Source organism: Rhipicephalus sanguineus, chromosome 3 (assembly GCF_013339695.2).
Source record: "Rhipicephalus sanguineus isolate Rsan-2018 chromosome 3, BIME_Rsan_1.4, whole genome shotgun sequence".
Taxonomy (NCBI): domain Eukaryota; kingdom Metazoa; phylum Arthropoda; class Arachnida; order Ixodida; family Ixodidae; genus Rhipicephalus; species Rhipicephalus sanguineus.
This window is the reverse complement of record NC_051178.1, coordinates 79,923,001-80,036,583: the sequence shown is the minus strand read 5'-3', so window position 1 is coordinate 80,036,583 and position 113,583 is coordinate 79,923,001. Positions and strand designations below refer to the sequence as shown.

Here is a 113,583-nt window from a genome sequence, read left to right as displayed (position 1 = left end):
CAAATTATTTTATTTTCAAATAGGCTGCTGAGTAACGTCCAGCGCATGAAACACTTGACAGGCACACCGGCATTATGACAGTGACGAGTTGAACTGGGGCATTTTCAGAATCAACGAGTTTGCGCCCGAGTTCGCGCGTCAATCAATTTTATTGACAGACGCCCGCGGCGAAGATCGGGTCCGCCCACCGCGTTTGCTCTTGCGGAGGAGCAGTGCTCACGCCGCAACGCCAGCGAGCGGCACGATTCGCATATGAGCTTAACCGCACAGACTATGCACACACGCACGAAGAACTACAAGGTATATCATCACATGGCTACGATGTCTCGCATTCACTTTTACCGCACTCATGACGTACCAATCACAGATATGAAGCAAGCGCCCCTGGTGGGATTTGCGGCAAGAAATGTTACTATTTACTTGTTTGTGAAGACCTTGTTTCTACCGCTTCGCTACTACAGAAAAATATTCAGACGTGTAATGTAAGTATAGCAGTAACCTGTCCATTTATTTATCTGTGATATTCCCGGTAAGCGAAACGAGCTGCACCAGAGTGCTCCGTGTGCGCCCTTGTTGCCTTCAAGAGTGGAAATTTCTATGCTGCAGGTGGAACGAAAGAATTTTCCGAAACAGGACAAACGCCAACGAAGACGCCCGTGGAAGGCGCGATGATCAGTTGGCAAAAAGATAGCGCGACAATCACGCTGACGTCGCTGCACCGTCAAAATGTTGACTGAGTTGCGGCGCTGACGCGTTCGCACGCGCTGTTCTCTTGATGTCACAAACGAGCGCGTTCTTAAAGCGCGCGCGGCCGCTTTCGAACGGCTGCGAGATAAAACGGCGCGAGCCGCTCGCCCAAGAAGCGCGAACGACGAAAAAACAAGCATAAAAAGATGCCGAAGCGCCGCATCCTCCTCGCCCACTAGCAGTCTCAGATCAAACGCCCGGCAAAGCCTAGATATTTCTAGAGGGAGGGGGTGACGCATCGCGGAGCGATGCCGCCGCGATTCGAACCTACAAGAAAGCTCTCGCCCTTTCCCTAGCTTTGGCTGTGCTACACGCCGGAGAACGCTCCCGACGTTTCTAGAACCCTGGGGAGAGGAGATAAAGGCGTGCGACGACGATCAGCCTGTCAGGAGGAGTGGGTGAGTCAGTCGGCCCGGATATGGTAAAGTAAGCTGAGTGTGGCTCCGTCAGCCAAAGAAGACGTGTTTATGATGGTGTGCGGTCAGTCGATCGTCGATCTGGAAGAATTGGAGGACGACGCCGTGTGAGCCGTGACAAGTTACGACGACGGTTTAACTACGACGATCAACGCTGGAGCTGGCGTGAGTGTTTCCTAGAAGAGAAGCATTCAAGTACCGTCCAAGAGTTGTGGACTGGATACGCCATTGTATATTCAGGACTTTAACTGTCCTTGAATAGTTGTATGCATGAGATTGCATTTGTAGCGCGTGATCTGTTCGTTCAGTTCCCGTTGTGTTAACACCATCTGAGTTCAATTGTGAAGTTGTAACTGGTACCAGCCGAGGGTGCATGTGTTTGCGATATTCGTATTGCCTTAACTGTGAATATATTTAGTTTGTGTTATTGACTCTCGGCTCTGACTCGGTCTTTGGACCACAACTGGCGTTCGTTGGCGCACTAAAAGGACCAACTCTAATTTGTCCGCGCTTTCGTGGTGCGTTTTCGGAGGGCCGTGACGCGAGCCCTTGGAATCCGCCCGGCGATTGCCAACCCGATTACGGGATAAGTGACACTTGAAAACCGTCGCAAATGCCGCACACGCGTTTGTGACACCATGCTCGTTCTTGTAGCCCTTTTTTTATGCTGCTATCGCGTGCTCCGCAATGTTTTCCTGTCTTGACCACCGTAATGCGAGCTCGGGGCAAACTCGTGTGCCCGAGAAGGTCGGGCCATCCTGCATAGCACCCCTGGCCTATATATTTATTCGCAGGCTAGCAGCATTGGCTAGCACTGGGTAATGTGGACTGCTACTGCCTAAATATTGGCCTGTGTTGACTATATAGTGTTCAGTGCCGATTAGTGTTTGCTCGTGTTGCTTAAAGGGCACTGACATGAAATTTCAAAACTGAGATGTGTCCTTCATTCGATTGCTCGGTATGCATAGGTATTTTTGACCAAATTTGAATGGCGTCCGTCACCTGGCAGTTGTTTTGTTTCGAGGGCAAACAGCGTACCAAAACTCAACGGGGCGTTCAGCACCGTGCGACATCGACACTATTGCGACGTGTTCGGTGTGACACATGCCATCCTGAGTGACGATGCGCTAGAAGAGTTGACGCCGACAATCCGCCGCTTCGAATTATTTGTCGTGTGCTCGCCAGCCAGCATGTCGGAGAATCGTTGTGCGCTGCGTTCGTGTTGTTCGAAGCGCGGGAACAGAGTGCCGTTCCATTACACGTACGGCACACGTCAACGCAACCACAAGCTATCAAAGTGGAGTAGGTTAGAGATAAATATTATCGAGTAACAGGTAACACGCAGGTAGCGTTAACAGAGAATAGACAGGTATAGTTTATCGGGCTTAGCGCAATAGCGGCCTTAGGGGGACCGAAATGCGCATGCGCAGTACGCTAAACGATTCGTGCGTTTACCGTACGAGCGCTACTTTTCAGATTTAGCGTTACCTTGTTTGCGTGGTTAACGTAGTGTACGTAAAAGATGGCCGTGGTTTTGGACGCCCGCTTCGAACTAAATTTAGCGTTGATTTGGACGGTTCCATTTCATTCATAGCAAACGACTGTGTAAAATGACTTAGCTTGCCTTCAGGTAGCTTAGCTTCGACGACCGAGTGGTACGGATAACATGGCGTAGTTTTAGGGGCGAAGCTCCTTAAAGCGGCACCCGTTCGTCCCTCGTAGTGCGTAACCAGTCGTAACGCTAGTACCAGATCCTGACCTCAAAGGTGGTGCCGGTGGGAGATTTCTCCAGTGCGTTGTTGAACAATAAAAAATTCGCAGCGTGCGCGTTAACTAAAAGCCGAATTCTTCTGTCTCTCATTCCCCATTAGCAGCCATTGGCATGTTCCAGTAGGAAACGTTAGTAGAAGTGGAAGTGGAAGTGTTAGCTAAAAGCCGACTTCTTCTGTCTCTCATTCCCATTAGCAGCCATTGTTTACCTCCAAAGTAGTGCCTGGTGAGATTTCTCCTGTGCGTGATTAAACAATAAAAATTTTGTTAAAAACGCCGTTGATTGATGAGATAAACCAATGAAAGACACCAGATGTCTTCTAAAAGCAAAACGAAAAGACGCCAGCTGCTTAACGAAAGACGCCAGATGTTTTCTAAAGCAATGGTTTTCTAAACAATGAAAATTCACAGCGTACATGTAAAATTAAAGTGAGCTGCAAGTCGTCATAACTCATCGAACCTTTAGTATAAACGCGCCCGATCTCACGTCGGTGATGATGTACTGGGCAGAATTCACGGAAGATTCACGGTTTACCGATGAACCTCCGCAGCTTCGCCCACTCATCATCATTCACTCCGTGGATATGCTGTGATTTTTTTTGACATCGCTTCTCATTTTGAACGTCCCTAGGTCTAACCACAAGATCGGTTGTAAACAAATCTGCAACATGAAAATGTTCGCTTTTGTTGCGTGGTTCATATTTATTTGCTTTTATTGCTACTAAAAAAAAAGTAGTCGTATTGCTGCGTGCGGGTATACAGGCGAGCATTCTTAGTTTTTTTTTTCCTTTTTGTTTAATGCATTGACCCTCTGCTAGGTGACTCCGCCGTCACAGCTTGTTCGCGTAAACGCTATCCCGCTAAACTGAAGCGCGCTGTCCGCAACGAATGTTTGTGCTACGGTAATGCTATTCCCTTAACCTCCGCTGTCACGCAAACGCTATGCTATAACTGTCTAATTTTACTTCTTTGCGTTAGCGTAATACCGGATTACTGGAGCCGTAAATGTGCCGGATTACTGCAGGATTACTCTTACCGGATTACTGCAGCCGTCCTCGTTCTTTATTGCGCTGTTTTTCCCCAGCTAAGCATGTACCAACTCGCCCAAATCAAAGTCTTCCTCGAGAACATTTATTATACAATGGGCCCTTTTCTATCTGGAAATGTTCGCTCCGACCTCGCTATTACGTGCGCGAACCTGATCACCATTTCCACTTGCCAGTCAAGGGTGATAACCTACTGCATCAAGCGAAAACTAGTTCCAAACGAAGACCAAGCGCTCTTCGGCTTAGTTAGGCCGTCATGGGGCCATTGCAGACGCGTATGCAAAATACTGAAGTCCGAGTATTGGAGACCAGTGCGCCTGCTCCATGATTGGCTTCGTGTTCTCGTGGTAATAGGGGAATCGCCATGGAAGGAAGCAAAACGCCTGGAAGAATTGAAGCGGCAAGCTACCGCTTCAACTGAGTTCCTTTGGCATCGAGCCCTTTCATCTCTTCGAGTTCGGGAAAACAAGACAAGTATCCACAGCAGCAGCGTGTCTGTTCTTGGAAACGTCGACGTTCCAGACGATGCCATGAAAGTGTTGAACAAAGGGCCAAAGTTCCGTGCTCCACCTTCTGTCAGACGTCAGAGTATGCTGGCCATGGTCCGGCAGGTTGCTGACCGGTGTGGTGAACAAAGGAGAGAGAGCGCCATTGTGGACGGTGTAGAGTGTTTGAAACGATGCTCTGCCGTCTACACCATGAAGAAGCCGCCTCTTCAAAAAGTGTCCAGCACCCTCAAGGATCGCGGCATCGTTCTGCTTCAAGCTCAACAACGTTGCTTGTTGGGCGAGTTGGAACAAGTCAATCATAATGGTATTTAGCGCAAACACTAGACAGCAGACAAAGTAGAGGACGAGGACGCAGCGCATTCTTCCAACTAAAATTTATTCGAAAACGAACACACACTTATACGGACCAGGTGACCAAAGAAAAAAGAGAAGAAAAAGAACAAACCTGAGAGCAAAAGGAAATGTATATACAACCAAAAATATGCCCGCTTGGAAAAAAATAGCAAGTCAGCGCTATGCCGTGGTACCGCCCCCATAACTACGTCGCGACAGAAACAAAAGTTCCTTGTCGGAAAGGTGCAGTGATGGCATGCTTACGAATGCGTCGCCGGACCGTGCGATTTCCACAGCCTCGATAATCTCCCTCACCCTTTGATCCTGGGAACGTGCAAGGACCACAGTGCCTTGAAAGATAGGTCTACACTCGCAATCCCGCACATGGATGTCGAGGTGCCCTGATACCGTAGTTCGGGCGCTGTAGCGAGGCTCGCGGAGCCTGTCATTCAGACAGCGCCCCGTCTGGCCTACGTACCTCCTACCGCACGTCAGAGGAATAGCGTAAACAACGCCTTTAACACAAAGCACAAACTTGAGCCTATGGTCCGTGCAGCAGCCAATTTTCTCGTTCATCCAAGAGGTCGATCTACACAGGCCGGAAAGCTTCTCAGGGGCCGAGAAAACCATAACACCATAAGGCACCACAGCTGTCTTCCTCCTCCCTTGCGCCTTCGCTATTGCTCCCTTGCGCCTTCGCTTGTGCAACGCCAAGGCGTTGTTTACGCTATTCCTCTGACGTGCGGTAGGAGGTACGTAGGCCAGACGGGGCGCTGTCTGAATGACAGGTTCTGTGAGCATCGCTACAGCGTCCGAACTACGGTATCAGGGCACCTCGGCATCCATGTGCGGGATTGCGAGTGTAGCCCTATCTTTGAAGGCACTGTGGTCCTTGCACGTTCCCAGGATCAAAGGGTGAGGGAGATTATTGAGGCTGAGGAAATCGTACGGTCCGGCGACGCATGCGTAAGCATGCCATCACTGCACCTTTCCGACAAATAACTTATGTTTCTGTCGCGACGTAGGGATGGGGGCTGTACCACGGCATAGCGATGACTTGCTATTCTTTTCCAGGCGGGCACATTTTCGGTTGTATATACTTTTCCTTTTACTCTCAGGTTTTTTGCGATAGCAATTATATGGACAGTCTCGGCTGAATTTTGCCGTCGCCGTCGCCCGTCATTCACCGTATATGTATATTTCTTTTTCTTTTCTTCTCTTTTTCCTTTGGTGACCTGGTCCGTATAAGTGTGTGTTCGTTTCCGAATAAATTTTAGTTGGAAGAATGCGCTGCGTCCTCGTCCTCTACTTTGTTTGCTGTCTAGTGTTTGCGCTGAATACCATTTGGACTGCTTCAAGCTGAGAAGGAAGGTGGTTTCGCAGTGTTGCCGAAAACACTGTTCAAGGAAAAAGCTATGCGCACGATGGAGAAGAATTTCAAGCCGGTTGCATTTGATCCGAAGAAGCAGAATCGCCGTGCACTTCGATTCCTGGATGGCCTCAATTTATTCAACTTCGGACTACAAGCAAAGAAAGAGGAAAAAGGCTTCCTTGAAGTATTATTAATGATCACCGTCCGATTCATGGCCTATCCCCCTAAGTGGGTTGCACCAAGTGTCTGAGGAACAACAACAACAACAACAACTATCGCATGTTGTTGTTCGACCTATCTTGGAATTTGGCTGCTTACTATTCTCTGGTGCCCCAGCCTACAAGATACGGCCTTTAATTCTTTTGGAAAGGGAAGCGCTGCACTTATGCCTCGGCCTTCGTAAAACTGTTTCTAACAACGTTCTGTATCTAGAATCGAGGGTTCCTTCTCTTTCGTGCCGGTTTCGCCTTCTGACTGTTCAGACGTTCTTAAGAATTTACGAGTCACCACTACGACAATCAGAAACAGCTTTTATTTCCAATCCGGAATTATTTTTTGGGGCTAGATGGCCGCGATTTCACACACCCCAAATTATATTTGTACAATGTTTACTGGACCCTCTGAACGTACTATCGTGAGCAATATGAGCTCGAACACGCGACCGCCTGGCGAATAGCCTCAAAACCGAGATAACGTGATACGTGGATGGCGCTGCCGAAACCGGAGGGGAAAGGAGGGGCGCTCTTCTTCTGACTGTTGGCACTCCCGCTTCGCTAGCGTTGCTGCGAAATGGCAGCTAATTGCGTGCCATCGGCCGCTAGCAATGATAACGCCAAAAGAAATTGCACGAAAAACAAAATAAAAAAGAGACATCAAAATGCTCATCCAACACCACCTAGTTATAATGCAAGCATGGCCTGTGCATCAGTGCAGGCTACGTCACAACTGATATCTCAGCAGCTGCATAGCCTGATGGGTGTGGCTGTGCGCACTGATGTGAATTCATATCACCGCTAGCGGCCACTGACACACTATAAGCTGGCGTTTTGCAGCAACGATATCGAGGCGGGAGTGTCAATAGCTAGCGGAAGCACAGCGCCCTTTCCACTCTGTTTCCGACACCGGCCGCTGCGAATCAGCCGATGTAGGGTTCGAGGCTATCAGACACGCGCTCGCGTGTTCGAGCTCATACTGCTCACGATAGTACGTATCTGCGATATAACCCCGCCTCGTGATAATTCGTACCCTGTGGATATTCAATTTGATGATATTTTTCCTAATAATGCAAAATTACTCCCCATCATACTTTAAATGGTTTATTACAAGAACACCTGCAGAGCATTAGCACTAACATTATTATTGCTACAGATGCAGCACAGTGTGACGAAAAGTCAGGTGTTGGTATATTTAGCCCGAATTTGGACTGGTCTTATTCCCTTCGACTGCCCGATTTCATACCCGTTTTTGTGGCTGAATTTCTGGCAGTAGTGCTCGCATTGCGCAAGTTAAACTCGGCAATTACATCTGCCGTTATAATCACAGATTCCCTATCCCTCTGTGCTGCACTTTCTGCTGGGGTTGACTGCCACGTAATAAAAGAGTTTCGTGCACGTGCTGGTACCCATGCATTTGAGAAAAGTTCGGTTAGTTTGGGTTCCGGGACATAAAGGGTTTCTCCTATATGAAATTGCCGATTCCTTAGCGAAGTCGTCGATTAATGGACCGATTTTACCTTCTTTTCCAACATCCGCTTATGTGACGGCTGCGCGATTTCGCAGGCGTAGCATTATGGAAGTTTTTGCAGACACAGCACTCACAAGTTCCACAGAATATCGGCACTTATTATATCCCTGGCGGAGGTCATTTTGTCAAACCCGTAAACTGGAAGTGTCAATTACGAGGCTGCGATGTCGTGTACCGAGGCTAAATTTCTATCAACACAGGTCTGCTCAGGCACCTTCTCCACTGTGCGCATTCTGTGGTGAACTGGAAACAATTGATCATTTCTTTCTGACCTGCAGGCGATATACTACAGCACGAAAAACCCATTTCGGAAGACCTTTACGGGCTATTGGAATGAATTTATCTGTGCCTATGATTTTGTCTTTTGGAGCCTTTATTTCTGGGTTCTCCAATGCGAAGGTTTGCGTGGCTGTGAGGGATTACTTCAATGAAACCAATCGGTTAACTAGATAATCTATAATGTTCTTCTTCTGTGTCAACACATGTATATATTTTAAAAATTCGGGCATTGATTTATTTGATTTTATTATCGTTATTTATTAATATTTTTTTCATATTTGATCAAGTGTCAAAATTTCCTATCAAATATATAATTTTTCTATTCTGTAACCTCCCCTCTAAAGAATTATAACATTTATAAAACCACTGAAGTCTTGGCCAATGCCCTACAGTGGGTTTGAGCCAAAGTTGCAGGTGAACAAGGACAAGAACAAGAATATTCTTTACGGTGAAGACTCACAAACCTGGAATCCCCCTTCGAGCCATTGTGTCTGACAGTGGAACGTGGCAGAGCCTTGTCAGCCGGTACCTGCAGAAGAACCTTCACGGCCTGGTGAGCTATGACCCGTTCGTAGTGCGTAGCTCTTTTGAAGTTGTAGTGTCTTTAGAACACTTGAGCCAGGGTTCGTACAGTGGTTTTTCTATAGATATAGAAGACCTTTATTATTCAATCGCTCATCACGAGTTGTTCAGAGCGGTTCGAGGCAAGATTGACGATTTTGGGGAATTAGATTTTTCAAATGATGTGGGCCTATCAAGCAACAACTTCTTGGAATTGTTAAAGTTTTATTTGGATTTTACGGTTGTACAGATGGAAGACAAGTTCTATGTGCAAAGGAATGGTATATGTATCGGGTCCTCGGTGGCACCCATCCTGTGCGACATCTTTTTGTTTGTGGTTAGTGCGCGCATTAGATCGAGGTTGCAAGACGAAAATGTCGTGAAAATATGTAGATATGTTGATGATTTTTTTATTGTCTTGAAAGGAGCTGCAGGCGAGAACTTCAACCGAATCATTGCTAACGTAGTTAGTGTTTTTGAGGATGAAAGCGAGGGATTAAAATATATCTTTGAAGTCCCAGAGAATGATGAACTTCAGTTTTTGAATATTAGGCTGCGTTTCTTGCATGACCATATATGCTGGGAGTACCTTCCAAGGTCAAAGAAGGCGCTGCTTCCTTTTGATAGTGCTCCCTCCAAGCTAGTTAAGAGGGTAATCATAACGAATTGCCTTGGCTCAGCCTTAACTAAGTCGTGTGTTCATGTTATGTCAGCCAGCATTCACAATCAAATTGCCCGGCTCAAGGAAGCTGGCTATCTCTCGATGGTGATTTCAAGTGTCTGTGAAGCGCTGCTGCAGAAAATTAAACGACCAGAACGCAGCACTGCAGCAGAGAAGAAAACAAAAAAACGTCCCTGTGATTCCATATAATTACCGGGTGTCCCACAACATAGGAAGAATAGCGTCCAAACACAACGCTGAAGTGGTGTTTTCTGCACCCTGCAAGCTCTCTAAATTATGTGCGATGACAAATAAAGATTCACAATGGCAATGAACTACGAAGCACAGAACGCGCTACACACGATGCGTTTGCAACGTGGTTTACAAGATATACCCGTTACTTGTGGACGCCAGTATACAGGGCAGACCGGAAGGTGTTTCAATGAGAGAGCGAAGGAACACAATCTGAATGTGCGTAACGGGAAGCTTTCTGGCAGAACATTGCAAACAGTGCGGATGTGCGCCCACTTTTGAGAACACGCAACTTTTAAAGAATGCAAACGGCAAAACAGAACGTGAAATCGTGGAAGCGTTTTTTATCAGGGAAGCAGGAGGCAGTTGCATCAGCAAGCCATCTATTTTGCTCACTGACGCTGAGATTCAATATCTCAAAGGTTTCATTTAAATGATTTCCTTTACAGTGTTTTTGTTGGTCATTCTCTAACTTTCCATCGACTCACTCTCAATCATCGTTATCGCGGTAGGTGAGCCTGCGCCTCGAAAATGGATTGTTGATTGTTTGTTGGTTTTTTTGTTGGTTTTTTCTGTTGCTTGTTCATCCTTGTTAGGAACTGCTTTTATCGGTTTGTTACTTTTGTTCTTTTCATATGAGTGTGGAAGATGCGTGCGCACGGTGTAATTCAAATACACGTGTTAGCTTTCAATGAATATGTGGTTTGCATACCTGACGCTTTTGATTGGCGATTTGATTGGAATGGCGTGCTCGGTTTGATGCGCTGTAAAAACGAGCGGTTGGTGCAATGAAGATGTCAGTTGTAAGTTGAGCGGTCGTCCAGTCGACTGTGTTCCTGCGTCCTCGTCCTTTATTGCGCTATTTTTCCCCAGCTAAACACGTACCAACCCACCCAAATCAAAGTCTTGCTCGTAAATGTGAGGGGCCGGATAGGTGGCGCCATCTGGCGGCGGAAGGAGGAACCAGGCAAGCACAAAATCTGCCTCTTTTATTTTCCTGTGCTGTTTGCCGTTTGCCTGGCGTGCATTTCGGAAGCCCGTTTGTGTGCATAGCACATTCCCTCAATACCAAAATCGCCGAGGAAGCGATTTTTCTTCGTTCTCGTGAGAATTTCGTCGTCGCGAACATAGAAAAATAGGCACATTAATTACTTCGCACAACCAAAATCCATTTGAAGAAGTCGCTGGTCTTGTTCCATTTTACGATTCTTTGAAGGAGTATGATGGCTCGAGCCTGGAAGCTTAATAAGCTTTGAACAGCTTCGTCGTCGTCGTGGACGCCGAGGACAGTGCGAATGATGTCAAAAGCATCAAGCACTTCGCGCGCACTTACTTGCCTTTCTTGCGAATTGTTGCTGTCCTCACTCTGGTCGTGACTCTCATATTCTTTGCGCACACTTTCAATGATAGCGTCGTCGCTGAACTCTTCGTGCGCGATCAGGACTTGAAACACCACGTGACGACGTAGTTGCCAACCGAGGCGTTAGAAAAAAACTGTTCTAAGCGAAAAAAGAAGTCTAGTTGCTAGCATCATCATCCGATGGAATGGTCGCACCGATGCTTGTTGTCGGAAACGTATGTGCCCGATTTTTCGAATGAGCAGTGCTGCAAATTTCAAACTTCTGGGTTCCCAATAGCTCATGGATCGAAAAAAAAATATTGCGGATCAGTAAATGAAACTTTCGTTATTGCAGGAGGGCTTTTTAAAATCTCTTCGCTGTCGAGAGGTGGCGAATGCATCTATGCATTTGCCACCTACGGACAGCGAAGGACTCTATGGGCGTTCGTCGGGGCCGCCAGATGTCTTCGTTGCCGCGAGAATTTCGTTCTTGAGGGCTTTCGTTGTTGAGAGGTTCAACTATGCCGGAACGCCGTGCAGGCTAAAATTCTCTAATTCAGGTAAGTGAGACATACCAGTGAGCATTGCTAAAGCGTGCGTCTCCGGGCGCCTCCTCCTCGCTGTTTAGAACGGCGTGCATTTCTGAATCGCTGTTTTGCAAATGGTCGAAGCGAACATGATTCACGATTCCCAGTTCCCTAAGGTTGTCTTCATCACTTGCCGTCACTGTTGACGCAACGACGGCGTAGTTGGTGACAGCGATGTGACTGCACGTCACTTCTTTCTCTGGCCACTTGATCAGCTGGGCACGCGGTCTGGAGGTGACCGCGAGAAAGTGCTGCCAACGCTTTCTCGCGGCGGGCTTTGGCGGGCTTGCCACCAGTTTTGAACCATGCTAGGTGCTGGTCATTATTGATCAATAAAACAGATGGTTCTTCGTCCCTCAGTCGCACTTTGAGTCGCGAATCGCTACTAGAGAGTCGATAACTACTCGTGGATAAAATTTTGGCATGCGTAAATTTGATGTCAGTGCTCCTTTAAGTGATGGCAAGTGTCAGACAGTGTTGGCGTATGTAGGCTATCCGATGCTGCAACATCAAGATTATTTCCAGTCAGTCTCAATCCAACGATGCGCTCTCACGAACATCGACAACGAGCTCAGTTCCGTTCTGCATGGACATATTTAAGGCTGCAGTGACTGTAACTCACGCAGCGATCTACCATTGGTCTTGATTATTACAACCCCAGCTGTAGAATAAATGCAGCCACAGGAAACAAGTTTATTTCGTGTAACCGTAAGAGAACAAGGCGCCGATATTTCGTTCTCCCGAAGGTCTTCGTGATGCAGTGTCGCTACACTCTTATTTATTGAATGGAATGCCGCTTCCATTGATTCTATAATTCCTTATCAAACCGTACATTATAAAATAAGTATATATTTCTCCTTCCAAAAGCTACCAAGACTGCCGGTTAGCCATTTAGTAACGCTACTAAACATTTTTGTAGCACATCGTATGAGATGATCGTTTCTAAGCAAAGTAGTAAACCTACAAAATGGTAGTTACGCGGGCTTGTCGGTGCGTACTCATGGTTTTTCAAACAGCGCAAGAACAGGACACCGGGAATAGACCACACAACAGTTGGAAACTATATAATAAATCAAATTCCTCTACCACATTTTTATCGTTAAGGTGTGCAGCTGTGTTGGCACGTTGCGACGATGAAACATCGTCGTAATATATGCGTTGGACACGTTTTTGGATCCTTTCGCTCAGCTCCCTCATATATTCATCCTTGGGCATTGCTATTGTACAGTGCTGGGCAGTATCGAAGATACATGTATCTTAGGTACTATCTTAGATACTCTATGGGTATCTTGTATCTGTATCGCGATACGTCTCGGAAGACGAGTATCTGTATCTATATTTCCGATACATTAGATAATGTATCGTGTATCTTAAGATACAAGATACTTCTATCGCAACACAACCATGCGAAACAATTATCGCTGGCCAAGCTCCGCTTCTCAAGCTGGTACTGGTGTCACTAAGCCATCTGAACAAGTCTAAGGGCAGTGGCGTTATTTTATTTTTACGCCAAAGTCATCCAGTGAGGGTAGAAAATGAGGGAGACAAGCACGCGGACATCTACGCCCAGCCCACGCACCTTTTGTTTTCTCGATTTTTTTTCTTTTTAGTTGCTCCAATGCCGTGACACTTGCTCTTAGCCACTGTCCTGCGCCGCGTACTCCACTGCGAGCGGTGTCTATCGCGCAAATTCTGATGTTGCTACAGTGTCGTTATTGAAGATTCTCTTGCCTCTTGCTCCGGAACGAAATGTGATGCGTGCAAGAATGGGGTTGCTTTGCGTCGCGTGGATTTTACATATCAGCGATTTGAAGGATCTCGTGGATGTAAATTTGACTTGCGTGCAATGAATTAACTTATATGCAAATAAGATTCTAACAACTTTAGCACCACTGGTACTGATGCTAGATCTAATAGAGCAAGCGCTTACCTAAAAGAAAATATCTTGGCGTACCGTATTTTTCACTTCTATCTACATTTGTTCAAAGAATTTATGAAATCATAATTTGTATATTAGCACAAGTGCTTTCTTAGCTGTCATTTTGCTTCACATACATTACCTAGGTCTCTGCACTGTTTTTCTGGTCTGGTCACTGCAATATGTATTTTGTAACGCGCTCCCGAAATAACGTTTCTGCTTTATTTCTACTACTGTTTACACATTTAGACGTTGCCAAGGCGATTTTGAAAACAAATGTATTATTATGTGGGCGTGCCTTGAGCATTCGCCTTTTCAGTCGGTTTAAACATTGCGACAGCTGCAGCACGTGTTGCACCCCAAGGAATTTCCGGTCACTTCAGTTGTCACCCTCTAACACGGAAGTACAAAGCGTGTTTTTTTTTTTAGTTGTGCCAGAGTAAGGAAATACTCCTTTTCCGCTTTCATGTAAAAGGAAGGTGCTTAATGTTAAGAAATAACGCTTGTAATGTTGTGTGTAGCTTAGCAGAATATTTACTTCAAATATTTGGCCAGGCACAGGGAGAAAAATGTTTAGAATGGGTGGGCTACTCGCTAATGCTTTTACTCCTCGCCAGTGCTACTATGCAACGCTGGCGCACAAAACCGGAACCCGTCCAGTACCATTATTTGTAAATAGCGAAAGGGTCTTAAATATTCTGCTTACCTCTTAAGACCATAGCGAAAGTGAGTTTGCATTACAATAATGGAAAGCATTAGGAGCCATCTTAAAGATGTTAGGAAGGGGATTCGAGAAACGTTGTCTTAGTGAATGCTCCGTTTAACTCATGAGCGTCCCGACGAGCCGTTTCAGGCAATGTTCCATAGGCAATGAGTTTTCTATTGTCTCAACAGGTAAGTTGACAATACTTCATGCTCATAGCTATTAAGGGCGCCGTTTGTATTGTGTTTCTGTACTCATTCAGTGTGAATGTTTGATGCAGAACCACCTTGTATTTTACTTGTATTTGTTTTCCTGTTTTAGGCAGTCTTTTCCTATTACTAATCGCCACGTAATAAGAGAGAGAAGAAGTATAAAAGAAAGGCGGGGAAGTTAACCAGGGCTGAGCCCGGTAGGCTACCCTGCACTGGGGAAGGGGGGAGGGGGAAGGAAAGTTAGAGAGGAGGAAATGGGAGCTATAAGCGGCAATAGTGCGAATAGCGGCAGTGTCCTGCGACGCTTTGTGCAACTATACAATACGTCTGAGACATTTCTGTGTTGCACATGTTCTCTCGTTGAAGAAAAATTGCTAAAAGATTGCAGGTTAGTGAGCATATCAACAAAGAATCACTTACGCCAGCAGCTAAGTAGAATCATGGAAATTCATTGCAGTTTTACGTCATCTACGTATACACCAGGGGTCTCAAACTCAGCTTATAGCCGGCGGGCCGCAGTCGCGAAATTTAGCTCCAAGGGCCGGGACAGTGAAGATGGTGGGGTCGGAGAGAGTTTGAACAAAATGACATTGCCATTTGAAAGGATCCCATATATCATATATAGGTCATTCCTGAAGGGGATTTGAAGTCAGGATTCGAGAAACACCGACACCGATGCACACGAGTGAAATCTGGTCGCGGATTGAAATGTAGGTGTTTTGTTCCACGGTTATGTTTCAGCGCATGGTGACCACATGTTCCTCACGAAAGAAATGTTTGAGACCAGTCATGTCTGTGTAGCTCACGAACATACTTATTTAGAAAATAAAATCAAATGGAACGGAGACGGTCATGTGTGCCGGCCGGATCGCTAGCGAACGGTCTCAAACTCCGTATACACCATGCGTTCCCCCCTCCTCCCCCTCTCAAAAAAAAATGCCGCTACCAGCGTTGTTGCTGCTGTACCCCTGTTCGGATATACGGTATTGTGCAAACCTTCTTTTACGGACAAGGTAAAAGTCCACACCGGTATTTGCGCCGTCGTGCGAAGGCTTCCTATTGACGTTATTGTGATTATATGGCAACCCGCTAGCTGGTCGGCAAGCTGAGCAGCTAGCTCCCTTCAAATGCAAAAATGACAAGCAAGAACCGCTGTCAGCGAAGTGTATAAAGAGTTGTCCTGTGAAGAATCTAAAACAAGCCCCGATAAGTTGTTTTGGAAGGAAACTAATTCACTTTGAGCAAGAAGGGGAAAACTTTTGAGATAATAACAGACATTTCATTGAAGTAAAACAAAATAGGTCACAGTTAAGAAATTTTCGAGCAGACATTTTCGTGCATAGGCGTTTGCTGCTACAGTATACGGATCTATAATAACAAATTTGAGAATGTATCGAAGTATCTTAAGATACTATTGCCAAGTGTCGTATCGGATACAGTTATTGCGGCAGTATCTTGTATCTCTATCTCCAATACTTTTTGCCTGAGTATCTTGTATCGTATCGCGATACAATTTCAAGGTATCTTTGCCCAGCCCTGCTATCATATTACTAATTGCGTCGATTGGATTAAGGGCTATTTTCAGAACTTGACTTGTTGACAGCCGTTTCATAATACGTTGGTACATGTTCTTTATATTTATCTTCATGCCTACCAACTAGATTTGACGTCGAGAAGACTTCCACATTCGGTTTCAGTCATGTCCCGGAGAGTAACATTGTTTCTATGAAAAAAAAAAGAAAACAATTATGGATGATATATCTCCCCACCACCGCTCCGTTTATACTCCATGCACCCTTTTTCAAACTCCGCGCACGTGGAAAACCAATAGCCACAGTTCCTAAGGAAAACGCTGCTCCGTAGTAGAAATTTCAAAGGCCTCATCTTTCTGCCACTAACGAAATCGCAATGTTTGTAGACGTTCTGGCGACCGACGCTTCTGTGACTTAGGAACTGCTTTTCGTGGGAAAAATGAATGACTGCGCCACATTTTTAAAGCAGTCGTGACACCGGTTGCTGACATTTCATTAAGGACGGTAAGCTCACAGAATGTTTTATTGAAGATGCGCTCCAAGAAGCTGAATTTATGGTCTTTTCGCATCTGTCGCATGGCGCTACCCTGGGCTGAGAATTTCTTTTCGCGAATCGGGAGGTCTTTACGCATATAAAAGGCCTGGTGAGAACATTTAAATGCGCAAGCCTTTATATGCCGAGCAAAGACGAAAACTGTGCGTCCACACTCCGTCTCTCTGTCACGTAAGACGGTCATCGCTATAATGAAATGAATGTACTAAACAAAAGGAATTTTCTTGGCGTTGCTCTAGGTTTGAATACAGGCTTTCAAGCTTAATAAATGCACTCAGTTAGCATCATTCCTTAGGGACATTCGTTGTTCCACTGCGCTCCAGTAACATTCCGTGTTCGACGATATTAACGCGATAGTGTTAAAGAGCTCGTTTCGCCGAAATTCCGGTGTCGGCGTCGTTGGGTGTGAGCAAAAAAATCAGCGTTGTCCGTGAGCAAAAATTTGGAGATAGATGCAAATAAATAAATAAAAATCTTTGGTTCGAGTGGGAATCGAACCCACTACTTCTGCGTGGCAAGCAGGTGTTCTGTCACAGAGCCGCACCCGTGCTCGAAATTGCTTCGAAAAAAACAAAAACAAAACACTGTGTGAATGTTATGTAGGGCAACGAGTGTCATGAACACATGCAATATTGAGCGGCAAAAGCGTCAGATCACACCAGGCGTCAAAACACGAGAATCAGGTGACGAGTGGTTGGTTTAAAGGCCCATCAATTACGAAGCAAGAAATCGGCAGATCCCACGCAGTGTGGGAATCGATGTAACGCGAAGCAGCCAACAAAGAGCTGCATACATCGTCTTGTTTGTCATTGAGGCTAATGAAGTCATTCATGTCATGACATCTAGTTCGCTATATATCGCGAGATTGTCATACATGCATGCTTGTACAATCTGGTATATGCCATGCTAGTGAAACATATATTCTGCTACATATATAGGACGCGTGACCTGCTATTTATGTTCGGCACTCCTGTCATGCCATACCAATTTCGGTATATATCCAGTTAACAAAATGGCCGCGAGTGCACCATGACCGTGACGTCTAAATCATACCTACATGACATGCATCTCATGATTTTCGTGTTACCACCTCTTATTTATGTTCGCCACACAGACGTCACGCAATACCAGTTTTGGTCTATATCAAGCTAGCGAAACGGCCACCAGCGCACCATGAGCGTGGCACGTAAGTCATGCTGTGCATGACATGCGTGTCATGATTTTCGTGTTACCACCTGTTATTTGTGTTGGTCACACAGTCACGTCACGCGATGCAAATTTTGGTGTATATTAAGCTAGCAAAACGGCCACCAGCGCACCATGAGCGTGGCGCATAAGTCATGATGTACATGACATGCGTGTCACGATTTTCATGTGAATTCCTGTTATTTATGTCCGTCACACAGTTACGTCGCGAGATACCTATTCTGGTGTATATCAGGCTAGCGAAACGGCCGCCAGCGCACCATGAGCGTGGCACGTAAGTCATTTCCGATTTTCTTGAAGCTCAAATCCGGCGACTGTGCCTTGCTGCTGCGTCAGCCGAGAAGTCTTCTTCACAGCGGCCGAACGTCATGCGTGAACCCGACAGAAATGTGCACAGGTCCAACGCAGTGTGGTAATATTGAATAGCGTTCGCTAAAACGGCATCAAACTCAAACATGTCAGCACTGGCCGCATCAGAAGTTTCAACTTTTCACCGCGGTCTTCCTTTGTGGCAGCACTGAGCTTCGTTATGTTCAAATCACGGATAACATCCTTCGTTATACCACGGTCCCTCAATACTTTTTACTGGTCATGAAACTCCCACGAAAGTTTCATATAGGGACAAAAGTGGCCACCAGAAGCGCCACCGTAAGCAGAAGGGCATTGATCTGCCGCGCTTGGTAGGGCAGTTGCACGTTCGCGGAAGCGTTTGCCATCAAATAGACTTCTTCAGACATTTTAGATGCGAAGTATCTTATGGCGGAGTTCAATCCGGTGGTGGTGGTGGTGGTGTGCGGCGTGACCACCCTTACTGCGCATGCTCATACCCACTCCACTCCCCCACTCCCCTCCCTCTCTCCACTTCCCCTCTCCCCTTTCTCCTCTCTACTTCCCCTCTTCCTCACCCTCTACACTTCCCCTCTCCCCTCACCCTCTCTACTGTTCCTCTGAAACGTGGACTAGACATGCCGAAATTCTCTCCTGCGCAACGCCGCCATGAGCACCAGCGCATGCGCGTCCCCTCCCCCTCTCTCTCCTCTCCTACGCTGCCCCCCTCTCGCACGCCTGCCAACTGCGTTCACCACTCGCCCTGTGAGATTTAACGGCCAGACTAGAGGGAAGACAAGACGCGCGTAGCGTTCCTCTTCGCGTTCCACGACGCGAGGTAGGTAGCATGCCCAAAGAACGCCAACGGAACGCGATCGTGTAAGTGCTCCGGCTTCGCATCGCCTCATGGCCCGCTTTAGCGGGAAATGGTGTAATTTTTTCCTTCTCCGTGTTCTCGCTAACAAATCACAGCAGTGCTTAGTATTGTCAATATGGTACATGATGCGCATTGTCAAATTGACCAAGTCATTATGATTGCTGGCTATGTTTTGACTGAGGGTGTCTGTCAAGTGACGCGTGTGTTCGTGACGTTCCTACATTTCTCGATTCCGGCATAGTCGCTTTAGGGCTTAAACCGAACACTGTGACTGGTTCTAGATTACTGACAGGTTAACATATTTTGCGCTAGTGGTTGCGGAGCAGTCTTGCGCTGGCTGCATCTAACGCTAATTTTGGACTAATTGTCACTTTATTCTATAGGGCATCACGAAGCCGCAAATAGAAGTTCTAGAAGTTCGCGTGTCAATAAACAAGCCTGTATATCAGGCTAACTTGGCATCAATAGCTTTGAAGGACCTCTTGAGGGATACCGTTAGTGAAACATAGCTTTAAAAATCAAAAGCGCAGATTGAGATACCTCAAAACGGAGAGGGATGCTCGTTTTGTTTTCCTTTTCTTTTTCTTTGGTGTCATAATTCGCGCTTTTGATTTTAAAGGTTAAAAAAATAATGAGGTGAAACTGCTGTGAGCTGCTTTTGCTAGATATAGGCACTATGTGCGATTTTCAAGCGAAATGTTCTGATTTTAGGCATGTAGAATTCATAACACTGCCAAGTTCTAATACACGCGGCTCTTTTTTTTATCCATTCCCATATACTGTCGCAATGACCACGAGTTCTAAGTTGGCGTTCCAGTTAGCCACCCTGTTCTTTGTATGTAAACACCAACGCAAATCAAAATCAACCCGGTGCTTCCATCAACCCAGATATTCTGCTTAACTTGATCAATTATACATAAAACTGCATTACTGTTTTTAAAACTTTCTAGAAATTTTCTCCATTCAGCGACAACACAAGCAAACAGCACTATCAAAGTAAAGCAAAATATTGCATTTTGGCCCACGGCATCACTTTTTAGTTTCTATCATTATCCAGAAAGGAAACGCACACACTCCGAACACCGTACACCAAACACACACAACACACACACAATTCTAGGCGCGGCGTCTTCCATCAGTCTTGGTCGATCTCGAGGCAGTGAAACGATGTTTCCATTCACTGCACACGTCCGCACGTACAATGTCACTTGCATCGAAATGTTTTTCGCACACGCGAACGTACTTAAGTCGAACGAAAATCGGACAGTCTCCTGTCGCGGGATTGCACGTTTCCACCTGTCGCGTTGCTCTACGTCGGCTGGTAAACAGAACAGGGAGACTGTTTCAACGGTGCCCTTGTATCCCGAGCGGCATCCCGACACACAGCAGGTGTTGGGCGTCGCTGTCACGACGAGGTGACCGCGAAAATAAAAAGGGGTGCAACCAGCACAAAAAACACCACTCCGCGCCCACACCCCGCTAACGGCGGCCAGCAGCAGCCGGCTTCCATGTCCCCCTTCTAGCTACGCCAGCGCCGCGGCAAGGAAAGTGCGGGCGGTATATCGAGCTCTCCCATTGAGTTACGCGGGAGTTTCATGACCATGGTATGCTATGAATACAAACTTGTGAAGAGCTGAATACTTCGTTATATAAAATTTTTTTATAGTGAAATCCGTTATATCGAGGTTTAGCTGTATATCTTAACCATATGAACACCTTGTTTCAAACAAATGGCAAAACAATAAAAAAGGCCATCGGGCCTTCATATTGTCACGGGTACGGAAATGTCACTCCGCCACATTGCGGTCAGCTCGTCAAGTGCTGACTAAATAAATACTATCAAAATGCAATATTATGATAGGACAGAGCCTATATAGCCCCTAAATATGTCTTTCCAGCAATGATATAATATATGAAGATAGTAGGGCCTTCAAGTTTTCATATAACATGGCTTATATTGCCCCTGGAAGAATGTCCTCCCAGCAATGTATTCGTGTTTAGCAAAAACTCTGTCAACCACCATAACAGCTTCGCTAATCAACCCCTTCGCAGAGTAGAATGGCCGATGAACTTCATAGCGTTATCTCGTGAACACTGCGTGTTCAACCACATTTAGAAGCTCATACGCGCTTTACGGGGTACTTTAAATTACAATACAGCGAAAGTTTTTTTTCCTGCACTTTCGCTTTCTCATTAGGTGAAGCCATGCTACAAGACATTACAAAGCGCGTGGAGAGGAACGGAGGGGACCTAAAGGAATGCAGGGCTGTTAACTCTAGCTTGTCCAGCTACATACACAACACGTGGGGAGAAGAATGGGCAAGTGAGAGGATGAGAAAGAAAGCGCCAAACCTGCACAGAACACGCCGCACAGTCACAGCGTAAGCTGCAGGAGCGGCCTTTCTTGGGCGATTGCAGCAAGTACCGCTGCAAGGTACCCAGTTCACCTTCATCATCATCTTTTTTGCAAAGTAGGGAAGTACCCACTACGCCATAATTAATATTTTGCGAAGTCTGTAAGTTATTGGCGCACCTAAGCAGCTGCACAATTTCTTGGTGATGTGGCTGTTTATGATTATGTCTGAGCCCTTTGCAATGGGTGACAAGCTCCACGTCCCAGAACCACGGTATGATTATGAGAGACGCCGTACTGGAGGGCTCCGGAAATTTCGACCACCTGGGGTTCTTTAACGTGCACCTATATCTAAGTACACGGGCCTCAAACACTTTCTCCTCGATCGAAAATGCAGCCGCACACGGCACAGAGGTGACACAGCGGGGGCAGTTTAGTATTAAAGGCCAGGTTGTGAAAGTGCCCATAAACGTTTAAACCAATGTGCAAAGTCCACCGCGACCCATCGACGACACCGCCATCGAGGTCACTGCAACACAAAATGTTCAACACAAAACCTACTTACAAGGACGAAGATTACACCCATCCCTTTAAAGTCGGCTTCTCTTCTAAACAGAAATGCGTTGCTGCTAAGACATTTTCCTGGGGGCAACATACCAATATGAGGCATCTTATACCAAAGTATGAAGACCCTAGGACCTCTTTGTTGTTTGATTGTTTGCTGTTGCCCCGACGCGCCTGCTGGCGCCACTAACATTCACGTTTATGTTCCCTTCGTCTCTTCTCGCGGACACGTTGGTCTTCGAGAGTCCTAACCAAGATAGAAAACACAACGCAATCATATGGTTCATATACATTCACATCTTGAATGCGTGGGTGTGTTAGCCTCAGGGTTGCCAATGGTGGCTACTTTTCGCCATATTGGCGAATTTGAGAGGCCAGTGGCAACCTGAAATTATGAATGGCGACATGGCGAATTTTTGGCGATTTTCGGCTTAGGTCTCCACTGAGTTATGAATCCTAAGCTCAGTGTCTTTCCAACGAATGAGCGGCAATATTCTCTGTATTTTTCTTGGTATTTGACCCACTAGTAGAATGTGCACATTACGCCTCATTCGCTATGTCCGTCCTGTAACTCGTGTGTATCCCCTCAATTCCTCTATATGCAGGAGGTACTGGAACGTCCCCCAGCGACATTCTAGCAAAATGTAAGTCAGCGGACTGCCTTACAAACCGCGAGGGGGCAGTGTTTGACTATTAGTTTGTGGCTTTAGGTGCTTTAACCTTTTCTAAAATTTCGCTTCTGAAGGGGCTAGAGGACGGGTTGGCCGCGTGGTCCGACAATTTGTTCCGCCAAAACTCCGACTGTTCTGAATAGCTTGGTGACTTATTCACGGTTGCAGTACCCCCAATTCAGCTCGTAGACTGTTTTGGAATAGCGAAGAGAGGCGCATGCGCGGCTATTCGTGCAATAAAAAATATTTGTTGAGACGTTTTTCACTGTTATCGGTGAGCGTGTGCAATGAAAACTATTGCTATATAACATTTTCAATTGTCTTCCTGATCATTTATAACCCATCGGATTGACGCGTGTTGATATAGGGGACTATAATAAATGGTCGGTGGCGTCTGGTATTCCTGAGACCGTCCGGTCTCACTAGTCTATCCCTGTAAATAAATCCCTGCCATCGTTACAATATTAGTTGACAATGAAAAGGTGCAAGACTCACTAGTGATCGCTTCCTTTCAGAATTATGTCGTGTTGCCTTCAATAAACCATTTAATCTTTTCAATTCATATAAGGGTACGTAAAGCTGTCTAGAAACAACGCTTTCGCGGTTTTCCACCAAGGTTTGCCACACTTTTACCTTTGAAACGAGCGGACAGGGATGGAAGGATATCATGAGCGTTTCATTCATTCACCCTTGCACCACCACGCACATCTTGCGGCTAGTCGAAGAAGCAGCACCATGCACTCCCATGGTGAAGCGGGCCTTACGACTGGCATCAAGAAACGTTAATATAATTTCAGCGTCTTGGATGGTACTGTAGTCTACGGCGCTATACGCGAGTGGAAATTTTTATTACTATAGGTATGCCGCACATATCTAGAATGGCGATTTTTTGGCGAAATTTGTAGAAAAATGGCGAATTTTGGCGACTTTTTGCTTGTCGCTTGCGACCTTTACTCGAAAGTCAGTGGCAACCCTTGTTAGCCTAGTGGTTAAGACGCTTACCTTTGGACCGTGGGGGCCCTGGTGCATACCCCAGCACCGGTAATACATTTTTAGGGGCGAAGCTCCTTAAGGCGGCACCCGTTCGTCCCTCGTAGTCGTCGTCGTCGTAGTAGTAGCAGAGAACATCTACCACTTTAGAGAACGGAAACTGTACCTTTGGCTGTAGTACGGAAATAAGGGTAGCGGCGGCGTACTGAACTGCAATAGAGCGAGGCGAGATGGCGCTGCAAGTACTATCATCATCATTAGACAAACGCGTTTTTGCGGTTGGTTCGCCCAGGTCGCGCTACTGCGCTTTTTGCTCCCTGTGGTATTTTGTTCTTTGTCGTTGCTAAATCGCTGCTCGCGTGTGTAATATTTATCGCCAGGTGACCAAACTGGCCTCGACTGGCAAAAACAACGTCAATCAAGCAAGGTTTGCATCGTTTATTGTGAGTGGCCAAGCTGGTACAAGCAATGTATACAGTCAGGTCCAAGCAAAACAAGTCACTCATACACGTCGAAAGCTTTCAACCCGTACGTGTGTAATCAGTCTGAAAGCTGACAAATATGTGCATATAACTGAACGCCGAGATCGCTGAAAGAACGTTGCTCTCATTGTGTAGCAGCGTCCGAGTTTTAACAGCGTAGCTTTAGGACAAGGGTCTTATCCTTCCGTTAGTTATGCGGCGCTTGTCAGGTTGCGTTTATCTTTGAGTGCATGGTGTGGAGTCGGAAACGAAACGTGCGCTACGCCGACAGATAGTTGGCGCAGTGAGAGCAATGTAGTTTTGATTAATCTTTTACGTAAACAAACGCGGATGCGTACAGTTCTGCATCTTTCGCGCTCTGCGATGTCACCTTGAATGCGTTACAAATAAGGAATATCGCGTTGTGTCTACAGGGCAGGCACGAATTTCTCGGCTAAATTCTCGGCCGTGAAGCCATACCATAGGTATTACGTATTCAGGTAATAGGTGGAAGAAAATATTTCAGGCTCGTTTTGTTTCTACAGCTAGAGTTTCTTGACGCTAGTAGTAATCGGACTGCTGAGTATTCAGAGTAGATGAATGCTAAAAAAATAGAGATATAAGGCGAGTGCTTACAGATTCTAGAAGCACAATTCTAAGAAAATAAGCTTTAGGCATGCAGTGTACATCTTTGTTGGCGTTTGCACAGAACACTAAACAACTGCTCAGCCGTAAGCACAATCTCTGTATCACATAGACACCTCGATAGAACTTGAGCACTCTATTGCAAGCAAACACTCACGAAATCAAACTGTGGGGCATGATGTGAACCTGTGCCAATGTTGGATAAATAAAGGTCATATATATATTGCATACTTGTTATTGTGCTATTTAATTTTTTAATATCTTTGGGCTTGGGAGCTCAAGTATGTATTCTCCCTGCTACTTTTAGAAGCTCCGGCTTGAAATACTGCCACATGCGCTCCTTTCTTTCTATGTTTTATGTTATTGGCCAATTGCACATGTAGATACTGCGTTGCGCAAACCGTGCCAGAATGTCTGGGAGCACTCCAGATTATTTTAGGACCTTCTGTTAGGCTGAAGCGTGCGATTGCAAACAGCTCAGTTTATTGTCGAACTAACGCAGCCACCAGTGATAATGCTCGAATGTTCGATGCCGCTGGTATAAATGCCGAAGCGCCTTGCCACAGATCAGTTTATCGACGGCCGACGCCTTTTCGCCGCTATCAGTGTGCAGTGTGTATTACTGTAGTTTGACTTTTCGTTTCCCGGCCACAAGTTCGGCCGAATAAAAAGTTTCATCTTGGACACACTGACTGCTGCTTTCGTCGACGTCACGACCCCGTGACAATACGTAAAATCTTGTAGTGTGGCTGTGGATAAGTCCAAGTTCATGTACGTTTTAAATTACCTCTTCGATTTCCTAGGTTTTTTTCGTAACAGTAGTTCACAGACTTTCACTTCATAGTGGTAGGTGCTACAACTGTGACATGTTAATTTAAACAAACAGCAGAAGTAGGTGTGTTCAAACAAATTTGGGACGTTTCTCTGCTATGTAAAAAAGAAAACACTACCATACTCACTGAACACAATCTCACTCATCACGACAACGTAAACGTGCTTGGTGAAGCTGTGCTGCAAGAAGTGCTCGTCACATTTACAATTTGTTTATTAGCTGTAAATAATTTGAAGGAGCCCATTGAACATATGTGCAAAGGCTAATGTAATTGAGCACAGCCTTGTAAAGCTTGGTAGTATCTTTTTGTAAACTTCTATGATCTAAACACAGTTAATTAAGGCAAAACAGTTTTGAGCATAGTTTGTAAACATAAGGCACAACTAAATGTTGCATTTACGTTGCGCGGTAGCTGTATTTTCAATGGAGGCGAAAATGTTTGAGGCCCGTGTACTTAGGTTTAGGTGCACGTCAAAGAACCTCAGGTGGTCGAAATTTCCGGAGCCCTCCACTATGGCGTATCATGATTTTAGGACGTTAAACCCCAGATATTATTAGGTGTTGGAAAGACTGTTAATTCCCCTCACTGCCGTGACGTTTGTTTTGTAATTTATTTATAATTAAAAAAAAACTGACCCTACGTTTCAAAACCCGTTTGGTTTCTTAGTTTTTTTTTTAATTAAGAAGACTAATGAATAAATGTGGCTGGAGAGTCTTTTTATTCTTACAATCTTGCCCAGCCAGACAGACTTCTATATATTTACCCTTAAATTTATAATTTCTGATGATTCACATGCAAACCATGATACGATTATGAGTCATACAGTAGTGGGCAACTCTAGATTGATTCTAACTGCCTGGAGTTAAACAAACGCAGTTGTAGCCTTGACGAAGACAAGACTGCTTGTTGAAACATTTGCTTCAGCGACACCTCTTGTTCATAAATTTTTCGTCTCTTCAAGCTTCCGTCTTTCCCTGAACTTCAGACGCAGATTTAAGCACACGAGTGTCTTTGCATTTCACCCCCAATGAAATGTGACCACCGTGGCTAGGTATAAAACCTGCGTCGTTGAGCTCAGCAGTGCCAGGTAACGTAACTAATGCACGGAGCTAGTGCTCAATTTCAACGCTGTTGCGGTGTAGATTGCATGACACAGTAGACAGCTAATACTTGTGGACGATTGTAGGCACACCTCCATGAGATGCCTGGTAAACCATTCACAAATACAGCATTGCAAGCGTGAGGTTCAAGATGACCTGTTGTAGCAGATGTGCACATGTTTCGCCGCACTCGCAGAGTGGACATTCGGGGGTAGTCACCCTCTCGTTGCCTGGCAATCCTGGAAAAACAAGTAATGACATCACAAGATATTGATAAGCATAATCAATGAAATATTAAATTTATAACAGTAAACATATAAACATAGTGAACAAAAACAGCAGTTTGTTATACATATATGTAAACGTACCTTATAATGCATGTTGTATCACTCGGGCTAGCTTCTTTACAAGGCGTGTCATGTAACAGCTGCCTTGCGCATTGCACACAGCTGTTTCCTTGTCAGGCCAGGAGGCTACAGCAGAAAAAAAATATTTGTGATTATAGTGACGGTTTTTTATCACACTAAAGTGAAAGTGCACTCATAATTATGTGAAGCTTTTGTTACACTAAATGTGTAGCATAAATAACCTAAACTGACAACAGGAGAAATGAGACCTCTAAACCTGGCTTCTTTCAAATGCGATCCGGCAAACTATAACTCATGTGTTTTTTGCACTGATATACGGGCTAGTTACGTAGATACATGCCAGGCGTTGGTGATGCAGTTGCCTCCCTTTATTTATTGCAGTGGCCTGGTTAATGTTAACCGAACGATAAATTCAGCAACCTGCTCCCACGTGAAGCCACGCCGCAAGGAACGCACGTTTTCTCAACGACAGAGTATGACGTTGAAAAATTGAATATTGCAGTGCGTCGCCTCCGTGTGACACCCACACAAAGCCATTGGTTAAAAAAAACTGAAGCAATGGATTTTTACTCACCGATCCGTATATTCTCGGGCTTGAAACGAGTGTCATCCGGTGAAAGCTTCAACGGTCCCTTCGTTCCCCTGAAGTCAGCTGAATGCACTTCGCGAAAGGATTTTAACGAGTCAAAACGAACAGAACAAAAGCGAGTGTGTCGGCCGGCAATGGCTCGAAACATTTACAGCGAAACGAAACAGCGCGAGACCCATCCCAATGCACCGCGAACCGTTACCTGTCGTTGCGCCGCCTTATATTTTGAAATGAAGATAATGATGCCGATAGGCTGCTGACAACTACGAGTCTGTTGGAGCAAAAACTATTACAAAAGATTGATGACGTGGTACCTGGCAAGGCAAGGCCACTTCGTATAAACAGCAATTTGTTTATTGAAGTGTAACAGTAAGCAAACAACTAAACTTCCTTATTTCAACAATATTTCAATTTGAAGTTTGGGCCCGACGAGGGCGCCCCTACATAAAAAGTCAAATAGCGCGAACGGCGGCCACCACAACGTCGCCATGTTATCCTAACGCAGAGGTTAGTAGATCCACTCCCGGTGTTTGAAGCTGGAACTCGCCGCGGTCGATTTTTTCGCCCTCTGCGGCGATCGCTGGAACTTGAGACTTTCCGGGGCCTGGTAGTAGCAGTAGTAGTCGTCGTAGTCCGTAACAAGTCTTACGCTTTGACCTCCAAGGGGGTGCCGGTGGGAGATTTTTCCTGTGCGTTGTTGAACAATAAAAAATTCGCAGCGTGCGCGTTAACTAAAAGCCGAATTCTTCTGTCTCTCATTCCCCATTAGCAGCCATTGGCATGTTCCAGTAGGAAACGTTAGTAGAAGTAGAAGTGTAAGTGTTAGCTAAAAGCCGACTTCTTCTGTCTCTCATTCCCATTAGCAGCCATTGTTTACCTCCAAGGTAGTGCCTGGTGAGATTTCTCCTGCGCGTGATTAAACAATAAAAATTTTGTTCAAAACGCCGTTGATTGATGAAATAAACCTACGAAAGACGCCAGATGTTTTGTAAAAGCAAAACGAAAGAACGCCAGATGTTTCTAAAGCAAAGCGAAAAGACGCCAGATGCTTAACGAAAGACGCCACACGTTTTCTAAAGCAATAGTTTTCTAAACAATGAAAATTCACAGCGTACATGTAAAATTAAAGTGAGCTGCAAGTCGTCATAACTCATCGAACCTTTAGTATAAACGCGCCCGATCTCACGTCGGTGATGATGTACTGGGCAGAATTCACGGAAGATTCACGGTTTACCGATGAACCTCCGCAGCTTCACCCACTCATCATCATTCACTCCGTGGATATGCTGTGATTTTTTTTACACTAATGAATAGTATTCTCCGCCACTCCATAGAAGGTGCCGGGGGTTCTACTTTAATACTGACACATTATTAGATGCGAAGCAGCTTTTGCTCGGGGCTGTGTCTGTACTTCCATCGGCGACCGTCCGCTCGGGAACCATGTGTGCTGGCACGCGCTAGCGCGTTCGGGCCTGTATAAGGGGCTAGGTAAGACGCTGTGGCCTCTCCCCCTTACACTCTAGGGAACCATGTGTGCTGTCACGCGCTAACGCGTTCAGTTTTCTGTAAGGGGCTGGGTAAAACGCTGTGGCCTCTCCCCCTTACACTCTCTCAGCAATCATATGATGGCGTCGGGGAACGAGATTCTGCAGACGCGCGATGAGCCAGCGCGTTGCATCCTAGTCAGAACGCGCTGGCACGTGCTAGCGCGTTCGGGTCTCTGTAAGGGGCTGGGTAAGACGCTGTGGCCTCTCCCCCTTACACTCTCTCAGCAATCACATGATGTGGTCCACTTGCAAGGACGCGTTAACATCGGGCAAGGTGCCCGTGATGAAAGGAACTTTAAGTCGACCCATGCGCTGCTTCACATCCCCACACGGTTCCCTTTAGTGGGAGATGGTGTAATTCGAAATGCGAAGCAATTCTTAGCGATCTATCTATCTATCTATCTATCTATCTATCTATCTATCTATCTATCTATCTATCTATCTATCTATCTATCTATCTATCTATCTATCTATCTATCTATCTATCTATCTATCTATCTATCTATCTATCTATCTATCTATCTATCTATCTATCTATCTATCTATCTATCTATCTATCTATCTATCTATCTATCTATCTATCTATCTATCTATCTATCTATCTATCTAGCCGCCTTCGTCTGGGCGCGTTATGGTGCTTGTGTCGCAGAAAGTGCGGGACAGGCTTCGGCAGCGTTCTCGGTTAGGTAAATATTAGAGGGACGGAAAGACCAAAAATCACGGTCAGAGCCGCAATCGAACCCAGGAATTCTGCGTGGCAGTCAAGTATTCATCCGCAGAGCTACGCCAGTGCTTGAAACTGCTTATGAAAAAGACCCTATAATGGCTTCATATTGCGGAAGCGTCAACTGTTGCTGAGTGTTCGCTATTGCCATTTGTAAGAATGTAACTGACATCACATAATAATTCCTATGACTCGTCAAGCTATCGCCAACAATTGCTCAATCCGGGGGAATACGGCAAAAACCGCTTTTAATGATGTTCACATCATCGCACCGTAGCGTGCAGTTCATTTCGATAAAACTGACATCTGTGCTCTAAGGTGAATAGCGACTTCACTTCGGACCATAGAATACTCTTTGGGCGCTCGAATACAAGCACTGTTCGTAGAAACAGTGACGGCAGAATTGAGAATGTTGAAAACGCTGATGTCTGAGTGAAGAAGCGATATTAACAATCCAGCACACAACTTCGTGCTGCATTACTAGCTCGCACGGCATGACTCGTACTGAATCTCACTGACATGCGTAAATACAAATGACGAAATGCTCCTGTGGATGAGAACCAAATAAGACCAGCTCAATGGATGGTAGCAAATAACACTGCGAGCGACTCTGGGTGATTGAAAGCACGTCAGCGACCGTTGCTGTGTAAATGCTAGTAGGGACTACACTGCTGCTATTTTGTAGTCGCCATCGCGAGTGCACGTGAGCAATGGTAATAGTAATGGGATGAGAATATGGAGAAGAGTTATTTTGTCAAATTGAGTGCGTTCAAATAAGGGAAAGAGAATAAGGACTACGGTGCTACTGAACTTGAGCAGACGTGAGTATGAACGCGTAAAGAACAAGGAGATGCTTCATATTGCTGACTTCAATTTACAGATATTCACATTATTTTTCTATAAAATGTTTACAAACACTACTAATGTACCGACCAACAGCATGAAATCGACTCCATGCGAATTAGAGAAAGCATGGATTTATGTTTCACTAGACCGTGCGCATGTGATCCGTTTGCTTTCATAGAACTGGCCACTAGCAATCCTCGACTTCCTTCGGCATACCTTTATGTCAGTGCGTTTGTTCTTTCTTCCGCAGTACTGGAAACAAGTAATGAGGCGTCCAGGCGTAACCACTATTATCGCCGTAATCGTGACGGCGGGGGTGACCTACTACGCCTTATGGGTTTACTACGACAAATACCGAGGTGAATCAGCAAAGGTATCTCAGCCCAATCCAAAAGAAGGATTGCCACAGAAGATTAGCCAGAAGCCCGAGGCCCTTGCGACCACAAGGACCACAAGAACCCCAACAAACACAACAATGACGAAAACGACGACGGGTACGTATTTATACCAGAACAGTAGCTGCTACGTCACTGCACGCGTTCTCTTTGCTGTTACGCAGAGTCCAATGAACTAAAATCTAACGGATAACGTGGTACGAAAAACGCCCACCCTGACAGTTTACGGGTCGAGCGGTGGTTAACTCTGCCGACTCGACGCTAGTCGGATAAGGGAATGTGGTTGGTGGTAGAAGGTGGGATGCACTTGAACGAAGCTGGAAGACGACTTCACACTTCGATCAACTGGTTCCCACCTCCCAGTGCTTGCGCACTGGAAGGTGGGAACGTGCACGCTCGTGCGCCCCGCACCTCACCTTATGGGTTGGGGTGCACATGTTTAGTCTTGTAACATTTGTTTGCAAGCAGTACATGAACGCACATCAATTTTCGCTAAAATGACGACGAATAGTTCATTGAAGTCATAGTGCCGATAAGACAGGGACCACAGAAAGAGGATGTGGTTCCTGTCTTATCGGGGCTATGGCTTCAATGAATGTAACGAACCAACTAGCCCAAAAGTCTGTTCTCTTGGACGACGAATAGCTCTGAACAAGCTGAAGGTCAACTACTTTAGACACCAGCTTATGAGAGTGCTTGGCTGCAGTACCTGTGATTTGCACAACTGTTGTAAATAAAATATAGTGAAATTCATGTTTCACGTGTAAAAAATCACGCAAATTGTGTAAACAATGTTTCTCTAGAGACAGGCCCGGAATTCGGCAACGGAGAGGTGACGGTTGATGTTGGCCGCCAACCCATGGCGCCTGCCCTAAAACATACCGTCAGCTACGTATGACGGTATATGTGATCGACCTTAAAAAAACCAGTAGGAGAGAGCAAGTTCTTGCTAGAGGCCCTCGACGACGTGGGCGTTGTCGCTGTTCGGATCATGTCCCCATCATCCCCTTGTAGAGTAGAGGCTGTAGTCGCGGAGCAGTTTTTCCCCAATTGCAGCCGGTATGCTCAACGACCACACTTCGCCACACGTGGGGGCTATTTCACCGTTAATACAAATGGCATCGCGAAAGAAATGGAACGACTATAAAGTATCTCCAGTGGTCGTGTACTGCGTGCAAGAGTCCCCGGTGCGCTGGTTTTAAATGCGAAGCATTTCTTAGCGAACATCTGGCACTTTGAGCGTTTCTATCTACGTATCTATCTATCTAGCTATCTAGCCGCCTACGTCTGGGTGCTCTCATGATCGCCTCCTTAACCTGGTGTAGACCAAAATTTGCATGGGATGGTAACAGGATTTGACGAATGTGACTGCCAGGTCATGACATGAATAACGTTAAAGTCCTGTTGCGTACGTCGTCAAACCTTTTCCACTAGCCACGTGTGGCACATACCCGTTCACCACGGGCCGCGGTGTACGGGTATGCGCCACAGGTGACTGACAGTTTATATCTACCCAGCAACGGCGAGAACACAGATTGGTAACTTAAATGCTAGAGCGTTAAGGAAAACCAACATCGGCAGCGTTGACTCAACGAATGGAAAGAATGAAAATTAGGATCCCAGCAGGAATCGAACCCAAGCATTTTGCGTGGCAATCAGGTATTCTACCGTTGAGCCACGCCAGGTCTGTAAACTGGTTTGGAAAAACAGCCTACGCAGGCGTAATAGCGGTGCAACGTCAATTCTGGCTGTGGTGCTTGCTATCTAATTTTACAATAAAGCAAGAAACGCTACATGGTAACTCTACGATGTGTAAACCCTACGATAGAGGCGTCATATAAGATTGACGTCTGTAGTTCCAGTGTTGGCTCCGCTTTTATAGCAGTCTAATAAACGTTACGTTTATATAACTATGATTCAGCAAGCTATATTGAAGCATTGCTCGACCCCGGAGGAATACATTAACGAAAGTTACATATGATATCCACATCACCGCACTGTCAAGTGCACTTCGTCCACCAGAACGACGCGGTGTCCTCTTCATTTCTTACGAGGCTGAGCGATGACCGCATGCTGACCGAGGATGATGCCAGATTGATTGACAACCGCTTTGTAGACTAGGCTACGTAGGCCATATACGTCCAGGTAGTCTACGAATACGACAAACACCATCCACTGATGTTGGTCTACGTAGCACTATCCAGGCCTACCAGCCTGGACGGCCTATACCTCACCAACGCTTCAGGTTCCGACATGTCGCCGTCTCTATCGACCGACAATTTGTCGACAAAATGACCGAGGCATCCACGAATTCCAACAGCTCTACTATACCACACTTCACTACACATGGACCTCTCGTCACCACGATCACGACCGGATCCTATAACAAGTCTTGACCAGCTGCTGGTGCTCACTGATGACGGTGATGATGCCCTTGTTCAAGAGCTGTCAAGAACTTCTTGCACACATGCACTGGGGTTCATGAAACGTGCGTGCGTTCTCGGGTCACGTATAAGCACTATACATATCAACTTACCGCTTCTGGTGAAGGTAATACACACGTTGTCATTGGCAGCGTTACCCAACCGTAAACAACTGGCGTATATAACACATATGCGGCTCTTCAACATATATATGTGTGCGTATAAAATTTATACAAATCTTTACCTTCATTTTGTAACGTGTCGCTCCGTAAAAAAGGTTATGCCGCAGTCACCTACCCGCCGCATGCTTCGCATAACATCGACTCCCACGGTACGTCGGATCTGCCGAATTTTTTTTCACACACATCGCGCAATAGTAGGGTGCGAGAAGGAAAGACATGCAGCTAGTCGCATGCTAACCACAAGCATTACCTGGCTGGGACAGCAGTGGCGAGGTTGCAGCTGATTTTCTTGCCATAAAAGGAAACTTGAAGGACGTCTAAGCTTCGCCTTTTAGACTGGCACAGGAGCGCGTCATAGGAGACTTTTCGCATCGTCTTCTTATATGCTTATCATGCTTCGCTTCTGGGCAGACACCGTAACCATGGCATGAGGGAAAGGGCTTCTGCGCGCGTGACATTGGCCGTTGTAAACTGTCTGAGGGCACCTACTGCAAGTAAAGTTGCGAAGTACCCACGGTGCCATAATTAAACATTGTGCGACGGAGCAAATTGCCCCTTACGCATCTGTAAGGCACTACGAACACCTACGTATCTGCAAACTATGTTTACGCTTTGGCTGATTATGGTGACAGTCGATGCATTATAGGAGCCCTTCGTGAATCGTTGGAAGTTTTAAAACACCACTTCGCTATGCAGTTAAGATGGTACGACGCCTGGTGCGATTCAATGCTTCTGCCGCGCAATAATACATCTGTTAGCGTGTTTCTCATTCCACGTGACGCTTGTATGGTGTCTTTGTGCAAAGGAGTTTCAAACACTGGCGTGGGTCTACTGATGTATAATTTACTGCCACGAATATGCATGGGTTGTATTCCAGCTCGATAGAAGAACAAATAATTTATTAGAAAGCAGAGAGGTCGGCCTGAGCTAGTGCGCTATAGCCTGCGGCACTATAAGGCAAAAGGGTGTTAAAAGGTGCGTGGTTCGTCCTTTTGGGGACTTATGGGGCTGCCACAACCATTAATTAATATAAGGACTAACAGCACCGGGTCTAACAGTTAGAACCCACAGATCACCTCAATAGACTAACATTTAGTCTTCCAATTTACACCTTATCGGGCAACAGCTAGTCCCCAAAGATAGCCTCAATGGACTAACATTTAGTCGTCACATTCACACCTAACCGGACAAGTGTTAGTCCCCACAGTTGCCCCTCAACGGACTAACATTCAGTCCTCGCATTTACACCTTACCAGGCAACAGTTAGTCGCCACAGATCACCTCAATGGACCAACATTTATTCCTCATATTTACATTTTCCCGAGCAACTGTTAGTCCCCTCATTTGCACCTCGCCGGACGAATGGTCGGTCTGTTCAAATACTCCGTTCGGATGAACTTTTTATTCCCAGTTCAAATCATCTGTTAAACCCCAGAGATGATTTTCTACAGTTACTCTCCGCAAGTCTTAATACCTTTCTCGCGTGTTCTTTTCCGTGGTGAACAACAAATTGCGCGCAAAAGAACACGAGAAAAAATATTTAGTCATGCGAGTTTCACTGCTTTCGCAGCCAGTGCGACAACGAAAGACAAATGTAAGACAATAAAATGTTTTATTTTTCTATATATATATGAAATTTATGCTTTCTTTCAGTGAATTCAGTGTCAAATGTCCAATACAGGTCCACCCGCGTTTTCATATCTCCTAGAGTCCTCTTTGTGAAGCTGCTCGAATGGAAGCGATAGATGACTGGCATTGCAGGCGCCAGCGCTTACAACATTCTGCACGTTGTCGACAACGGCTGCGTCCTGCAAAGCACCAAATAAGATTGCAAATAGTTATTCACACGCTACAGAGAGAATGAAGATGCGCGCACATGGTAAATACGTGAAAGGTGAAATAAAAGCACACCTTTGAAATATAGCATCAAACAATTTCACCGTGATTTCATACATCATTAAAGACGCATGTCGAGTGACATAGAGCAAAAGCTTCAGTGCGGCAGCCGCAGCCATCACACCGAGGCCTCACCAACGCGTCGGCGAGATTTCTGCGAGCGGCATCGTACAGCTCGAGCAAGCCCGCCAGCCGCCGCTGCCGCTAGCGAACCGGCGGACCTCGAGCAAGCAGCAGTAGAGCGAGCGAAAGCGGGGCCCACTACCCAACCCTTCGCGGGAGGACTGGGAGGCAGCCCTGCTCGGCTGCTCTGACCTGACGGCCCAACAGGCCATGGTCGAGCGGGCCCGGGCCGCGGCCATCGCCAATGGGCTCCCGTAAGAGGGAGCCCACCTAGTATTTGTACGGGGCGGCCCCTTAAGGGCCGCTCCCACCCTCCCTGTAAATAACATCTGTAAATAAATGTTTTTCAGCAGCAGCAGCAGCCGCCGCCACGAACGGTGGCAAACTGCTCGCGAGCGAGCGACGACGAAGCCGACGGTTATGGCGACCAATTTCCACAAAGTACCGAAGCACAGCTAAAGTCGGCTAGCTAAACTCCACGTCAGCCCATGCCGGTGTATTTTCAGCGCGCGACATACAATAGAGCGCGTTACAGGCCACCGCAATGAGTTTTGGAGGAGCAGCAGTGCAGCGGCGAGCGCACAGAAAAGTTCGCTGCCTACGCCAGTGCCGAGAAGCCACGCAGTGATACTGTTAAGTTTAATACTATGCAGACTTGTCTATAAGAAACCGTCAGCAATTCCGTCTTATCATCAGTCAAGGTGTTGTTTGGCTCATTGATACTCTCAGTGTAAAACCTGAATTCCTCCCAAACGCTAATGCTTCCGTAGGCAGGAGAAGAAACAGATACCGACAGATTCGATGCATTGTGAAAATCGATTTTTTGCGAATAAGTTGGCGAGTAGCTGCTTATGTAGCATTTTGAGCTATGTCTTTACAAGGTGGATTGACGTCAATTGTGTAATTTGAGTAGTGTGTATATTGTTGGTTTACCAGGCACGCTGACTGCACTGGCGTCTAAAGGGTGGCTGATAGTCTGACGTAACACCGGCAGGCACTTATATTGCAGAAAATGCTTCACCTTAATTGAAACGAAGTGTAAGAAGCGCTCATGGGCGTGTTTCTGCTGGACTGGCGGGCCAGCCGGATCGCAGCAGTAAATGGGGCCCTCGACTGAGGGGTCCAGCCTCTGGTACTTCACAAGCAAAAAAAAAAAAGCTTTCTGCTACTGTTGCTGCGGGGATGAGTCACGCTAGACTATAGCTTGTTCAGTCATAACAGAGCATGAGTACAGCTGGTTGGTATATGACTCAAACATGACAGAGAGCAATCGAGACAAGAAGTGCTGTCCTGTCTTCCTTTTTTCTCTCTGCGTCTTACAGCGCTGTTTGCTACTCCGTCTTGATAAGAACTGGACATAACGTACGCTGAGTCATAATTCCTCACTGGACGTGAGGTGCTTAAATGCCCTCTCCTTCAACTTTCTTGCACGCTCTGACAAAAATGTGGATCATTACATTTCGCAGGCAGTCGGGAAAAAGACAGCGCCTGGACGCCCTTCCACCAGCGCACGATGAACGATGGGAAGCCAGATTTGCCGAGAACCTTATTCTGGACGAAAATTTATGACGATTGGTTTTCGGATCTCACAGAGGAAGGAGTCGCCGAGCTAGAGTACAAAGGGTGTCCTCATCGCTGCTACATCGCCAATCACCGGCGCATGCTGAAGGTCAGCGACGCCGTTGTCTTCTACGGCCATGACCTGAATCCGGAAGAGATGCCAGAAGAGAGGGCCCTTTTCCAAAAATGGGTCTACTGGTCCTTAGAGCCGCCGTGGCACACTCCCGTGGCCTTGCTCAAGAGTCTCAACAATACTATTAACTGGACCATGACTTACAGGTGGGCAACTGTGCAAGCGATTGTCATTTTATTTGTACGATGGAGAATGCGCTTTGTCTTTACTCGTAGAACACTATGGCTCCAGTTTTAAAGAACACGTATTTCACTATAGGCCACGTGGGCGAGACTGGCGCGCCCATGCTTTATGAAGGCCACATCTCAAAAAGCGTTGCAGGCGAATTATCTGCGAGAGTAACTCGTCTCGGAGGCTTTCACAGGATGCATGAGCGGCCAGTTTTTCAAAAATGAATACATTTAGCAGGTACTTACTTGAGGTGACGTGCATTTATTATGTTGCTTCCTATTCCGTAATTTCACACTTTTTTATATTTAAACTAGAAAATCAACCAGCTTGTCGCTGTCATTGCATTAAAAGGCGAAATCCTTAGTGGCGATACATAAAGACTACAGTGTGACCTGAAAATACGACGCATCTCGTAGCGTCTCATTGTATCGTTGCGTCTCATTTCGCACTTGTCGAGCCTGCTGTGGTGTTGCATACATCTTCGGGATACCAAACATTCTACAAGACGTTTCCTTCACGCGCCCTTTCCGCAATACACCGTAGCCGTCAGTAGGGCGAGTCCCGCAAACACTCTTTTTAACAGCGAGGCTCTTCTAACTCGGCTTAACGTCGTGACCCAAAAAACTATTATCATCACGAACGGGTGTGTGCCACAGATTTGGGCAAATGCCGATTTGTTCGGCGTATAGCACGGGGGTGAGGGAAGAGAGAGAGAAAGAAAACAAATCCTCACGAAGCGGCGGGATTCGAACCAGCGTACCCACGATCCGAAGGCAAGCGGCTTAACCACTCGGCTGTCCAGGCACGCTGGCAGAACACTGATAGCCTTGTATGTAGTCTCGTATAGCAAGGGCTAGAAAGGAAAGTGAGGGTGTGAAGAGAAAGGAGGAGGGGAGAGAGTAAAGCGTAGCATATAATGAATGGGAAAGAGAGAAATTGAGAGAAAGAAATGCCGAAAGAGAAAGAAGGAAAGAGATATAATTGAAGAAAGAGGAAAAAAGAAATAGAGAGAGAAAAAAAATCGCAGGTCCCACACCTTGTGGAAATCGGTTTCATGCAAATCAGTCAAGGAGTAGTTCTATGCTGCATTTTTTTGGCTTTGAGCCAAGCGTTACGAGGTGAATGGACGTGTTTTTGTAAGTGTAGTAGTAGTTGCGTACACATCGTGGGCTTACCGAGCACGTCCACAACACTGGCGTTAAAAGGGTAAGTTATGGTCTGACGTAACGTCAGCACTATACGTCACTGTTATCGAAACGAAGTACACTTTAGGGTGCGATGATGTGAATATCACGCGCAACTTTGGTTAGCGTATTCCTCCGGGGTGCAGCAACGCTTGAATATAGCTTGCTGAATCACAGGAATACAAATGTAATGTTTATTAGACTGCTATAAAAGCGGAGCCAACACCGGAACCACAATGGACGTTAACCTGACATGGCGCCTGTATTGAAGGAGTAAATATGTAGTGTTAATTGCTTTTTTATAAAATTGGATAGCCAGCACTACAACCACAACTGACGTCGCATGGACATTACGCCTGCATAGGGTCTTTTTACAAAGCAGTTCCTAGACCTTGCGTGGCTCTGTGGTACAATACCTGACTGCCACGCAGAATGCTTGGGCCAGATTCCTGCTGGCGTCGTAATTTTTATTCTTTGCATTGGTCGGGTCAACGCTGCCGATGGCGGTTTCTCTTAACGCTCTCGCATTTAAATTACCAATGTCAGTTCTCGCCGTTCCTGGGCGGATATAGACTGTCAATCACCTGTGGCGCACAACCCTATGCCACAGCCCGTGGTAAGCAAGTATTTTCCACATGTGTCTGGAGGAAAGAGTTTGACGACGTGTGCGACAGGATTTTCACGTTATTGATGTCATGACCCGATAGTCATATTTGTCAAACCCCTTACCCTCCCATGCCAATTTTCTTCTACACCAGGTTAAGGAGGCAATTACCAGAGCACCCAGACGTAGGCGGCTAATAGATAGATAGATAGATAGATAGATAGATAGATAGATAGATAGATAGATAGATAGATAGATAGATAGATAGATAGATAGATAGATAGATAGATAGATAGATAGATAGATACGCTCAAAGCGTCTGGGGTTCGCTACAAAATGCTTCAGATTTAAAAAAAAGATAGAAAGGAAGAGGAAGGAAGCGAGAAATAGAGAGAGAGTGAGACAAAGGAAGGAGAGAAAGGGAAAGAAATACAAGGAAAGAGAGAGAAATAAAGAAGTAGATTTAAACGGAGACAAAAACAATGCGGGAAGTTAGCACTAAGGCGCACAAAGCTTGGTACAGCGACTATGGTCGATCCTCAAGCATAACCTGCTTACAACACAGCAAAGCCTAGTCACAACTTAGCAAAACCTGCTTACAAACAGCAAAGCCTAGTCACAACTTAGCAAAACTTGCTTACAACACAGCAAAGCCTAGTTACCACTTAGCAAAACTTGCTTACAATACAGCAAAGCCTAGTTACCACTTAGCAAAACCTGCTTACAACACAGCAAAGCCTAGTTACCACTTAGCAAAACCTGCTTACAACACAGCTAAGCCTAGTTACCACCTAGCAAAACCTGCTTACAACACAGCAAAGCCTAGTTACCACTTAGCAAAACCTGCTTACAACACAGCAAAGCCTAGTTACCACATAGCAAAACCTGCTTACAACACAGCTAAGCCTAGTTACCACTTAGCAAAACCTGCTTACAACACAGCAAAGCCTAGTTACCACTTAGCAAAACCTGCTTACAACACAGCTAAGCCTAGTTACCACTTAGCAAAACCTGCTTACAACACAGCAAAGCCTAGTTACCACTTAGCAAAACCTGCTTACAACACAGCAAAGCCTAGTTACCACTTAGCAAAACCTGCTTACAACACAGCTAAGCCTAGTTACCACTTAGCAAAACCTGCTTACAACACAGCTAAGCCTAGTTACCACTTAGCAAAACCTGCTTACAACACAGCAAAGCCTAGTTACCACTTAGCAAAACCTGCTTACAACACAGCAAAGCCTAGTTACCACTTAGCAAAACCTGCTTACAACACAGCTAAGCCTAGTTACCACTTAGCAAAACCTGCTTACAACACAGCAAAGCCTAGTTACCACTTAGCAAAACCTGCTTACAACACAGCTAAGCCTAGTTTCCACTTAGCAAAACCTGCTTACAACACAGCTAAGCCTAGTTACCACTTAGCAAAACCTGCTTACAACACAGCTAAGCCTAGTTACCACTTAGCAAAAGTTGCTTACAATACAGCTAAGCCTAGTTACCACTTAGCAAAACCTGCTTACAACACAGCAAAGCCTAGTTACCACTTAGCAAAACCTGCTTACAACACAGCTAAGCCTAGTTACCACTTAGCAAAACCTGCTTACAACACAGCAAAGCCTAGTTACCACATAGCAAAACCTGCTTACAACACAGCAAAGCCTAGTTACCACATAGCAAAACCTGCTTACAACACAGCTAAGCCTAGTTACCACATAGCAAAACCTGCTTACAACACAGCTAAGCCTAGTTACCACTTAGCAAAACCTGCTTACAACACAGCAAAGCCTAGTTACCACTTAGCAAAACCTGCTTACAACACAGCTAAGCCTAGTTACCACTTAGCAAAACCTGCTTACAACACAGCAAAGCCTAGTTACCACTTAGCAAAACCTGCTTACAACACAGCAAAGCCTAGTTACCACTTAGCAAAACCTGCTTACAACACAGCTAAGCCTAGTTACCACTTAGCAAAACCTGCTTACAACACAGCAAAGCCTAGTTACCACTTAGCAAAACCTGCTTACAACACAGCTAAGCCTAGTTACCACTTAGCAAAACCTGCTTACAACACAGCAAAGCCTAGTTACCACTTAGCAAAACCTGCTTACAACACAGCTAAGCCTAGTTACCACTTAGCAAAACCTGCTTACAACACAGCAAAGCCTAGTTACCACTTAGCAAAACCTGCTTACAACACAGCTAAGCCTAGTTTCCACTTAGCAAAACCTGCTTACAACACAGCAAAGCCTAGTTTCCACTTAGCAAAACCTGCTTACAACACAGCAAAGCCTAGTTACCACTTAGCAAAACCTGCTTACAACACAGCAAAGCCTAGTTACCACATAGCAAAACCTGCTTACAACACAGCAAAGCCTAGTTACCACTTAGCAAAACCTGCTTACAACACAGCAAAGCCTAGTTACCACTTAGCAAAACCTGCTTACAACACAGGAAAGCCTAGTTACCACTTAGCAAAACCTGCTTACAACACAGCAAAGCCTAGTTACCACTTAGCAAAACCTGCTTACAACACAGCTAAGCCTAGTTACCACTTAGCAAAACCTGCTTACAACACAGCAAAACCTAGTTACCACTTAGCAAAACCTGCTTACAACACAGCTAAGCCTAGTTACCACTTAGCAAGACCTGCTTACAACACAGCTAAGCCTAGTTACCACTTAGCAAAACCTGCTTACAACACAGCAAAGCCTAGTTACCACTTAGCAAAACCTGCTTACAACACAGCAAAGCCTAGTTACCACTTAGCAAAACCTGCTTACAACACAGCAAAGCCTAGTTACCACTTAGCAAAACCTGCTTACAACACAGCAAAGCCTAGTTACCACTTAGCAAAACCTGCTTACAACACAGCAAAGCCTAGTTACCACTTAGCAAAACCTGCTTACAACACAGCTAAGCCTAGTTACCACTTAGCAAAACCTGCTTACAACACAGCAAAGCCTAGTTACCACTTAGCAAAACCTGCTTACAACACAGCTAAGCCTAGTTACCACTTAGCAAAACCTGCTTACAACACAGCAAAGCCTAGTTACCACTTAGCAAAACCTGCTTACAACACAGCTAAGCCTAGTTACCACTTAGCAAAACCTGCTTACAACACAGCAAAGCCTAGTTACCACTTAGCAAAACCTGCTTACAACACAGCTAAGCCTAGTTTCCACTTAGCAAAACCTGCTTACAACACAGCAAAGCCTAGTTTCCACTTAGCAAAACCTGCTTACAACACAGCAAAGCCTAGTTACCACTTAGCAAAACCTGCTTACAACACAGCAAAGCCTAGTTACCACATAGCAAAACCTGCTTACAACACAGCAAAGCCTAGTTACCACTTAGCAAAACCTGCTTACAACACAGCAAAGCCTAGTTACCACTTAGCAAAACCTGCTTACAACACAGCAAAGCCTAGTTACCACTTAGCAAAACCTGCTTACAACACAGCAAAGCCTAGTTACCACTTAGCAAAACCTGCTTACAACACAGCTAAGCCTAGTTACCACTTAGCAAAACCTGCTTACAACACAGCAAAACCGATAGCGAAATCTAGCAAGAACCCGCTACAACATAGCAGCGACCGGCGTTATAATAAAGACTTGAGCATCGACCAGCTTCCCTTTGCCAAGCTTTGCGCGGCTTTGTGCTAAATTTCCGCATTTTGTTTTATTTTAGAGTGGAGCTGTAAATGGCACAGCTGATTGACTTTCTGCCGTCCGTCCGTGTGCAGAAGAATTCACTCCACAGAGCAGCTCTCTCTACTCCGTGAAAACCGGCGGAATCGACCGAAAGCGTCAAGTGTCCCGCGCGTGCGCAGAGCGTGGCGTAGCATGCGACCGACGCAACGCTCTGCCTGAGCGCGCCCGTGAAGGCGAATCGCGGCTCGGAAGCAATAATGAGTGGTGCATCGCAGCGTCAATTTGCGCTTACGCGAGGAATGCTGGGCGCTTCCACAGGCGGATGTGCGCTAGCGTCCCCTGCCATTTGCTCTGGCGGGAGCGCCTGTGTACCACTGGCAGATTTCCTTCGATTGCCTTCCGCGTGCCTTCCGGCGTGTTTCATTGGGCGAACAGGAGTAGGAGCACTGCCATCCAGTGGTAGAGCGAGACGGCTTTCGCGGCGCCGAGAGTAGCGAGGAGCAGTTTGTTGTGCTCTCGCCTGAAAAGCGGAGTAGGCGCAGTACGACGAGAGTCAGAGACCGCTTTTGGGAGCCATTGCGAGCGGACGCGCTGCACATGCGCTCCTGCCTCAGCTTTCACCAAAGCTGGATATCTCGACTGGATCCTCTCTATTTCCCCTGCGTGGCATTTGGGAAGCTGAGCATCCCACATTGATCCTACCCGACTGTGTGTAGCCCGCCGGAGTCGTTATTACGGTCCGTGCTTTTTTTTATTTTTTCTAATTACAACATTAGGAAAAATTAATACGTGTTGGGCATGCAATACGACGTGTTGATATACATTTTTTTTTAATGTTTTGTTGAGTTCATCGTGTTTTTTGTATTTTTCTTTTAGTGTATACTTTCTGTTGTTATTTTGACTATGTTGCTTACCTCCCCTACGTAATACCAGCACATTTAGTACTAGAGGCACAGAGCTCGAATGCTTCCATAAGAAAATTCGAAAATATTATTTATGTTTCGTTTGTGCTTATACGACGTGCATATGCGCTACGCTGACGTCGCTCGTATTTTTGTTGTGTGCGTGTAATCGCCCAATCATCCGGAATCAGTAGCGCTAGCCAAAGAAATGGTATTCCATTTAAGATGATACGCAGAAGAACGAGTGGAAATGAGAGCAGAGATTTTGTAGGTCCCGGCAAAGGCATTATCAAACATCTAAACGGCTGATTTATGCCGAGCGATTCGGTTTTGCTGGAGCAGCAACCAGCGTGGGAGCATGTACAGGATGCTTTAAAGGGCCTCTCACCAGGTTTGACAATTTTGAGCTAACGAGCGCAATGCATACACTGGACGTTCACGATCACGTCTGCGAAAATTTGCAACGCTGCGCGCCGCGGAAATGGGTCAAATTTCAAGGTGAACGCTGCTTGCCCTTCCTTTCGCGGGCGCGCGCTTTAGAGAATGAGGGGATGACGTGCATGAGAAAATGGCCCTACGTAGATGGTATGGCTGTGACGTCGCTCCTCTACGTAGACGACTGTGCTCTGACGTCGCCAACAGCAGCACGTGACACTGCGATAATTATTTGACACGACATGTGTAGTTTGTGTAATTCGTTGCTTGAATAGATTAATAAAACTTGAGAGAAATAATGAGACACACAAAGGGAATGTGTGCGTCTTTTTCATTTTTTTTTCGTGAATTGCAGCGAGATGCGGGGCTCCCTTTTCCAGGCGTTCGTGGTTAGCGCATCGAGCAGACGCCAGCCCTGGAAACGAAAGTAATGTTCTGGCGCGTTCGAGCACTTATTATGCTCATTTATTCTACCGCGTTCAAGTAAACGCTAATGCCGCACTGGCTCACGATACCACCACTCTCGTGCCCGTACAAATGTCTCAACTTTCATGCCCGTCCCGCAGAAACAGGCAGTACACCACAGAGAACGCCGACAAAACGCCCACGGCCGCTACATAAAAAAAAAGGTAGCGGCCGTGCTACCATAGCCGTGCAACGCCGATCGCGTGCTCGGGCTGGCTCGGGCACGTCATGCGCACGTGACCATGCATGCGCATGACGTGTTCATGCGTATGTGTCAAGTGCAGAGCATGCAGAGGGCAGGGAAGGGATTTGGCTTGCTAAGGCTACACGGGGCGAGTGGCAAGGGTTTGAAACTCGCCTCCTCGCATCATTGTATTCGCGCCGCTACAAATTATTGTTTTTCTCAGCTCGTAATGAACCGATTTGAAAAATTCTTGCGGCATACTGCTCTTCATTCGGCACACAACAACTTCCAGCGTCTAACTAAAATTTGCTATGTGGCCTGGTGAGGGGCCCTTTAAGAGCTTCAACTATGTTTAGTTTGGTGTTCTGGTGCTTAGCAGCTAATTTATGTTCTCAGCTATTCAGAACATTTAAAGCTGTTTGCCACATATTTACCGGGGTCCCCATAGAATGGGTTTATTCGCTGCTCTCATACATTACAACACCATGTAAAAAACATTGCTGATCTCTCTGTCATAGGAATCGGTATAACACGAAAGTGAAACGAGTCTTCACAGACGCAGTTGAGCGTTTGTTGGGCATTTTTTCGCCCCAAGAGCGAAGGAATGAATGCTATAGCAACAAATTGTAATGTCACGCGAAGAACGGCAAGCAGCTCGTAACTTGCAACGCTCTGCTCAAGCAGAAAGGACGCACGGTACGAACATACACAGGATGAACGCGAACGAACTATCACAGTTGTAACTTATTTTTATGTGAACAGCGCGCTCCTTTCGCAAAATCGGCCGCTGAAGTGAGCGAAGTGACCTTCGTGCTCTCGAGACAAACTTGCGGTGAGAGCAGAAGACGTACAAACCGCCGCCATCACGACATAAGCGCGCGCACCAGCGACCACGCCCTGTAGAGGCGCGTGCTCAACACGACGCGTGGGGCGACAACCTTTAAAGCGCGCTTTTCGAGCCCTCCGCGCCATCTTTCCAGTGATAACGAAAACACGCTGATATACCACCGATCTCTGCGTACCGCCACCGGAAATTGAGTATATAAATAGCTCGCCGTTAGCATAACGTAGAACGTACCGTCTGTGGCCTAATCGTTTCGCGCGGCGCGCTGCGGAGCCGGGGGTCGTAAGTTCGACTCCCGGTGAAGGAACGTTCTCTTCGGGTTTTTCCTTTGCCATCTCTTAGTCTTTATATCTTATAACGTCATATCCGTGACGGAAATACGTCAGTGGAGCCGTGGTGGACCCCGCCATAAAACACTTACGTGTTAAAAATGATTCGTATATCGGTGCAATAAATGAGCGCTTCTTTACGGTGAAGAAGTCAGACAACGAATGAGTGCACTGAATAGGCGTTATTGCAGATGTGCTTCGCACTATTAAGAACGTGGCGCCCTGTATTTATTCGCGTTCACAGCGGCTGAAAAGCGACTTGTCCATCTTCTACGCAGGCTCGACTCGGACATCTTAGACAAATACGTCACGATCACGAAACTGACGCCAGCTAAGCAGCCGTATTCCACGGGATCCCTCGAGGGTATCTGGAAGAGAAAATTCAAGATGGCCGCGTGGGCAGTCACCAGCTGCGAGACGTCCGGGAAGCGAGAGGACTACGTACGAGAGCTGCGGAAGTACATCGACGTGGACGTCTACGGCTACTGCGGGGAACACGAATGCTCTCGAAAAAATGAGACTGCCTGTTACGAGATGTTTGCAAAATACTATTTCTTCTATCTATCCTTCGAGAATTGCATCTGCAGGGACTACGTCACCGAGAAGCTATTCAAGCCGCTGAGACACGACATCATTCCTGTCGTGTATGGCGGAGCAAACTATAGTGACGCTGCGCCACCTGGATCATACATCGACGCCCTTAGCTTCGAGTCGCCGATGCACTTGGCTCGCCACCTGAAGAAAGTGGCCAAAGACTTCAACCTGTACAAGCAGCACTTCAACTGGAAGGGCAAGTACAACATTGAGCCTTGGGATTACTACAACTTCTGCGCACTCTGCCGGAAGCTGCACAGCGAAGACTTCAAGAAGAGTTCTGTGGTACCGGACATGCACCACTGGTGGAACACGACGTCATACTGCCGCGCCTGGAACAAATATACTCAGAAGTTCGAGTACTGATAATCGGTTTCGAAGGGATATCAGTGAACGTCAGTGTAGAGATTGCGTCGCCGACTCCGATCGCTAGGAAGGCGAAGAAAATGAGATGAAATTCCAAATGCCAGTGGCCCACACTTCATTGTTCGTTTATTTGTTGCAGACCAAGCTTTTACAAGAACAAGTTCAACGATGATAATGCTTCTTATTAAGATTGTCAACGCATCAAACTCTTGCGGAACGTACGCACTAGATGAGCTCCAGGCGTTGGAAACTCTTCGCTTGCGCTGAGTGATAAGATGTGTCACATGAATCAGGTTCCTTTAATTGTTCGACAAGTTCGACGACCGGCCATTTTTTTAAAGAAAGAATGCTGCGCCATCTTCAAAAGCAAACGTCACAGAAGGATGATGTGCAAGCGCTATTGCGCTTTCTGCGTTCCAGCGACCTGTCTGAACGACTCTGATTGAAACGTCTGTTGTGTGTGTGCGTGTGTCTGTGTTTTTTTTCTCGTTTTCTTTAATTTCACCTCTCCCTCTGCCCTATTCCCGACCCCTGTTTTCCCATTCCTGCGCCGTAGCAAACCATTTACAGGTACCATATTAACATCCCTGTCTTTCCTTTTCACGCCTGTTTCTCTTCTCTAGCGGTCGACTATATTAGCGAGTTTTAGTATAGCGGGAAACGCTTACGTTAGCGTTAGCGTGCGTCTCAACGCTAACGCTAAAACGGAACGCGCTGCGTGTCAACTGGTGGTCTTTTAGTACAGCGGAAGGCATTCCCGCTAACGCTAACGCAAGCACATACGGCGCCATCTAGACATAAAAACACTAAATTCACTGTAGAATCCACAAAAGCGCCACCAAGTCGAGCTGATCCAAAGTCACCACTGTTGCGTCTCCATGTCGCGTTTGCAGAAGTGTTGAGTTCTGACACATTGGTTTCTGTCGACATGCCGCGTTCGAGAATTCTTCAAGACCCCTATTACCTGGCCTTTTTAAGCTGGGACGCATCACGCGTCATTTTTTATGCACTGCCGCGAAAGGCATGAAGGGAAACGAAGCCTGACATGTATGTATCTGCTTGACTTGTGGCCGTATCTTGGAAAGAGGCGACTATAGGGAGCGACTAAAGACAGCGTCGCCATCTCTGCGCTGCTACAGAAAACATGAGCGAACCTTGCAAACAAATCTTGCTAAGCCTTCTGCAGCGCAAATCCACTTTGTATCTCAAAAACGGACCTATTTTATCGGCGGTACGTGGTTGGCGAAGCCTCATTACTCAAATCTAAATCAAATACGAACATTATTAGGAGATGAATAAGTTTAATAATGCAGGACGACCGCTACAAAGATTCGAAGTGGACGGCTCTCGCTTCAACAGGCACCGCCATCTTGCCCTACGTACGGGATCTCTTGCGTGCGTTAGCGTTGAACGCTATATTCCAGAAATAGCGTTCGTACGTAAGAGCTCGGGCTACGTTTACGTTCTGCTCACGCGCAGTTAGGAGCACGCAACGCTAACGCTAACGCTAAATCCTTGCGTTTGCTGTTATCCGCTATACTAAAACTCGCTATTATGTGTTCTGGCGCTTCTGTAAGCTCTGGAAACAATTAGGGCCAGGGGTACACACTGTAATGGTACACTCGACTGATCGTTTCCGAGCTCTCCAGAGAGCTCTTGCGACGCGTGTCGCGTTCGGCTGGTCAAAATCGAGCACTCTAAGTGCGTTCTGCTGGTTCTTTCAGAGCACCAAGCTCCAACTATGAGCGCTCTGAGGCGGCCCAGCTTTGACCTCGGAGCACGGCCGACATCTGAACGCGGGACTCTCGCGCCTCGTCTGTTTGCAAGTGAAGAAGTGGTGACATGTATCTTCTTCTGTCTTCCGATTGCTCTGGCAAGTGGCTGCACGTTTGGCTCGGACACCCGTTCTCTGGCTCGGCTCAAGAGCACTCACAGCTACTACGAGGAGCTTTCCTCGATGATACTGGGATATTCGATAGTTTAACGAAAGACAAAGCAGCATTTTCTGTGGTAATGACGTTTATTACTAATAGCACGCATCAGGTGTTTGTTTTCGACCGAAGGTCGCGGGATCTAATCCCGCGGCCGGGATTCGATCCACAGTCGTGGCCCATATCCACTAGACTACCATGGGGGGTAATAAATAAGGTTAGTAATAAAGAAGTCTGAGTGAACACAGACAGTTTGAAGTGAACACATGTGCACGTATGCATATCGTCGGTTCTCTTTCTTCTGAGCACGTAACCACTCTGGGGGATTGACCAGTAGTTGGGAAAAATTTAAGAGAAGCCAGTTTATTATCGAGGCCATTAGGAGTTACTTACTGAAACACCATCTTCTTGATCGGAGCTCTTACACTATTATAACACTGACAAGTTGTGCTTAAGCGACGACATTGGGCTTGCCTTATTGAAAGAACACGACGGAACATTTCCTCCAGCACAAAGAACAAAAAAAAAATAATACTAAGTATACACTGACATACCTCCACGGACAACTGACAGAAGCCTTGCCCTGATTTCAAGGAGCTTACCGAACACAGCGACAACTGTACCGATATATATGCTCGCAATTCTTAGCCTCCGTGAAGAAACCTATGAACTGCACTTGTTTATGAAAAATATATATCCGTGAAGAAACCTATGAACTGCACTTGTTTATGAAAAATCTATCTCCAAAAATATCTTAAAAAGGTAACAATAACAATAAGTACCATATATGAAAACAATAGCACAAATATTACGTAAGATAGAATATTAACCCTGGTTTATTTGGTACGGCTGCATGACCGCAGTGCCAAACGCTCTGCAAAAGGAAACTGCTTCGACTTCCAGTTATTGCTTCCAGTTATGTGGTCAGTTAGGACAAGGGTGTATCTAGACTTTGAAAAAAGTCCGCTAATATAAGATAAATGTGTAAATGAATAAATTTTTTAGATAATATTTGGGTCCATCAGTAGCCTGAATAACGCAAAAGAAATGTGTCATACAGGCTACATTGCTGTGCGGAGCCTACCCTGTGCAAAGGAACACCGCTGAAAGCGAAAACGCGGCCATTTATATGTCACCAAAAATTCAGGTCCATGTTAACTCTGAGGTTTCAGAGAGAGCGCGATCGTTGCGTCAAAATGTTGTCAAAGACGGCTGTACCAAGTGACGCAAACGGTGTCCTACGGTTGAAGTGTTGACGTTAGAATGAAACCTCGAGCAGGCGGTAATTGAACGAGCACGTCAAAGTAGGAATGATGGATCGACCTACGTGAGCAAATCGGGAGACGTCAAAGGACGTCATCACCTGACATTCCTAGTACACGTCGCTTCCGGCTCTCCTCAAGCTTTTAGAAGGAAGGAAAGAAGAAAACAAAGTGAGAAGGCAGGCAGGTTAGCCATAAAAACTTCCGGTTTGCTACCCTACACTGGGGGATTAGGGAGAGGGAATAGAAAGATGATCTCTCTTTCAAGCTTTCAGAGTTTTTCAAAAAAGTCGCAGTTTCGCCGCAAGGGCGAAGCAATGAATGCGATAGCAAGAAAAGCGGCCCGTGATGTACGCGCTGCTACGCCGCATAAACATCTGTCCCCCGGCAGCAATTATGCTCGCGGACAACTTTTCTTGGCACTGAAGCGAAGGCTAGAGAGCCACAATGCACGTATTCTACCGCTCATGAATGTAGTCCCACAATTGCGTCCGTATTTTCTGCGTGAGATATATAAAATACTCCTTCATTTTCTACATGTAGCGTTTTGAGACGGAACTCAGCGCACACAAGCGAGATATTTGTATTTCTTTTACTTTATACGTTGTCACTTTGCGTTTTCGCGCGCGTGAAAAAGTCGCGCCTTTTACCCGTACCTTAGACGCTAAGCAGCGTTTGCGTCGAAATGCAACGCTAGCTATCACTTTCCACGGCGTTACGGGACGCGCGCCAAACCGGACTACTTCGCGTAGCAGTGCATGTGCAGACGCTCCACCCCCGTAGCTTTCCCATCATTGCCAAGAAAAGGTGTCCGCGACTATACCGCGCTAGCAGACAGTGGAAGGGCAAGGTTCTCCCTGCGCAAATATTAGAAGCGAGCGAGCTGGCCGACGACTTTTAATTGCGCCCGTTGCGCTGCTCGCGCCATCTCGCTGGTAATGAAGAAACGCTTATAAGCGCCTGCCGTCTCTGAGTCCTGCCAGCGGTAAAGGGTGTGTATTTAACGCTCGCCGTTAGCTACGTGACGGATCTGCTCTTTGTGGCGTAATGAATAGCGCCACGCGCTGTAATGCGAGAGGTTTGCTGCTTCGATTCCGCGCTTCGGAAGCATTTTCATGAATTATTTTTCTTTGGGACTTTTATATATTTACAAACGCTGTATTGGTGTATACATTGTTACACGGTTTTGTTTGTAATTGAAAATAAAATATGTCAAACTACAAAAGTGTGCACTGTGTGTTCAGGCTTACTGACTGTGCAAATAGAGGTAAGTCATGCTGTTTGGAAAAAAAGACCAGTTAAGTTGTGCAAAATATTTATAGCTGTCACTGTCTAGAGAAGGACACAGGTGACTTGTGAGATCACAGGGCCAGTGATAAGATGCATAATTAAAGCATTGCAGAATGCATCAATCCATGCACGCAGATGATGGTACCGAGAGTTGCATAACAATTGTGGTCATTACTGATAGAGAAACTGGTTAGGAATTTCAACTGAAGAGTTTTGAATGCACAAACTATATGTAGGAATGATACATCCATTACAGTGCTGCATTACTTAACTTGTAAGACTGTTCATAAAGAAAACTTTTACTGATAACCGATAGGCCACTGACTGCTGTTTGGGACACAACTGCAAGGAAAGTGCACACGTTCAAGGCCAAATTGCTAAGGTAGCTTGCTAGAAAATAACAAGTGGACTGCCGCCTTATTTGTTTTGAAAGGATACATTCATGAGATCCAGTTAGCTTAATCTGGTCCAATAGCAGCTTTCAAAACCATTTCAGGGAAACTACTGCCCAGATCCTTTAAGGGGCCATTATGTGCACAGGTGCTGAAGTGGAACACGTGGAGGTTGAGAATTGAGCAATAAGGAATATGGCATATATGTTAGGGTGATTTCATTTGTACATTCATGATTTTGTTCACACAATGCCCTATTACTCCAACAACAGAGCATATAGGTGAAAAACCCTCACGATGCATCCTATTGTATATGTATTGACGCGTGTGCTCTGCAGGTGAGAAAGACAATGGCGACATCAATGAACATCAATGCCTAGTGGGTCTTTGGGATTTTGCCGAAGGCATCATGTTTGTCCTTCATGATGAACTGGCAGTGCAACCACACACGGACATAGGAAAGAAGGCACACAACAGAGTGCTGTGTTTCGTGTACCTTTCCTCCGTCCGTGTGTGGTTGTGCTGCTGGTTCATCATGAAGGACAACCAACTAGCCCAAGTTTCTCTCTTGTTAGAAATGTTTGTGCCTGCCATTTTTTTGTGTCAACAAGCTGTCCTACTCTTGTAGAACTTTTCACTGTCTTGTGTTTGCGTTGTACCGTGACAATGTTCTCTATATTTTCTCTCATGGCTCTGCATCTCATTGTTCTGCTCAGTGTGCTGCTGCGCAGCAGCATAACATGTTCCTTCATTCACTTAATGCACTAAGCACTGGCATGGGTACTAGAAGAAATGGCACAAAATGTAACAAGAATTAGCGTTGCCAGATGAAACACCTAAATGCCACAGTTATACAGTAATGTGTGAAGGAAAGGGCTTGGAGCACAGAATGGAAATAAGGGACCCATGCACACATAATTAAGTGCCAGCCTGGCACAGTGATGGATTTGGACACAATGCCTAACTTACTGCAAAGATATGTCTCAACACTGCAAGGGAAAGGTCATGTTTTGAAATGATGCCAGAAAAAGAACAAATACATTTCAGGTCTCAACATTTAGTGAAGGACAAGTCTAGTACTATATTGTAACGCACAGTTCAGGAATACACTTTTAATAAACCAAACTAGTTGGGGCGAACTTGTGCCCGAGAAGGAATAAACAAAAAGGGAGTCTCTTAGCAGTCCCAAGAACAGTCCTCTTCTTCTACTCCTTCTTTTTCTAGTGGTCCGCGTGGGTCGCGCGCAGCGGCTATTTCCTGGGTCGCAGGCACGTGCTCTCCGCCACACTTTTGCTTTGGCTCGCACGTAGCCGCAAACACTTCGGAGAGCGTAGGGATCGGCCAGCGCGCGTAGTTTGAAATCATCTTGTGTGATTGCCTCCCTTTCCAGAATGCATCGTCCCGATGCTCGCGACAAACTGGTTGCCAGGCTGTCAATCCTAACACCTCTTCGTGGATGCAGTTATCGTCCAGCAGCGTTGTGTCCTCGATGGTTCATTGTCTGTCGTAATAGGGTTTCATCCTGACGACATGCACAATTTCTGTGCGATGCCGCCGTCGTGATGAGCTCTCTTGTCCCTCTGGAATAACTTCGTAGTTCAACGAGCCAAGGCGGCGGAGCACTCTGTATGGGCCGAAATAGCGGCGAAGCAGCTTTTCCGATAGGCCACGTATCCGTACAGGAATCCACACCCAGACTCTGTCTCCCGGTGCGTACTGGACGTCTCTTCGTCGCAGATTATATCGATGCGTGTCGGCTTTCTGTTGATGGTGAATACGATGTCGCGCCAGCTGTCTTGCTTCTTCTGCTCTTTGTATATAATCTCTGACATCATAGTCATTCTCGGACGTCTCGTCAATAGGTAACATTGCATCTAAAGGTGTGGTGACCGTTCGGCCAAACACAAGTTGGAATGGCGTCATTCGAGTTGTCTCTTGCAGTGCGGTGTTATAGGCGAATGTTGCATAGGGTAATATTTTATCCCATGTACGGTGCTCTATGTCCACGTACATCGACAACATATCAGCCAACGTTCTGTTCAGTCGTTCAGTAAATCCATTCGCTTGTGGATGATATGCCGTCGTCTTCCTATGACTGGTGTGCGTCAATCTCATAATAGACTTTGTCAGATCGGCCATAAATGCGGTTCCTCGGTCCGTGATCAGTACCGTAGGAGCTCCATGCCGCAGTACGATGTTGGTGACGAAGAATTCGGCGACTTCAACGGCCGTTCCCCTAACAAGAGACGCTGTCTCGGCATATCGTGTTAGATAGTCAGCCGCGACTACGATCCACCGCTTCCCCGACGACGACGTAGGAAATGGGCCAAGTAAGTCCATTCCCACTTGTGCGAATGGTGGGCCTCTGGTGGGGCCTCTGGTGGTTCTATCGGTTGAAGAAGAGCGGTGGGGTTTTACGTCTCTGGCAGTCCCGGCAAGTTCTAACATAGTGTTGTACAGGGCTGAGCAACTTCGGCCAGTAGTATTTAGTGCGGATGCGTGCCAGCGTCCTGCTTACTCCTAAGTGCCCTGCGGACGGATCGTCGTGGCAAGCCTCCAAAATCTCTGGTCGTAGAAGTGAAGGCACGACAAGCAGGAATGTCGCTGTATTGTTTTCAAAGTTCCTTTTGTACAGGACGTTGTTTCGGAGGACGAACGCCGACAAGCCGCGGTCAAAAGCTCGTGGAACATCGACAGACTGCCCCTGCAGGTGCGTGATCAGTAGTAGTAGTTCCGGGTCGGATTTCTGATGATGTGCCATCTCTGATGTTGTCACAGCTCCCAAGAATGCAAAATCCTGTCCGTCCTCGGTGGAAGTAGAGGCAGCGGGTTGAATCGGAGCACGTGACAAGCAATCAGCATCACTGTGCTTGCGACCGGACTTATACACAACCGTGACATCGTATTCCTGCAATCGCAGGCTCCATCTTGGAAGCCGTCCACATGGGTCCTTGAGATTAGCCAGCCAGCATAATGAATGATGGTCGCTTATAGCTCGAAAAGGCCTACCGTATAAATATGGCCGAAACTTGGTGATGGCCCATATCACGGCGAGGCATTCTTTTTCTGTCGCTGAGTAGTTCATCTCAGCTTTCGAAAGAGTGCGACTGGCGTAGGCAATGACGCGTTCTTGTCCGTTTTGCCATTGGATGAGTACGGCTCCGAGACCTAAATTGCTTGCGTCTGTGTGGATGTCTGTTTCTGCTTCCTCGTCAAAATGCGCAAGAACTGGATGGCTCTGAAGGCACTTCCGTAGTTCGTTGAAGGCATCCTCCTGTTCGCCAAGCCATACGAAAGGCGTGTCTTCTTTCGTCAGTCGCGTTAGCGGTTCCGCAATTCGTGAAAAATTTTTGACGAATCTTCTGTAATAGGCGCAGAGACCCAAAAATCGCCTAACAGCCTTTTTATCCGTTGGCTTCGGAAATTTTGCCACGGCCTCAGTTTTCCCAGGGTCTGGGCGGACGCCTTCCGCACTGATGACATGGCCGAGAAAAAGGAGCTCACGGAAGCCGAAATGACACTTCTGTGGCTTTATCGTCAAATCTGCTGACTTGATAGCGGTGAGCACAGCCCGCAGTCTTTCCATGTGTTGCTCGAAGGTGGCAGAGAAGACTACAACGTCGTCAAGATAAACCAGGCAAGACTGCCATTTCAGACCGGAGAGCACTGTGTCCATCATTCGCTGGAATGTGGCGGGAGCTGAACAAAGACCAAAGGGAAGTACCTTGAACTCGTATAAACCGTCCGGGGTCACAAACGCCGTCTTTTCGCGATCTCTTTCGTCAACTTCTATCTGCCAATATCCACTTTTAAGGTCAAGTGAGGAAAAGTACTTGGCATCTCGTAGCCTATCCAAAGTGTCATCGATTCTTGGAAGCGGATAAACATCCCGTTTTGTGACGGCGTTCAGTTTCCTGTAATCAATGCAGAAACGTAAAGTCTGGTCTTTTTTCTTCACAAGGACAACAGGCCACGCCCAGGGACCTGCTGACGGCTGGATCACGTCGTCCTTGAGCATTTCTTTAACCTGATTACCGATAACTTCTCGTTCTTGTGGTGACACTCGGTAGGGATGCTGGTATATAGGACTCACGGACTCGTCGACAATGATGCGATGTTTGGCGATAGGTGTTCGTCGGACTTTAGATGACGTCGAGAAACACTCGGCGAATTCCCTTACAAGGCTCTCTATTAGCTCTTTTTGACTAGGTAGTAGTCCTGGTTCGATGTCGATGGCAGCAAGTATAGAGTCCACGTCTTGTAAATCAGATTCCGTGGTTTCAGAAGTCTGCAGCTCCGTAACCTGGACGAAATCATTCAGACTGGCGATGACGGTTCCCTTTGCAATGTGTTGCACCTCATTTCTAAAATTGGTAAGGAGAACATTGGTACATCCCTCACGTAGCTGAACAAGGCCTCGTGCCATGCAGATCCCTTTTTGAAGTGTCAGTGCGGTGTTGCTATCAGCAAATCCTTCGAAGTCACTGAATGCTTTGTTGGTTACTGCGACAGACATGCTCGATCTCGGCGGTACCATGACGTCGTCATCCACAATACAAAGGTCATATACGTTTTCTTCAGTGTCGAAGGTAGCGATAGCGTTCCTCGTCGAGAATGAGACACAAGATTCTCGCAAGTTGATCACAGCGCCGTTAGCTCGTAAGAAATCCATGCCGATAATCAAGTCTCTTGAGCATTCGGTCAGCACAATAAAGCTGGCGACGTACGTGAAACCCCGAATTCCGATTCTTGCGGTGCATATTCCTGTCGGGTCGATGAGGTGCCCTCCTGCTGTACGAACTTGTGGTCCCTTCCAAGGAGTCAGCACTTTCTTCAGTATTTTAGAAACCTCGCTACTTATTACTGAATAATCTGCACCTGTATCCACCAGCGCGATGACTTCGTAGCCATCAACGAACACACGTAAATCCGAAGCAACGTCACCATCAAAACACCGATTTCTGAGTCGGTCGTCGTCGTTCAGAGTCAGCGATGGAGGTTCTTCTGCATCAGCGTCGACAGCCGCCTTGCCTCCACAGGTCGCTGACTCTAGTTTTCCCGACGTGGGCTTGGTGAACGACGCCTTGGAGAGCTTGCTGAAAAGCGGGGGCTCGGCGACCGGTACCTTTCCGTCGTCGTTGCTCGAGGTTGGTGTTGTTGAAAGCCACGTGAGCTTTGACGACTCGACAGGTATTCCTCGATTTCGAAGGGGCGCTCACCATTTCGTGGTCGAGGTGCATTTACGGGAAAACCACGAAGTCCTGTCTGGCGATATTCGCACATTCGGTAGATATGGCCAGCCTCCCCGCAGTGGTAACACAGTGGTATTCTGTCGGGAGTACGCCACACATCGCTCTTCCTTGATCTCCTCTCGGGTGGTGGCTGCAGTGTGCTTGGCGACATCGGGTGCTGCATAGGGGTAGCGGCTGCGACGTCGACACGTCCGGGAGGTCCTCGCAGTAGCGCATCGGCATAGGACATTCTCGGTTGCTGTTGTAGTGGCAATTCTGGCTGTGTGTTCAGCTGAGGTTCCCGTACCGCCTGCCTAACCTCCTCGCGGATCACGTCAGCCAGGGACGAAATCATCGGAGCGTTCTGGTCAAGCCGCTGCTTCTGAAGCTCTTCTCGTACAACAGACCGCACTAGCTCCCGTAGTACTTCCATGCTGTTTCCATAGACTGGTGGCATTACGTCCAGAGACGTGATGTTCATGTCTCGGTTGTATATCCTTGCTCGCTGTTGTAGCGTCCTTTCCATTGTAGTCGCCTCGGAACGGAACTCAGCGACGGTGCGAGGCGGGCTCCGAACCAGCCCGGCAAAGAGTTCCTGCTTTACGCCTCGCATCAGATGACGCAGTTTCTTGTCTTCGCTCATATTTGGATCTGCTCGGCGAAATAGGCGAGACATGTCTTCCACATACATCGCCACGCTTTCGTTGTTGCGCTGGCTTCTTGTTTGGAGGGCAGCTTCAGCTCTCTCTCTTCGGTCTGTATTCGGGAAAGCAGCGAGCAGCTCCCGTCGAAAGTCATCCCATGACAGGAAAGCAGCTTCGTGGTTTTCGTACCACGTTCGAGCGCTATCTTCCAATGCGAAGTAAACGCTTCCAAGTTTCCGATCTGCCTCATATCCGTTAGCCTTTGCGACTCGTTCAAAGTGTTCAAGCCAATCTTCTGAGTCCTCAAAGCTGTCGCCGTGGAAATGCTTTGGCACCATTGGCTGATTAACTACAATGTTAGCTGGCGAAACCTGAGCTGCCATGTCGGTCGCGTCTCCGTTCACAGCCGTTGAGGTTCTAAGAGAATTCGGCAAAGGTGCAAATTCAGGACCCTCACCACGTAGGCGTCGACTGCAGCGCTGATGAACGGGAGTCAGCTCGTTGGGTCCGATGATGATGAAAACATTCCTTTATTAAAATTTAAGGAAAACGGGGAGGGTCCCTATTCCGGGACTCCTATGGCAACCTCTGCGATAGCCCGGGCCCGCTGGACGAGCGCCCGACAGACCTAGTCGCTGTGGTTCTGGACTGCGTTCTGTCACTCGAGAAGGACTTGGCATCATACCCAGCAGCTCCACCAGATTTGTAACGCACAGTTCAGGAATACACTTTTAATAAACCAAACTAGTTGGGGCGAACTTGTGCCCGAGAAGGAATAAACAAAAAGGGAGTCTCTTAGCAGTCCCAAGAACAGTCCTCTTCTTCTACTCCTTCTTTTTCTTGTGGTCCGCGTGGGTCGTGCGCAGCGGCTATTTCCTGCGTCGCAGGCACGTGCTCTCCGCCACACTTTTGCTTTGGCTCGCACGTAGCCGCAAACACTTCGGAGAGCGTAGGGATCGGCCAGCGCGCGTAGTTTGAAATCATCTTGTGTCAATATGCGAATACGCTTCATGTGGCACGATGTCTGACAGATGGTGTGCCGTGGTAACTGCCATGGAAGTGGGCTGCATGTAAAAGATAATATCGAAGAATTGATCTACCTACGACACACGGGAAAACTTGACCGTAAAAACTCTGCTGTAAAAACCCTCGGCCTGAGTGAGAATCGACCTAAGGCCTTCTGCGCGGCAAGCAGGTGTTCTACCACGGAGCCACGGCAGTGCTTCAAACTGCTTTGTAAAGAAATGAATAATAATGAAAAATAAAACACGCTATAAGAATGTCACATAGTGGGCGGAGTCTTCTTAACGCATGTAATATTGCGTGGTAGAACCGTAGGTTCGCACTAGGCGACAAAACAAGTGAATTGTGCAACGAGTTGGTGGTTTAAAGCATCCCACCCATTACGAAGTGTGCATTTGCGCAGGTGAGCGTGGCACCTTAGGGACGAGCAGTGGACACTTGGCCAATTTGCAAAAGAAAGAACTATGACTTAATGGGCGCTCAGCAACTGGACATCCAGTAGGCATTCTAGCATAGTTCGAAACGGCCAGTGTTACGCGCACAAACGTTCCTTTCCTTGCGGCTTCGTTGAAGGCGATGCGCACGAGGCCCGACCGATTACGCTATCGAGTTATGCTCATGAAGGCGAAGCTCAAGAGTCATCCAAGTTTTAGAGCGCAGATCTTAGGCGCCGGTTCCTGCATTGAGCGGCGTCGCCGTCGTTGGCGTAACCTATAGAGCGAACGAGCACGAAAGTGTGCGAACGTGGAGCACAGCCAGCCGCTGTGTTAGCCTCTGCACTGCATCGTGCCTGCTCGCGCTTCTTGTGACAGCGCAAGGCATGCCTTTCACGCGCGGGCACAATAAAGTGGGTTGACCTGTGGGGTTGGGAGAAGAAGAAGGCGTGCGTTGGTCGAAGGAGCAGTTTGTTTGTGCAACGCTCTAGCGGACTCTTAGGTGTTGCATCTAGTTTTCCGGGCACAAGCTCGCCCGTAAGAAGCATGTTAGAGCGCAGCGCGCCCGTTCCTGCGTTGAGCGGCGTACGCGCCGTGGTAACCGGCAAAGAGAACGAGCACGAAAGAGAGCGAACGCGCAGCGTAGCAGAAGGTGAAAGACGGCGAGAGGTAGGAAAGTGAGGAGAAGGGAACGACAGCTACGAGAAGACAAAGTCACTGGAACGGGAAAAGTACCGCGTTCGCTTTCTCTTCGCCGCCGCGCCCTTTCGGTGGCTTCGCCACAGAAAGGATCCAGCTCGCTCGTCTCGCGGCCGCCAACGCACGACGCTTTGAAGGGCGATTGTTTTTATAGCCCCAGAACAGCGTGCAGGAACATCATGAAATCCCGCATCGTTTTGACACTTCATCGCAAGCCTGTCGAGGCATCGAAGAATGTGTGGATGCTGCGCTTTTGGGTCCAGCACTCGGCGGGAAACGGGCAAAGCCCTCTTTGCTATCTTCAGCAGGAAAAATGATTCCAAGCGACGAGCTGTGTGGCTGTACAGAATACGGAGGGAAAAATTTGTTCCCACGACTAATACCTGCCTTCGTGAGTCAAGCGTTTCATTGAGAATTCGCAAATGTTGTTTCTGGGAATGTTTGCGTCTCCGCTGCACTATAGTGCAGCTTGTTTCGCGTGGTTGCCGCAGAAGGTTCATGCACAATAATGATTGCCGGGTAGCTCCTAATTATGTTGGGCGTTAAAATTGACGCCTTCGGGCTCACATATAACGATCAGTGCGCCATGAAAACTGACTGCTACAGATTGGTATTGCGTGACATGACTGTATGACGAACATAGATAACCGTATGTACCATGAAAATATTGGCGCGCATGTCATGTAAGGCATATCATTTACATGCCATGCTCATGGTGCATTTGAGGCCGGTTAGCTGGCTTCATATGCACCAAAATCGGTATTGCGTGACGTGACTGTATGACGAACATAAATACCAGGTGGTAACATGAAAATAATGGCACGCATCTCATGTAAGGCATGATTTACATGCCAAGCCCATGGTGCACTCGCGGCCGGTTCGCTGGCTTGATATGCATGAAAATCGGTATTGCGTGACGTGACTGTATGACGAACGTAAATACCAGGTGGTAACATGAAAATAATGGCGCGCATGTCATGTAAGGCATGATTTACATGCCATGATCATTGTGCACCCCCGAACGGTTCGCATGCTTGATATGCACCAAGCTTGGTAGCGCGTGACGTGACTTTATGTGGCAGGGTTGCACCACAGTTGCATATATCGCCTTGTTCGTCTTTGAGGCAGATGAAGTCATTCATGTCATGACATCTAGTTCACTATAGATCGCATGTTTGTCACGCACGCATGCACGTAGAATCTGGTATACACAACGCATAACCTGTAATTTATGTTCGTCACACACCCATATCATGCCATACCAAATTTGGTATATATCCTGTTAGGGCCCGCTCACGCTAGCGGCACGGCAGCTCGCCGTTTGCCGTTCTCACGCTGCCGTGCGCAAGCGATTTCGTTCGCGCACGTCAGCCGTTCTTTGCCGTTCGCAGAATAGGTCCGAGACCCATTTTCGTGCCGTTCTCCGTCTGCCGGAGAGCGACGTGACCAATCAGTGACGGAGGAGCGGTTACCATGACTACGGCGCGCCGCGTCGTCTGCTTTCGGCTCTCCGCGTCGTGTGCGTCTGTCGCGGGACGCTTCGAGCTGCTTGTTTTTTTTTCCGTGCTTTTCACGCTAAAAGTGCGGATGTCGTCCATGTCGTTGCCAGGCATGGTTCCAGCAGTCAATAAAGCGTTTTAGTCTGTCCGGCATTAAAGAAAGCGTCGCGTAAAACCAAATAAAATGTCCCCAAGCTGGCGCCAGGTCAAGTGGCGCCAGCTATGGAGGATTAGAAACAACTAACAAACGCGTAATCTATGTCCTCCGAGCATTCGGAAGCGCCCTTCTCGACTCGCTAAGCCTACAGCATCGATTATTTGAGTATGGCTCTCCAAAACGGGGCTGAATCGGTACGAATACTTTGCTGTCGAAGCTTAAGGACATGAATCTAAAGCAAATGGAAGCATCAATTCGGAGCTTACACGCTGCAGAGCGCACGGCGGCCACTTGATAGATTCGAGGTGCACGACAATCGCTTTTGGCACTGCGGCCATGTTTTTCGGAGGCTTGTCGGCGTAGCTTGCCTGGCAATTGCCGTGCAAGTTGGACAGCTCTCGCGAGTGCGGCGACGGCCGACGTTCTGCGGCACCGCGCCATTGCGGCAGGCTTGCCGCTAGAGTGAGCGGGCCCTTAACAAAACGGCCGGAAGCGCACAAAGACAGTGTAATGTAAACCATGCCGTACGTGTTATGCATGTGACGATTTTCCCGTTACCATCTGTCATTCATGTTCGTAATACAGTCACCTCACGCTATACCAATTTTGGTGTATATCAAGCTACCAAACCGGCCGCGGCGCACCATGAACGTGCCAAGTAAGTGATGCTGTACATGACATGCAAGTCATGATTTTCATGTTACCACCCGTCACAAACGTTCGTCATACAGAAATATCTAGTCATATCAATTTTGGTATATATGCATTTCAATAAACGACCGCGAGCGCCCCAAGACCATGTCATGTATATCATGTTTTACATGGTATGCCTGCCATGATTTGCACGTTATGAGCAGTAACGTATGCTCATCATACACTCTTGTCACGCCATATCAATTTTGGTGTTTATCAAGCTAGCGAAGCGGCCGCGAACGCACCATTAGCGTGGCATGTAAGTCATGCCGTACATGGCGTACATATCATTATTTTCATGTTACCGCCTGTAGATTATATTCGTCCTACAGTCTTGTTATGCCATAGCAAATTTGGTATACATCCCGTTAACGGGACGGCCAGGAGAGCACGTAGTCGTGGGCGGCTAGATAGATAGATAGATAGATAGATAGATAGATAGATAGATAGATAGATAGATAGATACTATTTTATGTTTTATGTTCAAACTCGCAGAACAGGGGCGTAGCCAGAAATTTTTTTCGGGGGGGAGGGTTCAACCATACTTTATCTATGTTCGTGCGCGCGTTTGTATGTGTGCGCAAGCAAAATTGAAAAATTTCGGGGGTGGGGGGGGGGTTGAACCCTTCCAACCCCCCTCCCCTGCTACGCCCCTGTCGCAGAAGTTCGCTAAGAAATGCTTTTACTAAATGCCGACAGCCGAGCGCGTAAATGCCGCGAAGTTCGCATTTTTTTATCACCTTAGTACGCGTGCGTGCACGTGTTGGCAAGTGAAAAGTGCTGCGATTTCTTTCCTAGTCAGGTAGAGAACAACGGTATGCTTCATTCGGGACTGCAAAAGCGCACGCAATGCGTAAAACATGCGTTACTCCGCGTGAAATCAACGCCGCGCCACCGCAGCTTCGGCCGCGCTGGACCAAATATGGCAGCGGGCAGGACGGTCGCAGTACTTTTCCCGTTCCAGTGACATTTAAGACGACAGGTTTCGCGGCGGCCTCCCGCGGCGCCACGGTAGTGCGCGCCCGTCGTGCGGTCGCTGATGAAGTCATCACAAAGGTATGCAGCGTGGGCGTACCCCGATACCATTTATGGAAATAAAGCCCTGCATGAACGGAGGTCTGTATTCGGCGGCTGCTGTGGAACGCGCCCAAGCACTATCTTCCGCGGTGTCCCGGTTAGCGAGGCAGTCGCGCCCCAACCTATCACAAAATCAAAACACCTAAGCAGTTGCGCTCAGAATGTGTATTAGGCATTATCGTAATCGTTGGAGAATTTTTTTTTCACAAGAAACAAATTAAGTTATATTTGTGCTTATTTAGTGTGGAACACTTATCCTTTTGTTATGCCTGACTAGAAGTTATCTAAATTCAGCTAATTTTAGCTTCTCCACCTAAAAAAGTCACAGTTTCGCCTCAAGGGGAAGCAATGAATGCGATAGCAAGAAATTGGAATGTCACAGGAAGAGCGGCAAGCAGCTAGAAACTTGCTGCGCGCTGCTCAAACACAAAGAACGAGGCGCGAAAATAACGCACAGGTATACATAGGACGAGCGCGAACTGTCACAGTTCTTATTTCGGCTAACCCCTACTTTGGCTCTTCTAGCTGGCAGATCACTCCTTTCGCAAACGCGGCCGCTGCAGCGAGCAGTGACCTTTGTTTGGTCATTAGCTTCAAAGCAAACTTTGCGGTGAAAGCACAAGACGTACAAAACTACCCCACAAGAGATAATCGCGCGAGCACGGTCAACCACGCCCTGTATGTCAAAGTACATGTCGAAGGCGCACATCCCAACTCCAGCAAAACACTAGACAGTTTGAATTTGGGACCCAAGAAATTTATGAGCCGCCAGGACACATGCTCAGAACGTAAGCCACTCTCGGACACTTGCGCTTGCGTGGTGGATGGATGGATGCTATGAGCGTCCCCTTTATAACGGGGCGGTGACAAGTGTGCCACCAAGCTCGACAAAAAAAACCCCCTTTACTCTTCTTTTTCTTAGTGTTGGCCTATAGTGTCTTTACTTCAAGTAAAGCTATCTTACTGCAGAAAAAAAAAACTTATAATTTGTCAGCTCCGCTCTCTGCCATTTACGGCAGAATGTCCTTATTTTTTTTTTTTTTTGCAGGGTCCCAAGACCCTGCAGCGCCCTGGTTTGGGCGGCGAACAAAACGCAGAGCGCACGACCTCAACAGTAGAAAATAAAGACGGCGCTTGGCAGCGCCGTCTTGATTTCTGCTGTTCTAGACTTCTAAGACATGCTTCGACGGAATATCATACGTCCTTACTCCAGTCCCTGGTCGTCCCCAGTTGCTTTAGTGCAAAAGAAAGATAGAACAGTACGTTTTTGCGTCGATTACCGTGCGCTGAACAACATAACGCGCAAAGAAGAGTCAGTGACTGCGCTCGCACTATACACATACATGTACATATGCGGGACATGACGGCGACGGCAATGGCGAAAATCCGCCGAGAGTGTCCATACAATCGATATCGCAATAAAACAAGCAGCTTCCGCTATGATCTTTTCGCAACATGTATGCTGCGAATTCCCGTTTAACCAGACACCTACCGATGTGTACGTTCACTGCATATCTACGCGTTTTGATTCGATTTCTTCGTGCGAGGCCACAATCGATTATTATTTATTGCTTAACTCAAGGATGTATTTTCGTTCTGCAGAATGTTGGTGTTCAACTATTTTGTTCACCTTATTATTCACTTACAAAAAAAATTGTCGGAGCTTGCACTAAGCCGCACAAGGCTTAAAACAGCGAAACTGGACGAAATGTGAAAACTAATCTCGTTGCTTCCAGATTGTTTTTAGGGCTTTGTTAGGTGTCGTAGGTTGTTGCTAGGTTGCTTCTAGGTCGTTGCTAGGCTTTAGCTAGGTGATGTTAAGTTGTTTCTACTTTGATTCTCAGCGCAGAGGGGTTATAGTTAAACCACAGACAGTCGCAGACCCGACACGGATGTCCAAACTGCAGAGCACACCCTGCTGCAGAGACAGAACCTCGCGCTGAAGCCAAGCGTTCGCACCTCTCATATATCTACGGGCACGTTGTCGTTGGCGCAGTCGTTCCATCGCTTCGGGGCCGCCGTCACTTCGCTGGGCTAACTGTCGCATTCTTTATTTTTAGTGGACCAGTGGTGAGTGGTGGGATTTACCCAATTTCTGTGGCACATGCCAGTTTACGATGATGATAGTTCTTTGATTCGTCGGACAAGGAATGATTTGCTAAACAGCTTTGCTGTTAAAAGTGATCTTAGTGCTACCGTCATCATGTTCGTGCGCATTTTTCCTTGAAGAATTTGCTGCTTATGCACTTCGGCAGAGTTCTTTGTGCAGGCCTTTGCCAAAACAATGCACGCATTCAACGTCTTTATGGTTTCTCCGTCCGGTCAAAACCGATAAAAAGACAAGAAAAAGAAACCGTGGTTTATACGTGAAGAGCCTAGCCTTCTGTACATTCAACCTATCATTAATAACAGACGTGCGTGTCCAAGGACTTGTGGGTAGCAGTTCAAGAATTTGACTCTCTGCGTTAGGTTAACAACCCTGGATAGCGAAGTAAGAGGCATGTGCGTATTTAGTGGACGCTTTGGCAACAAAATTCAAGGATTACTCATTCAATAAATTCACAGAAGGCATCGCCTGCTTAAAGTCACTAAATGTCATCGATCAAGCAAGTTCACAAAAGCTAGCGTCAGAAAGGTGAAGGCGCTGCTTGCCTCTAATGCCACACGCGAGCATCGCCAACGATTCATGCTGACATGCGCTGGTGGCGTAAACGTGTGTTAAGCTCAAGCTGCAAGCAGGTGAGGTAACGTAACTATGGCTCTGCCCATTTATTATTATCATTATCATTAAGGCGACACTTGAGAAACAGCGTAGATAAATATGGATGTAGATAAAAAATATGTAGTGCTCCGCTCTCCTCACTTCATTCAATTCTGATCTAGCAGCACTATTAGCATCGTGCAGCTAGTAAGGCGTTCTGCCTTTAAACTAGAGGACGAATGTTCAACTCCCGGCCATGAAGGGCACATTTCGATGTGGTGGAAATGCGAGAACACTCGTGTACTTAATTTGAAGCGCATATTAAGGAGTCCCATGGGGTTGAAGTTATTCCGGCATGCATCACGATTATATTCTCGTTTTGGTGCGTCAAAAATGATCATTTTGCATTTTAAGAAGCACGTTTTAATCAGACTAGTGAATGCTTCCCGTTTCAGTATAGCAATGTGGACCCGTATAATAAAAAAAAAATTCCTTTGCAGGAATTATTCTGTACCAAAGGCGAGATTTATTGGAGCTTTGCAGGCAACTGAAAAACAGCTCTGAATTAAGAGTCATTTTTTCGTGCTGTGGTAACCGCGCCCACCAGGCTATCTCGAGATAGCGCCTCGTGCTGCGCAGTGGCTGTGCGCGTGGCTTGTTTATGCATCATAAAAAAAGGAGCAGCCTGTGCGCTTTTGAGGAGACTGGGTGACTGGTGAAAAGGCCGGACACGGGCGAGGTCACCGCATTTTTCGGCTCTCAGGTTCATGCGGTGTCCTGCTTGTGTGAAGTCACGCTAAGTGATCCGGTGTGGTGAGGCATTGCAGCTGCACTCGCTCGGAGACTCGCCGCTGGGGTACCACGTGACTAGGCGACGGTTTAACGGCTGCTTCGGCGACGCTTGGTCGCTCAGACTCGCCAGGGATGGCGCGCTGGCTGGGCCGTCTGTTCGTGCTCTTCCGTTCAGGTGACAGGCTGAATCCGATCATCCAGTAGATACAGGTAGACGGCGGGCTGCGAAATCTCAAGCAACAGCAAAGTTGCCTGCTGAAACACCGCAGCAAAGGGAGGACGAGTTAGCAAGTTACAGAGAAGCCAAAGTTGCCACCTTTGCTAACTACTTCATGGGCCATAAGACCGTCTTCGTCGGCACTCAAAAACACAGTTGCGAACCATCAGATTTCCAACAAGGCCTAACTCTAATGAAACACTGTGTACATATAGTCTTTGCAAAACCAAGCCAAACATACCTCTCCCTAGTGATAACTAGGTATACAAGAGGTAAAGCCCAGACAATATTTTTTCAGCAAGAGCAATTCATCAACATATTTTTGAGATTTCAAAATGAAGTGATATTTTGATATTCACTAACAATATGAACGCGACACGACGTTGATAAAAAAATCACGATATTTCCCGCAATTTCTATGAGGCTTACGTGAAGCAAATATTTGAATTTCGCGATGTCTATGCGCTTTTTATCGTACTTTGCCCAATTGTTCAATTTTCCCAAGAGGAACACTTCTGGGCACCTGTTGGGCCCTGAATTACATCTCATAAAAACACCGAAGTTAAGTGTGTAGTCCGATATATGCAGTTTCGGAGCGGCGTTGCTTTCACATCGCAAGTGGCATTCGACCTTAAGAATGTTTTTCTCTTGGAATGTAAAGCGCGCTCAACGTCGCTGCTGGAAGCATTGTCGTCGGAGACCTCTGAAATGCGTCAACGTATGTCCTGTATAAGCGTTCGGAGGGAGGTGATAACGTTTCCCCGTCCTGGTATGTAGGCTTGCTAATGCTTTCGTTTTCTCCTCTAAGAGCATCGCTGATGTCACGCGCCCAGATGATCACTGAGCTTACATGTGCGCTTCCGCTCCTTGCGTGTTGAAGACTTCGCACGCACCTTCCCTCTCCTGCACTCTACACTCTCAAACTGGCTCTATGTTGGGATAGCAACCGAAAGCAAGGGCAGCGGCATCTGCGTTACTATGGTCATCAGAGAAAGCTTTATTGTCTGCTTCAAGTAGCCTCTGGTCGATGAAGCCATGGCCGAAATGTTCTTAGCATGAACGGCGGTGTACTCTTGCTCGAGAGACAGGTTTAATAATGTTCGAGATTTCATACTACGCTGAGGTTTGTCAATTTTACTTGCGCATGCACGAAATAGCACGCAGTAGTTTCCGTCCAGTGCAGCGTCCACTGCATGGGGGTCGCTAATATCTTGTTCACGAAGTTCTCCAAACCGAAGGCAGTCGAGGACAGCAATGGCCGTGTATTTCTATGCACTTAACTAGAGCCTATAAGGGCTCTAGTTAATGACGCAATTGTATGGTGACTGTGTTATATTGTGTATTGTGGCTGTATTTCGTATTATATTACTCCTACGCAATACTTACTATGTCGCGCACAATTTTTTTCCCTCGTTTGCACGTACAGTTATCTGTCAATCTCTTTTCTAATGCTACTTTATGCTATGTCATTTTATTCTACTGCCCTGCAATTTGTACTCTGTGGAAATCTTCATATACAATCTATTGAATTGTACTGTATGCCGCCCTCACCCTACGCCTCCTACGGGGCCTGTGAGGTATTATTAAATAAATAAATAAATAAATAAATAAATAAATAAATAAATAAATAAATAAATAAATAAATAAATAAATAAATAAATAAATAAATAAATAAATGCATTTGCCCTTTGATAGTTAGCTGTACATATCGCTGTGGAAATGGGTACGCATACATCTATTTTTTCATATCTCATTATAGTTTTCAAGCAGCCAGTTTTCAAATTCTTGAGTACAGCAATGATACGCATATGCTGGAGGCAAAGCTAAATGCAGCCATATACCTTATACAGGGTGTCCCAACTATTAGGCAGCACGATTTGAAAAAAGAGGAACGGCGTTACGTGAGCAAACCCAGTACATGTTGTTCCCGCTCACTGGAGTAGCCACTACAAGTTTTTTCGTTAGTGAGGTTTAATTATTTAGTCATAATTACATTTGTAACTCGATAAGTACTCGCCTGATTATCAAAATGTCATTGAAGCATATGTGGGCATGCTCAAATGGCATTTTCAACAACGTAATAATTAAGCGCTTATTATCTCTGGCCCTCAAAGAAAGCCCGCCGAGAGAGAGAAAGAGAAGAGGAAGGCATTGCGGTTAACCAGAAGGTAGAATCCGGTATGCTGCCCTGCAGTGGGGTTGGGGACTAGGAGTTGAAATAGGGAGAGAGAAAATAAATAATAAGGAAAAAAATGAATCACAACCACACACACACACACGAGGGCGCTCCACTCAGGCGTTCTGACAGGCCAGTAGATCGCAGGAAGCCTAGTATCTCTTATTTGAAAAGTGACACATGATGCAGCTTAGTTCTCAGCAGCCGCGGTCGCATTTCGATGGAGGCTAAATGCTAGAGGTAAGCTACTCTGCGATTCCAATGCACCTTAAAAAATATTAGCCGGTTGAGATTACCCGGGGCCCTCCACTATAGTGTCTCACAGCCTGAGTCGCTTCGGGATGTTATACCCCACAGACCAACCAAGCAACCAACACGAAGCTTAAGTGTTCTGCTCTAGTTTGATTTCACTGACGGTTAGATGGCTTGTGTGGGGAGTGTACAATTCCAAATGGAAGCGTTCTGCCACCTTAACTATTTAATTGAAGTTGCTAATAGCATTAGAATAACAGAGAACTGAGCTAGTTGGTAAGTATTGATTCTAAAAAGACAGAGCGTGCAAACACGGCGCTTGCGCTTACACAAGAAAGAAGTGTCGTGCAAACACGACACTTCTTTCTTGTCTCCGTGTTTGCACGCCCTGTCTTTTTAGAATAATAGCATTACTCTGCTCTTCTTGCACTGAACTCCTTCTACGCCTTCTTATACACTGCTTCTCTCTAGTGCTTTGATGTTGCTACCTCTTTCACTGCTACCTCTGTCTATTTAGTACCTAATTTTCTAGAACCGTACTAAATTTTATCTTTTTGATCAGCTTTGACACTTCAGTAAATTTTAGCAATAATGAAAACTGAGATCGTTGGCATGATTGCATATGTAGAGCGCGAATGTTGTGTAAATGTTCGACTCCATGAACATTCTTCTTCATTTAAAGGCAGGCCACGTAGCCACTTGCCCCTTTGTTGCGCAGAGTGCAAACGCACCCCGTGAAACAACGATTTTGAGGCGAAAGCATTAAATGTCAGTGTTTGAGTGTTGTGTACGGTCTAAAACCAATGTTTGAAAAAAAGAAGTGAATGCGACAGGTAGGCGTGCACTTCGTTTGCTTAATCTTTGTGGTGTTCGCGGGATTAAAAAAAATAAAAAAAATTCGGGGATGCGTAGAACGCTCTAAAAATGTGAGGGCGGAAGCCTGATTGAGCCTTTTGTTGATGCTGATGCGCTGTTGAACTTTTGGGTGATGAGCTGAACTATGACGAGCGCCAACTACTAATGGAGCAACAAGACGGCGAGATGGGTTAGTTAGTGAACATTCATGTTTTAAAGCAAAAGCGCTTCTTTTTTGTCCTGTCAAACTCTCAATTATTCTGTCCTCGTTTTTGGTGCGCTTAATAGCTTTAGCTTTAAACATGTACTCATAGAGGCACGTGTATCGATTTGGAATTTCACAAGTGGTAATGTGCAAAAGCGATGCAGTGCGTTTCGTGATACTTCTAAGATCATAAGGTAATGCTTGTGAGTGTGAATACCTAGCACTCGTTTAGAGTTGCTGGGGATGGTGTGTGCGCTTGCGCTGTGAATCAAGTGGACAGTAATATGTCGTCAAAAGTGGATGTAGAAGATATGCGTTGTGGCGATTGAAGTGTGCATTGGGAGAGTCCAATCTAATAGAGTGTGAATAGAAGATGCAGTTAAACGGTACAGTTGGCATGTTCTGAGTTCATTGCAACTGAACAAAGAAACTGTGGTTTGAGAGCTTACGTACACACTTTGTATGTATGTGATAGCAGTACGGCTTCAGTTCCAAGCGATGCTGGCAGAAGGTAAAATAAACTGCACTTCAAAGTTCTACAAACGTCCCTATAATAGTTCATAACTGTCTGCAGTATGCATATGACTGTCAATAAGAAGTTTTTCGGGAGCCTAATAGAAAGTTTAACCATATTAGAACATTAAGTGTGACGGAAATAGCCACGCAAAGTTCAACACAACATGAGCACTAAGTTGAATATAACTTCAACAACACGTCAGCAGAACGTTGACCATAATGTTAAACACATCAGTGCTCAGAAAGTTCAGCAGCAGATCAATAGAAGGTTCAAATAGGCTTGCCCTTTCGCATTCCTGAAAAGTGCCCTGCATCCCCAAATTTTCTTCACTGCTCCGTTTACGCTGAACCTGCTGCTGCTGCTGCTGCTGCTGCCGCTGCTGCTGCTGCTGCTGCTGCTGCTGCTGCTGCTGCTGCTGCTGCTGCTGCTACTGCTGCTGCTTTAGCAGCATTGATCGTATGCAGCGTCGCTCGTGTCAGCTGAGCGGTCGCAAAGTAAATGGCTAGGAGGGCCAAATGCAAGGTTCTGTACGGCGACAAAACTGCTAGAGAAGTAGCCGAACAATTTCCATAACATGCCGGGGAGAGAAGTGCATAAACCACCCGTCTTTATTTATGTCGGATAAGGGATTAGGTTTACTGGTTCCAGGAATGCGAGAGTGAAAAGGGTACAGTAGATTGTTTTTGTTGCGGAACGGATGGAGGGATAGGTGTATTTCTGCAAACAAACGTCATTTGAAAGTTACCGCCTGTATCATCTGTCTGACCCATGTCCCTGTATTAAGAGCGGATCACTTTAAGGGACCGGCTTGTCTATCCATCTCATGTGGCGTGGTCACGCTAACAGTAAACGCTCAATACAGGCCATACCAAGGCTAGCAATGCTCAAACCTGGGTTAAAATGAACGAACATGGTCTAAAATAATATAATTAACAGAAATAGCCAAAAAGTAATCGGATTAATTAACTTAAAATAGCTAAAACACTTCGGAAACATGGGGCTGACTTCGGCGGGTGCGCAAGAGAGGGCGCCACCGCCTTGCCGAGCGAGGAAATGCCCCTCCCCCTGCGGCTGCCCTTGCGTCTGCGCTGCGTCGCTACGTGACTGCATGTGATGGGGGAAACAACCTGACGGAACTCGCTGCAGACGACACGTATCTGAACTGCCGTAACAAGCAGGAAATCAATAAAGCGCAGCAAAAAGTAGCGCACATGTCGCACACCGAGTTTATAAATCTGCCTAACAAGATTCTACTCATGCTGGGGAAACGCTACATGCTTACCTCAAACATTGACGTCATTGACGCTTTGGTAAACAGAACAGTGGGAACTCTACGAAGGGGAATCGCTGGGTGCTCGCGCAACACACTTCCTCGGGTTTCAGTGGAGCTGTCATACGCTTTCTTTGCTATTTTTTGCAGTGAATTAAGTTTCATTTTATTTCTATAGGTAGTTGCGTGCTGTAGCTTTCTCCCCTGTATCATGCCCCTCCCCCCTATTTGTGAAGGCTTTAGCGCACTCGTCGGGAGGGACAAAAACACAGAAAAAGCGCTTAAAGCGTGCAACAGATTCTTACTACTCCAGTCGTACTTATGCGACGAATAATAAGGTCATCGAGTGTTTAGTCCAATAAGTACGGACCTCACATGACCTCACATGGCGCTCATGTGAGTCACATGACCTCATATGAGCGATTCTCCTCGACCGCTTGGCTCGCGGACGGATGAGCCCAAGCTGTTTTTTCGCATCGGGATTATAGCGGCGGAGCGCCGCAGCTTTAGCGGACAAACAGGCTGGCAACCAGTACACTTTTCTTCTGCTCTAGCCGCACCGCTGTCCTGGCAGTTGATTTCAGCTCTGCTGGCGCTTAGTTCAGTTTTATTTCTGGGGCCGTATTCTAAGACGATCACCTTTGAGATATACATCTCCTTTAATGCGCGCTGATTGGCGGGTTGTAGAGTAGCGGGTAAGTTGTCGCTTTAATCATTGCACACGTAGGATTCTTCGGCAAGCAAAGTGGCGCTGTCGCCGAAAGTGGTTGTCTCAGAACACGGCCCATGTTTAACACTAATTTCAAAGTCAAGATGCGAACCGAAAGAAGGAAACATAATGTGCAGCAGTGCAATGGGCACTGTCGGCGCCTGTTGTCGGCAAAATAAAAAAAATATATAACCGTCGATATTGGCGCATCACTGTATCCTCCCCTCGTATGCGGGGCCCCACGCGTGACAGCAGCGAGGTCAGTTTCCAGCAGCTCTCTGTAAAGCAGATTCTTCTTTTCATTCAGTCATTCCGCCAACAACACTGATTTCCCCGAAACAAATTACAGTCCTCGATAATACTCGACAAAGCTTGGCGAGCTTCGCTTTCTGTCGGCTTCCATGTTGTTGAATACTCTCGAACCGGTCTGCTGCCAGCAGTGCTGGGCAGTATCGAAGATACATGTATCTTAGATACTATCTTAGATACTCTAAGGGTATCTTGTATCTGTATCGCGATACGTCTCGAAAAACGAGTATCTGTATCTGTATTTCCGATACATTCGATAATGTATCGTGTATCTTAAGATACAAGATACTTCTATCGCAACACAACCGTGACAAACAATAGTCACTGGCCAAGCTCCGCTTCTCAGGCTGGTACTGGTGCCACTAGGCCATTTGAATAAATATAAGGGCAATGATGCAATATTATTTTTCCGCCAGAGTCCCCCAGTGAGGGCACAATATGAGGAAGCCAAGCGCGCGGACGTGTACGCCGAGCCCACGTACCTTTTGTTTTCTCGATTTTTTTTCTTTTTAGTTGCACCAATGCCGCGACACTTGCTCTTAGTCACTGTCCTGCGCCGCGTACTCCAATGCGTGCGGCGTTTATCGCGCAAAGTCTGATATTGCTACCCCTTTCAGTCACGAATTATGATGCATTGTCTGCAAATGCATCAAATTTCCATGGCATGATTTCAAGGCACTCAGTATTACATTCCAAGAAATAAAATGAAGGAATGTGTTGTTTTGTGGGAGTTACACTAATTAATGCTAATTAGCGTGTAATTAAATATATTAATATTCTGCAATCAGTCAGCTTCAATCCTTGCATAAAATGAATCAACTATTAGGCCCAAAATGCATGCACAGTTTTTTTGATTGTATGCTTTTCGAGCGAAGAAAAAAAAATACTCTTGACGTTGGTCCTTGAACGTCACACGTCGAACGATCGTCGAACATGGTAGTGTCTCTAGCAAAGTAATCATCTGCAGCAAGATACAGCATAACGAAGTTAAATAAGTGCTAGTTGTCCATTCAGGAAGTCTGCACGAATGTGCTCACTAAGTTTCAGGTCATTTGAAGAAACACGCGGTGCGTGATGCGACTTCGAAGTTGATGTGTACAATTGTACACACCGTGACTGAAAGGGCTACAGTGTCGTTATTGAAGACTGCCTTGCGTCTTGCTTCGTAGCGAAATGTGATGCGTGCAAGAATGGGGTTGCTTTGCGTCTCGTGGATTTTACATATCAGCGATTTGAAGAATCTCGTAGACGTAAGTTTGACTTGCATGCAATGAATTAACTTATATGCAAATAAGATTCTAACAACTTTAGCACAACTGGTACCGATGCTATATCTAATAGAGCAAGCGTTTCCCTAAGAGAAAATATCTTGGCGTAGCGTATTTTTTCCTTCCTGTTACATATATTCAAAGAATTTATTAAATCAAACTTTGATTATTAGCACAAGTGCTGTCTTAGCTGTCATTTTGCATCCCATAGATTACCTAGGTCTCTGTACTGTTTCTCCGGTCTGGTCACTGCAGTATGTCTTTTATAACGCGCTCCCAAAATAAGATCTCTGCTTTATTATTCTGTCTGCTTTATTTCTACTACTGCTTACACACTTACAAGTTGCCAAGTCGATTTTAAAAACAAATATATAATTATGTGGTTGTGCCTTGAGTATACAGTAGAAAACATTCTGCTTACCGCTTAGGAAAACAGCGAAATTGAGTTTGCATTATAATAATGGAAATTATTAGGAGTCATGTTAAAAATGTCAGAAAGGGGATTTAAGAAGCGTTGTTTTACTGAATGCTCCATTTTACTCACGAGCATCCCAACGAGCCGTTTAAGGCAATTTTTCATAGGCACTGAAGTTTCTATTGTCTCAACAGGTAAGTTGACGATACTTCATGCTCACAGCTATAAAGGGCGCCGTCTGTATTGTGCTTCTGTACTCATTCAATGTGAACGTTTGATACAGAACCACCTCTCTATTTTACTTATATAAGTTTTCCTGTTTTAGGCCTTCTTAAATATTTTTTGTATTACTAATCGCCACGTAATGGGAGCTATAAGCGGCAATAGCGCGAATAGCGGCGGTGTCCTGCGACGCTTTGTGCAACTATACAATACGTCTGAAACGTTTCTGTGTTGCACATGTTCTCTCGTTGAAGAAAAATTGATAAAAAATTGCACGTTAGTGAGTATATCAATACAGAATCGTTTACGTCAGTAGATAAGTAGAATATGAAAATTCATTAAAGTTTAAGTCGTCTACGTATACGCCAGGGGTCTCAAACTGAGCTTATAGCCAGCGGGCCGCAGTCGCGAAATTTAGTTGCAAGGTCTGGGACAGTGAAGATAGTGGGAGCGGGGGTCGGAGAGAGTTTGAACAAAATGAAGTTGCCATTTGACAGGACGCCTTTCCCATATCTCATATATAGGCCATTTCTGAAGGGGAATTGCAGTCAGGATGCGAGAAACATCGACACTGATGTACACGAGTGAAATCTGGACGCGGATTCTGAAATATAGAGTTTTTGTTGCACGGTTATATTTCAGCACATGATGATCACATGTTGCTCACGAAAGGAATGTTTCAGACCAGTCATGTCTGTGTAGCTCACGAACATACTTGTTAAGAAAATAAAAACAAATGGGACGAAGACGATTATCTGTGCGGGCCGGGCCGCTAGCAAAAGGTTTGAAACCCCTAGAATACACAATGCCCCTCACCCCCCCTCCCCCAAGAAAAAAAAGACTGCACTACACCTGTCCGGATATACGTTATTGCGCAAACTGTCTTTTAGCGAAAGTTAAGAGTCCACACCGGTATTTGCGCTGTCGTGCGAAGCCTTGTTATTGAAGTTATTGTGATTATATGGCACCCCGCCAGCCGGTCGGCAAGCTGAGCAGCGACTCCCTCAATTGCGAAAATGACAAGCAAGAACTGCTGTCAGCGAAGTGTATAAAGAGTTGTACTGTGGAGAAGCTAAAACAAACTCCAATACGTTGTTTTGGAGAAGGAAACTAATGACTTTGAGCAAGAAGGGCAAAACTTTTGAGATACTAACAGACATTTCCTTCAAATGAAACAAAATAGGTCACAGTTAAGAAATTTTCAAGCAGACATTTTCGTGCATAGGCGTATGCTGCTACATTATATGGATCTATAACAACAAATTTGAGGATGTATCGAAGTATCTTAAGATACAATTGCCGAGTATCGTATCGGATACAATTATTGCGGCAGTATCTTGTATCTGTATCTCCAATACTTCTTGCCCGAGTATCTTGTATAGTATCGCGATACAATTTTAAAGTATCTTTGCCCAGCCCTGGCTGCCAGCGGGCGCAGGTGAGCGCAGAGTCTGCGGTCGAGAGTAATGCGGCTGTTCTCTCCTACGACACCGTCCATCGTGTGGATGCGCCTGCAGGAGGATTATCCACGGATTAGCCGTCCGCGTCCACGATAAATCCGGATTCGGTCCGTCATCTGAATGTGCCATTACCGAATTTGTTCACGGCTGCCAACTGATCTATAAAACGCCGAAATAGAAAAAAAGAACTTGGACGAAGCCAGCGGCAAAAGCAGTAAGTCAAGAACGCAACGAAAACTCCCCGTGTCTGCACTTCTTCAGCGAATAGGCCATGACCTAGAAGTAGTAGTAGGAAATTCGAAGGCCATACTATGGCGACATGTCGCAGTCAAAGAATTGGCTGACGCAAGCGAGTGAGGAAGGAGCGCGTACTGCCGTTTATTTGCTTGAAAAGTTGAAGTGCGCGATCACGGGCCTGTAAGCGCGGACGTATTTTGACAGGCAGACTGCGTTCATGAATCCTCCGAAAAATCCAGCTCGCAAAGCTGCCACGTGCGAATCCGCCAACTTTCGAAGAAGTAAAATATCAGCTGCGACGCAGCAGCTGGCGGAGAAATGGCGAGCAAGCTTTTTGGAGAAAACGTAACACGAACACAAGGTGACGATGCGGCCCGATCCTCAGCCTCTGAAAGGACACGACGGCGCATTTACAAAGTGTTTTGATTTCAGGCGTCAATCGCAACGTCTGTAGATGTGTCGTTGGCAAGCTGCCGGTCACTTTTAAGACGTCGCTGCGCTGGTCAATTATCGTGCGATGTGATCCAAGGAAGTCCGCTTTGTGAGCTTGCCGCACTGCACGGACATCCTGAATGCGCAGCCAGTATGTCACTGAAGGTAAGGGGATGCAGCAGCATGGAACCTACATTGCAGTACTCAATATTCGTAGCTTATGGCAGCGCGAATGAAAAACAAGGCCTAAGCGGACACATACAGACATATACGGACAAGCGCGATGCGGCGCTTGCTCTTTATGTGTGACATTTCGTCCTCGTTTCTGATGGTCGCTGCCATTAGCTGTCATGAAACAACAAGTACGTCTTAAGCAAGGTCATTATTCGTAAGCGCTTTCCGCAATTGGTCAACCTACTACCGTAATGATATGCCCAGCGTCGTCATTCGCTGAAATTTCCTCTTACGAGCAATCCCTGCGTTAGTGATGTGCTCGAGCAACACGTTCACAGGGCCTTTACCCCTCCCCCTAAAAAAATAAAATAAAAACACCACTTTGTGACCAACTTGGTTGCACGACGTCTGTGAGTCGTCGTTTTGAATTCCTGCCTTCGAGTCACTGTACGTAGAGTATGCTAACTTTATTGTACTAGTCTGTCCTGGAGCCGCGCGTGCGGTGCGCGGTAACCACCACGTCAATTAACACAATTGAGGCGTGCTATCAGCTGCTGATTTAGGCCGTCCGTGTCTGCGCCCTCTGTCATTTTGTCGCTTACGTTTGCCGATGTGGCTTACCTGCTGGAACAGTCACGTCTGCAATAGTGAGTCACGCTCACAAGAAAGTACATTTTCTTGTTTATTTGCAGTGTTGTACACGTTCCTCTAAAACAGGAACGACAGCTCGTTCCTCGTTCCTTCCCAATTTTGAAAAGAGTTTCCGTTACAAGTTCCCCTAACGCGAAAATAATGCGTTCCAGTTACATTTCGAAAACTGGAACGTGTCGTTACAAAAATGTCGGATAATCATGAGGTGAATAAAGTGAGCAATATGTAGCTCACGTCGAGGTACATATAAGAACGAATTTGACATCGCCGGAAGCAGGTTATATATGCATAAAAGGAATCTAAAGAAACGCTCCTAGACGAATTTGTTTAGAGACCACCGGCCATACTACACACAGACTAACTGCAACTTTCGTGCTCGTCTATTAAAAGTTCAACACATGTGGCACTTTCCACGTATAGGTCTACAAGTGCACGGTTAGGATACTGCGCTTGAGATATTAAAATAGAAAATTTCCCACATACACCAACATAATTAAATTTGTTGCGCGGGAACCCTCATCAAAAGGGACAATATACAGGTCTTTAATGAGTTCTGATTCAATATTGCAGTGTGAACAGAAAATAATGTCCACGATACATATTTGCAGCTTAGTAAAGTCCCTTGTTCGCACTCAGCAACAGTTGCACCTCGATCTTGGTATCTGTCAGACGGGTACCAACATCTCGTCAACACTTCGTTAGTAATTTTGAAGAGCCGTTCCATGGAAGTGCTTGAGGGTACTGCCGTGTTGTACACAAATCAGAACAAAGTCAACCGAGGTCGTAGGGGCGAGGGCAGACTCAGAGGCGCAACGAGAATATAGCGCTGGATGTACGCGTATTGTTTATAGACGTGAGACTCCATCCAGGCGGCGCTGCGAAAAACACCAGCGCCCTCATCGCAGCCCTGGCGCTAACTGGGTAGTGCAAAGAGAGCCGTCCGCAAGTGAATGTGCATAGACCACATAGACCCCCCCCCCCCTCTTTCGTTGGTGTCGAGGCGCGGTTTATTGAAAATCAAGGTCCTGGAAAGCTTCTTCCGCCAATCCACGCTACAGAAACAAAGGAAGCTGATCGAAGCGAACTGCGAGTACAATGCAAAATAAGTTTTAGTTATTCCGGCGCGCTGCAACTCGCAAGTACAAGCGAGCATCGCACGACATCGAGTTCGAGGCAAGCCCTCCGATATCCGTTCTCCAGCGCTTAAATACGTTAAAATTGGGTATATACGTAATGCTAAAGCGATGAAGTACATAACGATCAATTTACTTAGCTATGTATCTTACGATCAGTGGTACAAACTCGCTTTATCAGGGACGAATGGCCCCGGCGATTTTCGCCTTTTCAGTTGCATTCTCCCTTAAATCATCTCTCGTTTCCTGTGCATTGGAGCTGTTTTATTACGCATCCTCAAATGGTCTGTTGATGGTCGTCTTCCGTTTGTATATACTGCAAATGGGGACACGTGGGTGTCCACATTCGCGGAATACAACCAAATGCAAAACCGTGGCCTCCGAGAGAGCTATGGCAACCGCGGAGGCCACGGGCAAAACAAACCCGAAGGTGGTCACGGCCAACATTTTGCGATTTACTTGTATGACGCACGTGTCAGATAGTTAGAACCGGAACTCTCAGCCTTCAAAACGTACGTCCGCGATGCTGTGTGGTGACGACCAACTCCGATTATAGGTTATCGCGGTGTGCGTATCACGCGTCTTCAGTCTGCCTCTAGCTTCTCACTTTGTGTTTACACGGCACGCACCGAGGTCAGAGCCTCTGCTGATCTTCATAGTCAAAGTTACCGCGGTTCTCCATCAGGGCTACGCAAAACAACAACAGAGCAATATTATCACACTTTCTCATGCGACAGGCTGTGGAGACCGCGAGTAATTCGCTGACCCAACACGTTCACAACGGCCCCTATCCAGCACTCTCGCCTTTCTGCTTCGTACCACAACTATGGAAATCAGTAAAACTCAAGGTTGTTATTAAGTCTTTTACGTCCGTGGCAATTCACAGTGCAGCAGTAGCTTCGATCGCGGCCTTTTTTCGTAGCATGGAGGGCGGTCTCGTCTGCTGTTGTGTCCGCCGCCGTTCTGGCGAGTGATCCGCAAGCACTTCATGACGGTTCGGTGGCGCGTCCGACTAGCGGAGAGAAATTCACAGCTCTCGTTCTGAGTGTTAAATGCGCAAACACACGCGATATTAAGCTGAATCGTTGCTTCGCACTCGCTAGTTGCACCTGGCCCCACAGCAAACTGTTCCAGGGGGTCGGTCTTCGTACTACCCAATACTTCTCCGACAGGTGGCGCCACGCATCTTAGAAATTCCAGAGTCTGACGTCCATTGCATCACAGAGACGTTACCAGTACGATGGCTGTCGAACTGAACTCTAATAGTATTGTAGACCGATAGCCGCGGATATAATTCGAATGTTGAAGGAATACCTTCGACAAGGATTTAAACTGCGCCAAGAAGACCGGACGAAAACAGGAACACATGCGCACACAAAAGCGCAGAATTTCCAACTGACTTTATTCACGGCAAGCTTGTCATTTATGGGTTCTTCAAAATAACAAAAGATAAGAGCAAGGAACAATTGCGCAATGACATTGTTAAGAAAAATAACAAGAACGCGTGCGCATCACGTACGCGGGAGTGACCTGATGTGTCCATCTAAGGATTCAATTTCATCTCTTCATAATGATATGGAAGAAGAGCTGGCACAGCTATGCGCCTTTTTGCGATGTAAAACGCCTTGATGACTTCCCTTTCAGCTCTACACTCTAGATCAGACAAACAGCTTTTACTATCGCATTTCTTGCAATGCAGCTAGGCCACATTGCGTTCCGTGCCGGTGCGCAAGGATCGGTTGTGCTCCTGTGCACGCTCATTGAAACATCGGCCTGTTTTGTCCATGTAAGACCGACTGCACGAAAACGGCATCTCGTATTTCTAACGTTAGAAACGCAACTGGTGAACTTCGTCTGATGGTGCTTCTTGCACGACATCGCTTGTGTTGTTCTTGTCAGAGGTGGGCGCACTTTTTGAGTTTGTAAGGCGCCAAGAAGACGATGCGAATCCCATACCGTTGTGTGTCCTTCTTGTGGGACGCAGTTGCTCCCGTGGCACATGGTCGGTCTCGTCGTCGCGCGTTTCCCTGCGCCCCGGCGAGGGCCTTCAAGTGAAAACCAGGATGCTTCATAGTCACGGGACAGGCGAGAGGTATATTTTTGCACCTCACGCGGTCGCCCATCCGCCCTGTTCTGCACGATGCGCTGCATGCGTGCGCCTGTTCAATGCGGTGGATTGTTTACAGAAGGAACGCCGTTCCCTCTGCCGTTCCCTCGTAAAGGTAACGAGTTACCATTACAGTTCCACCGATCCTAAATGGAACGCTGGCGTTCCTCCGTTCCTCCCAAAAGGAACTAGTTCCTGGAACGTCGTTCCTTGGAACGCCGTTCCGTACAACACTGGTCATTTGGCGAAAGAAGATTTTAGCTTTTTAGCTTAGCTTCGAGGAGCAGGCATTATCCTTGCGTTTATTGTGCGCGCAGTGGAATTTGTTGATAGCAAATAGCGGTACCCGTGACGCTGGCGGAATTAAATGAGTTGAGAAATGTGCGACGATATTGTGCTATATATGGAAATAGTAGAGTTGCCCCCGCAGGGTTCCTGAATTAGGAACCTCGCAGAATTACTTACAGAAAGCGTCGCACCGACGAAAACAATTACGTCACAATTATTTATTTCAATCTAAAGCTTTCCCTCGCTATGACCTCGTTCTTAGATGCAAGTGTGTCTGCGAGTGTCTCACTGAGTTTTGGGTTTATTACAGAGCTGAACGTTGGAGGTCGGCAGCTGGTGCTCGTGAGCGGACGTACCTTCCACGCAGCAAAAAAAAAGGTCACAGTTTCACCGCAAAGCGAAGCAATGAATGCGATAGCAACAATTTGTAGCGTTATACGAAGTAAGGCTGGCAGCTAACTGTTTTGTATCCGGTCTCGCGTAACAACAAAACACTGGTTTAAGATAATACGGCCGCTCCAGGGAGAGATGCTCTCCGTATAGTCACTTCGCGATGAGAGCGCAGCACGTAGGAGGGTATACGAGCCGCCCGCTTTGATGGCTGTCGAGATAGCGCGCGCGCCAGCGATCCCGACCGCGCCCTTAGATGCAAAGTTTAAAGTTGCGCTGCTCGCGCGACACCCCCCCCCCCTCCCCCCTCCGAGCGAATGCACCCTCCAAGCGACACAGCTGCATGCGTCTTTTCATGCTCGTTAAAGAAGGGCGTGGCGTTTCCTGTCTGCTTCGACGGTAGGCCTCCCGAGCAGGGTGATGTTATCGCATGCATCCTCCGAGCGACAGAAATGGGCCGGCTCGCTTGATCTCTGCTTCGGCCGCGTTCGTCGACCCCGCTTGCGCGCTTTCACCTGCGGTAGAACATACGATGTGCGGGGTGATCTTATCAATTTGGACTTCATACGGGAGGGACATGACGGAGACGGCGACGGCAAAAGCCCATAGAGACTGTCCATATAATTGCTATCGCAATAAAAAAAACCTTGGAGGACGCTTGAGCTTCGCATTCGAGAGTAGCAAGCGATAACGTAATCGGACCATGTCCACGTCGCCGTCGCAATCGCTAGCCTCGCTTCGCTTCTCGTTGGAGACCTAAACCGAGCTGCAAGGAAAGCCAGAGGGCGAACGCCCTCCAGCTTCTATATCCATGCATGCGGCGCGACGAAACACGGCCACACGGCGTGGTGATGCTGTTTAAAAGCGCGCCCGCTGGTCTTTTGCGCTATGTCGCGGATGATAGTCAAGCCGCTGAGAAACCTCCCAGATGCGCGTACCACTGAACTAAATGGTTTATATAAATAGCTGGCCGTTAGTATGCTGGAGGACGTATGTGTGGTGGCCGAGCGGCTAAAGGCAACGCGTCATTGAGCAAGGAGTCGCAGGTTCAAATGCCCGGTTCGCCTGGAACCGGAGATTTTTTATTTTATTAGTTGCATCTAACTCGAATTGCGCTCACGGACAACGCTGACATTTCGCTTACTGCCAACGACACGACCCCGCAACTGCTGCAAGACGACTTTTTTAACGTTATCGCATTATACACACATGCTGAAATAAAAAGTGCACGTAGATAGGGAATGTCAGGTCACACGTATCTCTAAAGCGCAGGGTTCTCAATAGAAAAGATCGAAATATTCAGGCAATTTTTCTATCTCCCTACACTTCCCATACTTCTGCTATCACTCCCGTTCTTAATCGGGTACCTGCCATCTGGCGCTCCGGAATATTTGCAGTATTTACGAACTCGATTATTAAGCACCCCAATTGAGCAATGACAAAGACTGTATCCAGAACTTCACCAAAGCTTGAAGTCAATTCATCACTCTTTTTAACTGCCATGTTCGGTCATGGCAAGTGCTTTCCAGCGGCCAATCAAATTGTAATCAGTGGATAAAAACAAAAAAAAAACGTCAGAACCCACGCGTTGTGGGAATCGGGCTCATGCGAAACAGTGAGCAAGTACTTTTATGCTGTATTTTTTCGCTTTGAGCCAAGCGTTACGAGGTGGATCGACGTGTTTTTGTAAGTGTAGTAGCTGTGTGCACATCGTGGGCTTACCAGGCGCGTCGACAACACTGGCGTTTAAAAGGTAACTTATGGTGCAACGTAACGTCAGTCCTCACATTAGAGTACATACGTCAGTATTATCGAATATAAGTTCACTTTATGGTGCAATCATGTGAATATCATACGTAGCTTTCGTTAAGCAATGCTTCAATATAGCTTGCTGAATCACAGGAATACAAATGTAATGTTTATTAGACTGCTCTAAAAGCGGAGCCAACACTGGAACCACAGACGTTAATCTGACATGAGGCCTGTATCATAGGAGTACATATGTAGTGTTTATTGCTTTCTTGTCAAATTAGATAGCCACCACCACGACCACAATTAAAGTTGCACCGGCATTACGCCTGCATAGGCTGTTTTTTCAAACCATTTTACACACCTGGAGTGGCTCTGTGGTTACCAGATTGCCACGCAGAATACTTTAGTTCGATTCCTGTTGGGATCCAAATTTTTAATATTTCTATTCGTCGTGTCAACGCTGGTGATGTGTGTCTGGAGGAAAGGGTTTGACGACGTACGCGACAGGACTTTCACGGCATTCATGCCATGACCCGATAGTCATATTCGTCAAATCCTCTTACCCTCCCATGCCAATTTTGGTCTACACCAAGTTAAGGAGGCGATCATGAGAGCATCCAGACGTAGGCGGCTAGATAGATAGATACGTAGATAGAAACGCTCAAAGTTCCAAAGGTTTGCTAAGAAATGCTTCGCATTTATTACACGTTGAATTGGCGTCAGAAGGTGCATTGACGTCAAGTACACTGGATTTTCCTCTAGATTGGACAGGTGCAAAAGTGCGGGCGCGCATCCACTACGGTAGTCTACAGCTAGAGCTAAGTAGTTCGATTTGCTATTCAGAGAAATAGAGTAGACAGCCGACCGATATGACTCACTTCAAGAGGCACACGATTTTCTGTGCACAAATGGGGGAAAAGAGTACAAGCGCTGCGTTATACGCACCCACGCTTTAGTTTAGCGAACGCCGGAGTTAGTAAGCGACGAACCTCCACATCCTGTCCTAAGTGCCACCGAATACGTGCGCAGGGAAAAACGTCCGACGGTCGTCCGGTGATAAGTGAGGACATTTTGCGGTGAGCTAACACCTGGACCCTTGGGCGATAATTTTCGTCAGAGACAGTGAGCGCGTACTCATTGTGCTTGCTGATTTGCCTTCACCAGATATTTTATGCGGGGATTTGACTTCTTAATCTAGCTTAACGTTGCTGACGTTTGGATGTGACCTAATGTAATCCATGCTACTGGTTAGGACGCATTATCTCGGTATTTGTGCTGAGTGAGAGCTGCAAATTCTCGTTAACATCGTTGCGCCTTTCACGGTCACGTATGTTACGTCAGCTGTCATGGGCGCACTCCAGTAGCCGTTATTAGGTGGCGATGTTGTCCGCCGCTGCCGCAGCCGACGTGCGCGTTGCAGGAATCGCCCATATCGAGAAAAAATATGTGAGTCGGGGCCGGGAATGAACAGGGGTACTGTGCGCGCGTAATGGTCTACAGAGTGAGAGTGAAACGCTCTTATATTTCTACAGTACCATTACCAATCACGATGTGCATAAGATATCGACTTGTCAGGGCTCACTCAGTGCCGGGGCTCTGCTCTACTTACAATGGTCAAAGAAATGTTGTCGCGCCGTTTAGCGTACCTGAAGTGAAGTGAAAAAGACTATTTGATTATCCGACGGACGACTATCCTAGCCCTGCGAGGAGAGGGAAACCCTCTTTTATTGTTGATAACTATGATCGGCCTGAACTACTCATATCTAATAGAGAAAAACGGCGAAATATCAAATGATTCTCAATTAACTATAGACTAGAAGTTTCGTGTAATACGATGTAAATACGCCCTCTTCCGACACATCTCACCTCACATGGTTTACTTACTAACAGTTTGGTAATGACTAATTAAATTGTTTATGACTAATTAAATTAATGACTAATTAAATTAAACCAGCTTAGTGCAGTTGCACTAAGCTGGTTAAAGTGACTGCGCTCTGGCTAAAGGGGCATGGAAGTTGAACTGACTGCAGGTTAAAGCATTCGCACGGCTAATTCTGCCTTCGATACGTACAACGATATTTCTCCTTACTTGCGCAGTGTATTCGTAAACCGCGCAGTTTGGACAAAGATTATCAAGGTTCCACGATCTGATATAAACAACGCCAGTATAGCGGCGAAGGCGGTTACGCGAAACGTTAACCGAAGCGATGTACGTGCTTCGAACGAGTCTAAAGAAAGAGGTTAAGGAAATCGGGCGTGGAGACGCGCTCGCAGCCGCTTTCAGCATAGTGGATTTCCGAACACCCCACTCGACGCTTAAGCCTCAAGGCGAACGTAAACCCTCCAGCAGGCACGCACGTATGCGATCCTTACGCACGATCATAGGCATACACAGGATTCTGCATTACGGGGAGTCAAACTAAAGACCCTTGTTCTTAAGAAACTAGGGCCACTCCTACACCTTCGCCGCCGCGCGAACTCCCTGGCGCGGGTCATGCGTTTCGCTTGTTTTTTGTTCACGGAATGTTCACCTTGTCTGCACGTGGCGAACGTTGCGCTAAGTTTGTAGTGCTCTGAATATACATGCTAGTGCGCCGAGTGTGGGCTCCGCGGTAGCATCGAGCGTGGCCTCCGCGATCAGCTCCGGTAACGCGCCGGTTGCCGATCACGAATGCCATGCATCGGGAAAGATGCCTGCCGCCGCTGGCAGTTTGGTGCGCTGCGCTACGTGACCATGCTGTCATCGTGTCCCCTGCACGCTGCTAGCTTCGGAAGGCCGGTTCATGCGCAGTCTTGCTTACGTAGGTTATGAACAAGTGCTCATTAACGTAGGGCTTTGACATTCCTTTTCAGTGCCCTTTCGTGCACCGCATGCGGAGGTCTTTGAGATAGCCCTAACGATGTCGCATATAAAGTGGGATTTCTGGCGGCGAATTTCATTTACTTCAATGGTGACTTTAATTATGTTCAAGCGCTAGACATTGCTGTGCTTGAAATGTTTCTCACAAACCAGAGTCATCGAGGTTCACCTAACTAAACCACCACACAATGAAGCCAAGGAAGGCATAGGGGCATTATTTGTAGTCTTTAGTTATTAATTACTTTATTTGTTAGTAAATGCGACATATTAAATGGGAAGGAATTAAAGTGGATTAAAATTAACGGATAGGGCGTCCAATGTCCTATTAATTGCGCTGCAGCGACGCTCGTTTTCTCATGCACCTTATTCTGTATTTCTTTGTCTGGAACGTTGGGAGTCTAAGCCAGTGCCAACTCGCCACGGTGGTCTAGTGAATATGGTGCTGGAGTGCTGACCCGCAGGTTGCGGGATCGAATTCCGGCCGCGGTGGCCGCATTTTCGGTAGAGGCGAAAATGCTTGAGGACCGTATGCTTAGATTTAGGTGCACGTTCAAGAACCCCAGGTGACCGAATTTCAGGAGCCCTCCACTACGGCGTCCCTCATAAACATATCGTGGTTTCGGGACGTTAAACTACAACAATCATCAATAAGCCATCGCCACTCGTAGCATGACGGTGATTTTGGAACACTCTTTTTGCCAGATGGCGTCACGTAACACGCGATAGTTTTTACGAACTGGCAGATGAGCGATAAAACCTCGCATGCTTCCTGAAGGCCCCAAGTCTGACGGGACGAGGTCTTGTTCCGGCAGACTTAATGCGGCAAACCTGGTGACTGATCGTAATGGCACTACGCAAGCGCCCTATTCAGCTTAGAGACCAAAGCGCGAGAGCTCTGTACTATCACGTTGACAAGACAAACACATGGGTCGACGATGTATTAGCCACTGAAGCATTACGAGATGACATGCTCAAAATAATACCTGAGGTGCACATGAGCGCATGGGCAAAGCCAAACACAGAGGAATATGCCGCAAGCAACGCTAGATGAGATGCAGATATAAAGCTCATGCGGCGTGAAAAAAAAAAAGATGTCTGGAGCGTAGAAGCCGCCTCAAAGGTCCTCTTTAATCAGTAAGCCCCATTCACACGGATTTAGGGAGAAACTGACCTCCTCATGGAGGTTTATTTGAGCGTTCTCGGTGTTGTTATCCCCATTTTTCAAAGCTTTCTTTACAATTGGGGCGCAGTGAACCAGTGGAGGAAAAAAATCGTGCCGTGCGCAGCGAGCGCCGCTGGCGCCCGAGCAGAATCGCGGTGGAAAGCGCCACGCGGATTGCTGCTACTTTCAAGTTCTCAAGTGACCTTAAGCCCGAAGTTTTGCCGCAGCGTTCCTTAGATGATTAGGGGTCTGGGAGGGAAAGGGGGAGGGGGGGCTTTCACTACACTGGCCTGCAAGGCGACCTCCAGTCTAGACGTACGGGAGCGCGTGCTGCACGGTGCTAAGCGACGCCTTCCCACATCAACACGAAGCTCTACACATGCGCAGCTGGTCTGCAGCATGGTTTCGTACTACCGCGCGCATCGTGTTACCGCTGAGTGCCTTGAACAGGGGTGCTCTCAGATGATGCGGAGTATGGGACCGTAAAATATTAGAATGGTTTGTATCTGGGCTACTTGGTGATCTTGCATGTTGAGTGGTTGCAGCGTGTTTCTTTCCGTCGTCGGTGCATCTAATTTTTGCTGCAACACTCAACATTCTTGAAAACTTTTCAGCGCGAACTGGACGGAGCACAAAGAAGAGGACACAAGACGAGCGCTGTCTAACAACTGAAGTTTATTGCAAGAAAAATCAAACACCAGAAAACCAACAACGCATGCGCGGAAGTTACCTGTAGTCAAAGAACTCGTTAAGCTTAAGTAGCCCACAATCTAAAAGGCAGACGGACGGCTCCGATGTGCAATCATCTCCCGCATCTTTAATGAAGTACGCTTCCGCAAGTTCACGTGCCCTTTTATCTCTATGCTTGTGCAAGATGACAGTGTTGTCGAAGAACGGTTTATATGCACACGCCCTACAATGAGTCGAAAGGTGTGACGTCGGCGTTCCCTTTAAGGTGCTATTGTGCTGGCGGAGTCTTTCATTTACGCATTTAGCCGACTGGCCTATAAACAACTTGCCGCAGGAGAGGGGAATCCTGTAGACCACTTCATCAGAGTGGTCTACAGGATTCTTACACATCCAGTCATTCTAAGATTATTAAGAATGCCATAGCAATGAATTCCTTACATTCTGCCTTGGAAAAGTCCTGCACACACAGATGTCACGATAGCTTTCTGCAGCAAGTTGATCGTCTAAAGAATGCTGGGTTCCCTGCGCATGTTCTAGTGTCAGCCTCGGAAAGATTAATTAAGAAGTGGAAATCCCGCCAAATTGTAACCATTGAACCAGACGATAAGCCCAGGAGATACGTGGTCATGCCTTACGTGCACCGGCTGTCTCATCGTTTTAAGAAGATAGCAAAAAGTTTTAATGTCGATGTTCTCTTTTCATCTAACCTAAAAAGTTGGTAAAGCTTGTGCCGCGATTGAAAACAAGGCTAGAGGAACTTCGGGTGTGGGTTGCACGGTGAAGCATCGCAACCCCCATGTTTCATGCTCTGTTGGAGTGGTCTACAGGATTCCCCTCTCCTGCGCCAAGTTGTATATAGGCCACTCGGGTAAATGCGTAAATGAAAGACTCCGCCAGCACAATAGCACCTTAAAGGGAACGCCGACGTCACACCTTTCGACTCATTGTAGGGCGTGTGCATATAAACCGTTCTTCGACAACACTGTCATCTTGCACAAGCATAGAGATAAAAGGGCACGTGAACTTGCGGAAGCGTACTTCATTAAAGATGCGGGAGATGATTGCATATCTGAGCCATCCGTCTGCCTTTTAGATTGTGAGCTACGTAAGCTTAACGAGTTCTTTGACTACAGATAACTTCCGCGCATGCGTTGTTGGTTTTCTGGTGTTTGATTTTTCTTGCAATAAACATCAGTTGTTAGACAGCGCTCGTCTTGTGTCCTCTTCTTTGTGCTCCGTCCAGTTCGCGATAAAAAGTTTTCAAGAATGCATCAGTTCCAAATCGCCCACCTCTCTACTTTAAACACTCAACATACCGTACAAAAATTTCATGACACTTTGTAAGTGCCAGTGTGTGCTGGGCGAAAGCCTGTAGCCTTTCGACTGACTATGTTATGGTATCGAGTGAATCCACATTCTTACACCGCTGACGGACGCCGCCGCTGGACGCCGCCGCCGCGTTTCGCAACAGTTAATAATAATATCTGGGGTTTAACGACCCAAAACCACGCTATGATTATGAGAGACGCCATAGTGGAGGGCTCCGGAAATTTTGACCACCTGGGGTTCTGTAACGTGCACCTAAATCTAAGTACACGGGCCTCAAACATTTTCGCCTCCATTGAAATTGCAGCCGCCGCGGCCGGGATTCGATCCCGCGACCTCCGGGTCAACAGTCGAGCGCCATAACCACTATACCACCTTGGCAGGGTTTCGCAACAGTTGCACAACGCGCGACTGTTGCGCGTTGACGGACGGATACCGCCGCTGCGGTGCGCAACAGTTGCGCAACGCGCGTTAGAAGGAGCAACACGCAACTGTTGCGTGTTGACGGACGGGCGCCGACGACGGACGCCGCCGCTGCGTTGCACAACAGTTGTGCAACTGTTGCTATGGGCCGTTGTGTCATCACGTGATTGCTGAGAGAGTGTGAGGGAGAGAGGCCACAGCTGGCACCATGCCAGGGCACGGCCGGACGGACACCGCGAGTGTGAGACATTAAATGCTTTTGCCTTAATAGCCTCGAGGCTATCGCACTGCGCATATACCGTGTCTCGCGTTGGCGCAGGTAGGCGTCACTTAGCACCATGCAGCACGCGCTCTCGAGTTCAGGCTAAGCGTGCTCAGGGCTATACTTCTAGACTGTGTTCACGTACTTGCGTGATCAGAACTGCGATGAGTCCGCTATATGCTTTGGAAGGTTTGTGCGGAGCGCGTTCGCAATCCGCAGTGTGCTTACAATGCCGCGGTAAACGAGTTTACATTGTAATGTAATTTATACAGTTGCGTCGTAGTTTACATATCCGGCAACATATCCGGCAACATATCCGAACAGCTGTCCGATCCAGACATCTCCGATCAAGATGTCCATCTAGCTTTCCTGGTGATTTTTTCTTAATTTTATTAGGAGTTGAAAGAACAATCACTCTGACCATTTCAAATAGTCACGCTGCTATAATCGAGCGTTTTAAATACGAATCATTGGTTATCGAACTGCAGGCACTTTGGTCCTATCTATCTATCTATCTATCTATCTATCTATCTATCTATCTATCTATCTATCTATCTATCTATCTATCTATCTATCTATCTATCTATCTATCTATCTATCTATCTATCTATCTATCTATCTATCTATCTATCTATCTATCTATCTTTCTTTCTATCTATCTATCTATCTATCTATCTATCTATCTATCTATCTATCTATCTATCTATCTATCTATCTATCTATCTATCTATCTATCTATCTATCTATCTATCTATCTATCTATCCGCCTTCGTCTGGACGCGTTATGGTGCTTGTGTCGCAGAAACTGCGGAACAGGCTACGGCAGCGTTCTCGCTGAGGGAAATATTAGAGCGACGGAAAAATCGAAAATCACGGTCAGAGCCGCTGTCGAAACCAGGCATTCAGCGTGGCAGTCAAGTATTCATCCACAGAGCTACGCCAGTGCTTGAAACTGCTTAAGAAAAAGACCTATAATGGCTTCATATTGCGGCAACGTCAGCTGTTGCTGCAGTGTTCGCTATTGCCATTTGTAAGAATGTAACTGACATCACATTAATTCTTATGATTCGCCAAGCTGTCGCCAACAATTGCTCAATCCGGAGGAATACGGCAAAAACAGCTTCTTATGATGTTCTCATCATCGCACCGTAGCGTGCAGTTCATTTCGATAAAACTGACATCTGTGCTCTAAGGATGAGTAGCGACTTCACTTCGCACCATAGAGTACTCTTTGCGCGTCGGTGTAGTCGGTGTGCCTGGTAAGACCGCGGTCAATCCCGTAGCCAGGGAGCTGGGGGGGAGCCTATGAGGCCCTTCCCGCCAAGTAGTGTTTTCTTCAAAATAGGTGCTTTCCTAAAATTGTCAAGGCCTTCAGCAAGTGCTCCCCTCCCCCTCCTTCCCATCCCCACCGCGAAAATAATTCCTCGCTAGGGCCAGCCCACTATATATCCATAACTACTAAAGATGCACGAAGAAGTCTGTCCAACTCGCAACGCATGACTGAAAGCAATAAGAGAAATTCGGTAAAAGCGACTACTCGCCCACTGCTTCGCATGACATCGACTCCCACAATGAGCGGGATCTGCCGAAATGTTTCGGCCTCTTTTTATTTCAGACGATATCTCTGTCTGTAATTATGCGAAAAATTATTTATTTTACCTGCTAACGCACGAATAGAAGCACTGTTCGTAGGAACAGTGACGACAGAATGGATAATGTTGAAAACGCTGATGTCTGAGTGAAGAAGCGATGTTAACAATCCAGCACACAACTTCGTGCTGCATTACTGGCTCGCACGGCATGGCTCGCACTGAATCTCACTTACATGCGTAAATACAAATGACGAAATGCTCCTGTGGATGCGAACCAAATAAGAGCAGCTCAATGGATGGTAGCAAATAACACTGCGAGCCACTGTGGGTGATTGAAAGCACGTCAGCGACCGTTGCTGTGTAAATTCGACTAGGAACTACAATGCTGCTATTTTGTAGTTGCCATCGCGAGTGCACGTGAGTAATGGTAATAGTAATGGGGTGAGAATACGCACAAGAGTTACGTTGTCAGATAGAGTGCGTTCAAATAAGAGAAAGAGAATAAGGACTACGGTGCTACTGAACTTGAGCAGATGTGAGCATGAACGCGTAAAGGACGAGCAGATGCTTCATATTGCTTACTTCAATTTACAGATATTCATATTATTATTCTGTAAAATGTTTACAAATACTACTAATGTACCGGCCAACAGCAACAAATCTACTCCATGCAAATTAGAGAAAGCATGGATCTATATTTCAGTAGAACGTGCGCATGTGATCCGTTTGCTTTCATAGAACTGGCTACTAGCAATCCTCGACTTACTTCGGCATACCGTTATGTCAGTGCGTTTGTTTTTTCTTCCGCAGCGTCATCTTTTTAAAGTCTCGGCTACTTATTGGAAACAAGTAATGCGGCGTCCAGGCATAACCACTATTATCGCCGTAATCGTTACGGCTGAGGTGACCTACTACGCCTCATGGGTTTACTACGACAAATACCGAGGTGAATCAGCGAAGGTATCTCAGCCCAATGCAAAGGAAGGATTGCCACAGAAGGTTAGCCAGAAGCCCGAGGTCCTTCCGACCACAAGGACCACAAGAACCCCGACAACCACAACAATCACGAAAACCACGACGGGTACGTATTTGCTACGTCAACGCACGCGTTATCTTTGCTGTTACGCTCAGTCCAACGAACTAAAAGCTAAAGGCTAACGTGGTTCGAAAAACGCCCACCCACCCTGACAGTGTACACGTGGAGTGGTGGTTAACTCTGCCGACTCGACGCTAGTCGGATAAGGGAAGGGGGTTGGTGGTAGAAGGTGGGATACACTTGACCGAAGATGGAAGACAACTTCGAACTTTGGTCAACACCTCCCAGCGTGCGCGCCCCCCGCACCTTGTAATTTATTGCTTTTTGCAGCAGCACATGGACGCACATCGATCTCCGCTGAAGTGACGACGAATAGCTCTGAACAAGCTGAAGGTGTGTGTAATTGCTTTAGACGCCAGCTTATGAGAGCGCCTGGCTGCAGTACCTGTGATATGCACAACTGTAGTAAATATAGTCAAGTGAAAATCATGTTTCCGTGCAACAAATCACGCAATTTGTGTAAACAATGTTTCTCTAGAGACAGGTCCGGAATTCGGCGACGGAGAGGGATGGTTGAAGTTGGCCGCCAAGCTATGGCGCCTGCCATAATGCAGGAACACGCGTACATATACCTGTGACGGTACATATGATCGACCTTGAAAAGAACCAGTAAGAGAGAGCAAATTCTTGCTAGAGGCTCTCGACAACGTGTGCCTGGGCGTTGTCCCTGTTCGATTGATTTCCCCATCATCCTCTTGTAGAGCATTCTTTGCCATCTGTAGCCGGATGCTCAACGGCCACACTTCGCCACACGTGGGGGCTATTTCACCGTTAATACAAACGGCATCGCAAAAGAAATGGAACGACTATAAAGTATCTGCAGTTGTCGTGTACTACGTGCAAGAGTTCCCGGTAGGCTGCATTTTTCTCACACACATCGCACAATAGTAGGGTGCCAGAAGGAAGGCCATGCAGCTGGTCGCATGCTAACCACAAGCATTACCTGTGTTTGAACAGCAGTGGCGAGGTTGCAACCGAATATAAGGGGAAACGAGTGATGAAGGGTGATGATGGGGATATGAAGAAGAGGTGCGCATACACAATAACCACGTAACATAGTGGCTTTTCTACATTATGGTGTGCAGTCCTGAGCTCTTAAGAAAATCTATAACCGCCCTTGTAGCAGTTGCTGACTTTGTCAAGAAGTCTGATTTTTAGGGGCGAAGCTCCTTAAGGCGGCACCCGTTCGTCCCTCGTAGTCGTAGTCGTAGTAGTCGTAGTGCGTAACCAGTCTTACGCTTTGACCTCCAAGGTGGTGCCGGTGGGAGATTTTTCCTGTGCGTTGTTGAACAATAAAAAACTCGCAGCGCGCGCTTAACTAAAAGCCGAATTCTTCTGTCTCTCATTCCCCATTAGCAGCCATTGGCATGTTCCAGTAGGAAACGTTAGTAGAAGTAGAAGTGTAAGTGTTAGCTAAAAGCCGACTTCTTCTGTCTCTCATTCCCATTAGCAGCCATTGTTTACCTCCAAGGTAGTGCCTGGTGAGATTTCTCCTGTGCGTGATTAAACAATAAAAATTTTGTTCAAAACGCCGTTGATTGATGAAATAAACCAACGAAAGACGCCAGATGTTTTGTAAAAGCAAAACGAAAGAACGCCAGATGTTTCTAAAGCAAAACGAAAGACGCCAGATGTTTTCTAAAGCAATGGTTTTCTAAACAATGAAAATTCACAGCGTACATGTAAAATTAAAGTGAGCTGCAACTCGTCATAACTCATCGAACCTTTAGTATAAACGCGCCCGATCTCACGTCGGTGATGATGTACTGGGCAGAATTCACGGAAGATTCACGCTTTACCGATGAACCTCCGCAGCTTCGCCCACTCATCATCATTCACTCCGTGGACATGCTGTGATTTTTATTCTTTGCATTCATGAAGATTTTTCGTTCACAGACCACGCCGTGACACCTGCTTTTCTGCGACACAGGATCCTTAACGTTAACGCGCTAAAAGAGAGCGCACAGAAAAGGTCGCCAGCACCGAGAAGCCAGACAGTGATGCTGTCAAGTTATCTGTTCTGCAGACTGTCTGTAACCAAACGTCTGCAATTCCGTCTTATCATCTGTCGAGGTGTTGCTTAGCTCAGTGACTCTCTCAGTCTACATCAAACGTCAAATAAAACCTGAAGTTCTCCCAAACGCTAGTACTGTCGTAGGCGGGAGAAAAAAAAGAAGCCGACGGATTTGACGCATTGTGGGAATTCATAATGTGTGAATCACTTGGCGAGTAGCCTCTTATGTCGCACTTTGAGTTAAGTCTTTACGAGGTGGATAGGCGCCATTGTGTAATTTGAGTAGTGCGTATATTGTTGGTGTACAAGGTACGTTGGCCACACTGGCGTCTAAAGGGTAGCTGATAGTCCTTATGTTGCAGAACGTGCGTCACCTCTATCGAAACTAAATATAAGCAGCGTTCATTGGCGCCTTCCTGTGGGATTGACCGGGCCAGCCGGATCGCAGCAGGAAATGTAGCCCTGGACTGAGGGCTCCAGCCTCTGGTACTTCACGACCAAAAATAAGAAGAAATAAAGTTTTCTACAGCTATTACTGCGCGGACCAGCGACGCTAGACTATAGCTTGTTCAGTTATAAGAGCGCATAAGTAGGCGCTTGTATGCTACATTAAAACCGCCAACTATAACAGAATATTATGTCTTTCTTTCTCTTGTTTAATTTTTGCAAAGGTTTTAGAGGTCCCAATTATATTAGCTGTGCTGGGTCGATATACTGAATAGGCTTTAGTACTCCCGCTCTACAGCTTCCTTTTGTTTATATTTATTTTATCGCGCGCCTGCTCTTCTCTCCGCTTTCCTTTCCATCTTTCTTTCCCTTTCCCCCTCCCTTTAGTGTAGGGTAGCAAACCGGATGCTACAATTCTGGTTAACCTCTCTGCCTTTCTCTCGTTTTATTATCTCTCTCTCTCTGGGTTGATATAGATTATCACCGGTGGCGCATACCCGCATACCATGGGCCTCAGTATGCGCCACAGATAGCTGGGGGAAAGGCTTTAATGACGTACTCGGACAGGCAGGTCAAGTTTCCTGTAAATTGTATTCGTCGTGCCAAGCTGTATACGAAACCAACTGAGAGACATCAGTATCTTCATTTTCTAATCATAGAAAACACTGTAAAACCAGTATTTTATATAGCCAGGCCATTCCCAACAATGAATTCGTTCGCAACTGCGAAGACCTTTGAGGTGCACTAAACAAGCAAAGATACCCTGCAAGAATTACTGACGACTTTCTCAAGAAGGTGGACAACATCGCCCGCAAGTAACAAACAATATATATATATATATATATATATATATATATATATATATATATATATATATATATATATATATATATATATATATATATATATAATATAAGGTGTAAGGAACGTTAATTGTGCTGTTTTCAGTGTATTGTAGTAGTTATGATATAGATGTGAAAACGTAAAGTGGACGAAAATACAACTTGCTGGCGGCAGGGACAGAACCTGGAACATTCAGATAGCGCGCCCGATGCCTCACCAATTGAGCTACGGGGCGGTCGTCATCGCGTCCACTTTTATCGCGTATATATGTGCATGAAAAGATGGGAGTGTTAGTCGGCGCCGCTCCAGGCATGACGGTGATAGTGGGGTACTCGTTCTTTATCAGCTGGCGTCGCGTAGCTTGTGATACTTTTTTTTGCAGGTTCGGCCGTGCCGGTGGCAAGTTGTCTTTTTGTCCACATTACTTTCTTCACATCTATGGCATAATTACCACCATATACCTAAAAGAGTACAATGAATGTGCCCTATACCTTTATTGGCTTCAATACCTTTTGGTATATATATATATATATATATATATATATAATACCTTCTGTAGGGAATGCTTCGCGTATAAAATGGCTTGAGTGGGAATGCTATACGTTGGCGAGCTGCTTGGTAATTGGCTGAAACATGACAGAGAAAAAGGCAGACGAGAAGTGCTGTCCTGTCTTCTTTTTTCTCTCGCCCTCTTACAGTGCTCTTTGCTTCTACGTCTTGATAAGTGGACACCAAGTACGCCGAGTCATAATTCCTCACTGTACGCGAGGTGCTTAAATGCCCTCTCCTTCAACTTTCTTGCAGCTCTGACAAAAATGTGGATCATTACATTTCGCAGGCAGTCGGAAAAAAGACAACGCCTGGACGCCCTTCCACCAGCGCACGATGAACGATGGGAAGCCAGATTTGCCGAGAATCTTATTCTGGACGAAAATTTATGACGATTGGTTTTCGGACCTCACAGAGGAAGGAGTCGCCGAGCTAGAGTACAAAGGGTGTCCTGATCGCTGCTACATCGCCAATCACCGGCGCATGCTGAAGGTCAGCGACGCCGTTGTCTTCTACGGCCATGACCTGAACCCGAAAGAGATGCCAGAAGAGAGGGCCACTTTCCAAAAATGGGTCTACTGGTCCTTAGAACCGCCGTGGCACACTCCCGTGGCTTTGCTCAAGGGTCTCAACAATACTATCAACTGGACAATGACTTACAGGTGGGCTACTGCGCAAGCGGTCGTCATTTTATTCGATGAAGAATACGCTGTCTTTACTCGTACAAGACTATGGCTCCACTTTTTAAAAACGTGTACACTGTCGTCCTTTATGAAAGGGGACACGCGAGCGCGTGGCCTGCGAACTGCGGCGGCTGCCTACAGCACCACCAACCGACAGCTAAAGAAAGCCGGCGGCTTTTGGCGGCATCGCCCGTTGCCAGACCGGGGCAGGATCATAATCTAGCAGCGCTTGTCTGACGTAAATGACTTGTCATTTTGTTTGCCAATAGATGACGCCAAGAGCGGACATGCTTTCTTTAGTTGTCAATTGATGGTGCTGTAGGTAGCCGCCGCAGAGCGCAGGCCACGCGCTCACGTGTTCTATTTCATAAACGATGACAGTGTACTTTTACGACGGGACACATGGGCGAGACTGGTGCGCCCATGCTTTATGAAGGCTACATCGAGAAAACGTGCAGGCGAATTATCTGTGAGAACCACTCGTCTTGGAGGCTTTCGCAGGATGCGTGAGCGGCCAGTTTTCCAAAAATGTATACATTTAGCAGATGTTTGATTGATGTGACGTGCATTTAATATGTTGCGTATTATTCCCTAATTTCACACTTTATTCATAGTTGTATAATCAACCATCTTGGCGCTAACATTGCATTGGAAAGACGAAAGCTTTAGTGACGATTCATAAAGACTATAGCGTGGCGTTAGAATTCGACGAGTCACGTAGCGTCTCATTGTACCGTTGGGTCTCATTTCCTGCTTGTAGAGACTCCTCTGCTGTTGCATACTTCTTCGGCCTACCACACATTCTACAAGACGTTTCCGTCACGCACCCTTTCCGCATTACTCCGTAGCCGTCATTAGGCCGAGTCGCGCAAACACTGTTTTTAACAGCGAGGCTCTTCTAGCTCAGCATAATGTCATGACCCAAAAAACTTGTCACGAACTGGTATGTGCCACTGAAATTTGGAAAATTGTGTCGATTTGTCCGGCGTATAGCAAGGGGTGAGGGAAAGAGAAAGATAAAATTGGCCGCGTATCTGCGTGCTATGCTGCAAATCCCGCCGAAAGACGATAGACGAGCGCAGCGTGAGATATCAGTGCCATCTGGCATACGTCGGGAAATATGAGTTCGTACAGAGAGTTTCCTTCTTGTATTTTCAACGCAGCCGCATTTGCAGCGCAGCCGCCATTTTAAGCGCAGCTTAAGAAACTATGGTCTTTAGAATTACGTATCTACGTACTTTCTGGTAAAGGAACACACTAACTAATACTAATACTTATGTAGTGATGTTGCGCCTCAGTTATGTGTAATGTTTGCTTTTTGATCGACAATGTACACAAGTAGGAACCTACAAACCAGTTCAAGATGGCTGGCTCTTGGGCAAGTGGTTCAATTTTTGCCGGCTTGCTGAAACGGGTGACAGACAGACAGACAGACAGACAGACAGACAGACAGACAGACAGACAGACAGACAGACAGACAGACAGACAGACAGACAGACAGACAGACAGACAGACAGACAGACAGACAGACAGACAGACAGACAGACAGACAGACAGACAGACCAAAATTTCTGCGTTTGAGTTCTCCAAGAAAGACTATCGTCTTTAAAAATAGCGCAGCTTGCACTAAGTCGCGCAAGGCTGGGTCACAGCAGTGCTGGTGGGCACGTTTCGTCTTCTCTTGTTAACCATCTGCACTGAACGCTTGGCCAGTCATTGAGCTTGGGCCGGTTCATGATGATGATAATATTCTATCTTAGACACACGGTAAAGCTTGACCATCACAGCTCTCATTTAGAATAAACAAATTGAATAATAACAACAGAAATAAAAAACGCCAGGCCTGCGCGGAAGGAGCAGCACAGTCACAGCGAAAGCTGGAAGAGCAACATTTCGAGAGCCCGTTATAAGGTCCATTCGTTTCACCTGCACTTCGTGAACCGGTTCACGGTAGTGCTGCACTCCGGCATTCGTTTCACGAGTTCAACATGGCGGCGTCGGCATCGCGGTATTCGTTTCGAAAAAGTGCAGCCGTCATGCAAGGCTAGTTCACGAATTCTCTGCACTTACTCGTGAGGTAGTATCGAGTCCGTGCAGCACAAGATGGCTGTAACCGCAGCAGACGACGCAGCCGACTGCATTCGTGGCTATTTTAACGGCACCCAACAAATATGTCACTGAATGTTTTCCGGTAGTTTGAAATGTCAGGCTGCGTAAGCGGCGCCGACTTTTACGAATCGCAACCTCCACAATTCTCGAGACAGCCGACCGTAGCAGAAAGCTTGCACGACATCTGCACTCCCTCATATTCGTTTCGGCATCTCATTGCTGCTGCACTTTCTTAAACGTTCCCTGCACGACGACGGCACTCTGACGTCACCACCATGAACCAGTTCAGATAGTGCAGGGTGAATCGAATGGACCGATAAACTCTCTTGTGGCTAATAATAAAAGTACATTAGCAACGTACCCACTACGCCACAAATCATAATTTTTGGGAAGTTGGGAAACACCCACCACGACATTATTCGTTATTCTGCGGAGAAGCGAGGTATCATCTGTAAGGCATTATGTGCATTTTGTTGATGCGACGGTTGATGACGATGAAGAAATATGGCTGAGCCCTTTGCAATGAGTGTGAAGCTTTAAACGACCCACTAGTTACGTAATTCATATTGTGTGACGCCCGGTCGTTATTTAACTGTCCCACCACGCTTTATAACATACGTTAACCGGAGAAACGGATAGCGAGAGAAAGAGAGAAAGGGGGAATTAACTTTGTTGAGAACCCGAGCAAATGGATCATGAGAGCCTTATGGGCTTCCTTGGCAACCAATAGAAGTGCACTTGCGAGACCCACTACGTTACAACTCATCATAAGTTTTGTGAAGTAGGGAAGCAGCCACTATGGAATTCTTCGTCATTCGGCGGAGAACCGTGGTACTCGCTAAACACCTGTAAGGCATTATGTGTATTTTGTTGATGCTGTGTGGCTGATGACGATGAAGAATTATCAAAAATGCCTTTGTAGTGGGTTGGAAGCATTCAACAACCCACTCTTTGCGCAAATCGCATTGTGTGACGCCCAGTTACAGAATTCGCGCTTGTGTGACGCGTGGTCGTTATTTTACTCTTCTGCCACACTACATTACATACGTTAACGTGGCTCCTTCCCGACAAGAAGCCTGTATAGGGTCTTTTTGCGACGCAGTTTCAAGCACCGGCATGGCCCTGAGGAAGAACACTGGGCTCCCGAACGCAGAGGCCCAGGTTCGAACCTCGTTCCATGCTGTAAATTTTTTGCTTATTTCCTTTTTTTGCTTATTTCGTGCGATAGTGGTTACGGACAACGGCGGCGACGGACAACTACGGCGCCAAAAACGACCGTTGAAATGATCTCATAACAGCTTTCGCTGTAAAAGTTGGCCGTGTATCTGCGTGCTCCGCTGGAAATGCTGTGTAAAGACGATAGAGGAGGGGCTGCGTGAGATCTGGCAATACATCAGCAATACATCGGGAAACATAAGCTTGTGCAGAGGGTTTCCTTGCTCCGTGGCAGAGGGCGTTCATCGGCGCGCATAGGCATTTTCAGCGCAGCTTAAGAAACTAGGGTCTTTAGAATTACGTATCTATGTGTTTTATATTACAGGAACACACCACCTAATACTTACCTAGTGATGTTGCGCCTCAGATATGCGTAACATTTACTTTTCTATCGACAACGTTCACAAGTATGAACAGCCGTAACAGTTCAAGATGGGTGGGCGGTAAGCAAGTGGTTCAACTTTGGCCAGGTCGCTGAATCGGGTGACAGACAGACAGACAGACAGACAGACAGACAGACAGACAGACAGACAGACAGACAGACAGACAGACAGACAGACAGACAGACAGACAGACAGACAGACAGACAGACAGACAGACAGACAGACAGACAGACAGACCAAAATTTCTGCGTTTAAGTTCCCCAAGAAAGACTATGGTCTTTAAAAAATCGTCACGAAGCGGCGGGATTCGAACCCGCGTACCCATGATCCGAAGGCAAGCGGCTCAACCACTCGGCTGTCCAGGCACGGTGGCAGAACACTGATAGCCTTGTATGTAGTCTGGTATAGCAAGGGTGTAGAAAGGAAAGTGAGGGTGAAGAGAAGAGAAAACAGGAGGGGAGAGAGTAAAGCGTAGCATTTAATGAATGGGAAAGAGAGAAATACAGAGAAAGAAAAGCAGAGTGAGAAAGAGAGAGACATAATTGAAGAAAGAGAAGAAAAGAAATCTAGAAAAAAAATTCGCAGGTCCCACGCCTTGTGGAAATCGGTTTCATGAGAAGCAGTCAACGAGTAGTTCTATGCTGCCTTTTTTGGCTTTGAGCCCAGCGTTACGAGGTGAATGGACGTGTTTTTGTAAGTGTAGCAGTAGGTGTGTGCACATCGTGGGCTTACCGAGCACGTCGACAACACTGGCGTTTAAAGAGTAACTTATGGTCTGACGTAACGTCAGCACTATACGTCACTATTATAGAAACGAAGTGCATTTTTCGGTGCGATGATGTGCATATTTAGCGTATTCCTCCGGGGTCTAGCAACGCTTAAGTATAGCTTGCTGAGTCATAGGAATACAAACGTAATCTTCATTAGACTGCTCTAAAAGCGGAGCCAACACTGGAACCACAATGGACGTTAACCTGACATGGCGCCTGTATTGAAGGAGTAAATATGTAGTGTTTATTGCCTTGTTATAAAATTAGATTGCCAGCACTATAACCACAGTTGACGTCGCACGGACAGTACGCCTGCATAGGGTCTTTTTACAAAGCAGTTGCTAGACCTGGCGTGGCTCTGTAGTAGAATACCTGACTGCCACGCAGAATGCTTGGGTTCGATTCCTGCTGACATCCTAATTTTTATTATTCTTTGCATTCTTCCGGTCAAGGCTGCCGATTGGCGGTTTTTCTTAACGCTCTCGCATTTAAATTACCGATGTCTGTTTTCGCTGTTCCTGGGTGAATATAAACTGCCAATCACCTGTGGCGCACAACCGTATGCCACAGCCCGTGGTAAACAAGTATTTGCCACATGTGTCTGGAGGAAAGAGTTTGACGACGTCCGCGACAGGATTTTCACGTTATTCATGTCATGACCTCGACAGTCAGATTTGTCAAACCTCTTATTCTCCCATGCCAATTTTCATCTACACCAGGTTGAGGAGGCAATTAGGACAGCACCCAGACGTAGGCGGATAGATAGATAGATAGATAGATAGATAGATAGATAGATAGATAGATAGATAGATAGATAGATAGAAACGCTCAAAGCTTCTTGGGTTCGCTACAAAATGCTTCGTATTTAAAAAAAGATAGAAAGAAAGAGGAAGGAAGCGAGAAATAGAGAGAGAGAAAGTGAGACAAAGAAAGGAGAGAAAGGGAAAGAAATAGAAGGAAGGAGAGAAAGAAATGAAGAAGAAGATTTAAACGGAGACAAAAAAAAATGCGGGAAGTTTGCACTAAGGCGCACAAAGCTTGGCACAGTGAAGATGGTCGATGCTCAAGCGAAACCTACTTACAACGCAGCAAAGCCTAGCAAGAACCCACAACAACATAGCAGCAACCTGCGTTATACTAAATACTTGAGGATTGTTGGCTGTGCAAAACTTTGCGCGACTTAGTGCAAAATTTCCGCATTTTGTTTGTATTACAGTGGCGCTGTAAATGTCACAGCTCATTGACTTTCAGCCGTACGTCCGTGTGCAGAATTCGCTGCACAGAGCAGCTCTCTCTACTCCGTGAAAACCGGCGGATACGACCGAAAGCCTCAAGCGTCCTGCGCGTGCGCAGAGCGTGACGTTACACGCGACCGACGCAACACGCTGCCTGAGCGCGCCCGTGAAGGCGTGCATCGCAGCGTCACTTTGCGCTTAGGCGAGGAACGCTGGGTGCTTCCGGAAGCAGATGTGCGCTAGCGCCCCTTGCCGTTTGCTCTGGCGGGAGCGCCTGTGTTCCACTGGCAGATTTCTTCGGTTGCCCTCTGCCAAAGCGGAGTGCTCCGGCGCAGAGCTCGTCGGTCACTCCGAATCTACCATGGGAATTCACCATTGCGCACACTGACGATACAACTGGGGCAGTAACGTATATAAAGCAGTAATTGCTATTTTAATGGAACATTTTTAGAGAAATGTCTATTTTCTGGCGGCATCGGTACTGAGTCTTTTTTCTAGCGTTCCTGGACATCTTGAGTAACCCGCTAAAGATCGCATAGCTAAACACATGTTTGGCCTCAAATTTTCGCAAAGCCATATAATTTTCCTGATGTGTGCAAATCTCCGCATTGGCGTTACATAGTGTCATTCCGTGGCCTTCTATTCCACCACCAGTACGCCGCCATATAATGGCGAATTCCACTGAGAGAACAGGAGCACTCAAAAGCACGCTGAAAGTGCTCCCTTCAGAGCCGGCGTGTTTCAGTGGGGGGACAGGAGCAGGAGCACTGTCAACCAGAGGTAGAGCGAGACGGCTTTCGCGGCGCCGAGAGCATCGAGGAGCAGTTTGTAATGCTCTCGCCTGAAAAGCGGAGTAGGCGCAGTATGACGAGAGTATGAGCCCGGTTTTGGGAGCCTTTCGAGAGACCGCTTTTGGGAGCCGTTGCAAGCGGACGCGCCACATGCGCCCCTGCATGCCTCAGCTTTCACGAGAGCACGATGTTTGGACTGGATCCCCTCTATTTCCCCTGCGTGGCATTCGGGAAGGTGAGCCTCCCATACTGATCCCCCCGACTGTCACTAGCCCGCCGGGGTCAGTATTACGGTCCGTGCTATTTTTAATTTTTTTATTACAACATTAGAACAATGAACACGTGTTGGGCGTGGAATATGACCTGTTTTTATGCCATTTTTTAAACGTTTTGTTGAGTGCTGAGTGTCTTTTGTATTTGTTTTGTTTTACCGTATACTTTCTGTCATATTTTGACTATGTTGCATATCCCCACTACGTAATACCCACATATTTATTACTACAGGCACGGAGCTCAAATACATAGCTAAGAAAATTCGAACATATTATTTATGCAGAAGAATGGTAAGTTGGGCGAGGTGGTAATGATCCATTACGTAACTGCGCCTGTTTGTGCTTTTCTCTCCTCTTGTGTTCCCGTCCGTTTTTTGTGCAGTTACATAATGGATATTAGTTATGTTTCGTTTGTGCTTATACGGCGTGCATATGCGCTACGTAGACGTCACTCGTATTTTTCTTGTGTGTGTGTGATCGCCCAATCCTCCGGAATCAGTCGCGCTAGCCAAACAAATGATATTCCATTTAAGATGGTACGTAGAAGAACGAGTGAAAATCAGAGCAGAGATATTGTAGGTCCCGGCAAAGGCATTATAACGCATTTAACGGCTGATTTATGCCGAGGGATACGGTTTTGCTGGAGCGGAAACCGCCATGAGAGCATTTAAAGAATTCTTTAAGAGCTTCAACCATGTTTAGTTTGGTGCTCTGACGCTTAGCAGCTAGTTTGTGTCCTCAGATATTCAGAACATTTGAATCAGTCTGCCACATATTTACGGGGGTCCCATGGAATGGGCTTATTTACTGCTCTCTTACAACACCATGTGAAATTGATCCGTATATCGGTGCAATAAATGAATACTTCATTACGGTGAAGGATTCAGACAACGAATTATTGCACTGAATAGGCGTTATTGTAGATGTGCTTCGCACTATTCTGAAAGCATCCCCTAATATTTATTCGCGTTCACAGCGGCTGAATAGCGACTGTTGTCCATCTTCTACGCAGGCTCGACTCGGACATCTTAGACAACTACGTCACGATCACGAAAATGACGCCAGCTAAACAGCCATATTCCAAGGGGTCCCTCGAGAGCATCTGGAAGAGAAAGTTCAAGATGGCCGCGTGGGCAGTCACTAGCTGCGAGACGTCCGGGAAGCGAGAGCACTACGTACGAGAGCTGCGGAAGTACATCGACGTGGACGTGTACGGCTACTGCGGGGAACACGAATGCTCTCGAAAAAATGAGACTGCGTGTTACGAGATGTTTGCAAGAGACTATTTCTTCTATCTATCCTTCGAGAATTGCATCTGCAGGGATTACGTCACCGAGAAGCTATTCAAGCCACTGAGACACGACATCATTCCTGTCGTGTATGGCGGAGCAAACTATAGTGACGCTGCGCCACCTGGATCATACATCGACGCCCTTAGCTTCGAGTCGCCGATGCACTTGGCTCGCCACCTGAAGAAAGTGGCCAAAGACTTCAACCTGTACAAGCAGCACTTCAACTGGAAGGGCAAGTACAACATTGAGCCTTGGGATTACTACAACTTCTGCGCACTCTGCCGGAAGCTGCACAGCGAAGACTTCAAGAAGAGTTCTGTGGTACCGGACATGCACCACTGGTGGAACACGACGTCATACTGCCGCGCCTGGAACAAATATACTCAGAAGTTCGAGTACTGATAATCGGTTTCGAAGGGATATCAGTGAACGTCAGTGTAGAGATTGCGTCTCCGACTCCGATCGCTAGGAAGGCGAAGAAAATGAGATGAAATTCGACATGCCAGTGCCCTACACTTCATTGTTCGTTTAATTGTTGCAGACCAGGCTTTTAAAAAAACAAGTTTAACTATGATAATGCTTCTTACTAAGATTGTCAACGCATCCAACTCTTGCGGAACGTACGCACTAGATGAGCTCCAGGCGTTGGGAACTCTTCGCGTGCGCTGAGTGATAAGATGTGTGACATGAATCAGGTCCCTTTAATTGTTTAACAAGTTCGACGACCGGCCTTTTTTTAAAGAAAGAATCCTGTGCCGTCTTCAAAACCAATCGTCACAGAAGGATGCTGTGCAAGCGCTACTGCGCTTTCTGCGTTCCAGCGGCCTGTCGAACGACTCTGATTGGAACGTCTTTTATGTGTGTGCGTGTGTTTGTGTTTTTTTTTCTCGTTGTTAATTTTATCTCTCCGTCTGTCCTCTTCCCGACCCCTATTTCCCCATTCCTGCGCGGGGCAGCAAAACATTTACAGGTACCGGATTAACATCCCTGTCTTTCCTTTTCATCCCTCTTTCTCTTGTCTAGCCGTCGACTACATTATGTGTTCTGGCGCTTCTGTAAGCTCTGGAAACCATCAGCGCGAGGGGTACACATTGTAATGGTACACTCGACTGGTCGTTTCCGAGCTCTCCAGAGAGCTCTTGCGAGGCGCGTCGCGTTCGGCTAGTCAAAATCGAGCACTCTTAGGTGCGTTCTGCTGGTTCTTTCAGAGCACCACGCTCCAACTCTGAGCGCTCTGAGGCGCCCCCGCTTTGACCTCGGAGCGCGGCCGACATCTGATCATGGGACTCCCTCGCATCGTCTGTTTGCAAGTGAAGAAGTGGTGACGTGTATCTTCTTCTGTCTTCCGATTGCTCTGGCAAGCGACTGCATGTTTGGCTCGGGCACCCGTTCTCTCGCTCGGCTCAAGAGCGGGCTCGCTCTTGGACACCCGTTCTCGGCTCAAGAGCGCCAAGCCGAATGTGCCATAAGGTTACAACTAATACGAGCAGCTTTCCTCGATGATGCTTGAATATTCGATAGTTTAACGAAAGACAAAGTACCATTTTACGTGTTCTTGACGTTTAACATTATTAGGAGGCATCAGATGTATCTTTTCGACCGAAGGTCACGGGATCTAATCCCACGGCCGGGATTCGATCCCGCGACCTTCGGGTCAGCAGTCGTGCCCCATATCTACTAGACCACCATGGCGGGTATAATAAATAAGTCTGAGTTAACACAGAGAGTTCAAAGTTAACACACCTGCATGTATGCATACCTTCTGTTCTCTGTTTTCTTCTGAGCCCGTACCCAGTCTGGGGGATTGACCAGTAGTTGGGAAAAATGAAAGAGAATCCAATTTATTATTGAGGCCATTAGGAGTTACTTACTGAAGCACCATCTTCTTGATCGGAGCGCTTACATCTATTATAACACTGACAAGCTGTGTTTAAGTGACAACATTGGGCTTGTCTTATTGAAAGAACACGAGAGAACATTTCCTCCAGCACAAAGAACAAAAAAAAAAACAGTATGTATACACTGACCTAGTGTAAGTGTTCACTGACAGTAGCCTTGCCCTGATTTCAAGGCACTTACCGAACACAGCGACAACTGCGCTGATATATATGCTCGCAATTCTTACCCTCGGTGGAGAAACCCATGAACTGCACGTGTTTATAAAAAATCTATCTTCTAAACATTTTAGAAAGATAAAAATAACAATTAGTACCATATATGAAACCAACAACACAAATATTACGCAAGATATATTATTAACCGTGGTTAATTTGGTACGGCTGCACGACCGAAGTGACACACGCTTTGTAAAAGGAAACTGCCTCGACTTGCTTCCAGTTATTGCTTCCAGTTATGTGATCAGCTAGGACAAGGGTGGGTTTACGCCTTGAGAAAAAAAAAATCCGCTAATATAAGATAAATGTGTAAATGAATAAAACGTTTAGATATTCTTTGGGTCCATCAGAAACATTACTGAAGCTGAGACGGAAAAAATTGCTTCAGTTCCATGTTTTCAGAATGAAAAGAGAAGGACATTATTAGGAACATATTCGCAAAACGTGCGCATAATCGTAACGAGGAAATCAAAACACCTGCGCAAAGTATGATCGCTGAAAAACACAAGAAACGCCCAATATATTCTTAAGAATAAAACTGATAATTAGAGAACGCATGGAGCAATCTCCCGCATTCGGTGATCACATTATTTGCAGCTTTGAATTAATGCAGCAGAATACGCAACATTATGAATGCGGCAGCATATGGAAGTGTGTACGGCTCTAGATAGGACCACAATGTTCCAACTGATACACTACTTCGACAAAGTTGGCAGGTGAGGCGACAGTTGCATATAAGGCGGGATCTCACCAAAAGGTGTACCCTCGCCGTCTGGCCTCTGAACGGACATGTGTTTCTGAATTCGTTGAAAAACCGTGTCCGTAGTTATGTGACATTCGAGTTTGTAAACGTTCGAAAAAATAACATATCGTTCTGACGGAGCAGCTGGCGTAGAATCGGCGCGACAGCGACCCGGACAGAAGGCGACGAGGCCTCTGTGAAATGGCACGACGACGCTCGTACAAGGTGTTTTGAGCTAAAGGTTGAATAGTAACATCAATAGATACATCGGAGAAACGCTTTAAAAAGAAAAATAAAGCAGCAGGGAGCACATGTACGACAGTTTAAACCGCCGTTAATTCCTTCATTCTTGTAGAATATTTCCAAGTCCTCTTTTACAGCGAAAGCTGTTATGAGATCATTTCATCGGCCGTTTTTGGCGCCGTAGTTGTCCGCCGCCGCCGCCGCCGCCGGTGTCCGTAACCAGTATCGCTCGAAATAAGAAAAAAATTCCAGGATGGAACGAGGTTCGAACCTGGGCCCTCTGCGTGGGAGCCCAGTATTCAACCTCTGAGCCGTGCCGGTGCTTGAAACTGCTTTGCAAAAAGGTCCTATACAGGCTTCATGTCGGGAAGGAACCACATTAGCAAATGCAATATAGCGTGGTAGAAGAGTAAAATAAGCACCAAGCGTTGCACAACGCGAATTCTGTAACCAGGCGTCACACAATGCGAATTGCGCAACGAGTAGGTTGTTGAATGCTTCCAACCCATTACAAAGGGCTCTGCCATAATTCTTCATCGTTATCAGGCACAGTATCAATAAAGTGCGCATAATGCCTTACATGCGCTTAGCAGGTACCAACGCACTCCGTAGAATGACGAAAAATGGCACAGTGCCTGCTGCCCTACTTCTCAAAAATTACACTGATTTATAGCGTAGTGGGTTCCTCGCAAGTGCACTTGTATTGGTTGCCAAGGAAGCCCATAAGCGCATGATCCATTTCCTCGGGGTCTCAGTAAAGTTCTTCACCCCCCCCCCCCTCCGGTCTCTCTCCCACGTCAACGTATGTTATACAGCATGACGGGAGAGGGAAATAGCGACTGGGCGTCACCCAATGCAAATTACATAACTGGTGGGCCGTTTAAAGCTTCCAACCCATTACGAAGAGCTGAGCCATAATTCTTCATCGTCATTAGTCGTCGCGTCAACAAAGTTCACATAATGCCTTACAGACGTGTAGCTGGTGCCTCGCTTCTCCGCAAAATGACAAATATTGGCTTAGAAGGTGCTTCCCAACTTCACAAAAATTCTGATTTATGGTGTAGTGGGTACCTTTCTAGTGTACTTGTATTGTAGCCCCAAGAGAGCTTACAACGGGATCTAGAAACGCCGCTCTTCCAGCTTTCGCTGTGACTGTGCTGCGGTTTCAGCGCAGGCCTGGCGTTTTTCGAGCTTGCTGTTCTGCACTACGGACAATCAGAATGTGCCTCCTCAATGGCATGGGCGCAACAGTCGGCGTCGCCGAGTCCTGCGGGGTCCCCAAGACTGTCTGAGAAGGTCACAGACGGTTTGCGGGGCTTTTCGTCCTTAACTGACCGGCTACAGAAGTGATATGTCTATCATCTCCATATGCTGAAATTATCTCTTACGGAAACTTATAGCGTAACAGGGTTTTTGCGAATACCATGCCCGGCTAGTTTTGTAAACGTAGCGCTGTAGGTTCACACAGGGGTGCGGGGGGTGGGGGGTGAATGTTTGTAGAGCTGCCATTGAATGCCTTAATTCAGAGGCCAGCGCCAAGTGCCCCTTCGGTTGCGGCCCTTGAGAGTGGGCGGGAGTCAAGATGGCGGCGCACAGGTGTAGGTCATCATGGCAGCAGGTACAGCAGCCGCGCAGCGTCTCCTCCCCCCCCCCCCCCCGCCCCCCGCGCTGCCTTTTCCCTTCCTGCTCTCCTGCCGCGCGCACTGCCTTCCTTTTTGCTTGTCGCCTCTTTTTTATGCGTGTCTCTATATGGGCGCTGTGCGTTGTTTTGTGTGTTTGCATGCACGCAATCTTGTCCACAACTGCGCTCACATGTATATCCCAGGACATGACAAAATTAATTGCACATACAACGCAACTGAATGGCCTCACCTTATTGAGTTCTCTTCTTGAAAGGTTTATTTTCATATAATTTATAAGAATAAACACACAGAAGCCATCAACAATTCATGTCATGTGTCCTCGAAATGCGCCGATTCTGCAGTTCTTCAGCTTTCCCTCTGGTAAACCCATCACCCATGGCCTTCCGGAATACCTTTTCATGAGACTAACGTTGGTTGAGAGTTATGAATCATTTCGATAGATTCATGTAGAGCACGGTTCATTGTTTCCACGTCCTCGTGCACTTAGGGGGCCAGCAATATGAAAGGTGCACATTAGGGTGTTCGCTTTAACAGTGACCGTAGTGTATATACACGATCAATTTACTTAGCTATGTTTGTTATGATCAGTGGTACACAGCTCGATTTTTCAGGGACGAATGGCCCCGGCGATTTTTGCCTTTTCAGTTCCCTTCTCCCTTCATCTCTCGCTTCCTGTGCATTGCACTGTTTTATTACGGCCCCTAAAATGGCCTCTTGATAGGTTGTCTTCCTTTTTTATATACTGCAAATGGAGACACGTGCGTGTCCACTTTTGCGGGGTACATCCACAGGCAAAACCGTGGTCTCCGAGATAGCTACAGCAATCGCGGACGCCACGGGCAGACCAAATCTCAAGGTGCTCACGACCAACAATTTACGATTTACTTGTATGACGAACGTGTTAGCTAGTTAAAACCGGAACTCTGAGCCTTCAAAACTTACGTGCGCGATGCTGTGCGGTGACGACCAACTCAGATTATAGGATGTCGCGGCGTGCGCATCACGCGTCTTCAGTCTCCCTCTAGCTGCTCACTCCGTGTTACATCGCGGTACGCACCGCGATCAGAGCCTCTGCTGAGCTTCACTGTTAAGATTACCGCAATTCTCTGTCAGCTAGGGCTACACAAAACAACAGCAGAGCCGCTTTATCACACTTTCTCATGCGACCGGCTGCGGAGAACGCGGGTACTTCGCCTACCCATCACGCTCGCAACGGCCCGTATCCAGCGCTCCGCCTTTCTGCTTCGTACGGCAACTATGGAAATCGGTAAAAATGAACGTTGTTATTCAGTGTTTTACGCCCGTGGCAATTCACAACACCGCTGTAGCGTCGATTGCGGCATGTCTTCATAACGTGCAGAGTAATCTCATCTGCTGTTTTGTTTTCGCCGTCGTTCTGGCGAGTGATCCAGCAAGCACTTCATGGCGGTTCGGTGGCGCATCCGACTAGCGGAGAGAAATTCACAGTGGTCTAGTGGTTATGGCGCTCGGCTGCTGACCCGAAGGTCGCGGGATCGAATTCCGGCCGCCGCAGCTGCATTTTCGATGTCGGCGAAAATATTTTAAGTCCGTGTACTTATGTTTAGGTGCACGTTAAAGAACCCCGGGTGGTATAAATTTGTGGAGCCCTCCACTACGGCGTCTCTAATAATCATATCATGGCTTCGGGACCTTAAACCTCAGATATTATTAATATTCTGACTGTTAAATGAGCAAACACACGCAATATTAAGCTCAATCGTTGTTTCGCACTGGCTAGTTGGAACTGGTCCCACAGCAAACTGTGCGAGGGAGTTAGTCTTTGTACTACCCAATACTGATTCGATAGGTGGCGCCACGCGCCTTGCGAAACTCCAGAGTCTGACGTCTATGGTGAACATTACTTTCGAGCTTCCTGCTTTCGGATGGTGGGAAGCTAGACCAGCGTATCGCGTCGAATTTTCGCGTACACTTTTTCTTAGAAAGAGTGGACAGCTACTCAGTGATTACGTGGGCCAAACTTTGCTTTGCAGCCCAATGGTTAGACCAACTGTCAGTGTGTTTACCTTGTAAACTGCATTGTTTGTCTGTAAGAATATGTGTAGGTACAACAGTGATGTTTTTGTTCGCGATAATTTGCCATTGGAACTGCCGTTGAACTTTTGTGGGTTCATCTGGACCAGCCTTGCTAGGTCTCGTCCCGCGCCTATCACGCTTTCTTCCTCCTGGCTTTTCTTGTTCTCCCCGTGAAGTGAAACAACTACTGCATCACTTCACCGAGGATAAGTAGTATTGTGTTTGGCCACAACATTGGAAGGAGACCACGTAAGACCGCTCACCACTGAAAATTTTATGCCCATTGTATAACTAAAGTTGTATGCCTACAGTTACGTTGCCTACAACACAATATTTTTGCTGCCTACTTATAGATAACCTCAACATCAGCCATTTAAAGCTGCCTTGATTGTGCAACGGTTTAGCCAAAGCAACACTCGAACAGTGAAGACGCAGGCAGTAAAAAGTGTGCTTCTTTTTTCGCCGTAGAGTTTCTACAAACGATTGGCGATAATCACTACAAGCACAGAGCTTACTACCATACTTCGTAGAGGCCGCCCTTGTACTGATATGGATGATAGCTGGAAGCAATAGTAATTAGTCAGCGCGAGTGAATACGCAAGTCAGCGTGAATACGCAACTTTGCCTGGATTCCGTCCTTTAGGCTTCAAACGGCTCTTTAGGTTGGCACATCGCTCACTTCTAGCAACATCTCGCGCTGAAAGCCACAAGCTCCATTTACGGCCACATTTTGAACGTTAATAAAAACAGCATCCTCAACATTCCTCGTGTTCGCCACGTTGGGATTCCTTTCCTAAATGTGCAACCAAATGCATATTACTTCATATTACT

The 113,583-nt window shown here is 46.7% G+C and overlaps 1 protein-coding gene across 2 annotated transcripts; it reads left to right on the top strand.

Moving 5' to 3' along the window:
- Positions 1-30,886: 30,886 nt before the first annotated feature.
- On the top strand, positions 30,887-106,487 carry LOC119386783 (alpha-(1,3)-fucosyltransferase C). Of its 2 annotated transcripts, XM_037654056.2 has the most exons (4): positions 30,887-30,993; positions 93,203-93,337; positions 97,495-97,867; positions 105,676-106,487. In XM_037654056.2, exons 1-4 carry the CDS (start codon positions 30,900-30,902, stop codon positions 106,355-106,357), a joined length of 1,284 nt encoding a protein of 427 aa, XP_037509984.2. In that variant the 5' UTR covers positions 30,887-30,899; the 3' UTR covers positions 106,358-106,487. The 2 variants fall into 2 exon arrangements, with proteins under 2 accessions (XP_037509984.2, XP_049269197.1); XM_049413240.1 differs by lacking the exons at positions 30,887-30,993; positions 93,203-93,337; positions 97,495-97,867 and adding an exon at positions 37,130-37,492.
- Positions 106,488-113,583: the final 7,096 nt, after the last annotated feature.

What these genes read in the sequence shown, in the direction of transcription:
- LOC119386783 (XM_037654056.2), top strand. Translation starts at nt 30,900, where the DNA reads ATGAGGCGTCCAGGCGTAACCACTATTATCGCCGTAATCGTGACGGCG. An exon ending in AATCACGAAAACCACGACGG is followed by an intron (nt 93,338 to 97,494) that starts GTACGTATTTGC and finishes TACATTTCGCAG; the next exon opens with GCAGTCGGAAAAAAGACAAC. An exon ending in AACTGGACAATGACTTACAG is followed by an intron (nt 97,868 to 105,675) that starts GTGGGCTACTGC and finishes TCTTCTACGCAG; the next exon opens with GCTCGACTCGGACATCTTAG.